We start from the raw sequence: 144,179 nt of genomic DNA on the forward strand, positions 1-144,179 counted from the left end.
ACGAACTTTAGCGAATGGATAAGATACATTCGCACCATTGCTCGCTATGAGGATAAGGAGTATGTCCTCGATAAGAAGCTCGAGAAGATCAACCCTGAAATCGCTACTCCGGCTGAAATTACCGCTTTTGAAACTCATGAGCGAGATGCAACGAAGGTACATTGCATCATGATAGCCACCATGAACTCCGAATTCCAAAAGTCCTACGAGGACATGTACCCGTACGAGATGCATCAAGACTTATTGGAGAGATACCACCAGAACGCGAGACAAGAGCTTTATGAGATTTTCACTAACATGATTTCCGCTAAGATGGGTCATGGAGAATCTCTTACCGTGCACCTGCAAAAGATGCAAAGGTATGTCGACCGCCTTCGCAAGTTAAATGTTGACTTTGGGGAAGACTTGACGATCGACATGGTGCTTCACTCTTTGCCTCCGATGTACAATTAATTTAGGATGACCTACCACATCAACAAAGAAGAGGTCACCCTAAGCAAACTCCAAGGTCTCTTGAGGGTCGCTGAGAGCAACTTCAAAGACAAGTCTATTGCACCAACTCCCAATCCACTTGCTGCTCCTATCTTGGCTATTGGTCAAGGAAAGGGAAAGAAGAGGAAGGCTTCGTCTAAGAACTATCGCAAGGTTAAAGCCCGAGATGGTGCCTCTTCTAGTGGGACCAAAGTTAATCTCGGTAAGCCCTGCCCTAACCCTAAGGAGGCAGAGTGCCACCACTGCCACAAGATAGGACATTGGAAGAGAAGCTGCTCAGAGTACCTGCAAGCCATCAAGGAAGGAAAGATCAAGCCATCTTTCGCAGGGACTAAGAAGAAGTAGGGATGTGGAGCAAGGAAGAATCAATCTAATCATGGGAAACAGAAGATCGTCTCCTGTGACCAAGATTGGAGTGTATTCTTTAGTGCTTAAGAATAATTTATGTTTAGATTTGAACAATTGTTGCTATTCGCCAGAAATGGCTAGAAACATCATTTCATTTCATGGTTTATATAGACAAGGTTTTAGATTTTCTTTTAATAATGAGAATGGTTCTATTTTGGCTTATCTAAATGGTGTCTTTTACTTTGAAGCTATACCATGTAATGGAATTTATGAAACTGTTATGATTGTTGATAACTTAGGAAACGATGTTTTGAACATAGATTCTTCCACTAGTATGGATAAAGCATCCTTGTGGCATTGTCGTCTTGGACATGTCAACAAGAAACGCATAGCCCAACTCCAAAAGGATGGAGTGTTGGGGTCATTCGACCTTAGGGAAGATGACACATGCGAGTCTTGTTTACTTGGAAATATGACTAAGTCACCCTTCACGAGTACGTGTGAAAGGGGTGAGGGTCTATTGGACTTAATACATACCGATGTATGTGGACCGTTTAGATCAACCACGAAGGATGGGAACCGCTTCTACGTGACTTTTACCGATGATTATAGTAGATATGGGTATATCTATTTAATCAAGCAAAAGTTAGAAACCTTTGAAAAGTTCAAAGAGTTCAAGAATGAAGTGGAGAATTAATTGGGCAGGAAAATCAAGATGCTTCGATCCGATCGAGGAGGAGAGTACCTAAGTCTTGAATTCCACGATTATCTCAAGGACTGTGGAATAGTTTCACAATTGACGCCTCCTAGGACACTACAATTGATTGGTGTGGCAGAAAGGCATAATCAAACCTTATTAGATATGGTTCGCTCTATGATGAGTCGTGCTTCACTACCTATCTCTTTTGGGGGGTATGCCTTAGAGACTGCCGCCCATATCCTTAACCGAGTCCCTACTAAGAAGGTTGCCAAAACACCTCACGAGATGTGGACAGGGAAAGCTCCCTCGTTGGCACATATCAAGGTTTGGGGTTTCGAGGCTTTCGTAAGACGAGATACTCACGACAAGCTCGAACCTCGAAGTGAGCGATGTATTTTCATTGGCTACACGCAGACATCCTTTGGATATCTCTTCTATAGACCGAAGGACAGTGTTGTCTTTGTTGCGAGGAGAGGAGTTTTCCGAGAGCGAGAACTCATAGGCCAAGGAGACAGTGGAAGGCAAATCGAGCTTGAAGAGATTCAAGAGTCGATAGATGAAGGAACCTCTACCGCTGGCACTCAACCCGAGGAGGAAACTCCGGTTGAACCGATTGACGAATCCTTACCTCTTAGACGTTCCGATAGAGTTAGAGTTCATCCCCAGTTTTATGGTTTTCATATTACTACCGAAGGGGACACGTATATTAGTGATGGTACACTAATAAACCTTGATGAACCTAATAGCTATAAGGAAGCCATGGAAGGCCCGGAGTCTGCGAAATGGAAAGAGGCAATGGGTAGCGAGATCCAATCCATGTATGATAACCAAGTTTGGAATTTGGTTGATTATGTGCCCGGACGTAAGACCGTTGGGTGCAAATGGATCTTCAAGAAGAATACCGACGTGGATGGAAACGTACACACATATAAAGCGCGATTGGTTGCGAAGGGCTTTACTCAAACTCCCGGAGTTGACTATGATGAGACCTTCTCACCAGTTGCGAAGATAAAATCTATTAAAGTGATGCTAGCTATTGCTGCATTTCATGATTATGAGATTTGGCAAATGGATGTCAAGACCGCCTTCCTTAACGGAAAGTTGGCTGAGGATGTTTACATGGTTCAGCCATAGGGGTTTGTGGATCCGAAGCATCCGAATAGAGTGTGTAAGCTTGAGAAGTCCATTTATGGACTTAAGCAAGTGTCTCGCAGATGGAATCTTTGCTTCGATGAGAAAGTCAAAGAGTTTGGATTTGTACGAAGCGAAGATGAATCATGTGTATATGTCAAAGCCAGTGGGAGTATAGTAAGCTTCCTCATTCTATATGTCGATGACATATTACTCATAGGAAACGACATCCCGACTCTGCAGGAGGTTAAGTCCTGGCTCGGGAAGTGCTTCGCTATGAAGGACCTCGGAGAGGCTTCTTACATTTTGGGAATAAGGCTAGTAAGAGAAAGAAGTAAGAGACTAATTGGACTTAGTCAGAATATTTACTTAGAGAAGGTACTAAAACGTTTTAGTATGGAAAACTCGAAGAAGGGAGAATTGTCGATACAAAGTAATGACAAGTTGAGTAAGACTCAAAGTCCGAGTACCGAAGCTGAGATAACAGAAATGAGCCGAGTACCATACGCTTCCGCAGTTGGCTCAATCATGTACGCTATGACTTGTACTCGCCCTGATGTAGCCTTCGCTTTGAGCATGGTTAGCAGATATCAAGGGAATCCTGGCAGATCACATTGGATTGCGGTGAAGAATATCCTTAAGTACCTTCGGAGGACGAAGGAATGGTTCTTAGTCCTCGGAGGGAGTGATGACTTGAAGGTGCGAGGGTATAGTGACGCCAGTTTTCAGACCGACAGGGACAACTACCATTCGCAGTCGGGCTGGGTCTGTACCCTAAATGGAGGAGCAGTGACATGGAAGAGTTCCAAGCAGGAAAACGTAGCTGATTCAACGTGCGAATCAGAGTACATTGCAGCGAGCGAAGCGTCGAAGGAGGCAATATGGCTGAAAAACTTCATCGGTGATCTTGGAGTTGTACCCGCCATAAAGGATCCCATGGAAATTTTCTGTGATAACGAAGGAGCAGTTGCCTTGACCAAGGAACCGAGGGATCATGGTAGATCAAGACATATCGACAGAAAATATCACTTCATTAGACATCGTGTAGAAGAAGGACAACTCGTAGTGAAGAGGATATCATCAGAAGATAACCCACCAGATCCGCTTACGAAGGGACTGAGTAGGGCTAAGCACTTGCAGCATGCTAGGAGTATTGGGCTGAAGGATGATATTAGCATAGATTAGATAGTATTAGAAACGTGTAATAGATAAATGTAATTAACATTTGATGATTAAATAAATGAGTTTTATTTATGAGTAATGTTACTATCTTATGTTAATTGTTTAACTATTGTTTCACTTTGCATGTTTTGACTTCCAGAATAATTGAGTTTATTAGGAATAATCGAATTGTTCAAATTGTCCACAATCGTTCATATGTTGGAGTAGATATGAATGAAGATTGTCATGAATTGGTGTGTAGATTGTCTAAATGTTGTTAGACATAGCAAAGGGTTGCTGCAACGTTCATGAGTGCTTATGAACTAGTTTTGAGCATTGGAACAAACCCGCGCTTGCTGGAATCACCTTATGGAATATGATATAAAAGGGTGATTGCAAGACGATAATATCATATAGTCTTAAAACCTAGATATATGGTTTGTTATTTGTTAATTGATTGTACATTGATAATGCGAAAACGCATCAGTAACTCGGTGTTATAAAACGCATTGTTGTGTATAGTTGGTTAATGAATAAGTAAATGCATATAAGTCGAATTTTATCTATAACTTTTATCTAAGAAGGTAAAAGCGATATCTCGGCCGCTCGATGATTTGATTTGACTTATGTGTCGGGCCTGGTCAGAACTGAATTGATGTGTTCGATTAAGTTCTATGTCAAATAAATCAGAGATCGAGAAACCTAAATGCTTGACTAATCATTCCATAGGATTGTCAGCATGATATCTAACAGAGGACTGTACGATCCCTTATCTAAAGGACAAGATTGATTAGATCAGAGTTTGACAGCGTCTTTGAGAGCTACGATTGCAAACCGAATTGTACTTGTGCATATAGTTACTAGACTTATCCAAGTGGGAGACTGTTGGAATAGTGTCTAAGGCTGCAACTATATTAGGCAAGTATTTGACCCGGTTGTGCATGGTCCTTTTGGGTTGCATTCACCATAGCAACTTGATAGGATGATTGATTAAGAGAGAGTAAATATTATTAGTATATTATGAGAATAATATAAAGAATAATAATATTGTTATTTGATTAATATAAGTCATAGAATTAATTGGAATTAATTTGGTGACTTAAAGAGATTAATTAAATAAGAGGGTATAAACTGTCAATTGTTTGATAGTTAAACTTTAGACTGTAAATCCATATAGATATGGATTGGACGGATTCTAGAAGATAAGGATTGCTTCAAATTGTCCAAGAGTTATCTAAGGAATGGATTTGGATAGCCTTAAGAGAATATTATCTAATTAGGGTTTAGGTTGTAACCCTTAAGGAGTCTACAAGTATAAATAGACCCTATGGCATAAGGAATTCGGTACTTCACCTAAAGTAGAGAAGCCCTAGCCAAATTCCTTCCTTCTCCTCTCTCCCAAATCATCCTCCTTGCTATTTGGTGTTTGTAAGCCATTAGAGGAGTGACAATTGTGACTCTAGAAGCTCCAAGACAACAAGATTAACAAGGAATTCAAAGGTATGATTCTAGATCTGTTTTATCATTGTTCTTATTCATAAGTAGTCATTAGAAGTCTTGGATTCAAAGCATGTTTAATTAGAAAGCCTAGATCCAAGCATTAGGGTTTTGCATGCGCACATAGGAAAGTTCTTATGGCTAAAACCCATCATTAATTACTTTCTTAAAATAACTAAAATGATTGGTCCAGAATCAATTATACATGCACACAATAGATTGTAAAAACATTTGAACCTAACTCTCTCTCTCTCTCTCTCTCTCTATATATATATATATATATATATATATATATATATATATATATATATATATATATATATATATATATATATATATATCATCAGTCATATGGACTGTTGATGCAAATATACATGTATTTATATATATATATATATATATATATATATATATATATATATATATATATATATATATATATATATATATATATATATATATACATGCATGCATTCATATTTATGAAAAAAATTTGAAAAAAATAAAAGACTCGACAAATCTTTTTTCTGAGCCTAGGTATGACTTAGACTTTGTTGTTTGTAAATTTTTGTTGTTTTTGTATTTGAAAAAAGATGAGTTCTCAATTTCTTACAAATCATTAAGTTCTAAATCTCTCTCTCTCTCTCTCTCTCTCTCTCTATATATATATATATATATATATATATATATATATATATATATATATATATATATATATATATATATATATATATATATATATATATATGTTCAAGGGTTATATGGAAAACAAAAAAAACCCTAAAAATCATAAAAATGCATAGAAAACTTAGAGATCGCAAAACTTTTTTATGAGTTTATATATTAAAAAGTCGCAGGATTTTATAAAATCGCTGAAAAAAATCGACTTTTTTTTCTTTTATTTTATTATTTAAAAAAAAAACTGTTTTTTTTTCAAAAAAAATTTAGGAGAGTTTGTAATAAATGGTGCGATTTTTTCAAAAAAAAAAATTCAAAAAAGGTTTTATGTTCTCTAAGTATATTTTTTTATGTATTTTTATGATTTTTAGGGTTTTTTGTTTTCCATAAAACTTAAATCTCTCTCTCTTTCTTTATATATATATATATATATATAACCACTGTTTAATCTGCATTTGAAAAAAATAACCAAGAAAATTGTTTTTAGTTAAACTAACCGTTCGAAAAAGAAAATAAAAAACATACTTTCTAATCTTACTTTTTTGTTCTAGATATTACCTTTTGATTATTAATTATATGAAACGTGAAACTCAAAAATAAAAAAGAATTGTAAATTAAAAAATAAAGTTGCTAAAGCACATCTTTCTATAAAGTTAAAAAGTATTTTTAAAATCGGTTCTCAATATTCAACATCATATGTGACTGCTGTGCAATAACTTGTGGTGAGATTGAAGGTGGCCATATTCGTACCACGTCGGAAAATACCCATCCCGGTAGCCTTCATTCCCGGCAACCTTAAGGATGCTTTTAGTTTATTGTAATTATAAATTGATATTTTTGTGAGAGATGAAACTATCAAATTTGGAGTTCTTAATTTCATTGTGATCTTTTTGATGAATTATTCCTAATTTTATGGGATTCTCCATATCAAAGCTGAAATTTGTCAAAGGAGAATTCAAATTTCTTCCTTAAAATAGGTAGACCAGAATCGAAGGTTTCCGAAATAAAGAAGTGTAATTAGGGGGAGATTGGCGACATGATTTTGTAGAAGCTATTTTAAAGGAAATCACGATCCCTAATTTTATTAGGCTTTTTTTTTATGAACATATACTTATTGTAATTGTTTGAAATTCAAATTTTAGAAATTTTAAGGTTTGAATGGCACATTAGGTAGTCCACTTTGAAAACTTTTAGGCCGAAGAGATGTCAAATGGTAATAAAATGACTCTTTTATTAAAACAAGAAGATAAAAAAGTCAATGGTGTTTATTTGCTACCGTATTTGGTCCCTTACTTTTTGTGTTTGTTATTAGGATAATGACTTAAAAGGGTAATATATTTTTTGATTTGTACATATTTAGTTACTGAGTTTTTTTCGTCCACATTTATCCATTCAACTTGTTAAACTGTACACATTCAGTTCTTATGACCGATTACTTCAGGTTAGCCAGGAAAAGTAACTTAATAGGCTAATGTATTTCTCATTTTGTACATAGTTAGTCCTTAATATTTTTGTACATATTTATTCCTTAATATTTTTTTTGTTTCAAAATAAGTGTTTTTTTGTACTCATTTAGTACTTATGACTGATTTTTTTAGGTTTTTCTCACGACATCTTACGTGGAGCAATCATTAATGAGGTGTTTGAGGCTGTTGATGCTTATGTCCATCGTGATCTCGACTGCTTGGTTGCGTAGGTGTTGTGGTTTGGCTTAGGTCTTGTATTCTGAACATCGTAGCTTCTTCATACGATATCAGATTTTAACGATCTTTATATCTACATGTTATTTTTTTGAGTCTACTACAACTTTCGTTAAGATCACTCCTCTTAAAATGTAATATATTTTTATTTACGATTTTTATAAAAAAAAAAACATCCATACATGCATTCATAAAAACGTATGGATATAAAAATCGTAAGTAAAAATATATAACTTTTTAACGGGAGTAATCTAAATGAAAGTTCCAGTAGACTAAAATACGAACGTATGAATATAAAGATCGTAAAACTGAGATCGTATGAAGAAATTATGACATTCAAAACACATGACCTAAGCAACAAAGTAGTCGAGATCATAATGGATTTAAACATCAAAAACACCAAACACCTCATTAATGAATGTTCCACGTAAGATGTTGAGAGAAAAACCTAAAAAAATATCATTCATAAGTACTGAATGAGTACAAAACCAAAAATGACTTATTTTGCAACAAAAAAACATTAAGGACTAAATGTGTACAAAATGAGAAATATATTACCCTATTAAGTCATTTTTACCGGCTAACCTTAAGTAGTTGGTCATAAGGACTTAATGTGTACAGTTTAACAAGTTGAAGGGGTAAATATGGACAAAAAAAACTTAGTGACCAAATGTGTACACATCGAAAAATATATTACCCTTTTAAGTCTTAATCCATTTGTTATTTTAGGTTCACCTAAGAACATTTTTTGTAACCCTCTTATGCCCTTATTTCTTTCGATCAACTCCACATATTCACTGGTTTCTTGCCTCCTTTATCTTTCATTAACATGTTTTTACTTCTTCTTTTTTCGCCACCTTAGTTTTCTAACCCTCATTTCCTTCCTACAGGTAAGTAAGCACAAAATTTGTAGTACTTAAAGAGATAGTAAAAGAAGCAATATTGAGAATGTGAGATGACATTGTATCGGATGGCGATGAGATTATGATTGCAGACGAGGCAATGGGAATGAGTGTCCTTGAAGGCTATGAAGAAATGTAGGATAATGTCAATGAAAAAAAACAAGTTGACCAACAATGTCGAGGAGGGATAGGTTTTTCGGTAACCTTGGACGAATCTAAACTCGAGGGGTGTGAAGGGGGAATACATCGCATTCCATGCTATGTACCACTTGCATATTTAGATTCCCTCAATTAATATCTTTCTTCATTGTCTTTTTCTTTTATGTCCCATGATTTCTATTTTAGATTCTGAATCTCGCGGCAAAATAAAATCGTGGGTAGTAGGTTTAGAGCATATTCGGAAAAACTAGCTGGTAGCGCGTAGCTTGTAGCGTTTTGTTAAACGCTACTTGAGGTAGTTTTTTGAGTGTGAGCATTTTGTTTAAACTAAACATTAAAAACTTGTGGTGCTAAACGACGCTTTAAGTTTAAAATTGGACGTTTTGTCAAAAGCTTTAAGTGTGTGTGTGTGTATATATATATATATATATATATATATATATATATATATATATATATATATATATACTTAATAAATACCTATTTTTATAAATAGATATTTCATATACAAAAAGTTTTTTTAAAAAAAAGTTTTTATATAGAAAATATAAGATTTTTTATGTGAAAATATGTTTTTTTTTATAAATATGATTTTATAAAGAAAAAACATATTTATAGAATTTTGAGAAAAAAAGTTGTAAAAAAAAAAACCTAAATTTGGAATGAATCCATAACAAACTAGGTTATAATCCGTGGAAACCACAGTTAACAAATTAAAAAAAATATCGATATTTCAAAAACATAATGATTAACCAATGATTTTCAAATAGTTAATAACTTATAATGTTAGTTTGATTGATTTAATTCAGATAACATGTTTTGAAAATATAAACGACATTATTTATTTATAGATTATTGAAAAAATATAATGATGTTGTATAATGTAAATATAAAACTAAATAGACTAAAAAACAAACACACTAAATCTTTGAAATGCAATTGTTATATGTCAAATTAAAATTTAAGTATTGAAAGAAACATACATGAACACATAAAATAAATTACAAATAAAAATTATGAATAAAATATGTTTTACTTTTAAAAAGTAAAAGATGTTATAAGAAATAAAATTTTATAATTTGTTTATATATTCCAAAAACTTATTTATATACGACATTAAAAGCTTTATTTGTAAATGTACTATTTTTATTTAAAATTAATAATTCTAATCAGTTTTTATTTTGAATTAAAGCAACATACACATGTTTAAAAACATGTTATTTATGTTATTTGAGAAACAAACCAACTCTTCATTAAGATTGTAAATGACCTTATCATATTGATTATATAGATATTTATTAGTTATATTAAATTATTATTTAATAAAATAAACAAAATGATGATATTATATTTAAAAAAGATCAACTACAATGCCCTTGTTAGTCAAAATTGAAAATTTATAATCTTTAAAACCAATTCCAATAGCAACAACTTGTTATAAATTTCAAAATTGATTAAGTATTTTCATAACAGAAATAACAATTAGTTAATAATTTTTTATTATACATTATTGACTTATTATATGCAACATTATATAATATTTATAATTATAAGTTTTTCAACAATTAACAAATAATAAAATTGAATCAGTAAATTATAACTTATGTAGTTTTAAAAACCATAAATATTAATATCTTTATTTGCAATCAAAATATATAACGAGAAAGAGAAAAAGGATATTTGTAATAAACTGTAATAAACTCACAGATAGTAGTATAAGAAAGAGAAGAGCCAAAGATAAAACAAACACTTAGTCGCTATTAGAACTTGAAGCCCCAAAATCTGATTGAGTGCATGAGTGAAGTTTAAGTGACAATTTCAGCGATAGATGCTGTCAAAATCAAGAGACATGAGCAGATGCCGGAAAAAGGAGGGGAGTAGAGATGGAGATGCAAGCAATCTGGTTTTGATTCAGATTTGTTGACAATTCCAACTGAGTTATGGTATCCATCGATGCCTTTTTTTTCTTTATTGTGCCACTACTTTTCCCAAATTTTGATACTTTAATCTAGGGTTTGCTAATTTCTCAAAATTGTAGTAAATAATTTTCATTTTAGTATACTTTGATGGGTTTGTTATCCTAATCAAATTTTGAAAATGAAACCTGGGATCAGGCCAGGAGAGTGGCAACGTATTAAACTGAAGTGACGAATGACGGAGGTGGTGACTGCAGAGGCAATATGATTTATGTGATGGCATCGCGGTTGAGGTTATCGTTGTTCTTCTCATTGATGATCACCGTCACCCTAACTTAAGCTCAAAACACCACCGATATAGCTGAAGGTACTTCTTCATCTTCTCTATTTCTATGTGTGTTTTATGGGGGTGTTTGGCTTAGCTTTTTCACAGCCCAAAAGTTCTTTTTGGAAAAGTTACAAAAAGTCAGGATTTCCTGACTTTTCCAAAAAGTTCCTTTTTCTTGTATAAAAACTCCAAAAGTAGCTTTTAAAACTAGTTTTGCCAAACATCTTTTGCTTTTTTTACTTTTCCAAAAAAAAAAAAAATTAGGCTGTGAAAAGCTAAGCCAAACACCCCCTATATCTAGAGAACTCCATTCTCTCATTTATTCAGATTTCGATTTGAGTTTCATGTTTGTTCACATTAAGAGATATTACTGGTTAGACGTCCTAATTGCAAATCCAACTTTTATCAAAAAAAATTGAATTAATATTACTACTTTTCTAATAAATAATGAAAACACATGAAATAGTTCATGTGAGATCTTTTGAGTTTAAATTAAGAGTTACATGAGTTAAATAAACTCCAAGAAAAGAAAGAATAAGAAAAGACACTTTTTGAAGGATTAGATACCATGACTCTTAAGCAATATTTTGTAAAGAAATTACAGGAATTTGAAGATGAAAAATGGACAGTTCAGGTAAAAACATAAGCATAACACAACTAGAGTTTTAAAGTTGGATTAAATTGTTTTTTTAACTGATAGATGGTGTTTTCTTGCTCATTTTTATATTTGTTTTAGATATAGAGAGATCGATTGGTAACCGAAGTTGAAAAACTATCTGTATCTTCAGATGGAAAATCAGAAAAATGCAAGATTTGCATTCACACAAATTGAAGTCTCTTGAATCACAGGTAAATAATCTTGTTATAATTATCAATGTTTATGCCTATTTAGATTGAAATGTACCAAATCAACAATCTTGATATAATTATAATTTTTTTGGCAGAAAAAGGAATTATGGATTCATTGTAGGATCTAATATTGATTTTATTTATCATGAAATCGAAGCAAAAATCAATTGAGTCAAGTAGGATGCATCTCAACAAACAGATAAGAACTGAAAGTACATAGGTATTAAAGTATTTTCAAAAAAAGGTTATAATTATTAGTTTATGAAGATGAACTAACCCGATTTCTTATGATGTCTCCTCTATAGAAAATGTATTGTTGAAGAAGAAAACATAATTAAATTCGACAATTGGAATGAAAGTTGAAGACGTATTAAATGGAGTTAGAATATTTATTATTAGAATTTGAATTCAAAATGCTGATTCTTTGGGATTCTTTGAAATCTTTAAAAGGATTCAAAAAAAGATAGGATTTCTACCAAAAGAATATGATCAGGAATTGCTATTGTTTCCAAAAAACATGGAATTTGAAATAGAAACATTCAGTAATTTCATAATAATTCGGGATTACAATTAATATGTATCGAATTATGATTTATGATAATTTAATTTAATAGGGATTATAGGAATTATTCATAAGATGACATGTGGGAAAGTGACAATGTAGAATAGGGACACGTGGTAAAAATAGGTTTCGTTTATTAGAGGAGGTAGATTCTAAAATTTAGGCCAAACGGGTAATTTTGCACCAAATTTGTAATAAAATTTAAAATTTAGGCCAAAAGTGTAAAATTTGGACCAAATTTGTAATAAATTTTAAAACTGTGCCAAAAATATAATTTTTGAAAGTTGGATGACCTGTTGACCAGGTAAAAGAGTTAAATTGAACACGATTATCGGTTTTTTGGAGTTAATTGAATAAAAAAAGATATAATGAATCGATTATGAGACCAAGAAAAAAACACGAAAAAAAAAACTATGAGATTGTGTCATCTTATTAGCAAAGCATGATTTTTGACATTTTTATTATGAAAACATGAATTTAAAAGTGGTTAAGGACGTGAAAAAAATAGTTGTTAAAACTGCCTTTAAATCTATATTATTATAACACAATCCAATGTAAACTTATTAAATTTAATTTATTGCTAATAAATTTAATTTTTATAGTACTTGTGTTTGATTTTTTGAAGATAAAATATGTTTTCACGTTTTTCGCAAAATATTTATGTTTTTGCGTGAACCTACTTGTATATATATATATATATATATATATATATATATATATATATATATATATATATATATTATATATATATATATATATATATATACACACACACACACACACACATAAAAGTTCAACAAGGAACCATTTTAAACCATAGAACCAAGAACCACTTTAAATTTGATATTTTTTTTTTTACTTTTTTTATATGTTCAGATTCACATTGTGAATCTACACTATAAATCATTAATTTCGTATAAATTTACTGTATGAATTTTCACAAATTCAATGTGAATCTGCACAGATTCACAATGTGAATTTGACAAATTCACAGTGTGAATCTGAACATATCAAAAAAATAATAATAATCAAATTTGATATCAATGGATGGAGGATAAAAAGTTCAGAATTTCTATATTTATAGTTTTTTTTTGATGAAAAAATTGCTCTAAATTTGAAAAAGATTGATTCATTGGTTCTAAGGTTTAAAATGGTTCCTGATTGAACCTAACCCTATATGTCACACCCCAAAACCAAGAACGACGGAAACATTCTGGGGCGGAGGATGTCATGTAAAATATCACAACACAGTATAACAGTAAATAAGCAAACAACATCATCCATTGCATTAAATATATAATTTTAATACAAGTGTGTTCTGTACAGTTATAGACACCAAAAAGTAAATCAAAATAATTAGATGAGTCTTGAATACGCTCCATCTTCTCAAAAGCTGGCCTCGGTACCTGTCTACTGTCGACCTGAGAATACAAGTTATTTTGAAAGAGTTTATCAGCATTAAGCTGGTGAGTTCATAAGTATTTTAGTGTCGGTGTTTGTTATCAAAACGTTTGAACACGGTTTTACGTATGAGTTTGTAAAAGGTGTGTAATTGTTTGCAAGTGTTTGAATCTCCAAGAAAAACCTATATTTTCTATAAAAGTAGCCTTCTACCAAGGCTTAACTGTTTCGCGTGTCGTTTGTTGTATAAGTGTGTAATTTCCCAAGTGTAACTATCATTAACAAAATATAGTTTGTACATTAATGTTTAAGTGAAATGATCACTAAATGTATATAAAGGGTAAATTACTGTAGTACTGTAGTGTTGTATTATAGGAAATACTGCTGTACTAACTACCTTAAACCGGATTTATATTAAGGTATCATGTGATTAATTGTACCATACTATCGACTGGATAAAACAACGACAAATGTAGGTCGTAAAAAGAAATGACGTTTGGCACCCGCATACCTGCAGGTCTGGCTGTAGCTAGCAGCAAGGTGTAGGATAGTCAATCCACTATAGATCTATACGCAAACTCACGCTCTCCCTCCAAGAGACTCTGGCTACAACTCGGGCCATGACATTTAAGGCATGCTCCGATACAGTGGATCACAATTCTGTCAATGTATATATGTATATGTAATGTATTGTTACTCGTTCTAGTATCGTTGTATATGTTCGCCTTCTAGTATAGTTGTATATGTTCTCTTTCTAGTATAGTTGTATATGTTCTCTTTCTAGTATAGTTGTATATGTTCTCATAGTAATAAGTATTGACTCATGAATGAACTGACTCATAGAACTAGCAATAGTATAAGTATGATCCTGTGTTACCCCAATGGTAACTCATTAATGATGAACTAGAATGTGTAAGCATGGAATAACTTTTATGACTATATATGTACACATGATATATAATCAATATTGAAACGACCTTCGGACGACTACCCGATAATCCACCAGACCACATCCAAATCGAGGAAAAGGAAATAGGGTGGACGGTCTTCCTAAGCCTTTTAAACATTGCTTATATAATTATACATATACGGGCCTGCAATTTATAATAATTATAACAAAGGTTAAGTAAAAGCATTTGATAAGTAAAAGAGTTTGTAAAGCAGTTTGGAGTAAAACAGTTTGATAAACAGTTTGAATAGTAATAAAATCAGTGGTTTTGTAGTTATTAATCACATGTGATTGATGTAATAACTATAAGTATTCAACTTGTATTTCCACCCTATTAAAGCATTTATAACATTTAAAAGTATTTCAAAGGTTAGTTAAAGGGTTATGAACTCACTTGAGGTGAGTGGATTGGATTGAAGTGTCGGCTACGGTGCTAGGTGACAAATGAAGACTTGTACACACGCACGAGCCTAGTTATCATATAATGAACATATATATAACTAATTAGCCAATTTATAACTAATAAATTTAAGTTGGGACACCCTAGAACATGAAAACACTCTGTTTCAAGTGTTAAAGATCACAAGGATTGCATCCGAGTGTTGGTAGGGCAAAACTAGTGTGTTTGGAGTCCAAGAGTAAACTCCCTTGGAGTTTACGGTTTTGATGGATAAGACCTAGGGAGTTTACGGCAGTAAACTCTAGAGTTTACGGTCGTAAGCTCTAGTCTTAAGGTCCAAATGTTGTTTTGTGGTTTAGCAAGCCTTTGAAGCATTTCTACTAAGTGGTTTGGCCTTTGGAAGGGACTAGGGCAACAAAACACCTCCTTTGAGGAGTTTACGGCCTAAGGCATTTTCCTTTGGGTTCATAAACCGTAAACCCATATGGAAGAGTGTAAAGCCATGTTTTCAAGTCCCTAACATAATTAGGTAAGTGTATGTGCTAGTTTCTAAGCCTAAGGAAGGAAATTAACCCATTTAGACATACTTTTGGGTGTTCACGGTTTTGGGAGATCCCCAAACCGTAAACACCTATATTTGTGGTCATTTGATGTTTTTCAAGGCTTAAACACAACAAAGGAAGGTTTAAACATGTCAAGGATGGTTTAAACATCAAACTAGGTCTTAGATAAGGACTTAGGCACACTTTGGTGCATTTTATGGTGTTTACGGCCCAAGAACATCCTTGTACCGTAAACACCTCCAACCTTGTGTTCTTGACACATTTTCTTGGTGTTTAATTGTAATACTAGCTTTGAATCACTCAAGGATGGAAGTACTTACTATTAGAAGGCTTGATTTGAGCTAAAAGGCCAAGAACACTTAGTGTGTATTCTTGGTGTTTTGGAAAATCTAAACAAAAACTGGAAATGAATGGATGAATAGATGCACAAACACTAGATTAAGTGTTTTACTAACTTGAAAGGGTTAAAACACTTACAAGATTGAAGATTTGGAATTAAATCTTGGATGTTACTTGAGAGAAAACTTGGAGTGTACTCTTTTGACTTTTTAGGGAGTAAACACAAATGACTAGTTACTTGGGGAGTAAACTCATACATAGGTATGAGTTTACGGTTTTGGGTGCTTTTTCAACCCAAAATATAAAAGTTTTGTCGGTTGTTTCTATTACGCGAAGTGTTTGTGGTTTTTGAAATTCAAAACCCGAGACAGCACTTTCATTCACCCGTTCGTTTAAAATAATATTAAAATAATCAAACGAACTTTATATTTCTTAAAAATAAGAAATAATTGCATTGACTTATGATACGAAGTGGTTGACTTTTAAGGTTTGACCGAATGGAAATTTCGGGTTGTCACACTATATATATATATATATATATATATATATATATATATATATATATGTATATATATATATATATATATATATATATATATATATATATATTGATGGGTTTTGAGCAAAAGAACATCCTATGTGCACATGTAAAACCCTAAATCATTTGGATCTAGGTTTCTCTATTGTACATGCAAATAATCTAAAGCTTGTAAACCATAATCTAGCATACTTTGAAAAATGGGATCTATAACAAAACAAGTTTAGATGATACCTTTCAATAGTTGCAAGAATCTTCAATCTTGAAGAAGCTTAGTGTCACAAGTGTAACACGTCTAATGGATTACAAACACCACAAGCAAGAAGACGATCTAGAAGAGAAGGGAATGGAGACACAAAATATGCTCAAGGACTCTCTGGAATAAGTGGTAGCCAATTTTGGGTGCCCTAGGGGTCCTTAAATAGCTAAGTTGCTAGGGTTTCAGTCAAAACCCTAACTGGATGACTTAGACCTAAGCAACTTAAAAACCTTCTGGAATAAGGTCTCCTTGGATGAAATTAGAGTGGTCTTACACTCTAATTTTCGTCCCCCTTATATCCATAAGGATTCACAGCCCATAATCAATTATCTTATAATTGACAGTTCTAGTACCCTTTATTTAATTAATCTCTTTTAGCCACATAATCAATTCTTAACTAATTCTTGACCAATATTAGTTAAACTATATGATTTCTCTTTTAATATATTATTCATATTATATATTAATAAACCATAATAACCTCTCTCTCTCTATCTCCATAAATCATCCTGTATAGTTGCTTTGGTGAAGGCAACCCAAAAGGACCATGCACAACCGGGGTCAATTACATACCAAATATAGTTACGGGTTTAGACACTAATCCAACAGTCTCCTACTTGGATAAGTATAGTAACTATAAATCCAAGTACGACTTCAGGATTCGATTAGCAATCGTAGCTCTCAAAGATGTTGTCGAACTCTGATCTTATCAGTAACATGTCCTTTAGATATGGGATCGTATAGTCCTCCGTTCTAGATATCGTGCGGACAAATACATGGAACATAGTCATACTTATTGTCCTGCAGTTTGTTTCTTGATCTTTGATTCGTTTGACATAGAACTTAATTGAACACATCAATTCAGTCCTGACCGGGCCCGACACATAAGTCAAACCAAATCATCGAAGGGACCATATATCGCTTTTACCCTCTTAGGATAAAAGGAACATATAAACTTCGAATTATATTCATTTACTATTCACTCATCAAATCATGCACAGCAATGCGTTTTATAACATCAAGTTACTGACGCATTTATGCATTATCAATGCATAACCAATTTACAAACAAATCATATGTCTAGGTTTAAAGAGTATATGATATTATCATCTTGCGATCACTCATGATAAATTCCATGAAGTGATACCAACAAGTGTGGGTTTAATCCAATGCTCAAATCTTATTCATAAGCACTCATGAATGTTGTAGCAAACTTTTGATATGTCTAATACACTTTAGACAATCTACAAACCAATTCATGACAGTCTTCTTTCATACCTACTTCCAAAGTATGAGCGACTGTGGAGTGTTCGAATAATCTTATTATTCAGGAAGTCAAAACATGTAAAATGAAATAATAGGTAAACAATTAACATAAGACATTAACTTTACTCATAAATAATACTCATTTATTTAATCATCAAATGTTAATTATAATTTATCTATTACACGTTTTGAAGCTATCTAAACTAATATCGTCCTTCAGCCCAATGCTCCTAGCGTGCTGCAAGTGCTTAACCCTACTCAGTCCCTTCGTAAGGGGATATACTGGGTTATCTTCTGACGATACCCTCTTCACTATGAGGAGTCCCTCTTCCACCCGATGTCGAATAAAATGATATTTCATGTCGATATGTCGAGATCTACCATGATCCCTCGGTTCCTTGGTCAAGGCAACCGCTCCTTCATTATCACATAAAATCTCCATAGGCTCCTTTATGGCTGGCACAACTCCAAGGCCTCCAATGAAGTTCTTCAACCATATCGCCTCCTTTGACGCTTCGCTCGCCGCTATGTACTCTGATTCGCACGTTGAATCAGCTACGGTCTCCTGCTTGGAACTTTTCCAAGTCACTGCTCCTCCATTCAGGGTAAAGACCCAACCCGAATGAGAACGGTAGTTGTCTCGGTCGGTCTGAAAACAGGCATCACTATACCCTCGCACCCTTAAGTCATCACTCCCACCAAGGGCTAGAAACCATTCCTTGGTCCTCCGAAGGTACTTAAGAATATTCTTGATTGCGGTCCAATGTGCTCTGCCAGGGTTCCCTTGATATCTGCTGACCATGCTCAAAGCGAAGGCCACATCATGGGGAGTACGAGTCATAGAATATATGATCGAGCCAACTGCGGAAGTATAAGGTACTCAACTCATCTCTGCTATCTCAACTTCGGTACTCAGGCTTTGAGTCTTACTCAACTTGGAATTACTTTGGATCGCTAACTCCCCTTTCTTGGAATTCTCCATACTAAAACGCTTTAGTACCTTGTCCATGTAAGTATTCTGACTAAGTCCTATTAGTCTTTTACTCCTGTTTCTCATTATCCTTATTTCCCAGAATATATGCATCCTCTCTGAGGTCCTTCATAGTGAAACACTTCCTAAGCCAGGACTTAACTTCATGTAGGGTCGGGATGTAGTTTCCTATGAGTAGTATGTCATCGACATACAATGCGAGGAAGCTAACCATACTCCTACCGGCTTTGACATATACACATGATTCATCCTCGCTTCGCAGAAAACCAAACTCTTTGACTTTCTCGTCGAAATAAAGATTCCATCTGCGAGACGCTTGTTTCAATCCATAAATGGATTTCTCAAGCTTACACACTCTATTGGGATGCTTTGCATCGACAAAACCCTCTGGCTGACTCATGTAAACATCTTCAGTCAACTTCCTATTAAGGAAAGCACTTTTGACATCCATCTGCCATATTTCATTGTCATGAAATGCAGCAATGGCTAGCATCACCCTAATAGACTTTATCTTCGCAACCGGTGAGAAGGTATCATCATATTCAACTCCGTGAGTTTGAGGAAAGCCCTTCACAACTAATCGCGCCTTATAAGTGTGTTCTTTCCCATCCATGACGGTCTTCTTCTTGAAGATCCATGTAATGCCTTGTTCTAAAATATTCGTTTATGGAATTTTAGAGGCCAAGGCCAGGGACGTTTTAGTCCTTTATTAAATTTGGAGTTATTATGCGAGAAGTTTTCGGGCCGATTTGTGTTGTTAGAAACGTAGGGTTTCTCGTCAGCTTTCCGTGGATATAAAGTTCATCAGAATTGGATCTAGAATGAAGGAGTTATGACACTTTGAAGATTTGGCAAGAATGGCCCTTATAGAGAAAAGTTTGCATGGAAGGCCATGCATGAGTGTTTAGTGCATGCGTGTTTAGCTGAGTACGCCCAGCGTAAGGCTGGTGTACGCCCAGCGTAAAGGGGTAAAAGATCACGGGTCCTCTAGGCGTATGCCCGGCGTACGGGAGTTACGCCCAACGTACGCTAACAGCTTAAAAACCCTAATTCTTGAATAAGCACTATATAAAGGACATTATAGCTCCAACCCTAGCCCCCATATCAGCCTCCCCAACCTCAAAAGAAACCCTAAAACGTCCTTACCTTCATCTTATGAGTTCTTGACCTTGGAGAACCCATTTTAGTGGATTAAAGCTTGGAAGCAAAGAGAAGAAGGTTGGCAAGGAGGAACCTTTGAAGCTAGAGCTTGTAGATCTGGGATAAGTGCTTCATTTCGGACCTCTGCAAGGTAAAAAAGTCTTGATCTTGATGATTAACCTGTTAGATCTCCTTAGTACAAGTTTATGGACCTTTTGGTCCCAAGATTGGGACTTTATGACTTAAGCGCGTTTCTAAGACTAAGGTTGCTTCCCTTAGAGACATATGAGTCCCATAAGCAGTAAAGTTCCAACCTTTATGGTCCTATTAAGTCCATGCATGAGATCTAGTCCCATTTATGGAAGTAGAAATCTAGTTTGGGAGTTTGAGTTGGTTTGGGCCATATAAAGTCACCAAGTCAGTGACTTTATGGATTAGGGCATGGAATAAGACCTAGATCTAAGTTTATGGCTCTTGAGTCAGAGTATTAAGCGCTTAATGGGAAGTGTATTAACAGAGTAAGTACGTCGAGCGTAATTGCAGGTACGCCCCGCGTACTCTCTAGCAAGCCAGTATGCTAAGCGTACATTAGAGTACGCCCCACGTAACACAGTCAGTTGGGCTTATTGCATTTTGGGCCTCGGTGTGGGCTGAGTTGAGACTTAGGGTCCTTGGGCCTTATTGGGCCATCAGAATTCAGTTGCTAAGGACCAAGGATTTAGCAGTGGGTGTGAGTAAGGTCCAATAAAGGGCTTTGGGCCCAAAGGAGCAAATTGGGCCATTAGTGGGCCTTTAGTGGGGCCATGGATTGGCTTAGAAGAATTGAAGGTTTTGGGCCTTGGTTATGACCCACACCATAGTAGGGGTAAAATAGTCATTTTACCCATCAAAAGATTCCCCTTTTTATTTAGTGTTTGACTTGTCATGATAGCCGGAGAGCAGTCGGGACAGCAGTCGGGGATCTTTCACTCGAGCTTTCAGCAGTCAGCATTCCGAGGTGAGTTTCCTTCAAGTAGGAACGGGTCTAAGGCCACAATGCCGACCCGTTTAGCTAGCAGTAGTTTCTGGACTTCGGTCTGATGCAGTAGTTAGTATGTTTGATGCCTTCGTGGCTCAGACAGGATTTATGTGTTATGTGTTCCGGGTCACGGCCCGATGCAGTATGCAGTATATGTGTGTTCATGTTAGTTGATATGTTTATGTTATGCTTTGTTCAGTTAGTTCCGGACTTCGGTCCGATGCAGGGGACAAGGTCCCAGTCAGTTTCCGGACATCGGTCCGATGCAGGGGGGCAAGGCCCCGGTTAGTCAGGACTTCGGTCCGATGCAAGGGACAAGGTCCCAATCAGTTTCTGGACTTCGATCCGATGCAGGGGGCAAGGCCCCAGTGAGTCCGGACTTCGGTCCGATGCAGGGGACAAGGTCCCAGTTAGTCCGGACCTCGGTCTGATGCAGTGGACAAGGCCCAGTATGTGCTTTATATGTTGTATGGTATGTGGTAGTTTGGGGGAGCTCACTAAGCTTCGTGCTTACGGTTTTCAGTTTTGGTTTCAGGTACTTAGTTTTCAAAAGAAGAGCTCGGAGAGGTTGCAGGGCACACACCATAGTCAGCTAGCCTGGGGAATGTTTTACTCTGATTTTGAATTTAATACTCGAAAATTATGTTATGACTTATGATACGTTTTTATAAATATGGTTTTCGTAATGTTTTAAAAGAAAATTTTAGTCGTGATTTTTGGGTCGTTATAATCCACTTGCACCCTTTCGTCTTACGACCTGGCACATTGTCAAACAAATTCCAAACTTGGTTGTCATACATGGACTGAATCTTGCTGTCCATAGCCTCTTTCCACTACGTAGACTCAGGGCCTGCCATGGCTTCCTTATAGCTATTAGGTTCGTCCAAATTTACTAGTGTACTATCACTAATAAACGTATCCCCTTTAGTAGTAATATGGAAACCATAATAAGGGGGTGGAACGCTAACCCTTTCGGAACGTCTAAGAGGTAATGACTCGTCAATCGGTTCAACAGGAGTTTCCTCCTCATGTTGAATGTAGCACCTAGTTCCTGGTACCTACTCCTTGTGATTTATATTCTAAAATAGTGCACTTTTGCCTTGGACTCGGCGAGTTGAAGGACCAACTCGCCGAGTAGGAGCGGGATAAGACGCGGGGTCTGAACTTTGGACTCGGCGAGTCGGCCCCCGGACTCGGCGAGTAGACCCTGTTTGGGCAAAAAACCCTAATCCAGGTGTTTGCACCCTATTTAAACACTGTAACTTGGCCTCCTTTGTCCCTAACACTTCCAGAGAGCTGTAGAAAGAAACCCTAGCCCCCATATTGTTCTTGAGAGTGATTTTGGCCTTGTGAGGAAGGTTTGGGAGCTTAGAAGAAGAGGGAAGAGGTTGAAGTGTGCAAGGAGGGGAGGTAGATCCGGAATCTATACTGTGAGAAGCTTCCATTTAGGTACAAAAGTTCTTACCTTGATCACTAGTTCATTAAATCCCCTTTTTGTCCCAAATTAGTGGTTTTCAAGCCCTAAAACCTCAAACTCCATGTATTCATGCTCTATGTTCTGAAAGGACTTCAGATTGGGACCTTATAGACATCTTAGAAGTGTAAAGTCATTGTGGTTGGAGTTATTGAGGTCCCTATTGAGTGTATGACCTCTTAAAGAGCTTGGATTTGCCTTCTTGGGCTTGTAAGGCCATGCATGCACGTAAAGTTTGCAACTTTACGTGATAAGCATGCCCTAGGAGCATAGATCTATGGTTTAGAAGCATTGCATGTCTCAGATTTGTTCTGTATGGGAAGTGGGTTGAAGGGACTCGGCGAGTCCCAAAGTGGAACTCGGCGAGTTCTATGAAGATGGATTTAGACTCGGCGAGTTGGATGAACAACTCGGCGAGTCCTATGAAGATTGCCTGGAACTCAACGAGTTGTTCTTCAAACTCGGCGAGTCATATGAACTGTCACTGAGTAAGAGGGGTTTAAGTGTTGAAGGTCCAACCCTTCGTATCTACACGCGGAATTAGCAATTTAACGTGTAGCAATAGTCCCAGAACCCCAAATCCTCTTAAGAGATGCTCTGGTGAGGATTTGGAAGCGAGTAGGAGATCTTGTGACAGCCCGAAACTTATTCCGTCATTTTTTACCCCCGTCCGTTAATAAGCCTCGCTTTAGTTATCTGTCCGTTAACCTTTTAGAAGAGGTTAATTAAATTAGGAGTTTTATAATGACTTGGTAAGGGTTGAAACAAGTTAGAAACACCCCAAAATTTTCCTTTGAAATTTTTTAGTTTCAACCAAGTCAAAACTCGACCACTAAATCGGGTGCGACCAAAAGCCCCATTTAACGGCAGTATTGGGTAGATTTCCACTGAGCCCCAACTCCAAACCCTATATAAGGGAGAGTAAACTCCATTTCCACCTTTTTACTCTCTCTCTCTACACTCTCTCTCTACAACTTAGTTTTCGAGCCAAAAATCGTCCGTTTCGAGCCCCAAACTAGTAGGTAAACTATCCTAACTCGCTGTATAGCTTATCTAACATGCAAATTCAAGTTTAAAACATAAAATAGGGCCAAGATTAGGTGTTTACGGCCCAAGAACACTCTTGGACCGTGAACACCATTTAATGGGGTTTTTAAGCCCCAAAACCCCTCCAAATTGCCCCTAAGGCTTAGATATGACTTGTAGGCTTATGGAATCGGACTTAGAACACCTTGAACTAGCATTTTGGGGAGTAAACATGAGTTTACTGCCCAAGAATATGCTTGGGCCGTAAACTCCTCTTCATGGGGAGTAAACTCATATTTGAGTGTTTAAAAGCCACTTAAACATACCAATAGCCTTAGATTAAATTCTAGAATCGACCACCAACAAGCTAGGGACCTTAAACTTGATTAAAACAACTCCATAAGGATTTCACGGCCGTAAACCCCTCATGAATGGGTGCCTGGGCCGTAAACTCCTATAAAGGGATTAAATGGTGCCCTAAACTCCCCAATCGGCTTAGAAAAATGCATAGGATTTTATCCTCTACCATTTAAGACCTTAAAACACCAAAAGAATGAGTGTATGGGAGCTTACGGCCGTAAACTCCTAGTTTAGGGCCATAAACTCCTCAAATGGTCCATTTGATGCCTTAAATCCATTCATACACTTTGTATTTGGACCTAGCCTAATTCTATGAGTGATATAAGACCATTTAGCATCCTATAACACCCTTACCATGAGTTTACGGCCGTAAACTCATGGGGACATGGTCTTAGGTCCATGAACTCTATAAAGAGTTTACTCTTGAAGAGTAAACTCCCTATCTAGGCCATACACACCCTTAAATGTTACCCGGGACACCCCTAGCACTTAATCAAAGTATTTTTCGCACTTTAGCATGCGTATACTTGTTTAATTAGTAAGATATATACTAATTATATGTAAACATATGTTATCATATGTTAATAGGGCACTAAGTGTGTCCAAGTCCTTACTTGACACCGAGCACCCAACCGACACCTTCGTCGGATCCACTTACATCAAGTGAGTTCATACCCCTGAATGAATCTTTTAGATGTTTTTACATGCTTTTATGAGGGGGGAATACAAGTTAAACATGCCAGTTATCATATCAATCACATGTGATTGATAACCCGCATGCACAAAGATTTACTACACTGTTAACTGTTTAACCGAGAATGATACTGTAAATGGTTTTCCAAAACGTCGTTAGTTGTTCAACTTTTACTTATATTGTTTTATCAAAGTTTCATTTTAAAACTTGTTTATGAAAGTTTTCCAAAGGATTTCTAAAGGTTTTCAAACTTATTTTACAAAAGAATACCAAGTTGTGATTTTCTTAAGTATAAAGGTTTTCCAAAGTTTTCATCAAGGTTTTCCTTCCATGTTTATATACCCTTACTTGTTAGATACCACTGCTTCACTTCTACTTAGTTTAAACTCCTATTTGATAACGCTTTCACTTCGTGATACGCTTATCCTTGTTATCACTTTTACTCCACTTATACTGGTTACACTTATGCTTCACGATTCGGCTATACTTCACGATTCGCTTATACTTCACGATTCAGCTATGCTTCACGATTCGTTTATACTTCACGATACGCTTATACCTCACGATTCGCTTATACTTCACGATTCGGCTATACTTCACGATACGCTTCCACTGTTAAACACTTAAACATAGTTAGATGTATGCCTGTGCTTGTATAGATGCATATAAATAATGTTTGAAGGACTTAGGAAGGCTTGTTCGCCCTATTTCCTTTTCTTCGTTGAGATGTGGTCTGGTGGGATCGGATGTCCGTCCGAAGGTTGTTTGATCATTAGTTATATATTATGCATACAAGCATAGTCATATAGGTTTACATTAGTCAGTTCAGTTGTGAGTCCCTATCATTAGTCCAGTATTTTACATCAGATCTCACTACACGAGATACATCTTCAGTACACGGCCTTCTCCATTGTCAAGTTGGTAACCAAAGTCTCTTGTAGGGAGAGCGGACATTGTGTGTATAGATCTATACGGGGTTGACACCCCCACACCCTAACTGCTAGCTACAGTCCACGGCCTACCAAGCCAAGGGGTGAGAAATGTCATATTCATACCGACGCTTGCAGGGCGTCAAGTTCTCTAGTGTCTATCAGTATGGTTACGAGTATCTTGGGGTTACCTTATAATTCATGGCTTTAAGGTAACGGGTTTTATACACAGTATTCACTGTATTCACTGTGTTCACTGTTTTGGACCTTACTAGTTGTATCTTTCATTTGATACTGTCTAGGGTCTATCTCCACTGTTTTGGACCTTACTAGCTGTATCTTTCATTTGATACTGTCTAGGGTCTGTATTCACTATTTTAGACCGTGCTTGCTGTATCTTTCATTTGATACTGTCTAGGGTCTGTATTCACTGTTTTAGACCGTGCTAGCTGTATCTTTCATTTTATACTAACTAGGGTCTGCATTCACTGTTTTAGACCTTATTAGCTGTATCTTTCATTTGATACCGTCTGGGGTCTGTGTCTCCTTTTGTTAGACTGAGCCGGGTGTGTCATTCAGTCGATACTCTCCTGGAGTCTATGATTCTTTTTGCCTTAGTCAGCAGTCCTCACTGCTGAGGCATATGTTATTTTCCCTGATATTCTCCTACTTTCTTAAAAATCAAATCCCGTATTTTGATAATGATAGTGTTTAAGGGAAAACTACTATTTACCACATAACTCTGACCAGTCTTGGTAGAAGACTACTTTTAAATAGAAAATATAGGATTTTCTGGAAAGGACTCTTATTTACTGAATACTTGAAAACTACTACTCTAAATAAAGTTATTTGAATAAAATGACACTAAATACTTATGAACTCACCAGCATTTGTAAAAATGTTGATACTCGTTTTTCAAATAACTTGTATTCTCAGGTCAGCATTAGACAGGTACATTCCAGGAGCTTCTGTTGAAGACAGTTTTGTGCCAAGCTGCATCTATACTAGTTCCTGTATTACTTTGATGATTCTATACAATGTAAACTATGTAAAACTATTACTATTAATGCAATGGTTGTTGTACTTTGATTACTATACTGCATATGTTGTGATACTTAACATGACGTCATCCACCCCAGATTGTTTCCGTCGTTCCGGTTTTGGGGTGTGACAGATCTGCTCATGGGGACTCGGCGAGTCGGATCACGAGTTAGTTCTATAGTCCCAAGTAGTGAGTTAAGGGTGACTCAGTGAGTGGGAAGAGGGACTTGGCGAGTAGGATCGGGTTAGTAGGAGAAGGACTCGGCGAGTCTGTGCCACGAGTTGGCGAGTCCAGTCAACTAGAAGTTGACTTTGACCAAGGGGTATTTATGAGTGGCTAATCTATGTTTATGGATTTGTAGCCGGAGGATTACCGGTACAGCCGCCAGATGTCTAGCAGTCAGACTTTCGGTAGCTACGTTACGAGGTGAGTTTCCTTCCAGTAGTAACGGGTCTAAGGCACCAAGGCCGACCCGTATAGACGATATGTTAGTGCCGGAGTGTGGGCAGGGCCCGTATCTCATAGTTGAGGTTGATTATGATATATGCCAGTATGATAGAATTGTTTATACTCATTGTCTGTGTGATACTTGTATGTTATGGTAGCAGCTGAGTGTGGGCGAGGCCCGTATCTCTCTGATAGTGGAGTGTGGGTGAGGCCCGTATCTCTCAGATAGGGGAGTGTGGGCGAGGCCCGTATCTCCTAGATAACGGAGTGTAGGCGAGGCCCGTATCTCCCAGCTAACGGAGTGTGGGCGAGGCTCGTATCTTCATGAGTGTGGGCGAGGCCCGTATCTCCTAGCTGTTCATTATATGTTTGTATGGTATGAGGTATTATGGGGGAACTCACTAAGCTTCGTGCTTACGGTTTACAGTTTTGTTTTCAGGTACCTCTTCTTCAAGAGGGAAGGAGCTGGCACGGTAGCGGCACATCATACACGCACCATGTTTTCCGCACCATGAGTCATTCTGGGATTCGGACACACCCCACCTTGGACGTGAAATTTGGGTCATTACAAGTTGGTATCAGAGCCCTGGTTTGAGGGATTCGGACACACCCTCAGGGGTGTCTGAACTCAAATCGAGGGATTAAAAGATTTTGGAAAGAGAAATGTTTTTTTTTAAAGTTAAAGAAAAAAGTTTTGAGAAAAGAACGAAGTGTGTGATGTGCGCGACCGGCCGAGCTCAAGTAAGTATTCCCAAAAGTACCCATACAAGTTTATGTTTCGTTTATCAGTTCCAGTAGAACAGCATGCTAGAATAGGACTAACGATCTAGGACTGATGCCTTATGTGCCTGCTTTATGTGCTTCAGCTTATGAGAGTTGCATGCTAGTATTGAGTAGACAGTAGTAGGATAACCTGTTTAGGTTATGCCTGGTGGTATGAGCTTAGCATTATATGCTAGTTCAGCTTCTCATTATGAGGACAAACTTGCTTGAGTAGTTCTCCTACGTCTGAATGCTGCTTGCTATGTGCTCTATGGGACTCTGAGTGATGAGAGTTAGTCATTAGGTGAATACGTCACATTACATGTGATCAGGGTGGATAAACTTAGAGTGTTGGATTTGGCCCTATTGTGCAGCTCTCGTTTGAGTATAACCGTTGTAGGGACGAGTCTGTTACTCGAAGGATTATCTGAGCCTCATCGCACGTGATGGTATTCAGGTAATGGCTGATTGACATTACAAGGAGGCCTTCAGCAGCTAAGGACCGGGCAGGGTGGAGTCAGAGATTCCCTAGGGCAAACCTAGGACGAGTATAGCAGTGATTAGCAGTAGAGAAAGGGATCTGGTGGAGTCGAGGCAGTCCTTGAAGAAGGTACAGATAGATGTGGAAGGTAGTATGGGCCCGTACTACTGAAAGCAGAGGATCCGTACCCGAACTAAGGAAGGCTGAGATGAGACCAGGGAACTTGAAATAGATGTGATCCCTTTAGAGGTATCAGTATCACAAATGGTTGCCTATGTGTATTTCAGAATGGTGGTACTATGCCAGAGGCCAGCTGGTGGCAGTTCTGGAGAGGGATCGGGTTCCAAGCCAGTAGATGAGAGGCTACGCGAGTTCATCGCGTCAGAGATCACCAGAGGCATCCTTGAGTCGACCCCCATCATTTTCGGGTTGATCAAGGAAGGGATAGTTGAGCTGATGGAGGACCGCCTCAGGGTGTTTAGGAGTGACATGGTATCTGGCCAGTCAGGATCTTGCACGCTGTCCTTTAAGGACTTCATGGGCAATGGTGCGCCGGATTTTCATGGGGCAAAGGACCCCATTGCTGCCAGACGATGGATCGTGGACATTAAGTCCGCACAGCTGACCAGCTTCTACCCCGAGGGGTCGAAGGCGAGATATACAACAGGATGTTTACGAGACCGAGCTAGAGATTGGTGGGAGTCCATCGGTAACTCATTGGGGGCCTCGGCTGTTGAGGCTATGACCTGGTCGGACTTTGTGACCAGGTTCAGGGTAGAGTTTGCGCTGGCTGTCGAGCTTCAGCAGCTGGCCAGGGAGTTTTTAGACATGAGACAGACTACAGAGACTGTGGCGGAGATTACCGCCAAGTTCCGGGAGAGGGCATTGCTGGTGCCCCAGTATGCGGGAGATGAGGATATGAGGAGGACCCGCTATCATGACATGCTACGGGCTGACATTCGGGAGCATGTTAGCTTTTCAGCTTGCCCTACCCTGGAGTCCATGATTGTCAGGGCGAGGGAAAGGGAGATTGATTTGGAGCATATTCGGAAGAGGAAGGCAGAGACGGGGCATGTGGTTGGGGCTTCGGGGAAGAAGCCCAAGGGATCAGATGGTAGGCCGAAAGGCCAAGGAGGGCCGGGCCACTGTGGGAAATGCAGCAGGTCGCATGAGGGAACATGTAGATTGGGATCGTTAGGCTGCTACAAGTGCGGAAAGACGGGGCACTTTAGCAGGGATTATACTGCTCCTGTCTCGGTTGTTCAGACATCTGAGTTGTTGTGTTTCCACTACAACCAGAGGGGCCACAAGAGGGCCAATTGCCCCCAGTTGACAGCAGCATCAGCGCCAATGAAGGTGCCAGCTCCAGCGACTTTGAGGATCACAGATGGCCGGCAGGGCAAGTCAGAGGCTCCAGTGATGAGGAGTCGGGCCTTTCAGTTGACTACAGAGGAGGCTCGCGCCACGCCCGATGTGGTGACGAGTATGATTTCTTATTTATGCTTTATGTTACGCTGATGTAATTTTGATATGCTATATGTATGTGCTCTGTTTAGGATCGTTCCATGTGAACGGTATCCCATTTCAGGTGTTGTTTGATTCGGGTGCTACCCGATCATTTGTTTCTCTTGCGCTTAGCAAGAAGTTTCCTGAGTCTTAGGGCACGTTGGATTTCCCTTTGGAGGTGGAGATTGCCGATGATCGATCGGTGCGAGCATCAGCAGTGTTCATGGATTGTGTTCTAAGGTTGTTTAAGGAGCTCTAGTTGGTGGATTTGGTTCCCATTCCGTTGCGTGGGAACAAGGTGATTATAGGCATGGATTGGTTGAGCCCTAATGGGGCGGTGATAGATTGCGCACAGCAGCTGGTACGGATCAGGACCCCAAGTGGGGGAGAGTTGGTGATCCACGGTGAGAGGCCACAATGTGGACCCGCAGTGTGTTCAGCAGCGAGAGCTAGGCGCTACCTTCAGTAGGGTTGCGCGGGATACGTCGCGTATGTTATGGACACCCGGGAGGCGGGTAAGGCGACGATGAGCGAGGTTCCGGTGGTACGAGACTACGCTGATGTATTCCCCAAGGAGCTTCCGGGAATACCTCCGGAGTGACAGGTAGAGTTCAGGATTGACCTAGTCCCCGGTGCGGCTCCGATAGCCAAGGCACCGTACCGGTTGGCTCCTCCCGAGATGCAGGAGTTGTCTACACAGCTGCTGGAGCTGTTAGACAAAGGATTCATTAGGCCGAGCAGTTCACCCTTGGGAGCCCCGATTCTGTTTGTGAAGAAGAAGGACGGGTCGCATCGGATGTGTATAGACTATCGGGAACTGAATAAGGTAACGGTGAAGAACCGTTACCCACTCCCGAGGATTGATGACCTCTTTGACCAGTTACAAGGAGCATCGTGGTTCTCCAAGATCGATTTGCGTTCGGGCTATCATCAGATGAGGGTCAGGGAGGAGGCTGTGCAGAAGACCGCGTTTCGGACGCGCTATGGCCATTATGAGTTTGTGGTGACGCCGTTTGGGCTCACCAATGCCCCTGCCGCATTCATGGACCTCATGAACCGCGTGTGCAGACCGATGTTGGATCGGTCTGTGATAGTTTTCATTGATGACATCTTGGTTTATTCCAAGACGCAGGAGGAACACGAGGGGCATCTGAGAGAGGTGTTGGAGACCCTGAGGAGGGAGAGCTTATATGATAAGTTCTCCAAGTGTGAGTTCTGGTTGTGCGAGGTGCAGTTTCTTGGGCACCTTGTCAACCAGAACGGGATTTCGGTGGATCCAGCCAAGGTGGAGGCCGTGTTGAGGTGGGAGGTTCCGAAGTCTCCACCTGAGATTTGGATTTTCCTGGGATTAGCGGGCTACTATCGGAGATTCATTCAGGACTTCTCCAAGATAGTCGTACCCCTGACATGGTTGACTAAGAAAGTTGTGGTCTTTTGATGGGGGCCTGAGCAGCAAGCAGCATTCGAAGTTCTGAGACAGATTGTGCAAGGCGCCAATCTTAGCCTTGCCAGAGGGCGTAGAGGATTTTATGGTATATTGTGACGTGTCCATTTCAGGGTTGGGCGCGGTACTGATGCAGAGAGGGCATGTCATTGCCTACGCTTCGAGGCAGCTGAAGCCTCACGAGGCGAACTACCCGACGCACGATTTAGAGTTGGGGGCGGTGGTCTTCGCCCTCAAGATTTGGTGACATTACCTCTATGGGGTTCGGTGTACCATTTACACGGACCACAAGAGTTTGAGGTACCTCATGGATCAGCCGAACCTGAACATGAGGCAGCGTCGGTGGCTCGATGTGGTGAAGGATTATGATTGTGAGATCCTTTAACACCCTGGGAAGGCCAATGTGGTGGCCGATGCGCTTAGCCGCAAGGCGGCGCCGATCAGAGATATTTGCATGCGGATGACAGTGGTGGCTCCACTTTTGGAGCGGATCCGGGAGGCCCAGTAGGAGGCCATGAAAGAGGAACATCGGAAGAGTGAGCGCATAGTGGGTCAGGTTTCCTCCTTAGACTATGATAGCAGGGGATTATTGATATTACACCGCAGGGTGTGGGTGCCATACCTCGGAGGTGTGCGCCAGGTCTTGATGGAGGAGGCGCACAAATCTCGATTCTCCATTCATCCCGGGGCGACGAAGATGTATAGGGATCTTCGTCTGGACTATTGGTGGCCCTGCATGAAGCGGGATGTGGCTTGGTACATCGAGCGGTGCTTGACCTGCAGGAAGGTCAAGGCCGAGCATCAGAGACCGCACGGCAAGATGCAGCCGTTGGATATCCCGTTGTGGAAATGGGAAGATATTACGATGGATTTTATCACGAAGCTACCCAGGACCGCGCGATGAGTGGATTCTATATGGGTCATCGTGGATCGATTGACCAAGAGCGCCCATTGTATCCCGATTCAGGAAAGCATCTCGGCCGAGAAGTTGGCCGACATCTATATCAGGGAGATAGTGGCATGGCACGGGGTGCCAGTATCAGTGATTTCAGACAGGGATGTGCGTTTTACTTCCAGGTTTTGGAAGAAGTTTCATGACGAGTTGGGTACTCTTCTGCATTTTAGCACCGCTTTTCACCCGCAGACGGATGGTCAGAGCGAGCGGACCATCCAAACGTTAGAGGATATGTTGCGGGCATGTGTTCTGGATTTCGGAGGTAGTTGGGATACCTACCTCCCGTTGGCGGAGTTCTCATATAATAATAGCTATCATGCGAGCATCGACCGTCCTCCCTTCGAGATGTTGTATGGGAGGAGGTGCAGGACCCCGATATGTTGGGGAGAGGTCGGCCAGAGGGTCATGGGAAGCACCGAAGTGGTGCTCCAGACGACAGAGAAGATCCAGCAGGTCCAGAGCAAGCTTCAGACTGCTCAAAGTCGGCAGAAAAGTTATGCGGACAAGCGCCGTTCAGACTTGGAATTCCAAGTCGGGGATATGGTTCTCCTAAAGGTGTCGCCATGGAAAGGCGTCATCCAATTCAGGAAGCGAGGCAAGTTGGGCCCAAGGTACATCGGGCCATTCCGGGTTGTAGCCCGGGTGGGAAAGGTGGCGTATAGGTTGGATCTGCCAGCCGAACTCAGCCAGATCCACAACACTTTCCACGTCTCTCAGTTGCGGAAGTGTTTGGTAGACGACTCGGCAGTGGTGCCTTTGGAGGATATTCAGGTCGATGACAGCCTGAATTACATCGAGCGGCCTGTGGCAATCCTCGACAGGAAGTCGAAGGATCTAAGGAACAAGAGGGTGGAACTCGTGAAGGTGCAATGGCAGCACCGAAAGGGGTCGGAGTGGACTTGGGAGCCGGTGGAAGAGATGATGGAGCACTACCCCGAGCTGTTTCAGTATCGAGCAGCAGACTTCGAGGACGAAGTCTAAAATAAGTGGGGGAAATTTGTAGCACCTAGTTCCTGGTATGTACTCCTTGTGATTTATATTCTAAAATAGTGCATTTTTGCCTTGGACTCGGCCAGTTGAAGGACCAACTCGCCGAGTAGGAGCGGGATAAGGTGCGGGGTCTGAACTTTGGACTCGGCGAGTCGGCCCCCGGACTCGGCGAGTAGACCCTATTTGGGCAAAAAACCCTAATCCGGGTGTTTGCACCCTATTTAAACGCTCTAACTTGGCCTCCTTTGTCCCTAACACTTCCAGAGAGCTGTAGAAAGAAACCCTATCCCCCATATTGTTCTTGAGAGTGATTTTGGCCTTGTAAGGAAGGTTTGGGAGCTTAGAACAAGAGGGAAGAGGTTGAAGTGTGCAAGGAGGGGAGGTAGATCTGGAATCTATACTGTAAGAAGCTTTCATTCAGGTAGAAAAGTTCTTACCTTGATCACTAGTTCATTAAATCCCCTTTTTGTCCCAAATTAGTGGTTTTCAAGCCCTAAAACCTCAAACTCCATGTATTCATGCTCTATGTTCTGAAAGGACTTCAGATTGGGACCTTATAGACATCTTAGAAGTGTTAAGTCTCTGTGGTTGGAGTTATTGAGGTCCCTATTGAGTGTATGACCTCTTAAAGAGCTTGGATTTGCCTTCTTGAGCTTGTAAGGCCATGCATGCACGTAAAGTTTGCAACTTTACGTGATAAGCATGCCCTAGGAGCATAGATCTATGGTTTAGAAGCATTGCATGTCTCAGATTTGGTCTATATGGGAAGTGGGTCGAAGGGACTCGGCGAGTTCTATGAAGATGGCTTTAGACTCGGCGAGTTGGATGAACAACTCGGCGAGTCCTATGAAGATTTCCTGGAACTCAACGAGTTGTTCTTCAAACTCGGCGAGTCATATGAACTGTCACTGAGTAAGAGGGGTTTAAGTGTTGAAGGTCCAACCCTTCATATCTGCACGCGGAATTAGCAATTTAACGTGTAGCAATAGTCCCAGAACCCCAGATCCTCTTAAGAAATGCTCTAGTGAGGATTTGGAAGCGAGTAGGAGATCTGCTCGTGGGGACTCGACGAGTCGTTCTTGGACTCGGCGAGTCGGATCACGAGTTAGTTCTATAGTCCCGAGTAGTGAGTTAAGGGTGACTCAGTGAGTGGGAAGAGGGACTTGGCGAGTGAGTTAGTAGGAGAAGGACTCGGCGAGTCTGTGCCACGACTCGGCGAGTCCAGTCAACTGGAAGTTGACTTTGACCAAGGAGTTGACCTTGGAGCAGGGGTGGGTCAGTCAATTGACCTAAGGGTATTTATGAGTGGCTAATCTATGTTTATGGATTTGTAGCCAGAGGATTACCGGTACAGCCGCCAGACGTCTAGCAGTCAGACTTTCGGTAGCTACGTTACGAGGTGAGTTTCCTTCCAGTAGTAACGAGTCTAAGGCACCAAGGCCGACCCGTATAGACGATATGTTAGTGCCGGAGTGTGGGCAGGGCCCGTATCTCATAGTTGAGGTTGATTATGATATATGCCAGTATGATAGAATTGTTTATACTCGTTGTCTATGTGATACTTGTATGTTATGGTAGCAGCTGAGTGTGGGAGAGGCTCGTATCTCTCAGATAGGGGAGTGTGGGCGAGGCCCGTATCTCTCAGATAGGGGAGTGTGGGCGAGGCCCGTATCTCCCAGATAGCGGAGTGTGGGCAAGGCCCGTATCTCCCAGCTAGCGGAGTGTGGGCGAGGCCCGTATCTTCATGAGTGTAGGCAAGGCCCGTATCTCCTAGTTGTTCATTGTATGTTTGTATGGTATGAGGTATTATGGGGAAACTCACTAAGCTTCGTGCTTACGGTTTACAGTTTTGTTTTCAGGGGTACCTCTTCTTCAAGAGGGAAGGAGCTGGCGCGGTCGCGACATATCATACACGCACCTTGTTTTCCGCACCATGAGTCATTCTGGGATTTTGTACTCTGATATTTGATTGTTTTTCATGTTTCGGTTTTCAGACACGATGTATGTTATGAAATGGTTTGACCAGACAACGTTTTAATTACAACCGTTTTCTAAAGTACTGATTTAAAAAGAAAATTTTTAGACGTGAAATTTGGGTCGTTACATTGAACATAGTGTTACGGGTTCCTTTATCTTTCGATTCTTGAAGCTCTTCAAGATCGACTTGCCTCCCACTATCCCCTTGGATTATGAGTTCTCATTCTCGGAAAACCCCTCTCCTCGCAACGAAGACAACATTGTCACCTGGTTTATAGAAGAGATAACCAAATGACTTCTGCGGGTAGCCGATGAAAATACATCGCTCATTACGATGTTCGAGCTTGTCGTGAGTCTCTTGTATTACGAAAGCCTCGCAACTCATAACCTTGATATGTGACAACGAGGGAGCTTTCCCTGTCCACATCTCGTGAGGTGTTTTGACAACCTTTTTTGTATGGACTAAGTTAAGGATATGGGCAGCGGTGTCTAAGGCATACCTCCAGAATGAGATAGGTAGCGAAACACGACTCATCATAGAACGAACCATGTCTAGCAAGGTTCGATTATGCCTCTCACCCACACCATTCAACTGTGGTGTCCACATATATGTTCACAATTAATTGATTTATTCTTCTTTTGTGTTTTTTCCTTGTTAGGGTCTTCCATATATTATCATATGATATGTAGAACTATTGCTTTTGACCCTATGCACATGAATTTCTTTTATTTTTAATCATCCAAATTGTTTGTTGAAATGCATATATATATTCCTTTTGTTGTCCTTAAACTTCTATTTCTCTTTTTTGTTATACACATAATATAGATAATTATGTATATTATGTGTCTTGATGAAGCTCTCTTTAGCTATATATATATATATATATATATATATATATATATATATATATATATATATATATATATATATATATATATATATATATATATATATATATATATATATATTTTGAACCTTTGTTGCTGTCATAGATAAGCATATAGTATATATGTTGAACCTTTGTTGCTGCCATTGTATTTTTTTCCGTATGTGTTCATTTTGAAATTAAGTATCTAAGATGTACCATCAAACAACATAATAAAATGGTTATTTTTCATCGGTAATTCTGTTAGATATATAATCTTATTCCATCAAAATTTCTTTGTCCGCAGCACCGTCAAAATGACTTATTTTTATTTACCTTATTTATTATCTAACCGTCCAATTTCACAATTCATATCCAATTACATACGCCCCCCAGATTTGAGATCCTGCAGTGCAGCGCACAATCGCCAAACTCCCATATGATATCTTGCACAGAATCCAGATCCTTTCCTCTTTCTTGTTTCAACACCGTTTTCGCCATTGAAACCTCGAATCCTATTGTGGCTGCAAGAATTTGATCCGTATACGTATCAGATGTTAACACTTTTTGCGAAGAAACCCCTCGTCACTCTCGTTTTCTTCACAATCATCCTATTGTTCGCGGTGATCTCTCTGTCTCCATCTTCACCTTTTTCCCAGATCCCTCTCTATTCCGCCATGTAAGTTCACAAATCCTCCTTCGTATTGCTTTCAGTTTCTGGTAAATTGCTTTAACTGATTTCGGATCTATCCGAATACTCGATTTGCAGCGGCGAATCCGATATATGGAGTGCTAAAAGGATTTTAGAATGGCGACCTTGTAAATGGTGGCTTCAAGGACATTTGACTGGTTAGTTTGTTTCCTAGTTTTTGTCGATTCTCATTCTCATTTCAATCTCTCCATCATTCAAAGGCTTAGAATAGATTGAACTACAGTGAAATACTGCAGCTCTGCCGGTAGAGACTAATGGTTACATTCGTGTGGATTGTTATGGCGGGCTTAATCAGATGAGGAGAGATGTAAGTACAGTTCAAACATTTACATTTTCATTTTGGCTAATCTTCTGATCAATACTTTTGAAGAAAGTTTTATCAAGTATCAACACACTGCTGTTTACTGTTTTCAGTTATGTGATGGTATTGGCATTGCAAGATTACTGAATGCAACTCTTGTTTTACCAAAATTCGAAGTGGCTGCATATTGGAATGAATCAAGGTACTTCCTCGTTACTTCATCTTGTTAAAAACTCAACCAAACCAAAACACCAACTTCATTGAAACCCTTGTGTGTTCCTTCTTCAGTGGTTTCACAGATGTATTCGATGTGGACTACTTCATCCAACAACTAAAAGGATTTATAAAAGTCGTGAAAGAACTTCCTGCAGAAATTGCATCAAAAGAACCTGTTCGAGTGGATTGCAGCAAACGCAAAGGCCAATTTGATTATATCGAGTCTGTTCTTCCCTCTCTATTAAAGCATCATTACATCTCCATCACACCTGCAATGAGCCAACGCCGTGATAGGTACTCAACTCAAACTATTTCAAAATATGGAGGAGGGCATTAATGTCATTTTACTGTCCTGAAATCTTGCAGGTTTCCTGTCTATGCAAAGGCGGCCCTTTGTCAAGGGTGTTACAGTGCACTCCGCCTAACAAACCCCTTGGAGACCAAAAGCTCAGAGCTTCTAGAAGCTATACCCAAACCCTTTCTCTCTCTTCACCTTCGTTTTGAACCCGATATGGTAGCTTACAGTCAATGCGAATACCAAGGTCTTTCTCCGGCATCCATGGCGGCAATAGAGGCGGCACGTGGCGGTGGTGATCGGAAACCATTCACCGGAGACACCGCGAGTGTTTGGAGAAACCGAGGAAAATGTCCACTCACTCCAAATGAAACTGCTTTGATTCTTCAATCTCTTTCAATCCCAACAAACACAAATATTTATTTAGCAGCTGGAGATGGAGTTATGGAGCTTGAAGGGTTGACTTCTGTTTACACGAATGTGATTACAAAATCGTCTGTTTTGAGTGGGGAAGAGTTGAAAGACATGCATGGGAATACGAAAGCTGCTCTTGATTATTATGTGTCGATTAATAGTGATGCTTATGTGGCGACTTATTTTGGTAATATGGATAAAATGGTGGCTGCTATGAGAGCTTATAAGGGTTTGTATAAAACGGTTTTTTTGAATAGGAAGGCTTTTGCTGAGTTTAGTTCTCAGGGGCTAAAAGGGAAAGAGTTGATGGAAGCTATGAGAAAGGCTCAGGAAGATGATTTTGTTATGGGGAAAGGCTCTGCTTTGCCTGATTGTTTTTGTGACTTCAAGTTATGATGTTTTTGTTTGATTTTTGTATCTCTATTTGTACCTTTGTCTTGTAGTTTTTTTTTCTTCAATTTCTAGTACCACTTTCTGCTTATTTATTTTCAAACTTTAGCATTTCATTTGAAAGTGTACCATTTTTATAATAGTTGTACATCGTTTTATTCCAATTAAGCACAACTTATTTACTGAAATGGTGTAAAGGAATAATATTATAACACTAACTTTTGCTTAATAATATAATTTGTAAAGTTGGTGTAAGAAAAAGATGAAAGACAAATTTGTAGAAAGCTAATAAACATAAAAGGTATGTTTGAAAACTATATAAGTTAGAAAAATGGAATATATTTGAAATATTTTTTTTTTATAAAAAAAATGATGTTATGGATTGGAGACGATATTTAGTGGCCACATAGATTTCCCTATCCCTAACTAACCAAAACATTAGGTGCCCATGTTTTTCTACAAAAAAATGTTGTTTTTCCAGCAACCCCTGAACTGTTCTACATTATCCTGCTTTACAAGCATTACGTGAGATGTAAATCAGGTGGACAATTGTCTCTTGAGATTCAAACTCTCAGTTTCTTTGCAAATGTATAAATCTAGAGCCAATTGTCCTAGTCTTTGAGATCTTTGGACTTGAAATCATCAAGCAATATCCGCAAAATCAACGAACCTTCAAAGCCCACCTTTAGCGGGACATACCGATCAAAAACTAACGAATACTTTACAGCGATACCGAGTTCCGACTCATTCAAGTTGCAAGAAACAACAGTCTTCCATTCTTTTCCCTTCCCTTCCAAACAAATACCATATATCAAAGCACCAAAAACAATAGGGCAATCCCTAATCCCAATTTTATCACTCAACTTCAAAGAAACACTCATCATTCCATGAAGACAAAGGCATACAACAATGGTAGTATATGTAGCCACTCTTGGCGAAAAACCATCCAATATCATCCTATTATTAAAATCAAGAAACATAGACTTATTCTTACCTTCATCAAACTCATTACCTTTCTTAGCAACATACTTTGAGAACCCATGAACCAAATAACGAAAGGTAACATCATTCGGTTCACACTTGTTCATTAACATTTGTTCAAAAACCAAAGCCGCCTTTTCTAACTTCCCATTTTTGCAATAGCTTCCGATTAGTATACTATAAGTAACAACATTAGGGATCAAGCCACAAAGTTTCATTTCCTTGAGTAATTTTTCAGCATTGACAAAATCGCCCTTTTGACAAAATCCATTAATCAAAGAAGTATATGTAACCACATTCGGCTTACAGTTCTCTTTCACCATACGACTAAAAATCCCTAAAGCCCCCTCCATATCATGTTGCTTTACATACCCATCGATTATTGTAGAATAAGTAAACTCATCGGGAAAAACACGTGTTTTGATCATCTTTTTGACGAATAAAATCGCATCTTTTAACTTTCCATCTTTACAATACCCCTTAATCATTGCATTATACCCAACAACATCAAGATTCATATTCTTTTGAATCGTATCCTCGAATATCTTCTTGGCTTCATCAAATTGTTCATTTCTTACAAATCCATCTATTAAAGTTGCATACACGAATTTATCGGGTTGAATATTGCGATCAAGCATGTTGGAAAGAAGGTTCTTGGCAGCAGGAAGTTTTCCTTTTTTACAAAGTCCACTCAAAATTACATTATATACCCCTGCATCAGGGAACACTCCTCTTTCTGTCATCTTGTCCAAGATTACCAATGCAGTATCAACTTCCCCTAAAACAACAATTCCATGGATGAGAGAAGCGTATGTTAGTAGGTCTGGTTTTTCGCCATTATCAATCATCTTTAAAAGCAAATCCAATGCCTTGTTTACATCATTTTGTTTGCAATATGTGTTCAAAAGTGGTGTATAAGTTAACCGATTGGGGATCAATCCTATTCTTGAAGCCTGTTCGATAAGTTGCTCAGCTTCTTTAACTTTCCCATGTCTACAAGAATCATGTATTAAAATATTATATGTTATAATATCTGGTGAACAACCAATTTCAATCATTTTTCTCAACATTTCTACTGCTTTTGTCTTGTAGCCATGGCGACATTGAGCATCGATTATGGTGTTATAAACTTGAACATTAATAATCAAACCTCTTGACTTCATTTCGTTTATAAGCCTTTCAACAATACTGAAATTTCCTTCTTTGCAAAGACCATTTATCACTGCTCCATATGTTTGTACACTAGGCAAAAAGCCCTTTAATTTGAGCTCTTTGAATAACAAAAATGCTTTTTCAGCATCACCTTTCTTGCAATATCCATCGATGAGTGTATTGTAGAAGACAACATTGGGTATGCAACCTTGCCCCCATCTATCAAGAATTAGCTTTCTGGCTTCCTCTACCTTTCCTTTCTTACAAAGCGCGTTTACCATTATAGAAGTACTAAAGTTATCAGCACAGCAAGAAGTTCCAGTCTCGTCGTTTCTTTGAAGCATTTCGTCATACACTTGGTGTGCAGTTTCCAGGCGACCACTTTTCACAAGCCCAGACAACAAAGAATTACAAGCAAAAACATTTGGAAGACAGCTGTATGTCTCAGTTACATATGAATAGAATTCAAGAGCTTTATCGATCAACCCACATTCCGAATAGACTCGAATTATATAATTTAAAGCGTCAAGGGTGGGCAATTCTTTTTCGGTTTTCATACGAATAAACACCGAATCAATCTCACGAAAAGCTTTTGACTTGGCTAAGAGCTTTAAAAGAGAAGAATAAGCAATCCCATTAAGAGGACAGCCATAAGGGCGGTGTAAAATCCAATCAAAGAACTTCAACCCCGATTCAACGTCTCGAATTTTGTCAAACACTTGGTGAGCAACATCCGATGGAACGATGTCTTCTTCAGAGAGTCGAGTTTCGAGTGTTTCTTCCCAGTGGGTATTTCGAGTTGTGAGAATGTCACAGATTTGGTTAACGATTTTCTTGATATGAGTCGGAATGTTGGAGGGTGATTTTGAATTGCGACTGTGTCGGGGAGTGATGCGAGAGAGGAGAGACTTCGACATACGAGGAAAGTTGTATGTTGAAATTTAAACAAAAGACGAGTTTTACATATGATGTTTGTACCATTACTGTTCCAGAGAATAAAGTTGACAAAAGGTCTAAACACAATGAGAATAGGTTTATATGGTTGGATTGTATTTGTAATTTTAGTATGATTTTGTAATTTTGTATCTTGTCCCTCAACATCTGTTACATTTATAGATTAATCATTTGTAAGATTGTATTTGGATTTTAGTATGATTTTGTGGATTTAAAAATATTTATGGTTGATTTAGATTTGTTTTAATTTTGATTTATGCTAAATTTGGATTTTATATGGTTTGAATTCAATAAAAAATAAAACAGAACATTGTCATTTTAGTAATTCAGCACAGCACAGCAATTCAAAGGTCTCAACCAAACAGCAACATCATGTTAAACATTCAGTTTTTAAAATTTCAGACTCTCTTAGATCTTAGATCTTATTAGAAATTCAGTTCTTTTAAAAATTCAGATCCTGCCAACACCCCTCATACGGGAGACAATTAGCAATTATGAAACTTTGTATGAATACATTCTTCACATATCAATGAGAAGAAGGCAAGGATTTGAGTTCTATTACTTGCTATATTTATTTAGGGTAAATGACACAAAAAACACTCTTTTTACACAGAAATTCGATTTTGACACCGTGTTTTTTTTTGTGTCAATTTTGACACCGTGTTTTCCAATTTGTTGCAATTCTGACCACTTGACCGGTGAACCAGGTTACATGCTGACGTGGCATGATGACATGTCAGTTTCGATGACGTGGCATGCTAACATGATATGCTGACGTGTCAAAATTGATTTTTTTCTCATAAAAAACACTAAGTTTTCGGGTTTTTTTTTCGATTTTGACACTAAGTTTAATTTTTTCTTTCAACTTTGACACTATGTTTTTTTGTTCCAAATCGAACATCATTTTTCCAATTTTGTTCGATATTGACAATTTTTTATTTGAAACCGTATAAATATTTTTTTAATATATTTAAACCGTATAAATATGTTTTTTTTCATTTAAAAACCATAGTTTTATACAAATACAATTTTTTTTACACTCAAACCATATTTTTATATATAAATATGTATTAGTTATATAAAAATTGTATTTTATATTAAATATGCAACTTTAAAATGTGTTTGGAGGTTTGGAGGCGTGTAGTCGATCAAAACTCAGATATCAAGTTTGCAACCCATCAAATTTTTATATCTTATTAGAAGCTTATGGTTAGTTTGATTCTCATGATATAACTAATGTTTTGAATGTAAGAAAAAAAAACACCTTGTATTAAAATAAAAATGTGTTTTTTAAACGAAAAAAATATGTTTATACGGTTTAAAATGTAATAAAAAAATATATTTATACGGTTTCAAATGGAAAATAGACAAAATTTGATAAATGATGTTCGATTGGAACAAAAAAAACATTGTGTCAAAATTGAAATAAAAAATTAAACTTAGTGTCAAAATTGAAATAAAAAATTAAACTTAGTGTCAAAATCGAAAAAAATGAAAACTTAGTGTTTTTTGTGGAAAAAAAAAACAATTTTGACACGTCAACATATCATGTCAGCATGCCACGTCATCAAAACCGACACGTCAGCATGTAACCTGGTTAACCGGTCAAGTGGTCAGAATTGTAACAAATTGGAAAACACAGTGTCAAAATTGACACAAAAAAAAAACACGGTGTCAAAATCGAATTTCTGTGTAAAAAGAGTGTTTTTTGCGTCATTTACCCATTTATTTATATTTTAAAGCTATCATTATACTCTAATTGCTAGTTATATCAAAAAGTTATTAATATCTAGTTGGGGGTTTTTTAATTTTATTGTCAAAAAGTTACTAAGCTATAAATAAACATGAAAGTTGTGCTATTTCAAATTTTCAGTGTAATAAACTTTAATAAACACTTAACTTGGAAAGTAAAACAAGAAAACAAAAACTTATTATCTTTATACATTTGCATTATACATAAAAGTTGTCAAAGAAAAATATAGAAACAAAAACCATTTTCTTTACACAATTACCCCCATATTTAGCCCTTTTGTATGTAATCAAATCTCCCAACAAAATAACACTCTACCAGATCCACATGATTTTATGTATTCTTTTCCAAAGCTGATAATGCTGGTGTTAAGTAGTTATTCGCTTTGTCTGGCAAATGTGCCACCTACAAAAGGAAAGCAAATATAATAAATAAAAAAAAATCTACCCAAATATAGCATTCTACTTACATTTCTTTTTCCTTATTAAGACATTATATTTTGAAAAATCTTCTCAATTATGATGTACAATGTTATTTCTTAAGTTAAATTTATACTATAAATTTATAATACCAGTTCATACAACTCCTTTCCTGGCTCAGCAACATATTCATAGCATACCTGTTGATTTCCAACAACTTAAGTCATTTCGGATTAAATTAAATTAAAATAAATAATAAATAATATATGTTACCCACATCAAAACTCTTGTTCCTTGCAGTTGAGTCATGCAATGCCTTCACACATATATCCGCCACGTCAGCACAGCTGATCCCCTACAAGTAATTAGCAACCTTCATGTCATTAATAAAAAAAATTAAAAATTTAATTTTTTATTTTTATATCCCTATTCCCACCTGTGATATCCTGTTTCCTTGGTCAAAAATCAAAGCTCGTTGTCCCCCAGGTTCTTCCTGAAATTAATAAAACTATTTTTTATTTTTTATTTTTTTATAATCATAATTTATAATGAACTCACCATTAATGGACCCGGGCGAATTATTGTGTATCCAAGGCCTGATCTTCTTAGGGAATCCTCTCCTGCCTATAAAATATGTATATAAATAAATAAATAAATTATAGTTTAAACTTTAATAATATTAAATTTAAAGGGTAAATCGGTAAAATTTGGTTGGCATTAACCCTGTAATATAAGATTAGAGCAAGAAAGAGCAGACCTTCTTGGCTCTTAAAACACTTTCCCTTCTGCTAACTTCAACTCCTGAACCTGTACACGAGACCAATATGAAGTCCGTTTCTTGTCCAGTCTGCATAGGGGTAAATTAGTAATTTAGCTTCACTACCCATTCATTTTTTTTTTTTTTGCAAAAACTCTAGAAAAAAGAAAAAAGAAATACTTACGGGCAATGCTTTTATATATTCCAATATCATTTGAAAGCTTCTCAAGTCCTGACTCCCTCCAACAGCTGCTTCTGAAGGTCTCTGTCAATGTAAAAATAACTCATCCATCACAATTCATGTTAAAGAGTTTGTCTTAATACATTAAGCCATATTTTTTTGGCTTAATCCATTAAGACATTATTATGTCCAAAATCTAAACCAAGTAAAAAAAAAAAGAAAAAGAAACCTGTCTTCTGGGTTCAAAACGAATGGTGAAAGTGTGCACAAGAAAAGGATCCAATGGTGGATCAGCTGGATTCACAGGGCGAAATGACGAAAAGGGTACTCTCACCTATCAACACAAATATCAGAAAAATAATGTTTCAGGTAAGAATCCCACCTGTCAAAAACCAGAAAAACTAAAATAAGACTATTAAATGCCACATAACCCCATTAATTAAGTAACTAATCTACTTTTCTTTGTATAAGACTTGTCAGTTCTCACCCTGCAAAACCCTACTTTTGTACTAATTCTAGCAAAGTACAAATTGCTTTGACTGGTGTCTGCTGAAGGACCCGATTCAAGAATCACAACATATGATCTTCCGTTTCCCCCTATAGAAATTATCAGACCTTCATACCTGAATTTCGGAAACTAGACTTGAGTAAGAATATTAAAAGGTCAAGATTTCAGATATTTCTAAAACAAAATACCTGTCTAATGTGCTACCAAGAGGAAGTGATAGCTTAGTTGAGAGTTCCACATATCCTCCTCTTGTAAAAACATAACCTTTTTATACGTAGAGAAAAATGTTAACAGATGTGGTGTGGTGTGGGGTTGTTGCTTCTTACTTATAGGATTTGGAAGTGTTTACCTGAAAAAACTGCATCTCCACTCTCACTGAATTCAAATTTGGCATCCATTCCTCCATCGTATTTAGCAGCGACTTCATCTTGGAAATAAGTTCCCTTGCGAACTTCCCACCCTTTTAAGGAATCTGCAGACTTGAATTTTGCAAGTAAAAGCTTGCTTTTGCTGCTTTTTCCAGCTCTTAACTGTGCTAGCTGATTGTTGTAGTCCTGATACAAGATGTAGAGGTAGAACCAAACAATTAAGTATATGCATTGGACTTACATGGTGAAATGATTTTGAAATGTGCAGGAAGAAAAAGGAAAACCTGAAAGGCTTTGCTGAGGTTGTATACACCCTGATAATCAACTCTGTTGAGATCTACGGTTATGGAGGATCGAGCAGTGGCACAATAGATGATCTTACTGCAACCTTCTACAGCAACCCTGAGAGTTGCAGGATCTCCAACGTCTCCTATCACAATCTTCACGGAAGTTGGAAGCATGTCCACAACTTCTTGATCCGCATTCCTTACTAGAGCCTAATTGGAAGAGAAATCAGGTTAGATCAGAAAGTATTTGGAAATATAGTAAAGGTAGGGCAAAGAAAAGGAAAACCTTGACGGAGTAGCCTCTGAGCATGAGCTTCCGGACAACGATACGGCCAACACGGCTGGTAGCACCAACGACGAGGACGGTGGTGTTCTGAGCCCCCGGGGTTGCAAACTCGCACATGGGACCACCCTCCTGAATAAGAAGGCTGCTCTCGTCGTTCGTCCTGGTTGTCCTGGAAATCTGCCCCAATTCCGAGAACTTCCGCCACGCCTCATCGAATATCTGCCTGGATCGTCTCCCTAATCCAACCGGATTGGCGTCGACCAATCTCTTCATCACAGAAACGGAGGACGGCTTCTGATCGTCGTCAATTACATCATCGTTATCACTCTGATCCTGTTTTTTTTCGGGAGGAGGAGGAGGAGACGAAGAAGAAGCCTTTGCGAACACCAAACGTCTGCGAGGATGATTCGTAGCAGCATTCCAGCAATTGAAGCCATTAGAGCTGCTCACAGACGTATTGAGTGTGGCGAAATCATTGGCGATCCTTTTGTGGGAACAAAGTTTACCACCGCCGACTCCGGAGGTAGTCGTGGAGGTCAGTCCGGCGGTTGCAGTTGTCATTGCTTGAATGACAGAATTGAAGTGTATGAAGAGACGATGCTCTTCTTCTTCTTCTTCCTCCTGTCAGCCAGGTCAGCTGAGACTCACACAGAAACTCCAGCCACATAGAGAAGATGAAACTTAAAAAAAACGAAATGATCGAAATCGTCGAATATTGCACAGCAATTTGCCACGTAGAGATGCTTAACTTCACTCCTTAAACGCTCCTAAAAAAATATTGATTTATTTATGTTATAAACTTATCCACTTTTTTTTTCCTTTTCATTTTTTGGATTATATGTGTTATAAACTTATCCACTTTTTTTTTTTTTCTTTTTCTTCTGGATTATATGTGATTATGTGTTATAAACTTATCCATTCTTTTTTCTTTTTGAATTACAAGTAAATCCATTTTTTGTATTCCCATTCCACATTTTTGCTGAATCATCTTTCCATGGTATGATTACTAATATCACTATGTGGTTATAGTATTTAATAGAAAAATATTAAGATTTATTTAGTAGATTTTCTGAAATGTAAATCCATTTTTTGTATTCCCATTTCACATTTTTGCCGAATCATCTTTCCATGGTGCGATACTATCACTATGTGGTTATAGTATTTAATAGAAAAATATTAAAATTTATTTAGTTGATTTTCTGAAATGTATATATTTTTCAAAATTAACACCTACTTCATTTGGAACTTAGAATTTGTTTGGTGATACATTCATTCATTTACAATTCATGTAACAATATTGATACTTATACATGCTAATGAGATATATACCTAATTGGTCATATAATCTCCTCGGCAGAATCCCGACATAAGTCGCCATATGATCGAACCAAAGAGAAGATAAGTTGAACTATCGAACATGTTCACGCGTAATAATGTGTTGTACTACCGAACCAAGATAACAAATGAGTCGAACCATCGAACGACGAAATGAATTACATACAACTAGTGGACGAGATTAGGACAAATAAACCTCGATATAACCGGCAAACAGACTGTAATTTACCGTTGAGGACTACAATAGTGCACATGTTCTATCATAATGGATTAATGACTCTACATAAGTACAACCTTTTGTACCTTCTGCCATCAGAGCATTGATGACGATTGGACTAGAACCTGTTTGGCCAAATAAGGCGACATTTCCCGATGAAATACCTATAAAGACCACGAGAACAGGAAAAACATGTACACAAACACGAACATGTTAATTTAATTACTAAGATTCGATCTAAACTCGTCATCTGAATTAATCATCGAAACATCCTCCCGAGACCTTTTCATGGTGAACGTCTGACGAGTTGTGGTGCTTTTCAAGTTCAAAACTTTGGTCTCTTATCAAGGTAATCAAAATCGGACGTACCACCCAAACGGGAAAATCTAAGTTACATCAAGTGGCATCATCTATGGGACCACACAAAAAATGGTCACATGTAGCGATCTAATCGACGACTTAAGTATGATTCCAAGAATGCAAACTTTGGAAGCTCCCACAAACACACCTTAAGTGACGACGGTAGTAAAAAAAACATAAACATAACAACACATTCCGTCCCGAAAGTTTAAACTATGGGAAATGAAGAAGAACCCATAACCGAAGAACAATAAATGGAAGAGTACGAAGCCATTAAAAGGTATAGGCCCATGGCAAAGTGACAAGTAGAAAAGGAAAAAAAAAGCACATATGGAGAGAGATTGGAAACACATGTCCGTTCACACATACAACTCGAGTGTTTTTTAAATTAAAGTAGTAAATGACTGATGAAATCATGACAAATGTGAGGTTATAAGGAAAGCGAAGAATGAACTAATGACAAAATGTCATGAGGTGTCATAGAAGTTAGAGAATACAACAAGGATTTGATATCCTTAACTTCATAAATTCGTTCACAGATGATATCAACGAAACACCAATCTCAGTTGGGCTCAAACGGCCTAGAGTAAAGCCATATGATGGCACTAGAGATCCAGATGACCACGACGAACTTTCGGTGGGAGTTGGAAGAGAAGTTATGTTAGAAATTTGGTGGGAAGAGAATGGAACAAATGTCGAAGAAATTATTAGGAAGGTCAATATGTTCCTCAGACAAGAAGACTGAAGTGTTAAGAAGGTCCAAAGTGAGGGAAGAGTCGCGTCTAAGGCAAAAATGTATGCTCATTGGGCTCATAACCCTTTGTTAGGGTGTCAAACCCAACAAAGGGGTACAAATTATTACTCTAAAAATCACTACAAGACTATAATTAGAATGTAACACAGAGTAAGTAGGTTCGGTCCACGGAGACCTTGACTAATTGTAATTTGATTGTCTCTTTGCACAATATGTATTGTAACAAAATCAGGGTTTGTTTGTTCAATTAAAATACATCTTAAACACACACAAAAATTGTAAATAAATTCAATTCATCTGGGGCCCCGGTTTATTGGTCTCTTCAGGATTACCGCCTGGGTGCGCAAGGTTGCATACCAGTTGGATTTACCTGATGAGCTCAATCAGGTCCACACCACCTTCCATGTCTCTCGGCAGCGGAAATGTGTAGCCGATGATTCGGCGGTGATTTCTTTGGATGATATTTAGGTCGATAAGCGCCTGAATTATGTGGAGAGGCTGATTGCGATTCTCGAAAGAAAGACCAGGACTCTGCGTAATAAAATGGTGAACTTGGTGAAGTTTCAATGGAAGCACCAGAAGGGTTCAGAGTGGAAGTGGGAGCCAGAGCATGAGATGAGGGAGCATTACCCATACTTGTTTGCAGTAGCGGACTTCGGGGACGAAGGCTGATTCAAGTAGGGGAGATTTCGTAACGCCAGTGTTCCAGGTATTTTCATTTTATCATTGTTTCCTTAAAAGATTGCAAAATTGGTCCCTACGTTGGATGTACGAGATGGGTACATCGAGCGTAGGTCCTTAAAGATGGACATGGATTCCCTCACGTACGCAGGGCATATGGATGCGTACACTAGGCGTACTCATGCAAAGGGAAAACTCTAATTTTTAGGGTTTGGACCCTATTTAAAGAACTTTATGGCCTTAAACCCTTTCTTACCTCCAGTCTCCATCTCTCTTAGCCTCCATCTCGAAACCCTAATTCTTATGTGTGAGTTTTGAAGCTTTAGAGTGACATTTTGGTGTTCTCGATGGTGAAGGAAGACCTTTTAAGTTGTGGTATTACTCTCAAGCCTTTGGATCCAGATTCTTCTCATCCTTGTGCATCTCCAGGAGGTATAAAGTTCAAATCTTGATGCTTGCCTTGCTAGATCTTGTTAGGTTGCAAGTTATGACTTTTTTGTCCAAAAACCTTGGTCTCTTAAGTATTGTCTACTACAGACCATTTGAGCTGTCCTTTCAAGCATTTTAGAGTGTTTAGTGTCATAAAAATGCAAGCTTGGTCCTTGTATTCATCCATGCAAGAGTTATGGAGTTTTAGATGGTTATATAAGTTAGGGTTTTGGTGTTAAGCTCCTTGTAGCCATGCAAAGGAATAAAGGTTTCTACTTTATGACTTTAAACATTTATTAGGCTTATATCTGAAGTTTGGACGTTAAGTACTTAAGCATTAAGACCTTATTTGAGAGTTTGGGATTTAGGGTATTACGTTGGACGTAATTCTCTGTACGTTGAGCGTAGTGGGCTGATACTCTCAGAAAAACCCTTTTGGGTCTTGGGCTCTTAGGGGTTTTGGGATTTGGCTAGTTGGGTCATGAATAGGAAGGGCAAAATGGTCTTTTTTCCATTAGATAGATAAAAGATAAATCAGAAATTCGTTTATGGATTAAATCCAAATTATTAATTAGGGTGGTTATTGGGGTATGATTACTGTGAGGAGCCGTGTTAGCAATAGCTCGAGTGTACGGTTTAATTATCTTCAGTTAGAGGTGAGTCTTCTTACCATACTAGTGGGTCGAATGCACCAATGTCAACCCACTGAATCATATGTGTAAGATGTATGTAATTATGTGATTATTACTAATGCGATTGTATGATATATGCATGGATCCAATCTGGTCTTGGAGTCATTATAGACTTAGGGTTGATACGGACCCGACACAACTACTTGTTGTTACATGGGGTTGATACATACCCATGGGTTGCTACAGACCCGACACACCCACGTGTGGTTATATTTATGTATGTTGTATGTGGTATTTTGGGGAAGCTCGCTAAGCTTTGTGCTTATAGTTATGTTTATGATTTCAGGTACTTTTGGTATGAAAGGGAAGGGCCCAACCTGATCGTAGTGCATCCACCCGTGTTTGTCACACCCCCGAACCAGACGGCGGAAACGTCTGAGGGCTATTGTGACTTAATTGAATACCATCACAATGATTATACATGAATCATAACATCATTCATCACCATGCATTGAAATATTACAACTGATATTATTTACATTCAGTACATTGTTTTAAACATTACAATTCCATAACATAAACCGTTCGATAATAAATCTAAGCAAAACACCATGACATCACTTGGTACTTATTTTTCGGTTTACCTGTTACCTGAGAATACAAGTTATATTGGAAAAACGTCAACATATGAAATGTTGGTGAGTTCATAAGTAATGTTGTGAAAAATGTTTTTTGTGAAGTTTGGAAACCCAGAAAATCCGATATTTTCTGAAAAGAGCATTGTTTATAAAAAAAAAGTGTGAAGATCCATAAGTATGCTTGTCGATTTTTGTAAACATGTATAATTGTTGAACTTTGTATACATCACATAGGTAAAAGTGTTGAACTTCCCGGGAAAACCCGATGTTTTCCCAATACATAAAATTACGTGTCTTATTTATTGTTATACCGATACAACGATTGTTATTGATTACCCAGGTGACATTTGATTAATTATGGGTTGTGAGTCGTTATAATCATGCATTAATGAAAATGACTAGTTTATAAATACCAATTACAAATGATCCTTTAGGCGTCGTCCGTACTACTCACTTAATCCAACCACCCTGACTTCTCTTGATTTACGCCACGAATTTGTCTACTCGATTTCACATAGCCCCACAACCGAGGGGAAAGGAGGGTACGAAGCCCCCTTTATTTCCACAAATTGTTCAAGGCTATCGAGAATGTGAAAAGCACTTGGCCCGACTCGCATTTGACTTCTCGACTTCGCTAGCAGCACCAATGGACCCTTGGGGCCCAACAGCACAATATAGCTATTGAAAGTCCTTTTACATGGAATTAGGTCATAGAAGGCCCATTAACATGTAAGCGCGTTCCCTCCGGGCCTAAAGATCATGTTATTGGGCTAGCAAGGCCCAACAAGCACGATTTGAAACTTTCAAGCCCAAAGATTGAATATTGACTCCTCGTAGATCTCGCGTGTTTATTGAAGTACTATTGTTTATTGATTTTTGTTTTGTTATTGATTCGAGACTAAATCAATTCGTTTGGTAACGATATTGGTGTTGAAAGTGTATTTGTTATTACGTTTCACCGGTAGTCGTGGATCTCGTATTTTGTCTTAAGGGATTTATTTGTTTAAAAGTAAGATTTTACCTTTTTACGACCCTTCTTGGATAAAATTTGCACTTTTAGTCCTTTATATAAAAGAATTTCCATTTTAGTCCTTAAACCATTTTTTTTTCTTGACACTTTAGTATCATAACTTATTGAAAAGACATTTTCATCCCAAATTTACTTTCCAAACAGCTTAAGTCCTTCCAAAATGAAGTTTTCTCGGTTAGAACCCCCATTTTTGCAACTTTTACAATTTTGGTCCAAAATTGGGAATCTCTAGAATCCTATCACAAACACATTTCAAATGACGGATGAAGAGTGGAAAGCGGAGGCGAAGGTAATTTATTAATTTAAAACACATTATTTTTTAAAGTATGATAATAAAATCAGTTTTTCAAACAATTGAACAAGATGATCGAGAAATTAAGAAATGCACCCCTCCTTTACCCTGATCTGTGCACCCAGTTGTTTGACGGTGCGACCTCGACCGGTGTTGCTAGTTGGGGACCATCTTCGACACTCCCTCACCCTGCAGAAGTGTTTACTACACAAGATTATGAGGATATCGAGATGGTAGATACACCACCTCCAATAGATATCCCAACCTCAGCTTCAACAGTACCCCCACCTACAAGTGCATCACATGCAAGTGGAGATTCGTCTGGTCGGTCCAAAAACAAAAGAGGAAAACGAAATGCACCCACGAACACGCTAGATGATGACATAAGAGAGGTTGGCAAGGAAATTATGAAGGCGGCTCAGGCGTTTGTGCAAAATAATAATCTTGACAAGGAGATGGATGAGTGTATTGAAAAAATGAAAGGATTAGAGTGGGGAGATTCTGATCCGAAATACATCACTGCTCTTATGTTGTTTGCTGAAAATGCTGGTAACAGGAAAATTTGGTTACGCCTCGAGTCTTCGACTTGTGAGTTGTGGGTGAAAAGTACGGGAAAGAATTTTGGATTACTTGGTTGACTTTAGTATGACTTTAGGATGTTTTTGTCTTTATGCTTTATGGATTTACATTATGGTACATGTTATGGATTTTTATGTGTAGGGTTGTTATTTGTTTTGTTTAGGATTTTTAAGTTTAGGTTGTTTATGTGTTATGTTTAGGATTGTTATTTGGTATTGAATTTTATGTTATGGATTTTTATGACATGGATTTTTATGTTATGGAGTTATATGTCATCCATTTTAATGTTATTGATAAATGTTATGGTTTATGTTATAAAATTTATGTGATTTGTATTTAATATGTAACAGGATACATATGGATAAGGAAAGTGAGTTTTTAGGTTTCCTTATACTCTCATGCTATTGGTTGATATTGGTTCGAAAAAGAAAAAAAGAATTGAAAGAATAAAAGCTAAGGAATCGGAAGAAACCGGGCATGCATATACACAAGATTTGATACACGGATGTCCTATACAATGTTTTGCTATGATGCGTCTTTCACAAGATGCATTTGTATTATTATGCAATCATTTTACTCAAAGAAATTGGTTGCAACGTAGTAGGACAATAAGCATTGAAGAGAAGATGACTATATTTTTACATGTTATAGGACATAATGAACGTTTTCGAGCTGTTAAAGAAAGGTTTCATCACTCCATACAAACGATTCATCAATGTTTTCATGAAGTGCTAAAAGCAATGATGTGTTTTGCAAGAGAAATTATTGTACCAACATCTTCTAATACACCAAGAAATCCCTCGGAACGACATAGATGGCTAAAAAACATATTTCCTAGAGCATTAGGTGCACTAGATGGAACACTTGTACACACAGTTGTGCCTGTTGATGAACAAACTCGCTATAGGGGAAGAGGAAAATGTGAATGTTATCAAAATGTAATAGGAATTTGTGATTTTGATATGATATTCACCTTTGTATGGGCTGGATGGGAGGGCGTAGCACACGATTCTAAAGTTTTGAAAGAAGTTGCATTTAATCCGATTTCTGGATTTCCATTCCCTCCACCAGGTTTGTCATTTTTCTATAAATTTTATTATCTATATTATCTATATGATTAATTTGTCACCCATCTACAGATAAATATTACCTTTGTGATGCCGCATACACCAACACCCGTGGATTTATGGCTCCTTACTGCAATACTAGGTATTGGTTAGCCGATTTTCGAAGAAACAGAGCTTTAACAAACGAAGAAAGGTTCAATCAGGCTCATGCACAACTTAGAAATATCATTGAACGTGATTATGGTGTATTGAAGATGAGATTTCCATTTTTAAAACGTATGGCTCCTTATCCTTTTCCAATGCAAAGAGACATAGTTATTGCCTGTGTTGCGGTCCATAATTTTATAAAGAAATACGATATTCAAGATGACCTATTTACGAACTTTGAACAAAACACTATGGTTACTCCTAATGTGGGAGGTGGAGGAAGTGAGGGCCAAAACATACAAGGCATAGAATGGGGTTCAGAAGCCGTTGAGTATATGACTACTTTGCGTGACCAGATTGCTAATCAGTTACTTTCAAATGGTTCACGTTAAATGATATACTTTTTTTATTATGTATGACAATGTGTATTTTGGGTTTTCTATTACACTTTGTATTTGGATTTTAAATTACATATGTTTATTTTGGATATTATGTGATAATTTTTATTTTTATAATTATTTTATCCAGCACAAAAGGACAACATAAGGATAATATGGTCATTTTTATCATTCAACACAATCAGTCAAATAAATAATCAAACAACATAAATTCAGTCAGATGTGGACTCAGTCAACATTTCTAACCCAGTCAGCTTCTAACTCAGTCAGCTCTAACCCAATCAACAACTATCAAACGACCCCTTAGTGCATTTGTATGTCTAAGAAGAGGAATCGAGAATTGTGGAAATGGTTAAATCAAGAAGTCAATCATACTTCATTCCAATATCAAGTCTTAGAGTTATACTCTAAGATTGTGAATTGAGTGACAAGTCTTAAGAAGGTTTATAACACTCAACAAATGTGGAATTTGTAAAAGTTTTCTTATTATTGCACATTAAAAAAAAATGGTAAGTTGTGATGTCTTGGATAAGAAAAAGACCAACTAGGACCAATTGTGTGAAGTGTTATTCTTGATAGGATTTCGCACTAACTCTTGAATATTTGTTTTGTCTAGGAAAGTTTCTTGACAAGAGAATCATATATGTCAAGAGGTCAGTGGGAGTTTTAATGATCTTGAAAAAGGTTTCAAGAACAAATCAAAGAATAAACCTTATCGATCATCACTAGCACACGACTTGAGATTTACAACCTATCGTGTTGACATTATTTTGTTTCTGTGCCATTCCAATTGAGTTAATTATGTATGTGAGTTCTATGAGTTCTCATCTGAATGCATAAAGACAAAGCACCTTGAGCAATGGAAAGTACATTGATATGTAAGGATAAGTTGCTAAACTACTTGGAAGACATGGTCGACACTCGTGTTACCATAAGGCAAGAAATCAAGATTAAGAAAGTTCAATCCATATGAGTTTGGATTTGTCGCAAACTTGGTTTTGGCAAATTCACATGGATAGGAACTCATACACCATAAAATCTAAGTGTCTTAAGATTCCCCCTTCATGAAAATGACTGTGAGGAAATGCTTTCACTAAGAGAGATTTTAAGAAGATAGCAATTGTGAAAATTTTATTCTCAAATTCGATTATGGTTACGACATCCCTTTCCATAGTTCGAATTGTGAGATTTGGCAATTAGTCAAACATTTAGGACTTATTGATATAAGTTCTGAATTGTTTAGACACACATATGAGCTATCTAAGGCAAAGGTGTATAAGTTTAAGAAGTTTAGATAAAGGCTTATCGAAGCATTTGGTATTAGAAATATGAACTTTAGAAATTCAATAAGCATTGTTTTCTGGAAGTTCAGTTGTTTTCTGAATACATGTCAAAGCTAGTGGGAGCATAAGTGTTATGCTTATATGATAATAATCATCCTGATAGTGGGAGCATAAGTGTTTTGCTTGTATGATTATTATGCCAAGAATAGAAAATTAGCAATATTAATTATAGAAAAACAAAGATTCAATTTTCAAAGTTGCATGGGTTGAAAAGTTGTTTTGCTATAATTAAGGGAGAGAATATTATACTTCGTTTCAAAATCTAAAGCTTAGATTGAGAAATTTTAATAAATTTAGTCAAAGGATACATAGTGTGTTCCTAAATTTCGATTATGATTACGACATCCCTCTTCATAGTTCGAATTGTGAGAACGTGACACATAAAATATTATGGCAGAAGATTGATAAAGTATCATATCTTTATGTAAGACATTATGCATCGTGTCCCATACGCTTCGGGGTATAGGATCGATTGCAAATGTTATAATATTTGACCATTCTAAAATTTTCCAAATGTCTAGCGCATTAAGAGGGAAAAAGGATTAGAATCGGTTTTGACTAAAATAATTAAACAACTATCAAAGGACGATCCAAAGTTCGTTGAGGATTGGTCGCTTGTGAGTAGTTGGAAGTATGGTATTGGATGGACCATATCGACATTATTATGAATAGATAAGATTCTATTAAGAATGAGCTGTCAAATGGCAAATATGGAAATGTTTCCATATTGGTAGTTGGATATTGAGAGTCTATGTCTAGATTAGAAATTTTTTATGTAATAAGGATGTTCAAAGGAATGTGCTTTGAATGTGAGACTTCACGTCTATGGAATTGTCTTGTAACAATTTCCGATAGAGTACTTTGTAATCTCATTGGCCAAGTCTTGGTGACTTTTGTGCTATGATTTTGCGAAAGGATCGTTGCTAAAATGTTAGAATCTAGCATATTATGGTAGTGCAAAGAACCTTGTGTTCTAACACTAATGATAAGGATTGGGAATTGTGAAATGAGCATCATTGGAAAAGTTTTTCAATTGATCTATTTCACAAAGTAAGGACCATAGGAAACATAGTGTGCATGCTTTGTGTATGGGACAACTATTGTTTAATTTGAGTAATAAGTTGATTTTCTGAAATAGTAAACGATGAATAATTAGTAATCAATATGGTGTTTAGATAAAAGTGTTTTATTTACTCTCACAAGTTTGAGGCCATATAAGATTAAGTATTATTGTTGTGTTTCAGTTTGCATGTTTTGACTTCCAGAATAACTGGGTAATTCAAACCTCCACAATCGGTCATGCGTTGAAAGTAGGTATGAAGGAAGACTATCATGAAGAGTCTGTAGATTGTTTAAAGAGTTTAGACATAGCACAAGTTTGCTGCAGAGTTCATGAGTGCTTTAATAAGATTAAAGTATTGGATTAAACCCACGCTCATTTGGATCACTTGATGGATTTATCATGGGTGATTAGTGAGACAATAATATTGTATATTCTTGAAACCCAGACGTGTGAGTTGTTATTTGTTGGTCGGTTGCACATTGATAATAAGTAAACGCACCAGTAACTTGGTGTTATAAAACTTATTGTTGTGTGTGATTCAATCAGTAAATGCAATCGAGCATTTGAGTTGAGGTTTATCCATTCCTTTTACCCAAAGTGGGATAAAAGCGATATCTGTGGGCCCCTCGATGATTTAGTGATGACGCCTAAGTGCTTGGCCAAGCCGGGACTAAGTTGATGTGTTCAATTGTAGTCTGTTGTCAGTCGTCATAAATTGGAAGTCGGGAAACAATATAGAGAGAATGATTGAAATTCATGTCTTGTGTCTATACGATATCTTGAGAATGGAGGAATATATAATCCCTTATCTAAAGGACACGCTATCTGATAAGATCAGAGTTGACAACGGCTTTTGAAAGCTATGATTGCTGATCAGGTTCTGAAGTCATACGGAAAATAGTTATTAGACTTATCCAAGTGGGAGACTGTTGGATTAGTGTCTAAGTCCATAACTATTTTGGTATGTACTTGACCCGATGATGAGCATGGTCCTTTTGGGTTGCCTTCACCATAGCAATATGTAGGATGAATTAAGGAGAGAAAGGTTTAAATATGATTTATTAATATATTATGAGAATAATATATTAAAGGAGAAATCATATTGTTTAATTAATATTAGTCAAGAATTAATTGATAATTAATTTTGTGGCTAAAAGAGATTAATTAAACTTAGGGGACTGGATTTATAATTATAAGATAATTGCAATTGGGCTATGGATTACCTAAATAATATAGGTTGGACGAATTCTATGGGAAGCCCATAAAGAATTCGTCCAAGGGATATGTTAAAGGAGTCCATGGGCTGCTTAGGGCTTAAGCAGCCAAATTAGGGTTTCCTAGTTGTAAACTCTAATAGCCTACATGTATATAAAGGCCCTCTATGCACCAAAAAGGTGGCTAACACTTCCTTTAGGGTTTCCAGTCGTTTTTGGTGCCTCCCCTTTCTTCCCTCTTCATCCAAGTTGCTTAGTGGTGTTTGTGACTCCATTAGAGGTGTAGCACTTGAGGCATTAAGCTTTTTTGAAGCTAAGGATTGATTGTTATTGCCATATAACAATCAAAGGTCAGATCTAAACCCTATTTTATATTAATATGATTAATTGTATGCTAGATCTAAGGTTTATAGCTTTGGATATTCAATTGCATGTTCATTAGAAAAACTAGATCCAAAAGCTATTAGGGTTTGCATGTACACCATATGAATGATGTTTTGCTCAAAACCCATCATATAAAACCCCCAATTAAAGAATGGAAAACATAGTCGGAAATAGGGTGTTACAATTAAGATGTATAGGAAACCATTGAGGGGTTGAGATTGGGTTTGAAGGGTGCAAATTGATACTTATTTCTCCGCTTTGGTTAGGTGGAAAGAAAGTCAAATTGTCATTAAACCATATGTTTCTCTTGGTTCGTCTCCTTCTTAATTTTGTTGTTTTGCTTGATGTCTGTTAAAATCTGGGATCGACTTCTTATTTCTTCTTATCTTTCGAACTAAAATTTCACACCAATTCTTTCATTTTAACTTGGGGTTGATTTGATAAAAAGGCAAAACTACCTTTTTGAAAATCCAATAACATCAGATGACCATTTTTCTTGCCCCTACGTCAACTACCTGATCTTCACCATCCCCACCAGGCAATGTAACTTCCTTTGAAATAGTTCACCATTGATCCATCATTTATGGTTTGTTCGTTGTTTGAATTTGGTTTGATAAATTCCAGACATCCCAACAATGAGGTTTTATACCATCTGGTAGTGAGTCAAACCCAAAATGAGTTATAAAGCCGACTCTTAAGGTTATTTGATCTGAATTTAAACTTTTATTAAAATATAACAACAATACAGAGTACAAGTATGACTTTATGATATTCATATGAAATATGGTGATCTTTAAATTTTTTTGAAAAACACAAACTATCGTAGTTTGGAGCTTACAAAGTATGAATTTCCGACATCCACATTTCAAGTTGTGATATGTGCATAGATAACTTTGTTATAAAGAAAACAATTGAATAAAAATCACCTCAACCGTAGTTCGTATGAGTTATGAATGTTCAAAGTTGGATAATTTTTTATATCTTTAGCAAATAACCTACTTTGGAGCTATAAAAGTATGAATTTTTGATATCCAAATTTGGAATGTGATATATTCATGGATAACCATTGTTACAAAAATAAAAAACAATAAAAAAATCAGCTTAATCAGAATTCATATGAGTTAATTATGAAGGTTCAAAGTTGAATAAAAACAATGATCATCGTATGTCGCTACATATGAAATTCTCAAATTTTAACAAATGTTGCCTGCAAAAATCATGACTATTTTAGTTATTTTGGTGTGGATTAATAGTTTTTGTTATTAAAAAAATTAAAATAAAGTTATAGGGTCCATTTCTTTGTTCGTTCGCTGTGAAATAGTACTATGAAATGATAAAAAGATGTCGTCATTTGCAGACTCTAGAAAATTTTGCAATTTTTTTATAAAATTAAGAAATAATTAGGTAAGTACTTGTAACACCAAAATATGGTATTTTAATGAATATCTTTATAATTTTTGGCAAAACATAACGATATTAAATTACAAAATTTTAATATAATAGTAAGAGAGGGCTTATCTCCGTAATCAAACAGAAGTCGATAAAACACAGAAAAGAAAAAAACTAAAAAAGTAGTATAAGTTATAACACCCCATTATCGCAGTTTGCTCATGGGGAAAAGATAAAAAAAAAAGGTAATATTTTACTCTGCAACAAATGTAAATCTTTCGATTTCTGCTCAATAATTTGGTGCCTATTCGAATCAGAACTCGATTTCTGTTGCATTCATGCGCTATCATCATCCAATTCTTCGTTCGGGCTTAGATTCTCCAGATGGCAGCAACCCAACATCAATCCACCGATCACATCATTGTTCCTCCAAATGGTATGTTTTCGCTCTATCGGCATTAGCTCATCACCCTATTGATTGTCGGTTCAGGTCACATAGTTGTTTAATTTCATTTTGTTAATTACTCGAGCGATCGTTGTGCGATGTCGATGTCGATGTAGATGCTGCGTCTGTTTGTTTAGAACGATTTGATTTCTTGCTTCCTAGCAGTTTAGCATCTACTATCACATACATACTCTCTGTTCGTCGTATGAGAGAAAATAATTAGTTATCGGACCTCAGCTGCAAACATAATACAGAGAGTAATATAGAATTCGACAGGGGATGGCAGATTTCATAGGTGAAACTTCTAGGACACTGGCTAGTGACATTTTTTTATCTTCTTTACTCGGATATGTATATGGTGTCGCTTGTCTTCACTGATTAACTTTCGAATTTATAAAAGAGTTTCAGAGTCTGATATATTGATGGTTAAGCAACAACTTAAATACTGAGATTGCTTTACTCAAACCACCTTTTGCTATAATCAAGGTATAAAAGCACAAAGAAAACAAAAATAAAGAGTATTTCTATAAAGGAGACTGTATCTTTAAGCTATAACACAAACTGTATGTGTATATACCACTTGGTTATCACTATCAAGATTTGGAGAATGTGATAACTAACATTATTTCTTTCCCTGAAGTTCAATTTGTTCAATTATCTTCTTAAAATGTCTCTTTTGTTGAAACTTCTAGTTAACACACTAACCCTTTATGAACAATTCTTTGTAATGCTTGGTATCTCAAGACTCTTCTATTACTGAGTCCTTGGTAATGAATGCAGAGGAGAAACTGGTGCAACCTGATATCATTAAAGAACAGGTATTTCTTTGCTTTCATTTGATAGATTGAAGGTATAAATGATATAAATTAGATGTTCTTTTGTCCTAATAATTCTCAGGATGCTGCAATCAGCTATTCAAGGGATAATCCAAGCCACTCAGGAGCCTTGAATGTAGCTGGAGATCTCACTGTCTATCCTCCCAATCTTTGTGCCCCTTTAGCACATCCAATGTACTACAAAGGTCTGTTTCTATTTTTCTCCACCTGTCATAATATATTTTTTTTGACTCTTTTATCCTTCAGGTTTTGAAAATGGCTCAGGTAAATGGGATGAATACTCTCCATTCATCAACACCGAGACACTGGATGCCAATGGATCTCCTGTAAGTTGAATGTTTGCATTTCAGTTTTCACAGTTACAAGTAAGTCCTCAAAAAATTTACTATCTTTTTTTTTTTTTTATCTTCAAGGCAATGTATACAGACAATTCGGTTGTGTTCCACACGGGTTATGGCTACAATTCCCAAATGCCATATGGTCCATATTCTCCAGTGACCACACCTCTCCCTTCTGTTAATGGTGATGCTCAGCTATATCCACATCCAGCTCAGCAATATACATTCTCTGGATCACCATATTATCAGCATCCTGTGGCTCCATACACTCCAGTTTCACAACAGCCAGAATTAAAGTCTTTGGTGAGCAGTGAACATGGTGATGGAATGGTGTATGGGCCAAGACCTGGTTTCTCATCACCAGTAGGTGCTTCTGTTGGGAGAGGTGATCCTCCAGGGAGAGTTGGCTTTCAGGAAAGTCTGGATGCATTCAGAAGCAGAGGAGGACTTTGGTCTGATTGGTCTGGACAATCAGACAGACACAGATCCTTTATGCCATTATCACCTTCTGTATCTCCTCATCATACTTTTGGATCTTTTCACCAAACCTTTGGATCTGTTAGCCCTTTTGCTTATTCTCCCTTTAATTTATGTGTTTTAGTAATTTTACCTGAAAACGACAGAAATGTAACCTTTTTTTATTTATATTCTTCAGACATCTCAACAGCCACCATCATTCTACGGAGCAAGCTCTTACGACACCACCTATTTAAACAACGGCCTCACTCCAAATCCAAACCACGCCTTTGCCACGTCATCACTCTCCACGCCAGATGTACGACCATGGCCCACTCTGGACAACACCAGACGCCGAGGTGGCAGGGGACCCGCTTCTCTTTGCAGTTGTAGTTCCACTCTCGATATTCTCAGTGAACAAAACCGTGGTCCCAGAGCCTCTAGACCTAAATCCCTTTTACCTAATAACAATAATAATAATAATAATAATAATAATAATAATGATAATATGATGGATGCCTCCTCCCAAAGCCTCCCGGATTCTGTATCGGAATACACAACCGAGGCTAAATTCTTCATTATCAAATCCTACAGTGAAGATAATGTCCATAAATCCATCAAATACAGTATTTGGGCAAGCACTTCGAATGGAAACAGGAAGTTAGATTCTGCATATCGTGAAGCAAAAGAGAAGCAAACTTCTGTTCACGTGTTTCTGTTTTTCTCAGTGAATGCAAGTGGACAGTTTTGTGGGGTGGCTGAAATGCTGGGGGGTGTTGACTTTGACAAGAGTGTGGATTACTGGCAACAGGATAAATGGAGTGGCCAGTTTCCAGTTAAGTGGCATATCATTAAAGATGTTCCCAACAGTCAGTTTCGCCATATAGTACTTGAAAATAACGACAACAAACCTGTCACCAATAGTCGAGATACACAGGAGGTAAAATGACGATATTGCCCTTTTGTTATCAGTATGTGATATTAATGTATTATGTGTTTGGTTTGATGAATGAATGATTATATTTATAGGTGAAATTTGAGCAAGGAGTTGAAATGTTGAAAATTTTCAATAAGTATGAAACTGATATGTCGATTCTTGATGACTTTGACTTTTATGAAGAAAGACAGAAGGCGATGCAAGAGCGAAAAGCAAGACAACAACAGGGAAATTTGGGGGGTGGAAATGAAAATAAAAATGTTAATGAGTTTATCCGACAGATGTCCAAAAGTTTCTCGGAGGTTGTCCGCCTGGAAGACAAAGATACTTCCAAGTCAACACGTGTAAAACTCGAAAAAACCGCCATGTCGTCGCCAGGTGTCGACACCACGGATTAGTAAGTTTCGTGGTTTCCTTCCTTTTACTGCTTCTAAGGATAATAGTTTTTTATAATTCATGATAAATTTGGATCAATAATGATACTACTAATAATAATATAATTCCTTGGCTTCTTTCTTTCTGTTTATTTTATTTGTTGATTTCAACAAGTTATATATATATAAATGTGTTACATTGTTTGTAGTCTTGTTGTCGTTTATTGTTTTTACCTCCTCTTGGAGCATTACAACTTTAACAAAGGAAATCTTTTTTTTTTTAGTCTCTCTTCCACATCAGCTGTGAATGTTGCTGGAATTGCTAACTTCTAAAAACTTCGTACAACACAAAAAGGCATTATTACGATCATATATTCTTCAACTAATGCTTAAAATAATGAAGTGTGTGGTTAGTGGCTTTTATGTGGTAGCATGAAAAATACATTTTCGTAATATTATACCTCTGGTTGTGGTATCTTAAATATCCCAATTTTTTGTTGGGTAAATTACACCAATGGCCACTATTTTATCATTTTTTTCGCCTATTTTCAAAAAGCACATCATATTATATTATTATAGCTTCTTGCTAGTGATTTAAAAGCTGTAATTCTAAAAAAAGCTCTAGTTGAAACAAAAATTGTAATATCGTTGTATAGAAATAAGAAAACTTGTTTAAAATAGAGGATGAATCCCATATACCAAGGTTAAAGTTCTCAAATCACGAATATAAACAATTAACTGCACTAGAAATGTAACTGAGTTGTTCAACTTGATAATATATTATATGGCTCTTTCAGAAAAAATAACAACACGACATGTTCGTGTTAAGTTATAAAGGAGTTCTCCTACAATTTTTGTATATTCACATCTATTACTAACAAGAAACAACTTGAATTTCAATTTCAGTTGCGAAATTCAAGCGTTCGTTGTACTATTGTTATAATCTAGGGTATAGAGTTTCCATTTAAGAAATAAAATTACCAATTTAGTTTTCATTTAACAAACAAAATCTAAGCTCGTTGCACAAAACAACATAGGAAAGATACTACTACATTATTAATTTCTAACCTGCACTCATATGGATGTCTGTTAGATGGAATAGTTAAGTTGAGAAAATTTTAGACAATGACTATTTCTGATATTTTGTGACACTTCCCAAGGACCATTTGTGAATTTTAGAAGTCTACTAAATCTTGTAGTAATAAGAGTAAATTACACGAATGGTCCCTATGGTTAGGGTAATTTGCACGTTTTGTCCATATCTAATTTTTTTAACTCGGAAGGTCCTTATTTTTTTGTTTTTGTTACGCACTTGGTCCCTACTGTTTGTGTTTGGTCCCTGTTTTACAAAAAAAAAACTATTATTTAAATAAAGAAAAAATGGCGGCATAGATAAGGTAAGGTGGAGGGGTGGGTGCGGGGGTCTGTTTATTTAAATAAATTAAAAAATAAAGGAAAAATAGTCTTTTTAGGTGAGACCGAGACCAAACGCGTAACAAAAACAAACAATAGGGGCCTTCCGAGTTAAAAAAATAAGTTAGGGACCAAACGTCCAAATTACCCTAAACCATAGGGACCATTCGTGTAATTTACTCTAGTAATAATTACCATAAGTCAAATAAAAAATCAAAAAAATTAAACATATAAAATGTAATATTTATATAAAAAAAAGTAACATTTACTAATTTTAATCATCATCCAAATATACTTTATTTAATATATTAATAATTTTTGTTGTCTAAAATTTTCTAAAATATTCAAACTACAATACATCATTGAATATTTTTGTTTTATTTTTTTTCCAAAAAAATTGATGTATAAAAACATCATTTTATTACTTTTTTATTTTTACGTGATGTAATTTTCAAGATTTATTTTATTTTTCTTATACAAATATATTTATTTTTATACAAAATATATTAGCCTAATATACTCAGTAAGTTTTCTACACAACAAATGGATCATTTTAACAGTAACATCATAAACACATTTGATTGTTACTTAAGATGTTCAACCAACAATATATATATATATATATATATATATATATATATATATATATATATATATATATATATATATATATATATATATATATATATATATATATATATATATATAGAGAGAGAGAGAGAGAGAGAGAGAGAGAGAGAGAGAGAGAGAGAGAGAGAGATGTTCATACGAAAACATAAATATCTTGCGAAAATGTGAAAACAAATTTTATCTTAGAAAAATCAAACATATGTATTATAAAAAAATAAATTTATTAGCAATAAATTAAAGATAATAAGTTTACATTGGATGGTGTTATGGTAATATAGATTAAAAGACGATTTTAATAATTTTTTTTTTCACGACCTTAATCATTTTTAAATTCATGTTTTCATAATAAAAATGTTAAAAACCATATTTTGCTAATATGAAACAATTTCTCATCTATCATCGATTATCATCATGTATTTCAAAGTTTGAATGAATTATTTTCTGAAATATAATGTTGAGGTGACCCAATATCATATGTTTTTTCTTGTTTTCGCGTTTTCACAAATTATTTGCATTTTCGTTGTATTGTGTAATATGTTTTAAACCTTTTAGTAAATGTTAAGTTGCACATTCAATTAATGAAATGTCAAAATTGAAAAAAAAGTTGAAAACTTAGTGTCAAATTCGCAAACAAATGAATACATTGTGTATTTTGCGCAACTTTTTTTTTACTCTTATACGTTATCATTTTACGTCAACATCATATAACCAAATAATATTATGTCAGCATGTCACTTTAACATTGACAACCAAATAACTTGAAACAAACCGGTTATCTAATCAGAATTGCAACAAATCGAAAACATAACGACTTAGAAATAAAAACACAATGATTAAATCATAAAAAATAAATAGTTAGTGACTTTTATATTAAAAAATCTATCAACAATCAAGCCCACTTCTTTTTAGTTATATGAACTACTTGAAACAAATGGGACAAAGCAAAAAGCCATGATACACCCTACATTTTTTTTATTTGTAAAAATATGTCAATATTTTTGTCTTATTAATAAAAAAAGAAAAAAAAAAGAGTTTTTGATGTATTTAATTTATTTTTTTTAGATAAATAGTCGATTTTTAAAATTTGTATTTTGCTGAAAAAACCGACCTATCAATAATTCAATACCATTTATTGATAAAAATATTTATAAATATTATTTGACAATAGGCGGTTTTTTTATTTATAAGAATAAGATTTAATATTTTGTGGCTAGAAGTTCTGAAAATGATAATACCAAAGAGTTGAGTTGTTTATTTATGAGATTTAGGCATTTAGCTATACGTGTCCTGGTTTTCCCGATGAACTCCCAGTAGAGTGCGATGGAGGATATGTGGAACAGAGAATTGTTATTGTCGCAACGATCATCGTCGATGGAAGAACGATTCTGGACAGAAATTGGGAGTGGATGGATTACCTACACGCTTGCTGTTGTAACCCTCGTCTTTGTGTTTCAGTTCGCGAGGTTTCAAATCATCCCCCGATTCCTACTATTCATCAACCCTCGTTTTGGATCCGTGGAACAATCGAACACTCCCACAGTTTCTCTTCCACCGTCGTCTCAATCACATAGGTTAGTTGTTCAGTGTTCTCTGGTTTGATTGGATTCTAGTAATTTGATTCTGTTTTTGCCTTTTCATTCATTGTCTTAATCTCGTGCTATTGCAAATGCAACAATTACATATCATTCTAGGCTAACCTGAGTTCTCATTCAGCATATCTTAGACTTGAAATCATAACATAAGTTGCTCTATGCAAAATTTTTGAAGAAACCTAAAATTTTCATTAAACCAATCAGGTTTACTTCTTCTTCTTCTTCTTCCTCTGCTCTTGCTCCTTATAGATTTGTCTTGTCTTCTTTAGAACTACGTTTTTTTCAATCATTATAGCCTCTTTCGGGATATATTATTATTATTATGATTCTAATACTTGTTTTGTTTTCGATTTTAGTATGTCCTACTCATTCACATCTGTTTCTGCAGAATATCAGATATCATTACTGATTTGGATCTTAAACTTCTGATAGACAATCTGGATGAAACCACACATGAGAATTGGGAAAATGTTGTAGATAAAAGAAACAATTCACTCTCCTACCATGTCAAGTGTTGCAAACCAAAGGTTATTGTTCATATCCTCACCTAACATATCATGATTTATCAAAAAAAAAAAAAAAACTTGCATTTTCACTTATTTAAACATGTATATTACTTGCAGGATGGTGGCCCACTGAAGTATTTAAGCACTACAGTATTCCATTCTTGTTCTTCAGACACACTAAGAGACTTCTACATGGATAATTTCTACAGAAAAGAGTGGGACAAAACCATAATTGACCATGAACAGTTGCAGATTGATGAAAGTAATGGAACTGAAATTGGACGCACAATAAAAAAATTCCCTTTTTTAACCCCAAGAGAATACATTCTTGCTTGGAGACTATGGGAAGGAAGTGATAAAACCTATTATTGTTACAGTAAGGTATTATATTCTACTCTATATTCATTATTATACATTTTGTTGATTTATATTTATATTTATAATAATGTAAAGTATGTTGTTAATTAGGAATGTGAGCATCCTTTAGCTCCAAGACAAAAGAAGTATGTACGCATTGGCCTTTTAAGATCTGGTTGGAGAATAAAGGAAGGCAAGTTTGTATAGGGGTACCCTTGATATTACTTTTCTTCATCTTATTTAGCATTCTACTTTGTTTCCTTCAGTGTAAAATTGGGACCCGCTAAATTGGTTTAAGACTTAAGCATAACTTTAGGTACCTTTATTTATATATAACACAAATTAAACATTTAGCATTCTTGAAATTGTTTTGACACAAGGCTTAGTCTAACTTTTCTTTTACATTTTTATTATGTTGAAGTGGGTGGTAGAAATTCATGTGAGATAAAAATGGTTCATCAAGAAGATGCTGGTTTAAACGTTGATATGGCAAAAATGGTATTTGCTAAGGGCATATGGAGTTATGTATGTAAAATGGATAATGCTCTTCGGAAATATTCTGACATTAAACGTCTTCAACTTACTTCGGTTGTTAGTGCGATCACTCTTGTCCAGAAGGTCAGCTTTTTTACACTGTCTGCTGTCTACTGTCGACTGTCTGCTGAATGGATTGTTTTGGTTGATGTAGGTACCGCTTGAGTTGGAGTCTACGAGGAGGATTGAAGAGATAGGTCATCCGGAAGTTTCTCAAGAGAGAAAAGTGTCGCGAAAGCCTTCAAAGAAATTGATAGCGAATGGATTGATTCTTGTTGGTGGGGCGATTTGTTTGGCGCGTGGACATAATAGCTTAAGTGGAAAGCTTGTCATGGCATTTGTATTAAGTAAGCTTACAAAGCGACACCAAAAGAAGGAATAGAAATAGATAAAGAAATATATGGAAAACTATGTAAATTGTGATCTTTAAGTCTTTAACTGCTACTTATGCTGAAATGAGTTAAAAAGTTTCTATAACATGTTGGTTTTTCTTTTTATGCAAAGTTGTGATTGATGGATAATAATGAAGATAACAAGGAATTACATTATATTTAAGGGATAATGTCATGAAATGATAACCAATAAGAACATTTTTCTTTTTATATCACTTGTGTTTTAATTATATTTAATGTGATTATACTTCTTTTTGTCTTCTTTTTTTACTATTAGTGTAATGAGAACACATAATTTTCCTCTTTTTGTAATTTGTTGTATATGTTTAAAAGTTAAGAGATCTAAATAACAAATTTGATGTTAGAAACTACGAACGCAAGGTTATCTGATGGATTTGTATATCCTTGTAAAACATGTTTGAAGTTTTAGTACACGTACTCAATGAATGATTGGTTTGAGTCAAAAGTTGTAATTTTTTTTTTATGGTTGACGTTTGTGTATATGTTATAATATGAAAGAAAATCTATGATTGGATGATGTTGCTTGTTAAAGGAATTGAGCATATAAGTTTAAAATGTTTGGAATGGATAAGATTCAATTCTGGAATATATTGTTATTGGCAAAGGGGGACCATTTGAGGGTGAAATGTCATATTATGGATATGGTTCGAAAGGTGTTGATAAGAGGATATAGACCATCAATATATAAAATATGTTTTTATTCAGAAGATAAGGGAGACAAAAATGTTTTTTAATCATTAGTGAATGGGTATCATATTATGAAATTAGCTTATAGGTCTTATAGACACGAATTTTGGTACACTTGGATAGATAAGAAACTTGGAAAAAAACATATCTGGTAGAGCTGGGATAGACAAGAAACTTGGTAAGTATAAGTTAGTGAACTGTTCAAAAGATAGTTAAGTTTTAGTAAATAATGTTGGATCAATAAGATAATTAAGTTTAGTAAATAACAATGTTTTAAAAAGCTCGCCATAGCTCCGTCATGGCGCTATATGGCTCCAAGGCTTATACTTGCCGCCAAACTTTGATAAAATGCCGCCTTAAGTCTCACACACACACACACACACACACACACACACATATATATATATATATATATATATATATATATATATATATATATATATATGAATAATAGTAGAAAATACATATAAAAATATTAATTATATGCAAAATTGCCGCTTAAGTCACACTTTACAAACGACATGGCTCGTCACGACTCAAAAAAACTTGAGACTTGACATTGCCGCCAAGTCACGTCTTACGTTATTTAGAACATTGGTAAATAATGTTGGATCAATATGTTAAAAATTATATTAGAATGATATTTGCTAATAAAATATAATTCTATAAGGCCATATAAAAAACCAGCTAATACAATTATATTATTTAGTTATTCTTGTTAAATAATTATAATTCTTCAAATTAAATGAAAAATATTTATTTAAAAAAATAATAGTATTTTAATATAAGTATCATCAATTATATCATAAAGTATGATATATGAAGTTATGCACGTTTATTTGGACTTAAAAAGACTTTTCTCTTTTATGGTCATGACTTTATAACTTATAAAAGAATGTGAGTTTTCTTTTTTTTTTTTTTTTTTTTTATTTATTTTTTTTTTTTTATTTTTTTAATAACCAAAACCGAATGTTGGAGAATAGGTGACACGTTGTCTTACTTTGATTATTTTAATCTAGACAATGTAATTAAGCATGAATATTAAAATGTTAAGACCTGGAATTTAGCTGTACAAAAAAAATGTTAAGACCCGAAGAATAATGACTTGTTTAAAATAATGTGTCTTTTAAACATAATATATATAATGTTCTTAAAAATAACATTAGTTTTATCGTTTAAAACTACATAACGATAAATTTTGAACATTAAAATTAATAAGTTTAAATTTGTGATTTTAGAGTCTTATCCAAAACTCCAAACCTTAAAATATAAAAAAAAGTTTTATTATAAGGTTTATTAATGGTTCTTTAGTGCTTAAACGTCAAACTTTAATATAAAATATTAATTTTAAAACTTAGACACGTCAAAATATAGAATTGGATTTTATAAAGAGCATTACTATAAAATACGAATTTTCAAATATTTGTACCATAGAATATCGGATGCATGCAATATTGATGATACCTCATGTAATAAAAACTAGAATTATACATCATATATAGACCCATTTTAAAAATGCAAATCTATGTCGTATTTTGAAAAACACTCGCACATCACTTGTATAATGCTTATGAGATAAAATGTAAAATACCAAAAAACTAGAAAAAAATTTCATTTTAAAGTAATAAAACCATTCTATCAATTACATAAATCAAATAATCCAAAACCCGAGTTTGCATTTTTCATGAAAATATCAGAGTAATCCCAATATCATAAAGTACGGAAATCCATTAGTGGATATAGTGAAATCAAGCTGACTCTTTATAACGCTTGTAACCACCCAAATTTTCAAATAAAATTTTTATTTTTAATTAACCAAAACATTCCCATAAAATATGAAGTAACAATGAAAATTGTTTTCAAAATCCATAATATCAACATTTTATTTCAAATATCAGAGTGTCTCATCAAATCAAATGTCGAAGAGTGCATGTCGCGCCATCAAGTCTTGCCCTTGCCCGCAGGCTCAAATGTACCTAAAACAAATAAACAAACTGTAAGCTAATGCTTAGTGAGTTCCCCAGAGCATACCCCACATAATCCACATAATCATATAATCCATGTTAGCTATATCAACTACACAAACCATATAAGCAACATAAGTCATGCATATAAACATATAAGGATGCCATTGAAACTCTCCAAGGTCTTACTCCGGGTGCCACTGGAACCCCCACGTGGTCTTAACCCACTGCCATGAGAACCCCTACATGGTCTTAACCCACTGCCATGGGAACCCCCACATGGTCTTAACTACCTGCCATACGAACCCCCACATGGTATTCCCTAACACATAAATTGATGGGTTTTGAGCACTACATCATTCCTATGTTGTACATGCAAACCCTAATAGCTTTTGGATCTAGTTTGTCTAATGAACATGCAAATTAAATATGAAAAGCTATAAACCCTAGATCTAACATATTATAATCTGAATTAGGGTTTAGAGAATACCTTTGATTGTTATGTAGCAATAACAATCAATTCCTTGCTTTGATTGGCTTCAGAAAACTTAGTGCCTCAAGTGTTGCACCTCTAATGGAGTCACAAACACCACTAAGCAACTGGATGAGGAAGAGAAGAGGAAAGAGCACCCAAAAACGTCTAGAAACCCTTCATAAGTGTTAGCCATGTTTTTGGGGCCTTAAGGGTCTTTATATACTTAGGCTATTAGGGTTTTGCACTTAGGAAACCCTAATCTGACTGCTTAGGCCCTAAGCAGCCCATGTGTAATGTCCCAAAATTCAAGACTAAAAATTTCTTTTAATAAAACATTACTTTAAGCAAGGTCATCAATCCAAAACATAAACAAAGTATTAATTTCCAAAACACATGTTCGTTATCAGAGTAAACATTCCCATGCTGTCTAATCTATGGTGTGTGCCATGCGATCACCCCGAGCTCTTCCCTCCGCTACCTGAAGTACCTGAAACCAAAACTGAAAACCGTAAGCACGAAGCTTAGTGAGTTCCCCACCCTACCACATACCATGCATAACCACATACAACACATATTGGGCCACGCCCGCCATCCTGGGCATCGCTCCTACCTCGGGCCTCGCCCGCTACAAAGGCCCCGCCGCTCCAGGCCCCGCTTGGCTTCGAGCCCCGCTCGGATACATATCTGTTTCAATTAGGCCTCGCCTGTCACAGGGCCTCGCCCGCCAACAAATAATAACACATAAACATATCACAACACATAAGCTAAACACATACGAACTGATCCTGTCCTAAGGCCTCGCCTATCCTGGGCCTCGCCCCTACCCTGCTACTGATGAGTCATGGAACCCCGTTCATGCTCCTACTGATTGTGAGATACGGGCCCTGCCCACACTTACTCTTTTCCTAACTCGGGCCTCGCCCCTGATCTGTTGCTAATGAGATATAGAACACCATCCACACTCTACTATTGGTGAGTTACGGGACCTCGCCCACACTCACCTCCCTACCAGGCACATACAAGCATCACACAGACAACAAGTGTAAACTATCACATAAACCATTCCTTGGGCTCCCGCCCGCTACCACTGGACCTCGTCCTGAATATCGTACTAGCATACTGTGCCTAGGGCTAACCCCCAAGTCTTCTACTCATAACTACATGGGCCGACATTGTGGCCTTAGACCCATTCACACAAAGGGAAACTCACCTGCACTGGCTGAACTTGCTGATGATCCCACTAGCTGCTGCCCGACAACTCTCTGAACTCCTGCTCCACTCGCTCCCCGAGCTATCAATATCAATGCAACACTGAGTCTAACTGACCCCCGAAAGACAACCAAGTCAACTCTGGTCAAAGTCAAAGTCCTGGTCAAAGTCAACCTTCCAGGTCAACCCTACTCGCCGAGTCACCCTACTGACTCGCCGAGTTCATATGTTCAGAGTCCTTCCATTCGCGACTCGACTCGCCGAGTCAGTCCATGACTCGCCGAGTCTACCGATTTTCGAGTCCTGACCTGTCCAACTCATCGAGTCTCCACTCGACTCACTGATTCGAGTCTCAACTTGAAGGGTTTGGGGTTTCGCGACCTGACTCGCCGAGTCTAAGAACAAACGCGCCGAGTCCAAGACAACCTTCAACAGACTTGCCGAGTTGTTCTTCCAACTCGCCGAGTTCCTGCCCAACTTCATCTGACTCGATGACCTGTTCATCCCACTCGTCGATTTCCTCCAAATCTTCATGCTACTCGCCGAGTCCACTCAAAGGACTAGCCGAGTCCATTCAGATCTCCATACATGCAGAGGACTTTTGAGTCATGCATGGACTCCAAACTGTAGATCTACCCTTCCCAAGCCTATTCCTCACGTAAAGTTGCAAACTTTATGTGTAGAGAAGGAGATCTAGGTAAATTACACCATAAACTAGGGTTTAAGGCAAAGAGGCTCCATAATCAACTCAAGGGCAGATACTTTACGCTTCTCAAGACCATAATATGCTTAGATCCGAAGTAGCAACTTCAGATCTGGCTTCTAACTCAAATGGATACCATCATGGCTAAAAAGCCCCAAAACTCACACATAGATCTAGGTGCAAAAGAGTCCAAGAACTAGTTTATTACCTCCAAATGTTCAGAAATATCTTCCCAATCCCAGATCTATAGCCCCTTCTTGCACCTCCAAGATCCTTCTTCCTTCTCCAAGCTTTAATGCACTCTTCAAGGCAACAATTGGCTCAATCAATGGATATGGCGGCTAGGGTTTGGTGTTCTGGGTTAGAGAGGCAGTAAAGGGACCCTAGGGCAGAGAATGAGGCGCTTAAATAGGCTCCAAGTCCCGAATTTAGGGTTTTCCTCGCACAGATCAGACTCGCCGAGTCGGTCACTTACTCTTCGACCCGGACCCCGCTCGGACTTGCCGAGTTCCTCCTTGAACTCGCCGAGTAATTAGAGTTTCCTTTCCTTTCTTGGCCTTTGGGTGTTACACCATGGACTCCTTTAATTATATCCCTTGGACAAATTCCTTATGGGCTTCCCATAGAATTCGTCCAACCTATATTATTAGGTAATCCATAGCCCAATTGCTTTCGCTGATGAATCGTTCGATCTTCTTTCCTTCAGAAGAAATCATGCCAGGGCACAATAATGACAGCTCGCTAAACTTTGATATGTATGCATCTATATCAGAGTTTCGGACGGTGAGATCCCACAACTCTTGCTCCATCTTCTGAATTTCGCTGCGAGGGAAGTACTCAGCCATCAGCATTTCCTTCAGCTCCGTCCATGGCATCGAGTTGGCTACATTGAGAGTCATGGCCTCTATATGCCCATTCCACCAGGTGAGAGCCTTATCGACAAAGGTGCACGTGACAAACTTCACTTTCAATTCCTCGGGGCATTCACATATTTCGAACATTGATTCCACTTTCTCTATCCACCTTTTCTGGGCTATGACACCACCTGTGCCATTAAAGGTCCGCGACTTGACATTGGTGAAATCCTTGTAGGAGCACGTTTTGGTCGGTCCTTGATTGATCACGTTGTTCGAACTTCCTGCCCCTTGTCCATTGACTCCTCCATTGTTCCCTTGGTGAATCTGCACCATAACTGGGGTGACCGCAACAGACACAGCTACTTGGAATGCAGCTGAGTCAACCTTTGGAGGGGTTGGTCCAGGGTTACCGCGAGTTGGTCGTCGATGCATCTTTCTGTCATGGAACGGAAAGATGTTGAGTGCCTATGGTTTCATGAGATGGTGATCCTATAGTCCAGGTGTGTGGCACGAACTTAAGCAATTTCACAATTTAGCATATAATCATGGACACATATAACACATAGCAGATTACAACATCATTGTGGAACACATAAAACCTTTTATTAATATTATCCGCATTTTTCGATACATGAAAATTTTGCTCGAAAGAGCAATACATAAGTAGCGCAATTTCGGCAGCATAACGGCTCTATGAGTAGTGTAATCACTTAAACATAGAGTCGGGGTACATAGCATAGATCCTAGTACTAGTAAGATAAGTCTATTCCTAACACTCTAGGGAGCGCCCTATGACAGTAGCGAGATCATATGCCGAAGTGTTGGGCCAACAACTGATCCATCTCAGTCATTTCTCCAATGACCTCATCCCTCTCATGCTCAGCTCGCACTACATGTGCTCCCATGGCGAATAGCTGTTGCCGCGGGGCGGCAATCTCAGCTTCGGGGAAACGATTCTCCCTTGCGGGATTCACTGGTGGGGCGGGGTGGTCCTGCTGCGACTCACTGATAGGTGATGTGGCGGAGTCCTCGCCTGAGTCTTGTCCTTCCTCCATGTCATCATCAGCCTCATCGAACTCGTAGTCAATGTCCGTGTACTCGTCAGGCCCGACGTCATGTGCTTCTCCTTGATCTCCTTCAGGCTCATCTTCAATCATCCCGTGAGCCACTAAGACCTGATGAAACTGAATGCCCTGATGTTCTCCTTCCATGTCGACTGAGAAGAGGCATGCGATTAACTATCGTTACTCCTATGACGCTTCTATTATTGTATAGATTAAGTTGCTGTTCTCTTTTTGGTGCTAAAGGAGTATGCTTTTAGGTTTTCCTACCATCACGGTTTCCTCGGGACATGTGATAGTTGTACCTTGGAGGGATGTAGTTGATCAGGCTACATCCACTCCTTGATACGACTATGAACAGTCCTGACTTATCGGAGATGCTAGCATTATCTTGTTTGGTTCGGTTTTATGTTTTGTTTCCTAATTCACACAAGCAAAGATGTTTTATAGTTGTGTTTTTATTTGTTTTGTTTTGTTCAGAGTTGGGTTAGTCCCTTTTTGGTTTATAGTTGCATATCAATGTGTGGTTAGATATGCTAGTTCACTATAAACAGTGCTCTGATACCAACCTGTCACACCCCCGAACCAGACGGCGGAAACGTCCGAGGGCTTGCGTGACTTTAATTGAATACCATCACAATGAATATACATGAATTATAACATAAACGTCACCATGCATCAATATATTACAACTGAATTGTTTTACATCAAGTACATTGTTTTAACATTACACATTCATAACATAAATAGTTTGAGTGTTTTAACAACATAACATCTAACATTACTTCATAATACTCTTCCGCTTACCTGTTACCTGAGAATACAAGTTATTTTGGAAAAAGTCAACATATGAAATGTTGTGATAAAATGGTTTGTGCAGTTTTGTAAAAACCCAGAAAATCCGATATTTTCTAAAAAGACTTTTGTTTATCAAAGCGTGAGATCCATAAGTTGATGCATGAATGATTTTAAAAACATATATATATATATATATATATATATATATATATATATATATATATATATATATATATATATATATATATAAAGGGTATTTTGTATTATGGTTATAATATTTCGAACGAGTAGTATTGAATACCCCGGAAAAACCCGATGTTTTCCCGATGCTGAAATGTATTCGTGATTACTGATTTTTGTATTGTATTAACGAATGTATATTGAATTAACCCGTATTGTATATCGTCCTAAATATGTCTACTTTAATTTCGCGTAAGCCTTAACAAATGAAGAGAAGGGGGCATTATGTCCCACTACTATCGTAAGTACTTAGGTTGTCGTGGATGCGAAAGACAAGATGGTCCAACTCGCATTTGATTACTGTGACCTTACTAGCTTTTCTAGCGGGACACTGTGGCCTACTAGCACTCAAAGCTATTGAAAGTCCTTTTATAAAATATTGAGTCATTGAAGGCCCAATAACATGTACGCGTTATCCCTTTGGGCCCAAAGATCATGTTGGTGGGCTTGCAAGGCCCAACAAGCATAATTTGAAACTTATAAGCCCAAAGTTTGTAGATTTACTCATTGTAGTCATCACGTATCTATTGAAGTGTTTTGATTTAACGTTTGTTGTTTTGTATTGATTCGAGACCGAATCAATTCGTTTATAACGATATTTGGTATTGAAGGTGTATTTGTTTTTCGTTTTGTTACTAACCGGATATCTTGTATTTTGTCTTAATGAATGAATTAATTTGTTTTAGAAGTATGACTTGACCCTTTTCACTACCTTTCTTTTATAAAAATAACACTTTTAGTCCTTTATATAAAAGAATTTCATTTTTAGTCCTTAAAAACATTTTCTTGACACTTTTGTATCATGAACTTGTTGAAAAGACATTTTTAACCCAAATTATATTTAGTAAACAGTTTTAGCCCTTCCAGAATGGTGTTTCTCAGTAAGAACCCCAAATTTCGCAACTTTTACAGTTTTGGCCCAAACTACAAAAAGTTTACATTTTTGATCCTTTTTGGAGTTTAAAAGCATTTTTGACCTTAGAAATAGTTTTATTTCACTTCATGTCCCCTGTTTTACAGAATATTACAATTCAGCCCCTTAAAAGCTCCAATTTTCGCAATTTTGGGCTTGTTGGGCCGAAAAGCCCATATTTAGCCCAATAACTCAAATTTTTGGATTTTAAGTCCTTTGAAAATTTTAATATTCAGAAAAGGGATTATAAAAACTGTTTTGACTCATTTGACCCTCAAGAAATCGTGACTTGGCAGTTTTTACCCCAAGTTTTGTATTTTTAACATTTTAAGCCCTAAATTGAGTTTTATGTTAAAGTTTGTTCCTTATAACCTTATAAGCTATTTTTCTTGACTTGATTAGTGTAAAACAACTTAGATTATGTTTGTTTCCTTTCTCATGTCATAGATCTCGAATTATCATTCTTTTTGTTACATATTTATCTCAAAAACACATAACATCACACACATACATGCATAAAATCACACATAGCATACACATACACATAGATCTACACATTTTCTTGTATTCTCCCCCATAAAACATATGAAAAACAAAAAGAGAGGGCTATGAAACTCACCTTGAGTCGTAGTTTTGATTTTGAAGAAGACTAGAAGGAGTTTGATGCTAATTTTCGATCCTAGCAAGTCTTCTTGGTAGATCTCGAGTTTAGTGGCTTAGATGATGTAAGATCACAAGTTTGAATAGATTTAGAAGAGATTTTTGATGAAATGAAGTAGCCAAATTATGGATCCAAACATAAACTTACCTTGGATGATGATTTTGTGGAAGAATCTCTTTGAAAACCTCTTAGATCTCGAAAATATGGAGAGGAGTGGAGAGTGTTTTCTTGAGAGAATTTTGAGTGAAGTGTGTGTGTGTGTGTGTTTGGATTCGGCCGAGAGAAAAAGAGAGGAGAGAAGAGAGAGTGAATGATAGGCTTGTTGCATGGAGGCATGAGAAAAATGCATGGTTATCCCATGAACAATTGTGAGGTGGCATCAAAAGTCAACTCCTCTTCTTAGGTTGGGCTTGGGCCCAGAATGGAGAGGGAAGAAAAGAAAATTTGGGCCTTGAATGCTTAAGTCCATTTTATGGTTAAGGTAAATGATTTTTGGCCCAATAAAAATAAAAGAATGATTTTTATGACCTATTAGGGCTAATATAAATTTGTTTTGGTCCAATAAGACCTATTAAAGTTAATCTAGTTTATTTTGGGTTCATAAGGCCCAAAAATGTTAAGTTTCATGTATATGGGCCCAATTAGGGCCCATTAAAGAATCCTAGTCCACAATGAACTCAAATTGGAATTTCAACGGTTTCCAATTCTTTGTTGACCATTTATAGGGTTAGAATGAAGTATTTGATGGAGTTTTATTGTTATAGAATGAGCATCATGCATGCTTTCATGTTATTGATTCATAATTGTTATATGTGTTGTAGTTACAAGGCACCAAAAATTCTAGTTGTGACAGACTCGGCGAGTTGATGCTTAGACTCGCCGAGTAGGGTCGCGAATTTCCATCCGGGTTAATGACCGGACTCGACGAGTCGACTAGTGGACTCGGCGAGTCCGCGCTGTTTAATGAAACCCTAATTTACGGGGATTGAGACCTATTTAAAGGCCTTTATGGCCTTCATTTGCGGCTACCAGTTGCTAGAGAGAAACCCCAGAGTGTGTGAACGTTTTGAGAGAGAGAGAGGAAGCCATTTTTGATCTTTGTGTGGGTATTTTTACAAGAAGAAAGTGGCCAAGGCAAGAGGAAACTGAAGAGGGTGCTAATCTGTGGATTTCAGAGCTTAGAGACTTCATCTTGAGGTAAATATTCGATCCTCTTTCAGTTTTGGTGTAAGTTTTGAGAGTTAGGGTTTCTAGCCCCTTTTTAGAGTATGATTTGTGAAGCAAATGGTCCCTTCTTGTGTTGAGGCTTCGAATCTGAATCCAAAGAGGTCCAGAGACCTTAAATCCTTGATCTTTATTGAGTGTCTTTGAGAGATATGAGTTTTGGATGGCATGTTGAGACCATTTCATCAAATAGAGTCTTAGGGTCTTTGCATGGGCATCAAGATCCAAACTTTACGTGTTTATTATGATCAAGGAGGGAAGACCTATGGGTTAGAGGAACAGATTTGACCTCAGGAGGTCATTTCTGAATAAGCATGACATGAACTCGCCGAGTCCCAAGAACAGACTCGGCGAGTAGGGCTAGGGTTTCCCGTAAGTCACGCAGTGAGTAACTTGTCGAGTTGGGGGAATGACTCGGTGAGTCAGAAGGGGGTAGAGGATTGAAGGTGGAACTCACCGAGTTCATAATTGAACTCGACGAGTTGAGTCGGGGTGGCCCGCGATTCATGCCAGGTGTAACCCGTCGAGAAGGGGGAAGGCTCGACATGTCACGAGAGGCTAGAGAGATAGTGGACACGTGTAGACTCGCCGAGTCGCCCAAGTGCACTCGACGAGTCGGGTCAAAGTTGACCGTTGACTTTGTTGACTTTTAGGGTTTGGTCAAACAATAGGGTCTTCGAGTCAAGAGAGGGGTAAAATGGTCTTTTACCCTTCTGAGGGTGCTAAGAGAGGGTTGAGTCTAGTATCGAGAGTTATATTTATGAGCGTATTTACTTTATGTGGTTAGGCGGCGGCTAGACCATACTGCTATCGAGTCAGGGATTCATCGAGACCTCTGAGGTGAGTCTTCTCATTATACTTCAACTTGAGTAGGTAATTAGAGTTATGTGACAGAGTTATTGTATGCTATCTATGTGATGTGTTGCACTGCATTATTTCTATGTGATTTATGCCGTGTGTATATTAGAGTTAGAACCGGAAGGTTCACAGAGCTAGGACCAGAGGGTCCACAGAGTTAGGGCCCAAGGGCCTGCAGAGTTATAGCCCCGAGTGGCTAGTATGTGATATGTGCGGTATTTTGGGGAACTCACTAAGCTTCGTGCTTACAGTGTTTTGTGTTATGTGTTACAGGTACTAGTGAGGAGCGCGGGAAGGCGCCGACATGATTCGTACACACCCATCGAGTTTATTATGATATGATCTTGAAATTTTGTATTAAGACAATATTGATACATTGTTTATGAAAGTGATTATGAATGAATTACTATGTTTTTGAAAAGCAAAAAATTGGTTGAATTTTTACGGTGTTACAGTGCGATTGAGGTAAGTAATTGTTCAATAGAGGTGAAATTGATGGTCTATTTTGCCCTGCTGTGGAGTTTTGATCATGCCTACAACCTGTTTGATGAAATGTTTTAACTAATAAGGCTTCATTTTTGCCATATGTAAGTAGGTTCCTGATTTTCATTGCTATGGGATTTGTTGAAGACGAACCTGGTAGATCGGTGAGGAAGAGGTTAATTAGGGATTTCAAGAGGTTGCAGCAGGATCCTCCGGCTGGAATCAGTGGTGTCATATGATAACAACATTATGCTTTGGAATGCCGTTATATTTGGGTAGGTGGAACTGTGAATTAATGTTTGTTTTTCATGGATTGTAGTATAAAATGATGCTTTCTTCTTTGAGACATAAGAAACTATCCCAGGTAAAAAAAAATAACAATTACTCTTTTTTTAAAGCTTCTGCACGATTTCGGCTTTAAATCATTGTTTTTGCCACTTTTGAAATAATTTGGTTTTGGTTATAGGTGTTTCTTGCTTATTTGCTTTTAAATTTTGACTATGCTGATGCTAATTTTTATCAATTTGGATTAGGCATTACCAAATTTCAGAGAATCAATTGATAGAACCAATTTATTGAAATGAAGTAGCTATATATATAATCACGTGATTTGTAGAAATCATGGAAATCACATGATTTTAAGATTAAAATAAAATATTTTAAACTATATAAAGTGGGCCTCCTATATAAATGCTTCTGCTAGGTCCTCAGTATGCTCAACATCAGCTGGATATTAAGAAATTTGACCACTTATAAGCCTTAAGTTGTGGGCTACCCGTAATTTCCATCATGGTTTTAAGTTGATCCAAATGTTATATGGGGCTCCATAATTGTAGTACTTATTATTCATTGTTTTAGTTAACTAAATTTTGATGATATTTTGATTTTTATAGTTGCAGCAACTCCAAAGGAACAATTGTATTCAGAGTTGGTGGATGGTTTGCATGGAAGTGATCCATGCATAGGCTCAGATAACCAAGGTAGTTTCTTTGACTAAATTAGTGTTGAATACTAAGTTGTCAGATTGCACTAAATTTGGTGTAGTCCTGTTCATTACATTAGGACTTAAAAAAAAATCATTTAAAAGCACCACTGTATGTTGCTTTTTCAGGATTCTTTTAAACAAATAAATATATGAAGTTTATTCCATATCCTTTTTTTCTTACACATGTGGCTGATTTTGTGACTTTACTTTCATATTTAGTTTTTGCATTTAACCTTATTGACATTTGTTTTGTAGGGAGTTCTTTGTGGTTATAACTACTTGCACTTAGCTAAGTGTTATAAAGTAAGTTAGTCATATGCTAATGAGGTGGTAACTATGTCTCAACCTTTAGTTATTATTTATAGCATTGAACTTTTGATTTAAAAAAATAGCAATTCTTTAACGTATTTTCGATTACCGATCTATTTTCAATATACAATACTCATACTCATGTTGTTTGTATATAACGTTTTTATTAATTGTTTCTATTTCTCAACCTTTAGCTGAAGAGTAATCAAGGAGGATGAAATTATCTATCCAATTTATGTTTATATCAGTAGCAAGTGGCATTGACTAAAATGGAATACAAAATTGGTTACTCATTTTTCCAGTTTATGGTCATTGGTTAGCCAAATCATTAATTCCATCATGAAATTGGTTATACTTCAACATTCCTTTTATTCAGTTGTTCATGGATTGGGGCTGGTGACAACGGAAATGTCATCCCTTTATATATTTCCAAATTTGCCTCAATTTTTTATATATTTGCTTCAACTTTTTACGAATTTATTTTTACAATTTTTTTGAACTTTGTTTTTGATAAAAGAAAATGTCATCCCTTTACATAATAAAATAATTAACTTCTTTTATAACCTTTTATAATTTTTTTTTTTTTTTACAATTTGGTTATTTACAAATACATTTTTATAAAGTCAGTATTTTTACTAAATAAGAATAACATGTGCTTTTAAGAGTTCCATCAATGATTCCTCCTTCTGATTTATATCCGCTAGAGGAAATCCAACTTATTGATCAAATGGATTTATTATGTGTTCCATCAAATAAGAATAACATGTGCTTTTTACGAATTTATTATGTGTTCCACCAGTAAAGTGAGAGAGATTCTGAGACATTTTTTCATACAGGTTTGAAAACTTATAGGGTGGCGATGGTGTACAAAGTTGGATATTGGGTGGAGTTATATGTTAAAAATGAAGAAAAATACTATTAAATTCAGCAAACATAGCAATGTACTTTTAAATTACATTGCTATAATCGGCAACAATGATTCATGTTACTATTTTTTTTGAAGAAAAAAAGTTTGAAGATTGTGATATATTTGATAACATTCATAGTTTCTTTTTAGGACAGATCCAAAATAGCATTCCTATACTTTTTTAATTATTGGATGGAAAGAAATGAGAATGTACTACCATGATTTGTTTAATCAGATACATCTGTACCTGTGTTTTGTTCTTAACATATTATGTCCCGTATGCATTACAACCTAAAATATCATCTCTATTCACTTATTAATAGGCTGAGGAATATCCATGTTTATTCTTAAAATAAGGTATTCATGTTATGGCATTCAAAGTGCTTTTCAAGATTGTTATTAATAGTTCACAAGTTCCATTACCTTTCAATGGCTTTAAGAGCAACCATGACTCATCATCAACCTGTTAGTTCCTATTTTTCTTCAACAACGAAAACTAGAATTGTTGTAGCGAATTTTGACCATTTCTTTATCCAATTGTGATGAAGTTTCTTTTTTTGGTTTCAGATATATGTTCCAACAAATCCTCATGTAGCAGAACTGTTGCCTCCAGCTATTGTTGTTACAAAGACTGATTATTATTTGAGAAGATTATGGGGTGCACCCTTAGAGGTGTATAATATATTTATTAATTATTATATCTTTTACTTTAGCTATTAAGTTTTGTTTATTATTAAAAGGTGTTGAAAATTTCAGGATTTAAAGAAGAAGCCCCATCGCCTTTTTTTTTTTTTTTTTTATATATTTTATATCTTTGATTGCGAATATGGTCTAATAGCAAAAGATTTATGTTTGGGTAATGAGCAACCCATTTCACAAACTAAACATATTATTTGGTGTGATTTTTTTACCCAGGAATATTTTTACAGGGTGATTATTATGTAATTTTTGAAAAAAGCTTTCTAAAGCCCTTATGATTTACTTGAAAGTGTTTATTATGTTTAGAGTATAAGAATTGTATTATTATTGAATGTGGATTTGTTACTTTTTATGGAACGGAGAAGGAGAATGCACCAAGAACTGTAACAGATGTAAGGGAAAATACTTAAGAGTTATTCGGTTTCAAGGGTAAAATGGTCATAACTATTCTGCATCCATTTTTAGCTAAAGGGAAAATACTTAGAGTTATCGGTTTCAAGGGTTAAATGGTCATAGTTAATATGCATCCATTCTTAGCAAAAATATAAATATTTCATGATTGGTTTCCATTTCCTACATTGATTGTTAAAACGTGGATGCTAAGATGTGAGAACATTTGATGTCGGTTTTGTTTATTTAATTGATTTATTTTGTGGATTTTGCTTTATATATTAAAAAAATTAAATATTTCAGGTTAACAAAAAGAGAAACGATCTGAAGCAATAGATAAATTCTACCATGTTGGCTGCCACTATGGACAACAAGAAGGATTCAATGACACTTTTTGGGTTGAAAATACATACACCCAAATGTCCAACAACTGCACCTTCTCAGCTTCTTGATCCTTTTCAAAGAGGCGCTTCACCGGCAACTTAATCATGGGTCAGGAGTTTGTTGCCGATTGTTTTTCTTTGAGTACGATTATACCAAATTGTTACACATTGATTACTTAATTCATATCTTGACAAATGAGTTTGTTTATAATCAAATGCACCATTAAAAAAAGGGGAAAAACTCCTGAGAGTCCTGACCCATGCAAAGCATGGGCCCTTTTCTAGTTAGTTATTATAGGTTCTATTATCTTCTAAAGTTGTGAATTTGGAATAAGACGCCGAAATGTTTGAAAATATATTACAGAAAATATTTAAATAGTTGATGTAGTTGTTCAATTGATAGAAACATTTCTACTGTTTAATTTTTTTTGAGTTCCGTTAATTTTTGTAATTATTAGTTATTATAGGTTCTATTATCTTCTAAAGTTGTGAAATTGGAATAATATGCCGAAATGTTTGAAAATATATTACATAAAATATGTAGATAGTTGATGTGGTTGTTCAATCATGTTTAGTCATTGAAAATTTTTTTTGTCCACATTTTCCCATTAAACTTGTTTTTGTTGTCCATATCTTACCTTATGACTGGTTGGTGTGGGTTTAACCGGTTTCCAGCGGTCTTTGCATTTCCGACGAGACTCCGGTCATCTTCTCCGACAAGTCTCCGGCCAAGATGATTTTTCCGGCGAGTTGTAACACACAAGTAAGGTTTTGATTTTTCAGATTAACAACTCAAGAACACACATAACACACTAGATTTCGATTTCCAAAATTAAATACACAAACACACACCTCACTTCTTGATCGTCGTTCTCATCAGCCACTACCACCACCAAGCCCTTCTTCCGCCTCCCTCATCTCTCTATTAACAAATCAATTACGTTTTCTAGCTGGATTTGTTTATCCAAAGCAACCCAAGTCACCATTAAAATCGTTTACTGTTCATCGTCTTCAACCTCCAAGCCACCATTAAAACCGAGACCTTCACCCCCACAAACCCAGATCCCGTCTCAAGCTATTTCCAACAACCTCCGATCAAACTTCATTGATGAGTCCTTCACTTCAAATGATTCCCCTTCGTTTTTCTCTGATGGTTGAAAGTAAGCAAAATACAAACTATGCAGCATAATGTACAAGCTCGTCGATGCATTATCCTTTGAACCAGCACAATAGGAGAGAAGGAGGTTGCAATCAAAATCGAAGAGGGTGGGTGTCTCTTCTTCGATCAAAAATTCCAGATCTATCGAGATCTTCTAATGGGTTTGTTCTTGAGAACTTTTTTAGATTTGAATGTGTGTGTATGTATTAGATCAAAACACGAACCTATAACTACATGTGTGTATGATTTCGTTTTTTGCTAGATCTTCCATGGATGAAATCGTTTTGCTCAAGAAATCATTTCTGGTGTTTTATTCTTCAAAAAACCAAAGTTTTGCTCAAGTAATCGTTTCAGATTTGCTCATGAACGGAGGTTGAAGTTGATGAACAATAATCTGATGTATATTTATCTGTGTTCATCACATATCTGATGTATGTGTTTCAGCCTCCATAAATCGAAGTATGTGTGTGTGTGTTCATCATCTTTGTTTGTAGATCTTCATCGTGTTCATCTTCTTCCCAGCACTACAAGAATACCAAGCTAAGGCGACGACACCTATCCCGACGACGCAAGTCGTCGCTACAGGTCACCCTATGCCAACGACATGTTGTCGCCATAGCTTTTGGAACTTTTGACCAATTTTCTTTGACCGCTATATCTGTGCCGACGACAAGTCGTCACCATAGGTCTGGCGGGAATGACGAAAATGTTGGCGGTAATATGAAAATATATACCGACGACGTGTCGTCGGTATAGGTAAGAAAAAAAAGTATTTTTCATTTATTTTTATTCCAAGTGCCAGAAAAAGTAAATGACATAGTTTTTGGACACCCTATGCCGACGACATGTCGTCGCAATAGAGCTAGCTATACCGACGACATCTATGCCGACGACCTAACATACCTATGCCGACACGCCTGTGCCGACGACTGATCGTCGCCATACCCTATGCCGACGACTTGTCGTCTCCATAGGGTCTGAAATCGTCGCCTCCACAGGGTCCGATTGTTGTAGTGCAGATCTGAGATTTTGGTTTTTGGAACGATTTTCAGAGATCAGTTAGTGTGTTCATGATTTTGGAACAACACTCATACACTTCTCTCTTCTTTCCTTTCTGAAGTCGATTTTGGAACAACACATACTATCTTTCACTCCCTTCGTACACCATCATCTGAAAATCATAAACCCAAGAACTCGATTTTAATGGTGGCTTGGAGGTTAAAGACGATGAATAGTGATATGATGTGTATGTATGTGTGTTTATATATTTATTTTTGTATGTGTTCTTGAATCTGGAATATATTTGATGTGTTAATCTTTGTTTTATGAAAAGATTATGTTTTGCCGGAAAAATCATGAACATCGGAGTCTCGCCGGAGAAAATGACTAGAGACTCGCCGGAAACCGGTTAAACTTATGATTGCAGGTCATAAGGATGTTTTTTGAACAGTTCAACAAGTTCAATCGGAAAATATAGACAAAAAAAAAACTCGATGACTAAACGTGTACATATCGAAAAATATGTTACCTTTTTAAGTCATTATCCCTTAAGATATTTATGTTTTCTTTGTTATGTAAAATTATAAATCATTGATTTATAAGAATAAATGAATACGTTTAAGTCATGTAACTGTGTTTATGAATCACTTGCAGAACTTATCGTTGATTGAAAAGAATACAACTTGAAATGAAGAGTGACTGAGGAAATTTAGTGTTGATCGAAAAGAATACAACTTGAAATGAAGAGTGACTGAGGAAATTTAGTGTTTGATAGTCTGTATTATTGTAGAAATAAAAATATCATTAGTTAATGGGATAAAAAATAGAGTGGAAATCAAAATCTCCTCATTTATGTGATATTGTTACACATAAAATATGAACGGTGATTTAATAAAGGAAAATAAACTTTTATTAATGTAGTAGATACGTTTAATTTTTTTAATTTGATATTATATGTGAACTAATTTTATGCCTAATGTGTAGGGATTGTATAAATCGTTAGCTAAATTGAAAGATATAATGGTATTTCAGTGTCTTATTAAATTAAAAGATTTCATATTAAAGGACTCCATTAAATATATTGACACGTGAAAAACTCTCATATATTGACAACCAACAAACATTAAATACGGAACTTTAGGAGACTAACATGTAAATAAACAAAATTATTCTTTTATTAATATAGAGATATTCGATAACCATACATCTTTATGGTATATTTTGATACATCTTTCTGGTACATATTGGAATGGATCTTTTATGACATAAATTCATGACTGTGGATCAAGCCCGACCCTGATGGTGGACAACCCGGACGGTCGCTTAGAGCCCATGTCTTTGAAGGGCCTAAAATTCCTAAAGTATATTGTATAATTATATAAAAAAACTAATTTATCTAAAAATATTATGAGAAGTATTTTTTTTTTAAATTAATTGTTTTTGTAATGTTTTGACTCTATTTGTGTTTTTTAATATTAATAATGAATTTTATAATAATGTTCCTATTTTCAATTTAATTTTGATTATATTTCTAACTTTAGTATATCTTTGGACCCGTAGATATTGAAACGTAGATATAAATGATAGTGTTTGCATTATCATCAAATACAATTATTTTAGTTGAAACAAGCTTGTCCTTCAAAAAAATGTTAACCATATATTAATCACCCTATACTTAGAAGTTTTTATTTAGGTTGCAAGTACCAAGTCTCCCTTACGCGGTATTTTTGGCAAAAGACATGCAAACTTTTCTCTTTCAACAGCTGACCCCCAACCTCGTTCACTCTCCCAAACTCAAGGAAGAAGTCCAAAAACAAAAAGAAGAAAAAGGAAAAGAAAAGAAAAGAAAAGGAGTTGTTGATTATATAATCAGACAATTGATCGTGCCAGGAAACCGCTGAGAATACAACTTAAAACTACGTACCATCATATGCAATCGTTCAGAAGTGTGTGTAGCTGTTGTTGGCCAAGTAGGGAGATAGAGAAGGAGGTGGAGATAATCTCATGGTCCAATTTGTGCTTCCCCCACCATCGCCATCGCCATCACCATCACCATCACCCAATACAACGAATTCAATAAGGATTGGCAATAGGTTGAATCGTCATCTACAAAATGTTGTCATCCTTGTATCTCTTGTTTACCTCCTGGTTATAAGATGTGAATCATTGTCACCAGAAGAAGAAGAGAGGGAAAAAAATGCACTATTGGAATTTAAGAGTTCATTAGAGAATGGAGACATGGTGCTAGGGAATTGGAACAATCCACCAAGATGTCCATGTCCCCAAGTAGGATCAGGATCACCAAGAACATCTTGGACTGGGGTGATTTGCAACAACGGCAATGTATGGGGGATCCAACTTGATAATATGAAACTATCGGGGGAAATTAACGTGGATTCACTTCAACAGTTGGGGCAATTGAGGTCGTTGAGTTTGATGAACAACAACTTTCAAGGGCCGTTTCCAGAATTTAGGAAGCTAAGATCATTGAAGGCGTTGTATATATGCACAAATAAGTTTTCCGGAGATATTGATGATGATGCCTTTGTGGGTATGTCTTCTTTAAAGAAAGTGCACTTGGCATACAATGAATTTACCGGTGATATACCCAGATCATTGGCATCTTCTACGAGTCTTACAGAGTTGAGGATAGAGAATAACCAATTCATGGGTCCCATCCCAGATTTCCCTCACACTCTCATCATATTCAACGCTTCTAACAATCATTTACAGGGTCCTATCCCACCTTTTCTTGACGAGATTACTGATGCCTCCTCTTTCACAGGTATATCAAATACTTTAATTACCATGCTTGCTTAATTTATATCTATTGAGTTCTTCTAGTATTACATATATCTGAACTAATGTAGGGAATGATGGATTATGTGGGCCACCGATAAGTTCAGTATGTGATGAAACTGGAGCTTCCTATAATCCTTATTCGTCAACAGATGAAACCCATAAGAAGATGTCCATGTTAACAGTCATAGTTATGATAATATCAGCTTTGCTAGCAATAACAGCAATTGCAACACTTTTCATGTTGTACCTTCTGGGTAAGAGCCGAATAGATCACATGAGAGACTACAGCGAAGGATCTTCATTTTCAACATGTACAAGTCCAGGGGGATCTGTTATCCTGACTGAACAACAATTAGATTCTAAGAAGCCTCCATCGATAGTGGGTGCACAAGGGAAATTGACATTCTTGAAGGAAGATGGGCCGAGGTTTGACCTAAACGACCTGCTTAGAGCATCCGCAGAGGTTCTTGGTTATGGAAGCTTTGGGTCAGCTTACAAGGCGGTGATGATGGATGGACAAGCTCTGGTTGTGAAAAGATTCAGACAGATGAGCAACTGCGGGAAGGTGGAGTTCCATGAGCATATGAGGACGCTTGGGAGGTTGTCACACCCTAACTTGCTTCCTCTAACAGCATACTATTATCGTAAAGAAGAGAAGCTTTTGGTTTTTAACTTCGTACATAATGGCAGCCTACAAAGGCAGCTTCACGGTATGTATATGTAATTCATTTTAATTAATAACATGACGATGATGATGAATTGATGATAGCTAATACTATATTAATTCACGATCATGTTTCATTAGGAAAACATACAACCGAAAAGCTTGAACTTAACTGGCCAACGCGCTTAAAAATTATAAAAGGAGTTGCAAAGGGTATGGCTTATTTGTACACAGAATTACCTAACCTATTAGTACCTCATGGGAACCTCAAATCTTCCAACGTACTCGTTGACAATTCCATGCAACCTCTCTTGATGGATTACACGTTGCTTCCTGTGGTAAACGTGGAACATGCACAGAACATGATGGTGGCTTATAAGGCACCTGAATACATTAAAGATGGTCGCATCAGCAAGAAGTTGGATGTTTGGAGCTTAGGGATATTGATACTCGAGACAATGACAGGGAAGTTGCCTGCAAACAGTTTGGCACAAGGGCAACCAAGTAAGTATGGGAGCGAGTTGGGTAAGTGGGTGGAGTCTATACAGGGGGAAGCGGTGGAGGAGGTGTTTGACAAGGACATGAAGGATATAGACAATGCTCAGGGACAGATGGTGAAGCTTATCAAGATCGGGTTGGAATGTTGCGAGGTGGATGTGGAGAAAAGGCCAGAAATGGAAGATGTTGCTAACAAGATTCAACAGTTAGATGAGAGGGACAATTGATTGATTAAAAGTTTAAAACCCCATCCGCATATCTTTGCTTTATATTATTTGTAGTAGTAACTATTAGCATTTGTAATTCTCTCTTTTTGTTCATGGCAGATGTCCATCTCATATATATGGCATTCCTTCGTACTTGTACTTTGTATCTTACAGGAATAAGAGAAAACAATCTTTATGGGTATCATATCATAAACTGTAAGAATCTTCTTCCTTCATGGGTCCATCGATTTCTAGGCTTGCCCTTCGGACTGTCAGCAATAAAAGTAGTGCATAAAGTCGGATTCAATCCAATCTGATTTTTTTTGTATGAAACAGTTCCTTAACAAAAATAACCCAAATTTTCTTAAATTTGTAAAATGACCCATTAGAAAATTGGATGGTTACCTACAATTCTGTTGGTATTTAGTAGGAAACAAGTAGGAAATTTCCAATGAAGTTCCAACAAGGATGTTTTTTTCCTATGGAACATATCCTATTTCCTACGAAACTGCTACGGACCAATTGTCTCATTAGTTGAGCCAATTGTTGTTCCATTATTTCTTGTTTTTGTTACATCAAAACTCTTTCCCTCTCTTTATTTTCAAGTTGGGTTCATTAGTTCGTAGCTCTTTAACCTAAAAACAAACATATATAATTAGCAAACAAACAATATATATCAACATTCTTTATTCATTATAGAAACATACAAAACCCATATTCCATAATAGCAACTTACTTTAATTTTCAACAAATATAGGTATTGTACTTATTTTTTCTTTTATCCATAATAGCAACACACTTTATGTTAACAAAGTAATAACCACAAATTATTTATTTAGGGATTATTTTGATTTATAATAGCAACATATTTCATTTTTCATTCATAATTGCAATATAATACTCTATATCCACGCGTAGGTGAGATTATATTCTACAACTTTTGTTTAGACTCCACCAGCTATTTTTGATTTCATTTTTAATATTATATTTTTAACGAGTCGGGACAGGAAAACTCCGTTAAAAATTCATAACTTATTCATCTCACGTCCGTTTTCTTCTTTCTTTTTACCGTTGAACTACAATCGATGAGATCTTCGATTCTTGTTTAAGTTGTGTCGGCTAAAACTCACTCGATCTTTATTTCGAGTTTTTAGCTGTCTACTGTTATACCGAAATTTGTCAAAATCATAACTTCCTCATATGAAGTCAGATTTTGACGTTCTTTTTATGGAAATTCTCGGTTTAACGAATATTACGATTTTCATTTAAATCATATAGGCTAAAAAGTAGTTTATCAAAAACTCACTTTTTACATCATTCGACGTCGTGCCGGTTCTGTCTCGAAACTTCAAATAGTCATAACTTTTTCGTTATAACTCGGATTTCGATGATGTTTTCGCCTAAATGGTTCTAACAGGATTCTCTACAACTTTTAATAATAAGCTTTACTTATTTAAAATTTTATATTTTCGTTAAATTTCAATATTAACTTGGAATCTCATAAGACGTCAAATATTTTCTGAATGATTCTAAACATAGTTTTACTTTATTTCTAGTAAAAACTATCTGTTAGAACTCAATACTCAATATCATATAATATTCAATAATATTATTTATTGCAAAAATGTAACACTTGATTCTTGGTATGCCTTTTTATTCAAGTAGTTTGTGTTTTTCTCTGGACTCGACGAGTTGGAGGATCAACTCGTCGAGTAGGATCGTGACCCCGCGGACATTTTAAGTGACCTACTCGACGATTCGGGTGACTAACTCGGCAAGTAGGTGCTGGGAGAGTGAAACCGTAAATCTGAGGGTTTGCACCCTATATAAACACCTTAACTTAGCCTCCCTTGTCCCTAACACTCCCCTAAAGCTACATATCGGAACCCTAGCCGTTTGTGTGTGTTAAGGCCATTTTGGTGTTCTTGGTTGGTTTGTGAAGCTTGGAAGGAAGAAGGAAGCTTGGGATTTTGAGTTGGGACTTGTAGATCCAGAGATCTTACCCCATTTTCAGCTTCATCAAGGTAAATACCCCTGTCTTGACTTATCTATAGGCTTATTCATCTTTGGAATTGGGATTTTTATGGCTTTCTAAGCCATTTTCGGATTATGAGGGGTTGAGTGGGGATTGACCTCATATTTGGGCCTTAAGAGGGGTCTTATGGCATAAAGGTACCAACTTTAGGGCCATGAGAGCCCCATGCACATTGTAGAGCGCATTCTATGGACTTTTGAGCTAAAACCCCATGCATGTGCATCAAGCTTGGAACTTTATGTATAAAATGGACATTAGGACGCCAGATCTATAGTTTTGGTGTGTTAAATCCCATTTAGATCAACTGTATAGTAGTGGTCAAGGTTGGACTTGGCGTGTTGTTCTTGGAACTCGACGAGTGAGTGAGCATTGAACACCAAATCCTTTCTGAGGATGGATTAGTTGTTAGGAAGGGGGTCCCTTGGTTGTTTAGACACGAAAAAGGACCTGGACCTCATGGGACTCGGCGAGTGGATTGAGTAGACTCGGCGAGTCCAAGGAAATCTCCCAACCTTTGAAGATGGACTCGACAAGTTGTTCATACAACTCGGCGAGTCGTAGACTTGACAAGTTCTTATGAGGGAGATGAACTCGACGAGTTCAAGAATGAACTCGACGAGTCAAATGAAGATGGTCCCGATGTTACTATCGAAGGAAAAACCCGTCGAGTTCTTGCTAGACTCAACGAACCGAGTCAGGGTTTATATCGGGATAGAGGGGCATGGACTCGACGAGTTGGTAGGCCAACTCAACGATTCAGGTCAACTGAATGTTGACTTTGACCAATGTTGACTTTGACTGGACTTGGGTTGACCCTGGTTAGGGTTGTATGTTTTATTCATTGACTTAGAAGGGTTGTCATGTAAGGAGTGAGGAGTCGAGGAGAGTCGATCTTCACGCAGAGGACAGTTCAGACACTACACGACGTAGAGGTGAGTTACCTTCCAGTAGGGGTAGGTCTATGGCCACAATGCCGGCCCACCAACAGGGGTATTTGGTAGATGATTGTGTTGGTGATAATTATCTTGGTATGGTTACATGTTTTGGTTATGAGATATGCCTGTGAGATATGCTATGTGTGTAGAACGGATTGGTTGTCCCTGACATAGGTCTTTAGGATCGAAGGGTAGGACAGTACCCAGTTATGCCTGACTGTATGATTATATCTTGTTATTATATGCTAGTGCTAGGGGTGAAATAGTCCCTAGTTACCGGTTGAAAGATATCGATGGCGTGTACCGGTTGAAAGATATCGATGATCGTTACCGGTTGAAAGATACCGATGGCAGTAACCGGTTGTAAGATATTGATGATGTTATATGCTATGTGGTATGATGGGGGAACTCACTAAGCTTTGTGCTTACAGTTTCAGTTTTGGTTTCAGGTGCCTCTTCGTCTAAGGGGAAGGAGCCGGCGGTGTAGCAGCGCATCACACATTCACACATGATTTCCACAATGAGCTTCTGGGATTGTACTCTGATTTCCATCACTTATGATGTTATGATTTTGAGACAGGACATTGTGGTTTAAACCTAATGTAATATTGACAATGTTTTGTTAACATATTTTATGATTTACCTAATTTAAAAATGAAAATTTTAGCCTCAAATTTTGGGATGTTACAAAAAACACGATTTCAAAACGTGTATGTTACATCCTAATAAGCATATAATGGTACATATATGTATATAATAAGTGTTTAGCTCAAGTAATTATGATAGGGAATCAGTTTAGGGACTAGGAAACACTTATTTTGAAGTGTTACAATCACATATGATTGCACATAAGGGGTATATAGCCTCACAAATGGAGTGTAAGGCAAGAATGCATCAGTTTTGTGTGTGTACAGTCAGGGTGTGCGGCCGCAAAATCCCTATGGAACATGCTAATGTGTCTCTCAAGGCCTTGGGAACCATCTAGGAAGTGTGTCTTAGCTATAACTTAACTTAAAGGGGTGTTAGTTACCATTTTGGACCTTAAAAGGGTCTATATGACCACACAAAGGGTTTGTACGGCCGTAAACCCTTGATGGTCTTGCAAAGATGGTCAAAAGTGTGGTTCAAGGCCATATTTTGTATCCTCTAAGTGTTCTTGAACATGCTTTAGCATAGAATGTGAGTTTTGAGGCTAATATGCACCAAACAAAGGGGTGTATGGCCACATGGGGTGTGTACGGCCGTACAGTCCTTGATGTTCATGATTTTGGACGATTTCTAATGGCATATCTAGTAAGCAACAAGCATGGGAAGGAGTACTTACGATATAGAAGCCTTTAGGGGTGTTTGGGGTCCAAGAAACTAGTAGGTGTTCTTGGTGTTCTTGTTGAAACTGAAGAACACTTGAAGATCTACCAAATGGAGTGATTTCATGGATGAAATCAGTGATTCATACAAGATACAGGAAAAATCAACAGATCAAGGGAAGAATACTTACAATCTTGAAGATCTAGGTGCAGAATTGGATGATAGTTGAGAGTAGAAACGAGTTCTTCGCTGAGGGAGGTGAAAAGGGTTGATTAGAGGCTAAGTCCCTCATATATAGTCCAAAGTGTACGGCTAAGGGGGGGGGGGTGTACGGCCGTACACTTCTCATGATGGAGTGTATGGCCATTTTGTGAAGTGTTTGAACTTGTGGGACCCATTTCTACACCCTAATTTGAAGGTATTACGCTCAGAACACTCAAATTGACTCAAAATAGTGCTAGAAGATGGAAAAATAAGTCTAACCTTGATTGATTTGAATAATTGAACAATGTATAAATTTCGGGTTGTCAAAAACAATAATGATCATACCATATGAACAATCGCAAACAATTTAAATAGTAGAACAAACAGTGTTCCTAAGAATTAGAGTTGTCTTGATCTAAATCTAAAAGGTTATAATTTGTGTTTTAGAAATCGTGCCTAAGGCACTAGGCAACTTAAGGCAACAAGAGAAATTCCTCCAACCTCTAAGGCGATGTCGTGTATAGAAGGCATTGATTTTTGCTGTGAATCGGCGATTTTTTGTAGGCACCAAGGCCTCGCCTTTAGGGATTCATGTATCGGTGGGCTTTGGGTTTTGGGCTCAGTTCTACCTTATACCTATTAATTGTTTTATTTCTTTTTAACTGGAATCATATTAATATGCCGTCTAATTCAATTCACGCTTCACATGTATCAATGCTGACTCTGCATTACTTTTATATTCCAAGAGTTCTCGACAATCACCATAAATCCTTGTAATTTCTTCCCTCCTCTATTAATCCATACAATTTTCTTCCCTCATTGGGATTCGAAATTGCTAAATATTAGGCGATTTGGTTCAAGGTATTGTTTTGATACATTTCAAATAAATAAGAATTTGATTTTACTAATTTACCTTCCATATTTGGTGAAGACTTGCTTAATCTCCTTCAAATATGAAAAATTTACTAAGAAACTTAATGTCCAAATATAATCCATATTTTATCTTGTTGGTTTTGGGAATATAAACATATTTTGCAAAAAAAATAATATCGTAGACATTAAAAAAATAAAGCTAAATAAGATTAATGGACCACAAGTTAATTAGGCACTTTAGATTTGCTCCATAATTACACAGGGTAGTCAATTTACAAAAATTCCAATGATTAATTATATAACAACATTTTGTGTTAATGCTTATATTGTAGTTATGATTATTTGGGGTATGGAGCCTCCACTGGCAAGGTAAGCCAACATTTCGTTTTGGTTTTTTCTTCCTATATGTTACTGTGAAGGGTATTTTACACATTTGGATACAAGCCGAGTGCTTTGATTATTTTATTGGCATTAGTATATATGCAGAAAGAAAGAGTGAGCTTAATTTGCTACCAATATATACTATGACATAGAGGCTGTTTACAATTGTTTAAAAATATTATGGAATCAAGCAGGGAGACATGATCTTATATGCACAACCGGTTTGCAGTGGGGCCATGTTACACCTGGCTTCTCGACTACAAAAATTGAGGAGCTTTGTTATACATAGTGCTATAATTTCATGAATAAGTGACATTTTGGTTTGATTTTTTTAAGGTAATTCCCAATTTTCACTTCAACTATTTGTCTCCCAATTCATTTGTGCTTCAATTTGTTCACCCTGTTTTCTTTTGTTTTTGATACAGAGTATTGACAAAGTACAGAAACTCAACTGCCTAGTTCTAATCATCAATGTAAGTCTCTTTTTACCCATTAACCCATGTCTGGATAAACTTAGTAAATGCTAGAAATAGCAACCTACTTTCATTTATTTGCGTATTATAGCATCATATTTTTGTTTTTCTATATTACAAAGTTGTATTTTCATTTTTTTTACTTGAAATGATTGTAATTTGAGAAGGTGCAAGATTAATAAAAAGGGTAACATTGTTCTTTTCTATTTAAAAGAAATCATGGTAGCTTTTTTCACATGGTAATTGCAAACTTCAATGGCAAGATTAATATGAAATAAAGTTGAATCGTGAATATAGTTTAGATTAATATTAATATTATAATTTTATTTTTATATTTATAATCAAAATAAAAGATTTATTACATAAAACAAAGTCCAGTTTGTAATCAAAGTCAAACAAAAAATCGTATCATTGTAATTTGAGAGGGTGCAAGATTAGTAAAAAAAAAGACAGTATTGTCCTTTTCTATTTAAAAGAAATAATGGAAAAAGTACATTGCCATAAATATTACTTTGATTAAAAAACTTAAACTTTATGTTAAATTTGTATTAAATGTAATCACCAATTACGACAATTATGATAAAAAATGCAATAACACTGATATTATTTCTGAACATGATCAAAGAGGAAAAATATGCCTTTTTGTTTATAGTTTATGAAAAAACAAAAACAAATAATAGGAATACAAACATATACCATACAACATAGATAAACTTTATGTCTGATGAACGAAAAATATGATGCCATAACAAAAAAATCCAATTCATAAATTCAGAATATTTTATGAATGTAGCACAAACAAACCATTAAAAAAAATCATCAGTAACAAATGTTTGAACCTTCTAGCACACAATGTGAAAATACAGCCATGCAAAATAAAAATTTGTAATTGTTCTTTAAAAGTAACAATTAAATACCTTTCCAAATTCACATCCAAATCAAAAGGCAACCACTTTTTTCCAACTTTAACTTCAAAATACCTTTATGGAGTAAATTTGTTTTCATAATGAAAATACAATGTCTAGATGCCTAATTGATTTATAAACGTAAAAGAAATAATCACAATATATATATATATATATATATATATATATATATATATATATATATTGCATTTTTTTTATCATAATTGTTGTAATGTTGATTACATTAAATACAATTTTAACAGAAAGTTTAAGTTTTGCATTCAAACATTATGTTAAAAGAGTTTTAAAAAAAACTGTTACAACAGAAAAGTATGATTTATGAAATCACCGTTATATCAATTATGCTAAAAAATGAAAAATAATAATAATAATAATAATAATAATAATAATAATAATAATAATAAACTGTCAATATATAACTATTTTTTTATGTTTGAACACCTTGTATGAAATTTTATGCTAAACATTATTCTATTATATATTCATGTTATTCTAATGCAAGAAACAACAATGAATTTGTGTCGATTTGTTTATTATAGCAATTACCTGTTTATATTTTATACGAAAAAAGTAATAATTCCACTTATTATAAACGAAATACTGACATATGTTGAAATGATAGTACGTTGATATTTCTTTCTATTTAAAATATCATACATATATTGAAATCTGATTTATGCATTTTTTTAAAATAAACAGTTCTATGCTATCTTCTAAGAAATACATATGAAAATGATCTCTAAATTTTATGTTATTTTATGGTATTTATATAATTATGAATATGGAAGATGTCTATAAAATTTAATACATTTTCAAAATATTAGTTTGAATCGGACATTAAATACATGAAATAGAAGTACATAAAGAAATAGAATGAAAAAGAAACAAACAGAATTAACATAAACAAAAACAAAACATAGATAATCAACCGATAAAGTATGAATTAGTTTGCATTTGTCAAAACCGTTACATGTTTATCACAATACACTTTCGGAACATAACATAAACAAATATATATATATATATATATATATATATATATATATATATATATATATATATATATATATATATATATATATATATATATAATCAACAGATAAAACATGAACTTTAAGATGATTGTACACTAACCTGATGATTATATATTATGTGAATGAAAGGTTGTCGAATCACGAGGTGCTTTATAAGAAGTATAAAGGAGAACGATTTACCAGGGTTGCAGAGAAGAAGACGTACAGAGGAACCAAAATTTGAAAAATGAGAAGGTCAGAAAGCTTTTTAGATCTTCCATTTGTATAAACAATAATATAGCAAACATTATTTAATTCCTATTATAATTCCTATTATAATGGAGATATAATGGATAAAAGATTTAGAAATTCAAAAAGACTGCTAGATTATGGTAACTGAGTTGCTAATTAGTAGGGGTTGATAATTATATTATTTATTATGATTATGATTTAAATTAAATTGATTTAACTGTGATTGTATTTTGATTTCCGTTAACAGTGCATTGGGTGGGAAAAGTTTTGAGAGGAGATGTGTGCAACTGACACGTGGACAGAAGGAGCTTATAGGAAGGACACATGGCATTTTAGAGAAATTTTTATTAGAAAGAGATATAACGGTGTATATTTAAAAAAAATTATATAAATGCCCCCACAACAAATTTTAACGAGTGGGCTTTTATCCATACGTAACAAATGAATTACAAAAATGGTTCATGTAGTAGGGATTTTTTTTTTTTTTTTTTTTTCTTTTCAAAAACAATCATCCTAATTTTGTAAATAAAATCTTGTATACGTCCTAGCAAAGTGGAGAATGGAGATGAGCATTTTCTGGTTAAACATTATTTCCTAATGGCCGCTGATTCTTCCAAGGAGGATTTTAATAAATCCACAGAAACTATAAAGGTAATGACAATTATGCCCTCATTCAAATTTACAATGTATTTTTTTTGGATCCTGATTATTCGTGAGCTAGTTATACCAAAAAACATTTCAGCCACTTTATACCCTTTGTTTTTTCTCTATTCTCCTTAGTTAAACCGTCATATTTGCTCTTTTTGACATTTCATCCCTCATTTCAATACTTTGTTTTTTTTTCTTCTTTAGTCATTTTTTACACCACCAGCCTTTGTTTTTAAAGAGTTTATAAACATATTATGATAAAACTACTATACAACCAACTACTTAACAAGTAAAAAAATACAATTTCAAACTAATGCATATCAAATCATAATAAATGTTGTCCAACAAAAATATTCAAACTAGTGCATATTAAATATTCAAGCTACTTATATGACATATCATCACTTGAAAACATTAGATATGTGTTTAGATTAAGTAAATTGTTCTCTAACTAATATGAGGAGACACTATTATTTATTTGAAAAGACATGGGCAAATTTTGAAGTTTTTGGTGGTTGTGATGATTCCACAAGCTCAAATTTAAAAAGTCTCGCACAATAGAGTTTAATCATCTTTTCTTTTTTTGCTTTTGGAGGTCTACCATTTGCTCGAAGAATCATAGTCCAAAGAATATATTGAATTCAATCAAACGTTTTAGTAATCATATAAGTATAAATGAGAAAGTAAGAATATTGTTTAGGAACTCTTATATTACATGTGTTGACTCATTATTTTGCATGTGTTCGGCCATATTTATTAGACACTGACTATATAGTGGCGATGCAAAAATTCCTGTTGTAGTTACGTTAGTGGTTGCACATTTTTTTAGTGGGTGAACATTAATAGATTTTTTTACAATGTAAAATTGAGTGGTGGTCCGAGATCCTGAGAGACACCTAAATCCGTCCCTGACTATACATATTAATTTTAGCTATTGTATGTTATTTTTTGCTTTTAGTTTAGCCGCTCTTTTGTTATTATTAACTTGTTTTTTTCTTACAAGTTGATCGCATGGAAGATGAGACATAAACATTCTCACTTAATTAGTTGTTCACATGTTTGTTATTTAGATTTAACAGAAACCGAACAAATTAAATCGACTCATATAAAACCAAAAACGGTTAAATAGAATGTTATTTTGTTCGTTTTCAGTTAATATTTTGAAAGTCAAAAAATCAACTAAACCGAATCAAACAACTAATAATCGATTAAACCAGTTCAATAACATCTATAATCATAATCAAAGAATTAATATATTTATTTTTAATATATTTATTTTGATATTCCAAATAAGCATAATAATATCCATCAATATACAAGAATTATAGGCTCTTAAAAAAAGACAGTGATGTAAAAAATGATAAAAAAGAAGAAAAAAACAAAGTATTAAATAAATGGTGGAATGTTAAAAAAAAAATTATGGTTTAATAAGGAGCAAAGAGAAAAAGAGAGTATAAAGTATAAATTATCCATAAAATATTTTTTTGATAATAAATGTCTTCTGAATAATTAGAATCCAAAAAGAAAACGCTACGAATTTTAAAAAGGGCATAGTTGTCACATATTTACAATTTCAGTGGATTTATCAAATTGATTATGTGGAAGAATCAATGCCCTTTCCTAATTATTTCATCTTTTATACACATATATAAAATTCCATCGCCTCGTATGGAAATAGTAATTTAGGAGTGTAATTTAACGAGTGTATATGCTTGCGTAAAAAAAGTTATATAAGAAGTTATACTTAAATCACAAAAACACGACTCTCAAATACCTATTATTGAATTTTACCACGATACTGGATTTTATGAAAATCATATATGATAAACATCAAAGTGATAAAATAACAAAAAACGAAGTAGCACAACCAAAGGGACACGTGGTGGGAGGAGTGATACGTGTAGCTAAAAGAAGAAAGTAATCCAATTTTATATAAGCTATAATATAGATATTTGGGAATGGTCTTGGATTCGCACACTGATCACCGCTCCTGTGGAAGAGAGTAGAAATGGGACAAGGAGAAGAGGTAAACACCAGAAGCCCACCGGAGGTCGAGATTCAGGTAAACTAGCCACCGGTACTTACCGCAACTGGGATTCTCTTTGTGTATATACGTGTGTTTAATTAATCAGTCGATCGATCAACTGCATTCAGGAAAGAGGGGAGATATATTTCTTTTACAGGCCTAAAGTAAATAAGGAAGAAGCACATAGCTCCGATGATGTGCAGCGGATGTACATAGTTTTAAGGCCCGAGTCCGGCGAGACGTCCACTCAAGTCAAGCAGAAAGAGGAAGAAGAAGAAGAAGAAGACGACGACCCACCGCCTACTCAAGGTGGCCATGGCTCCCAGGTGTGCTTTTAGCTACCAAACGACTTTTGTCGTTAATTCAAGTTGATATTAAAATTTAAGTTAACAAACATGCATTTGATCTATTAGGAGGTAAACATAGAGAAGAATTCACTCCTCCGGTTCATTGTCATGGGCCAGAAGAAGCTCCCGGATCCAACAAAGAAGAGCAGGCCGCTTTGGGGCTTCGTAGAGTTGGTGACCACCAAGATTGAGGATGTCAAGGATGCTCTTAAAGGAGGTTAAATTGGATCAATGTTACATTTGTTAATATGTATGTGGATGATCTTCTGCTTACTTTAAAAATAAAAACATACACTTGTGGTGTACAGAGGAATATGATACTGCGAAGAGTGGACACAGGCACAAAGCTGCAGCAAGACCAGTAGGGGAAGGCATATACCGCATACTAAGGCATCACAGCGGGAAGAAGATGCACACCCATCTGATTTACAAGCTAGAATTCCCATCGGAAGAAGAGAAAAATGAACCACAAGAGGCTTTAAACATCGAAAAAGAGGCATCTTTCCTTATACAAATAAAGAATCCGACCCAGAAAGGACAGTTTAGGGGACTTAATAAGAAGAAAAGAGCGGTGTTCCCTGCCCACCTGCAAGGACAGTTTGGGAAATTACGTTACCATGCTGCAGATCCTCCTGACTTTTTAAACTATGAAGGTTGCGAGTTTTTGCTGATATCAGCATCCGACGACATTGAAGAAGAGCTTGGGTTGGAGTTGAAGAGCGAGGTTGAAGAGACACAGGATGCTTCTTGCTCCGACCTTCTTAACACTTTTGGAGAGACTTCATCCACAAATGCCCTTCTCAAAGGGATTTGGGTTTGAATGTGCATGCTCTTCGTGAATTTAACTGTCAGCTAGGATGCATAATATTTGGAAGTAGTTAATTAGTTAGTTACTTATTGTTGACTTTTTTTTTTTTTTTTTGGAAATGGCAAACGAATTAAGTGGAGAGCACCCGGGTTCGAGCTCCTTTACTCGCAATATTGTTGATTATGTGTATATATTTGTTTATGTTAGTAGTTCAGGCTTTCCAGTTCGTATAAATGCAGTTGTTATGGTTAGTAAGTAACGTTGTTGAGTTAATGGTTTGCATATACTGATACAAGTATATATATGACGATGACAATATTCACAAAATCATCAAACATTCTTGCACATAATTCATTTAAAGATATTCATAACAGAAACATATATAAACTGATTTATTCGGCTTGCATAAAATCCAAAACGTGCATGATGTAAAAGATACTTTCTTTAGTATCAATTCACGTATAACAATTTAGTGCACTGAAGCACTACAATTATAATTTTACAATGTAACTTCTGCAAATGAAGACCACAAATATGGCATCATGTTTTTCTTTTAACAGCCGATATGGGTTTTTTGCATGGGCATATACCCGAACATATCACTACAACACCTAACACCCTATGTTTGCCGACGGCATTTTATGAACCTATACCAATGACATTGTCATTGGATAGGATAGGATAGAGTATACCGACAACATGTAGTTGGCACAGACTAGTCATGATAGGTGGAAATAGTCGTCAGTCGGCATAGGGGTAACAAGTTGTCCGCATAGGATCCGTGTCAAGAATGATTTTCGAAAAAAATTAAATTTTATTAAATACATGTGGCAAAGAAATGTCATCGGAATGAGTACAACGACGATTTGTCATAGGTATAGATAAGAACTGTAGCGACGACATGCCGTCGACACAGTATCAGTTGTCTATAAGACAAACAACTATATACAGACGATATGTTGTTGGGATAGCCGCTAGAAGTTTTTTTCTTAAGTTTTTAATGATCCTATTAATTTACCATTTATGTATTCTTGACAAATCCAGATATTTTGTAACATATATTAAATATGATACAATAACTAACTACCATTGTTCAAATTCAAGTTTAGTATTACTATACATACCAAACTATATACCAAATTCAAGTAGCTAACATTGTTCAAAATAACACAAAACATCAACCATCATTATCATATTCTTCTTCTTCTTCCATCCTCTCGGGCTCGACATTTTCTTGAGAGGTATTTCCTTGTGAGGTACTTCCTTGTGTGATGGAATTGAATAGAAAGCTAGGACATGATGATGGTTGGAAGTTAGAAATACATGCCTCCAAGGAGTTATTATATTGTTGCAAGTATTTTTGTATTTGGTATGCATCAAATTGGGATTGAGATTTGGATTGAGATTAGGAAGATACAGAAGCACGTTCATTTGGAAGTAGACCGAACGATTGGTCCCCTACTCACTCTGCGAGCATGTCACATCTCGTCCTGAGGGAACGAGCGAGACGTTGTTCCCCATCTACATCTTCGCCTTCCCCGATCTCGCTTTGCATTTTCTCATATCACTAGTACAAAAATCATTAACTGATGCCGTTAAAAAGGATTAATTGATGCGGATATTGAACCGCACCAACAAATATCACATTAAAAAACACCCCTATTTAATAATGCGGTTATATAACTGCCCCAAAAAATGAAGAAACCCGCCTAAAAAAATACCCACATTTAATGATGAATACCGCACCAAAAAATTATAACCGCACCAATTTATGAAGTCACAATTCCATTCATTTCTTCGTTGTTTTTTTATAGCACGAATATTAGACATACTCTATATTAGTATATTAGGGTATGACCACAATATTAGTTTATGATTGTAATGGGTTTTATATTTAAATATTATCTACCCAACCTATCTACTAACCTATTGATCCTTAAAACACATCCTCCTCTTTTTTATATTTCTTATTGGTTCGATGGTGGCGTAAGTATCATGTGGTGATGGTTGTCAAAAGTGGCAGTTGGGGTGTAGTTTGTTCGAAGCCGGAACAAGTAAGAGGGTGGAGGTTCCCATGGTTCGAGGTTGTTTACGGTGGTGCGTTTGAGTTTAGAAGGTGCGAGGCTGAAACAAATGGTGTGTGAGACTGTGATGGGTAGCTTGAAGGTTAACTGGTTCAGTCGGTTTTGAGGCGGAGGTCGATGGTTCGTGGAGGATGCGATGGGTGCTATCGGTGGTTGGATATCTTCTGTTGTAACAAGTGATGGCGATGGATCGAGGGTGATAGCAGATGGTTTGTGGTGGTGAAGGTCTCCAGTTCTACCGGTGATGGATGATAGTGGTCTCGGTGGTGCACTAGTGGTTCAAGATGAAGATGATGTAGGGAAGTTTTATAAAAAATCCTATCTACTACTCTACTCAAAAATAAAAATGCGAAGGAGTTATGGTTTTCATGGGTGTGTGCTTAGATTTATATTAAAATAGAGGGTTTATTTGCGAAGGATCCAGCACGAAATGAAAATTTTGAACAAAAAGGAAGATTAAATGAGACGGTTCCACATGATTAATTGGGTCGATTTTTATTGATTTAATGGTGCAGTTACATTTTTAATGCTTTTTAGGGAAAGCGCAACAACAAATGGCTTAAATGATGTGATTCATTGATTTATTGATGCATAAGTGTTTTAATGATGCAGTTTAAGGCTATCACCGCCCTAAAAATAAAAAATAAATCGTACCAAAACAAAGGCTCTATACTAGTGTATTCATCTTGAATTTTCTCCTAAAATAAAGAAAACAATAAACATACGATAATTAAAACGAACAAATAAAATTAAACATTAAAATAATAACATATTTAAACAACATATTAATTTCATTTATCACTTACCCAATCTTCTTGTGCTTGATTTGTACACCAACCTGAGCTTTTCTTATAGCACATGTGTCTCAAACCCTCAATATGTTTCGGCTTTGGTCCTAGTTTAATTTTTCCTATAATAAGAAAAAAATAATAACTGCATTTATACAAGTGTTAATAACAATTTTATATAATACTAATATATTTTATTACATTTAAATAGCATCCTTGAGCATACGACCTAGAACTATGAGCACTGGTACACGGAAGTTTCGCCCTAGTAGCTTTATTTTTTACCGATATGTGTATATATTCCGATGTCAAAAACACCAAATCAATCATCTTATTTCAAGCATCGGGAACCAATCAGTTGGTGGATGTCTTCTTGCCCTTTCCACATTGTCATATCTGCCGACATTGTCAAAATGTTCTCTCATGTCATGCTTGCGATCTCGATATGCTCTTTTCGTATCGGATTGGGACCCACTCGAACGGATTCCAATAAAAGACTCTTTTCGTATCGGATTGGGACCCACTCGAGTAAATTTGCGCGATCTCCATGTCCCCTCTTCTGGATATGCTTGTGATCATCATACCATCACTACTAGAAAAACAATCTTTTACGACACGCAATGCGTGTTGTAAAACGATCAAACGACGTGCAAATGTTTGTCAAGGAAGGCCCTGTCATAACGAGACGACACGCTTTTGCACGTTGTCTATTTATGATGCGCATTTACAATGCTCATTTACAACTTGCATTGCGTATCATTAAAGCCCCTGTCAAGAAAGGTCATGTCATAAATGAAGATGACACACATTTTTGCGTATCGTAATTTTAAATGTTTAAAAAAAAATATTATTTATTGATTTACTAAAAATACAATCAATAGAAGTTGTTTTCTCCCTAAGCATGATTATCACATACTCAATAACAAACTTTATTTCATATTCATACATATGATTACATTATTCATTAAAAAAAACATATACCTACATTTTCGCCTAAAATGTTATTACATGATGCAAGTTGGTCACTTCATTGATGGATCACCAAGAGGAAGACCAACAACTGCCCTAAAATGTTCCATGATGTGCCCATACTCATGTCCTATAACTCTAAACATTTAATAAAGTAAAATACCTCTTAAAAATAAAATTGCACAAGAAACAACACATCATAATGAGAAATTACTAACATGAATGGAAGAAGTACTTTATAAATTTGTTTTACCAAGAGTGGCATGGACGATCAGGTGCTACAAGTTTGTCCAAGCTACCAAACAAAGACTGCATGCAAACCAAAACATACACTATAAATTTAATTACTATACAAATCATATTCATACACACGAGTTTGTTTTACATTTTTTGCCTCATATCTTTATTTTTTATTCTTATTAGCCATGGTGTGTTGGTGTTTTCTTTTCTCTCATTCAATCAACCCTTAACCCTTTTTTTTTAATTATGATAAGGAACATATTGATTTTTTACATTTTATTGTTTTAGTTGAAACATACATATATAACTTATATTTTCAAATGTATGATTTTTATTATTATATAACTTGTTCAGAAAGAGCTTTTATTATGTTTAATTTTTTAATGTTGTACATAAAAGTTGGTTAACGGATAATTTCATTCAATTAAAGATATTCGTATTCTTATTCCAATACTTGATCCATAGGACAGCATATAATTCATTTCCATGTGTATTCGGCCCTATAAGTATACCCATCACATACCATCACAACATGCTATATCAAAGAGAGAGAGAGAGAGAGAGAGAGAGAGAGAGAGAGAAAGAGAGTTTGTGTGTGTGTGTGTGTAAAACATTAAACATGATACCTTATCAAGACTCAACAATGAATCAGACAATTCTTTCACAAAATGAGAGGTTTCTCTGGAAAATTGAAATCTTAAATGAGCAGTTATTCTAATCCCACGCAGAATGCGAGCTGAGTCAAATAAATGCAAAGAATTATGAGAATCAATTTATTACTATACAAGCTTTCATCAAACAAAAACCAAAACAAAACAATATCAGTAAATACATACCTAGCGAAGCTATATCAGTGTACTTGTCACTAAAGGCATACACATTGACTGCAACTTGATACATTGTAACTGTGATGATTGAAATAACAACTACAAGTTTGCTAATTTAGGGATTGCTTTTTCTTTTTTGCAGTAATTAAGGAACTTCACCTCTGCTTCTCCAACAAAGGAACCAAAGATTAAGGTAATTGTGTTATTTAAATAGTTTTTTTGTTTATTGTAAATAAGTAAATATATATAATTTATATATGTGGTTTAGGTTCCAATGGCGATGTTTGGGGCTCTGTAAACTATGCATCTGCATTATATATTGCAGCTGCAAAAGCCAAAACATTGGAAAAATTTGAAGCAGAGCTTCTTGATCTTGTTGCAGCCTCTTAGAAATCTCCAACTTTTTCACAGTTCATGAAGGATTTGGCAGTGCCTGCAGATACCCGAGTCAAGGCTATGACTCAAATCTGCGATCAGGCTAAATTTTCAGAAATCACAAATAACTTTTTAGGTATCATGTCATTCATTTCTTTATCATATTACCACATATCATGTTTTGCAAATCTATCAACTTGTAGAAAGAATTTAAAAGTAGAATGTTGTAATAGAATGAAATGAAAGTAGGATGCTTGAAACATTCAGACCAAAATACCTCTAAAAAACTTGTTCATGTTTCTTGTGACATAGAAAAATGTAGCATTCTTCTTTTGTAGTGTGACATAGCTCAGGGGCAAAAAGGTAATTTAACAAAGAAACATGATTATCTTACCATGAATGAGCAGAAGGCAAACAACTAGAGCTTCCATAAGCTTTGTGAATCTGATTGGTGGTGCTAGTCTTTGGAGTTGCTTAAAATCCATTCCCAAATCCAGGAGTCACCTCCCAAACAATAACAGTAGATGGGTATAAGATCCATAGGCGAAAACAGAACATACTGTGACAACCCGGAATTTTTTATCTTGTAAAGTCAATTCAATCAACCAAAAGTCATACTAAATTCTATTTCCTTCTAGCCTTGTTAAGGGTCATTCTAATGAGTTCTAAGCCTAATACACTTAAGAATTGAGTGGTATGAAGTGTTAGCTCGAGATGAGAAGGCTGCAACCGAACCAGTAAACCCAACACATGAGGTTCACGACCGCAAACTCTATTCACGGCCGTGAACTCTCTTCTGGTAGTGATCTCTTCCCCTATATATATATATATATATATATATATATATATATATATATATATATATATATAAGGTCACTTCACTTTTCTTCATTTCTTTCCCCCTTGGCCGCAAACTCTCTCAAGTATCATCCACCAAGAACTCTTATATCGTCCCCAAAAAGGTTAGTAATACATCTATACTCGTTCATGCTTAGCAACCCCTTTGCTCTAGCCTTGATTTATCACTCTTAGACACCATCTTCAAGATCTTCAAGATCTTGAAGGGTTTACGGCCGTAAACCCTTCATAAGGGTTGTAAAACCTTCAAAGGATCTTGGGTTGTGAACCCCTTTAGCCGTGAACCCTTCATGGTGTGGCCGTGAACTCCTCTAAATCAATCACATGTGATTGTAACACTTCATTTCAAGTGTTTCCTAGTCCCAAAGGTTGTTTCCTTGCATGTTAGTTGTTTTAAACACTAATTACATGCCTATATATGCCATTATATATCATTTAGGACTCGTTTGCGTCTCTTGAATTCATTCTTCGAACTTCCCATCGTTACTCAAATCTTCAGTTGAATCACCCACATAAGGTGAGTTCATACTCCTATAATCAATCTTTTTAAATGCTTTTGAGGGCCGGGGGGGGGGGGGGGGGGGGATACAAGTTGAACACAATCATAATTGTGTTAATATTACCTGTGATAATCATCTCATTAAAGTGATTTCTTATGCTTTTGTAAGTAGTTAAATTAGTTCAACAACTCTTTTATAAAAAATGTTAGTTTATTGTTTATAAAACTCTGTTTTCAAAGTACATGCATAACTCAATAGATAATCGAGTCTTTTCTACAAATCAGTGATAGTTCAAAACAAACATATTAGTAAACTATAAAGGGTATAGTTTAGGGGTTTAGAACATACTATAACAAGAACAAAAAGGAACATATACATTTACAAAAGGAACGTATACGTTTTAACTAGAACAAGATAACAGTAATGTGAGATACTACTTCATGGCACAACAATACACTTGCTGTGTCACATTTTGTAACTAGAGTCTCCTGGAGGGAGAACGGGCATTATTTGTATAGATCTATATGGGACAGACACTCCCACACCCCGACTGTTAGCTACAATCCCAGCCGACAAGGCTAAAGGGTGACAAAATGTCACATCGTTTCGATGTCGGATGATCGTCATGTTTACAACAGTCAATCAGCATGGTTACAACCTTATCACATTTTACCTTAATTTAACTAATTGGATTTAACGTAGTTAGTGCTTCGGTAGTTATTTTATACAAATATTACTGCACACTTTCATTTTCCCATTACATTCTTATAGTGATATTCTCACTTAAAAGGTAATGCAAACTATATTTTTAGTAAAGAGACTCTTAAACTTGGGAAGACTTACATTAATACAAAAGACAAACAAAACAATCGAGTCCTAGTACATTCAGTTAAAAGAGGACCTATAATGCTAACTTTATGATTCCTCGATAGATACATAAGTGATATATATTAATCGGGTCCGACAGACAGTAGGATACGTGCTCTCCGCTTCATTTCGTGTTCCTTGTTTGGTTGTGGGCTTAGAGCAGATTCACACAGTCTACTATCTATTCGATCTTAGCTATATATATATATATATATATATATATATATATATATATATATATATATCCTGTATACACTAAGTAATCATAGGTAGTAACAGCTATGGTTCAGGTCATAGCATACAAATTCAGTATACCATTTCTAGTACAAAAATATACTTTTCGGATAAAACACTAAGTAGGAGAAACTAGAAACTTACTAGTAAAAGGTTTAATTCATTTTATTAAACCAATATATCCCAGGTCTACGAGTGAGTATTCTGCCATTCAGAGGAGCACGACCCCAGGAGTACTGCTAGGAAAGCTAATTTCGGGACAAAATTTCATCTAACGGGGGGATGATGTGACAACCCGAAATTTTTTTTCTTGTAAAGTCAATTCAATCAACCAAAAGTCAGACTAAATTCTATTGCCTTCTAGCCTTGTTAAGGGTCATTCTAATGAGTTCTAAGCCTAGTACACTTAAGAATTGAGTGTTATGAAGTGTTAGCTTGAGATCAGAAGGCTACAACCGAACCAGAAAACCCAACACATGAGGTTCACGGTCGCAAACCCTGTTCACGACCGTGAAATCTCTTCTGGCCGTGATCTCTTCCCCTATATGTATAAGGTCACTTCACTTTTCTTCATTTCTTTCCCTTTGGCCGCAAACTCTCTCAAGTATCATCCACCAAGAACTCTTATATCGTCCCCAAAAAGGTTAGTAAGACATCTATACTCGTTCATGCTTAGCAACCCCTTTTCTCTAGCCTTGATTCATCACTCTTAGACACCATCTTCAAGATCTTCAAGATCTTGAAGGGTTTACGGCCGTAAACCCTTCATAAGGGTTGTAAAACCTTCAAAGGATCTTGGGTCGTGAACCCCTTTAGCCGTGAACCCTTCATGGTGTGGCCGTGAACTCCTCTAAATCAATCACATGTGATTGTAACACTTCATTTCAAGTGTTTCCTAGTCCCAAAGGTTGTTTCCTTGCATGTTAGTTGTTTTAAACACTAATTACATGCCTATATATATGCCATTATATGTCATTTAGGACTTGTTTGCGTCTCGGGAATTCATTCGTCGAACTTCTCATCCTTACTCAAATCTTCAATTGAATCACCCACATAAGGTGAGTTTATACCCCTATAATCAATCTTTTTAAATGCTTTTGATGGGGGGGGGGGGGGAATACAAGGTGAAGACAATGATAATTGTGTTAATATTACCCGTGATAATCATCACATTAAAGATATTTCTTATGCTTTTATAAGTGATCAAATCAATTCAACAACTCTTTTATAAAAATGTTAGTTTATTGTTTATAAAACTCTGTTTTCAAAGTACATGCATAACTCAATAGATAATCGAGTCTTTTCTACAAATTGGGGACGGTTCAAAACAAACATAATAGTAAACTATAAAGGGTATAGTTTAGGGGTTTAGAACATACTAGAACAAGATAACAATAATATGAGATACTACTTCATGGCACAACAGTACACTTGTTGTGTCACATTTTGTAACCAGAGTCTCCTAGAGGGAGAGCGAGCATTATGTGTATAGATCTATATGGGATAGACACTCCCACACAGGGTCGGCCCATAGGTTTTTGCTACCCTGGGCCAAAAGGCTTAACAATGCCCCTATATATACATCACAACTATATAAGAAAATTCATAAAACAAAAATAAATACATCTTTTTATTTGTAAAATCATATTTATACAAGCTAAAAAGCATATTCAGACTAAAAACTAAAAATGTTAATTATTCTATACAACTTTATTGCTATTTAAGGATCATAAAACCTAGTCATGCCTCATCATAGAAGTAAGCATGGAGTGCTTACCCTTCGACGATCTTCAAATGTACAAATTTGGTCAAGACTGAAATATCAAATTTGAAGGAAGGCATTGAACTATCAAAACAGAAACATTTTGTCCCTGAAATGGAGGTTAATCAAAGTCATTATTCTAACTTCCTTTCCCTTGAAGGACAACAAATAGAATGCAATATCAAATAGATGGATCATGTTTTTGTAATGAATATAAATTGACAATATGAGGGTTTATATAACATAATTGCACTTATCAGACTCATCCATCCACAATAATTGTCAAAGATATACCATAAAAACAAGGGAAGCTGGCATTTGATATTAGAAATTCAGAGCAACTCTTCCATTTTAAAGTTAATATTTTGTAGCTAACCAATTAACACATTGTTGTGGATTTAATACCATAAATTTCTAGATTTAAATCATCAATTTACAAAGTGTAATACATTAAATATTAATCTGAATCAATGAAGAAAGTCATATCAGATGTTAAAATGTATCATTTGAAAGGAAATATGTAGAGTACCTTTGGTAATATATTTGGGTTTTTAAAAACATTTTGTTGACAAATCTCAAACTATAAACCAACCAAAGATCGCAGCAGGCCCTATTCAAAACTTTGAGTTTATCACACGCTTATATTTTTGTTTCAAAATAACCATTAAAAGTTAAAACCAATATATAATATCAATTATTCACCCAAGGGTTAATAATTGTTTTTATATAGTAACAACTAGGTAATGAAAACACAATGAGAATGTTTTAAAATGAGAAATTCGAGTTAGAGTGACTACCAACGTTTTTGCAAAAAAAGCAATTCCATCTCTAAAAATTAAAGAATATAAGGGAGATGATAGACGGGAACAAAAACCCTAATCACAAAAACGATGAAGGTATAGATTTAGCTACTGAGTCAGAAATTGACTCATAAACACTTTGGAGACCGATGAATAAGAAATTTGAAAGCTGAATATCAGATTTAGAGAGAAATTGCTTCTTACTTCTTATATTAGAGATGCGATCGACGATTAAGAAAAGTAGTATCGGCATTCGAAATCAATGGGTGTGCTTCGAGGCGTTGAGTTCTCCGATCGAACACCAAATGGGCATGGTTCTAGGTGTCGAATATTGATTGACGTTTCGTTTTTACATGCGACGTTGATGATCACTGGTCTCTTCAGTTGCTTCACATACGCTGCCCTTCTCACCATAGAAATTGGACTCAAAGGTTAATAGGCTAATTTTTATGGACCAATATTATATATACTATAGATGAATGGACTAAATTTATGCCCCTAAAATTTTGCTGCCCTGGGCTTCAGTCCAACTCGCCCATTTATTGGGCCGGCCCTGCTCCCACACCCCGACTGTTAGCTACAATCCCAGCTGGCAAGGCTAAAGGGTGACAAAATGTCACATCGTTTCGACGCCGGATGATCGTCATGTTTACAACAGTCAATCAGCATGGTTACAACCTTATCACATTTTACCTTAATTTAACTAATTGGATTTAACGTAGTTAGTGCTTCGGTAGTTATTTTATACAAATATTACTGCACACTTTCATTTTCCCATTACATTGTTATAGTGATATTCTCACTTAAAAGGTAATGCAAACTATATTTTTAGTAAAGATAGTCTTAATCTTGGGAAAACTTACATTAATACAAAAGACAAACAAAACAGTCGAGTCCTAGTATATCCAGTTAGAAGGGTACCTATAATGCTAACTTTATGATTCCTCGGTAGATACATAAAGGATATATATTAATCGGGTCCGACAGACAGTAGGATATGTGCTCTCCGCTTCATTTCGTGCTCCTTGTTTGGTTGTGGGCTTAGAGCAGATTCACATAGTCTACTATCTATTCGATCTTAACTATATATATCCTGTATACACCAAGTAATCTTAGGGAGTAACAGGTATGGGTTAGGTCATAGCATACGAATTCAGTATATCGTTTTCTAGTACAAAAACATACTTTTCGGATAGAACACTAAGTAGGAGAAACTAGAAACTTACCAGTAAAAGGTTTAATTCATTTTATTAAACCAGTATATCTTAAAGGACCTTTAGTGGTTAATTCTATTATACCTTAGTTTATACATCAGGGTTATATATAATTAATATCCGATAGGCAGTTGGATGTGTGCTTTCCTCCTTACTTCCTGTTACTTGTTTGGTTGTGGGCTTAGGGCAGATTCACCCATTTAACCGTCCGTTCGATATTAGATTATATATAGCTAGTATAAACTAAGTGATTATAGAAGGAACTATTGTGGTTACCATTTTACTAAAGGAAATATATGATTTTCTTAAAGAATGTTTTCTTCAAATATAAAGAACTACTACAGTTAACTCCGTGAGTACCAAATGAATATGCCAAGGTTATATAACAGTGATGATCTAACAAACAATGGGATGTGTGACTTCTGCCTCATTCCTTGTTCCTTGTTTGGTTGTGGGCTTAGGGTAGATTCACACAATCTATTGTCTGTTTACTCTAAATTGGATATAACTTGTAACCATTTAGTAGTCATAGAAGGAATTGTAAAGTCATTTTACTTATTATTCATCACATCAGAAAATATAGGATTTTCTGGAGGAATAGGCGAAATTTTCTAAAAAGAACTTGCACTTACTTTTCATCACTTAAATACTTATAAACTCACCAACTTAAATGTTGATCTACTCTATCAAAATAACTTGTATTCTCAGGAAACTAGTAGACAGGTACGCGCTCTGGGATTCAGAAGATGGAGTATAGTAGCTTCATGTCTTGTTTTATTATTTACTTTTGGAGTCAATCTTTTGTGAATCGCATACTTTGTACACACTTTAATATTAATTCAATGGTTGTTTGTTACTTTGATTACTATGATGCATGTGTTGTGATACTAAACATGATGTCCTCCGCCCCTGAACGTTTCCGTCGTTCCGGTTTGGGGGTATGACACATACACACATAAAATTTTGCCATCTAGCTGGAGCTTAAGGTTGTTATGAGAGAAATTTTTCTTCAAATGGGGACTTTTTAGAGCTACCAAATCTTGAGGAAAGCCACCTATACTAGTTTTCAGAAAAAGAAAGAAATGTCAAGGATGATTCATAGTTTGAATATAGATAACCAGAGGGTATAAGCATCATACAGGAGACATCCCAGATAGCCACTTTGTTATAACTGTAATATCCTATCTCCCCTTATGTTCACGTTGCCAACAACTAGCATCTTTAACCAAACTAGTTGATCCCTGTAGTATCATTAAACATGTCAATGTCAGTATCAGTCTCAGTCTCAGTACCAATGTTAGTGTGTTAACCTAAAGAACTTGGCAAGATAACTTAGCCCAAATAGATAGAATGGCTAATCTTTTTTACAAATACTTTTTCCAGTAAAGAAAAAAAACAATAAAACCAATAGTCTTACTTATATACAAAAAAAAACAACTCCCAAAAGAATGAGATAAGCAAGAGGTAAGATGTACACAAACAGTGAAAGAAGATACTAGAAGTAAAGCAGGCAAAGCTTACATGGGAAGGTTGAGTCCACAGTTATTCTCCCATAAAAGTTAGCAATTAGCAAGGCACGAGGGCAAGATGAAGGTGACCATTCATTAAATTGAACTGAATCATGTGGAGAATCTGGCATAGTTATTCAATCAAAAAAATTCACGACTTAGAATAAAGATATCAGACCTGTCAGAGCAGTAGAGAAAGCATGGAGGCGAAAACCCTTATCAATGCACACATAACAACATGGGAAATCATTGGCAGCCAAGGGGATTTGGGTTTTCTGCAGCCATGAAGAGGAAGCATGGATGAGTTGACAGGTCGTTGGACAAGGAGGTAATAGCCACGCTCTACGTAGGGTCAAGGAGCAGATCGATGAGAAGAGGGAGTACTGATGATATTACCTGCATAGAGTCAAGGAGTAGAACGACGAGGAGAGGTGGCATGTATGATGATACGATGAGCACAGAGACCACGATGGAGGCATAAGAGCCTAAGACCACGACGATGAGTAGAGCAATGTGATAAAGGCGTGTTCGTGATAAAGAAAAGAAATAAGGATTCAGAATAACATACGACTAGGGAAGGAAGGATGTGAAAGCATAAAAGGCAAGACCTAGGGTTCTGGTGGGTTTGCTAAAATTAAAGGGCTAGATTGAGTGAATGAAGGTGAAGCGTGGATTGAGTTTTTAAGGTTCAATGGCTGTGACGGTGGCGATGGCTTAGGGTTTACAGAGAGAAGGAAGGAGTGGATGAAGGGAGCTACTGTGGAGAGAGGGTAGACGCGGGGCTCTTCAAAATTTTAGAATTTCAGACGATTTCGTTTCCCCCTTTAAAAAGGCGCGTTTAAGCAATATATATATATATATATATATATATATATATATATATATATATATGTATATATATATATATATATATATATATATATATATATATATATATATATAAAGTGACGTTTGAAGAGGACACACATTTAAGATAAGCGCCCTCTGTGTTTGTATTTGTTTCTTTTCTGACATTAATTTCAGGGCACGCACAAATGCATGTCCTCTATCCTTCAAATTTTAGAAGAGATGACATTATTTTTAGGGCGCATGCTTTTGCGTATCATAAATCACTGCGTGTCATTGTTGTTTTTCTAGTAGTGCATGTTTTACTGACATACCATTCATGACAAGTATCGATAAAATTCATATTATTTATAGTCTTTAAACGTCCATTACATAATGACGCATTGAACCATTTAGTAAGAATGAGTATAATTGAGTTACCATATAAATAATGCAACTCTATGATGTCCTCTAATTCACCATAAAATGGTGTACCGTCTTCTCCTAATGTAACAAAATTACTATTTTGAGTAGTGCGTCAGAGATCACGGCTACTCACGACAAATCGAACACCATTTACTATGCATTTAGTGTAAGAATATGCATTCAATGGACCATATGCTAGGACCTTTATATCATCAGTACAGCCTGAATGCATATTTTTTGGAGACGATAAATCTATAAGGAAATATAAGATTGTACTTTTAATTAATGAATTAGTTTTTCATTAATTTTACATTATAAATATATAACATATTTACTTTCCTTTTAACCATGAAAGAAATTCCTTTTTGAAATCACTTTCAGATGATTTTGATTTGAATCCACTAGATGTGGGACAAAACAATTAGAATAGTTAAAATATATTATAGCACTATCGAAAATATAGTTAATAGATCACAAAACTTATGGTTTGTAGCATTTCATCTCATCCTCATCGCAGTTGTTTAGTACAAACCAATACAATGATTTTTTGGTCTCTTTACAAAGTTCGGTGATTTTGTTAGCCGACATTGTTCGACATTGTGATGAGACAACATAAAATTGCCTTTTTTGAAGGTCGAGGTCATTATCTCTATCAACACTGTTGAATTTAGTTTGCATATATACCTTCAAGATACATAGAGAAAAATGGCAAAGCTTTGTTTGCAACATAACCCTCTACTATTTAACCTTCTAGCATGGCTTTGTTTCTGACATAATTTTTAAGTTTTTTCATAAATCTTTTAAAAGGATACATCCATCTCATGTGTACATGCAACGCCCGTAGATCCAGGCTAGTCAATTTAGAGGAAATATGTCACAAGGTTTTCATACATATAAAGAACGCCGAAATCCAAGTTATAACGAAGAAATTATGACCCGTTGAAGTTTCACGACGGAACCGGCACGATACCGGGAAGCGTAAATAGTGAATTTACGATAGAGCAAGATTTAGCCTTAGCACTCTAAACGAAAGTCGTAGAATATGTTAAACTAAGAGCATCGATAAAAAGAAGGCCCAAATCTGACTTCGTATGAAGAAGTTTTGATTTTTCGAAGTTTCGGATTAGCAGTGTACAACCCGAAATTCGAATATTAGATCGAGCAGTTTTTAGCCGACACGACCTAAACGAGAATCGATGATCTCGTTAAGAGTATCATAACGATAAAAAGATAGGCGAAAGCGGACGTCGGATGAAGAAGTTAAGAGGATTTAACGGACCAATCCTGTCCCGGCCTGTTAATAATATAAAATTTAAAACCAAATCAAAATTAGCCGACGGAGTCTAAACAAAAGTTGTAGAGTACGTTCCCACCTTCGCGTGGATATAAAGAATGTCAAAAACGGAGCTCGTACGCGTAAGTTACGAATTTTTAAAGGTGATGCATGAAATTGCGAGACCTGATGAAGGATCGATGACGTGGCATAATCTAGACCCTCCATCGCTGACTCGGTACCCGCTTCGGATGAGTGACACGCCACCTTCGCAGTACGCCCCGCGTCCGAGGTTGGTACGCCCAGCGTACCTTGGTTCTTATCCATCCGAGTCCGAAGTGCGAGCCAGCTGGTGCGAGCTGCCAACCCTATCCGGAGTTACGCCCAGCGTAGTCCGAAGTCAGGCGCCTATAAAAGGCATGCGAAGGGTCCGAGCTTTTCACACATTTTCACACCAAATCTCTTTCTCTCTCTAGTTTCTTTCTCTCTCTAAGACCCCAAACCACCCCTAAGCCCTAGATAAAACCCCTAGCACCCTAAGGAAGCCCCGAGGCTCCCAGAGTCCCGAGAAAAAGAGTCTTTCGGTTTTGAAATGCTGCTCCAAATAAAGTTCCGGTTTTCGATAAAATTCGCTGTAAGTGAGCTACGCTTACACAATTTTTGATATAGCTTTCAAATAATTATAGGAATGTTATTAGGTCCTTGAAATAATTATGTGGGCTATTATTATGAGTCATATTGAGTGTTATTTAACGCTTATATAATAATAATAATAATAGTCAGACTATTAATTTGTCGCGGTTATCGTTAGACTAAACCCTAATGGTATTGGTACTAGGTTTTATCGAAGGAAATTGTTTTGAGAGTATCGAAGCGTTGTACGAGTGCTGAGTCAGCACCTTTCAGGTGAGTGCATAGTTACTTTCATCTTACACATAGGTATGAAGTATTTTAATATAAATTACGTGCTATGTGTGCATATTGTCTGAATACTTGCTGTCTATGTTGGTGAAAGATTTTTATACATGTTTTAAATGATGTAAACTGTATAAAGTATTTTATATCTACAAAATATGTGTGGTAAAACATGGGTAGATGAATGATGAGGAATAAAAGCTGAAATAGAGGAACATTAGTAGTACGGACCTAGTGCCCTATAGGTATACATTGGCAGCAGTGGACCTAGTACCCTATAGATGAGCATTGGCAGCTGCGCCACAACCCGTAGATGTTTTAGATCTACGGTAAACGTCCTAGCAGCTGCGCTCTAAGGACAGTATCGGCATTTGCGCCTAATAGGGAGCCTTATGACTATGACAGTAGCGTTTAAAGGTCAATACCGACAGAAGCGCGTCATAGAAAATGTCCCAATTCTGGTAGCTGTGCCTAAGTGATAATATCAGCAGCTACGCTTGACCAATGTGTCAATTGCAACAATGGACTTCATGTTGTTTCCTTAGGATGATCCTTAGGAATGAATGAATGAGAAATAGCTGATTCTTAGGGTAGATCCTTAAGAATAAAGACGATGATGGGGATGGGTAATTGGGTTGATTGTTTGATTGTTTAAACATAATAATTATATTATTGTGGGTTGAAAACCCTATGTACTCACCAGGTTTCCCAACCTGACCCACTCAGTTTATTTATATCACAGGTATTTATATGAAGTCACATTACGCTGAGAGATTTAAAAGAGATGTAGATCACTAGTGTAAATGAATGTAAGTTCTGTTTATGTTTATCTTTCTGTATTGACGATGACATCCCAAATGTTTTAAAAGTGAATAAAAATATATTTCTTTAGAAATTCTTTGATAACGCGATTATCATGTTTTTCTGGGAACAAATTCCGCAACATTTTTATTAAAAGAGATACTCTGATTTTTATAAAGCATAAACAAAATTGGTCTTTTCTGGCCATAAAAATGGGGATGTCACAGTACTAGCCCTCCAAGAATGGCTTCTTCAGGTAAATGATGAATGAGATGAATCATTATGTCGATATATGTTGGAGAATATATCAACTCAAGATTGCATAAGATCTTCACCAGTTCTGCTTTGGCATTTCTCATGTCGTTAACATCCAATGACCGTGCATTATTTGTTTTAAAGAATGTACATAGGTCAATGATTATTTTGAAACATTTGGTGGGAGACCTGCTCGATCCCTTATAGGTAGCAATTGTTGCATGAGGATGTGATGATCGTGAGCCTTCAGCCCAAGCAAATTTGATTATGTATCATTAACCTTCTGCTTAAAGTTCGATAAAAAACCATCAGATAGTCTCACTCTTTTAATGAATTGACAAAAACGTTGTCGGTCAATTGGTTTGAAAGAGTAAGAAGCATGTGGGAATATTTATTTCTTCTTTTTGTTGTCTTCCTTGTTGTTGCTGTCTTTCTTCTTCTTCTTGACTTTCTCTTTTGGCCATTGATCTAGTCGAATGCCTATACTTTTCAAGTCAGTTCTTGCTTCTTTTCTGTCTTTTGTTTTATCGTTCATCAATGTAGTATTCAACAAACTCTCAGTCACAAAACTAATTACCAATTAATTATTGACTAATATTAATTAAACAATATGATTTCTCCTTTAATATATTATTCCCATAATATATTAATAAATCATATTTAATCCTTTCTCTCGATAATTCATCCTATCAAGTTGCTTTGGTGAAGGCAACCCAAAAGGACCATGCACCATCGGGTCAAGTACATACCAAAATAGTTATGGACTTAGACACTAATCCAATAGTCTCCCACTTGGATAAGTCTAACAACTATTCTGCGTATGACTTCAGATCCTGATCTGCAATCGTAGCTTTCCAAAGCCGCTGTCAACTCTGATCCTATCAGATATGCGTGTCCTTAGATAAGGGATCATATATTCCTCCATTCTAGATATCATATGAGATATGATTTCAAATCATTCTCTTTGTACTATATCACGATTCCCGATTTATGACGACTGACTAATTGAACAAATCAAATTAGCCCTAGCCCGGCCGAGCATTTAGGTTTGTCATCACTAAATCATCAAGGGGGACCAAAGATATCGCTTTTATCCTACTTTGAATAAAAGGAACGGATAAGCTTTGATACAATGCTTGCTTGCACTTACTCATCGAATCACACACAACAATATGTTTTATAACACCAAGTTACTAGTGCGTTTACATATTATCAATGTGCAACCGATTTGCAAGATACAACTCACACATCTCGGTTTCAAGAATATAAGATGTTATCGTCTCACCAATCACTCGTGATACAATTCATGGAGTGATCCAAGTGAGCGTGGGTTTAATCCAATGCTCAAATCATATTCATAAGCACTCATGAACGTTGCAGCAAACATTTGCTTATGTCTAATACTCTTTTAGACAATCCACACACCAATTCACGACAGTCTTCATTCATATCTACTTCCAACATATGAACGACTGTGACCCGCTCGAATAATTCAATTATTCTTAATAAATTCAATTATTCTGGAAGTCAAAACATGCAAATGTGAAACACAAAAATAATACTAATCCCATATGGCCTCAAACCTTTGAGTATAAATAAAACTCCTTTTATTTATCACCATATCGATTACTCATTATTTGTCGTTTCGGGTAATCAACTTCTTACTTGAATTATTACACTTGTCCCATGCTCTTAGTATGCACACAATGTTTACCTATGGTTCTTACTTTTGTGAAGTAGATCAAATTGAACACATTTCCAATCATTCTCATTTCACAACTCCAAATCCTTTTTCATAAGTGTGAGAATATCAAATTCTTGTTACTTATAACATATGTTAGATTCTAACATTCTATGCAATGATCCTTTCATAATGTCACTGCACCAAAGTCACAAAGACTATTGCCAATGATATTACAAAGTCCTCTATTGGACATTGTTACAAGACAATTCCTTAGATATGATGTCTCTCACTCAAAGTACATTCCTTTGAACATCCTTTTGCATAAAAGTTTCTAATCTACACATACATTTTCAATATTCAATTCCCAATATGGACACGTTTCCATATTTTCCATATGACAACTCATTCTTAATAGAATCTTATCTATTCGTAATAAAGTCGATATGGCCCATCCAATATGGAAACATTTCCATAATTTCCATATGACAACTCATTCTTAATATAATCTTTTCTATTCATAATAATGTCGATATGGTCCATCCAATACCATGCTTCCAACTACTCACAAGCGACCAATCCTCATCAAACTTTGGATTGTCCTTTGATAGTTGTTTAATTATTTTAGTCAAAACCAATTCTAGTCCCTTTTCCCTCTAAATGCGCTCGACATTTGGAAAATTTTAGAATGGTCAAACATTAAAGCATTTGCAATCGATCCTTTACCCGAAGCGTATGGGACACAACGCATAATGTTTTATTTGCTATGTTCTCAAAATTCGAATTGTGAAGAGGAATGTCGTAATCATAATCGAAATTTTAAGAACACACTATGTACCTTTGACTTAATTTATTAACATTTCTCAACCTAAGCCTTTAGATTTGAAATGAAGCATAATATTCTCTCCCTTAATTATAGCAAAACAAATTTACAACCCTTACGACTTTGCAAGGTATAACTCTTGTTTTCTATAATTAATATTGCCAACTTGCAATACGTGCCTTAATAATCATACAATCATAACTTTTATGCTCCCACTATCATGATGATTATTATAAAAACATAACACTTACGCTCCCACTAGCTTCGATATGTCTTTAGAAACAGCTTAACTTTCAGAAAAACAATGCTTATTGAATTTCTTAAGTTCATGTTTCTAATACTTAGTGCTTTGATAATCTTTTATCAAGGCTTCTTGAACTTATACACCTTTGCCTTAGATAGTTCATATATGTGTGTAAACAATTGCCAAACCTCACAATTCAAATTATGGAAAGGGATACCGTAACCATAATCGAATTCAAGAATGCAATTTTACAATCACTATCTTCTTAAAATCTTTCTTAGTAAAAGCATTTTCTCACAATCATTTTCATGAAGGAGGAAATCTTATGACACTTAGATTTTAATGGTGTATGCGTTCCTATCCATTTGAATTTGTTAAAACCAAAGTTTACGACAAATTCAAACTCATATGGACCGAACTTTCTTAATCTTGATTTCTTGCCTTATGGTAGCACAGCTGCCCACCATGTCTTCCAAGTAGTTAAGCAGCTCACCCTTTCCTATCAATGTACCTTTCATTGATTAAGGTGCTTTGCCTTTTATGCGTTCAAAATGAGAACTCATAGAACTCACATGCATAATTAACTCGATTGGATTGGAACGGAAACAAAATAGTGTCATCACGATAGGTTGTAAACCTCAACTCGTGTGCTAGTGATGATCGATAAGGTTTATTTGATTTGTTCTTGAAACCTTTCAAAACTATTAAGACTCCCACTGACTCCTTGACATATAATACTCTCTTGTCAATAACCATTTCTTGACAAACAGATATTCAAGAGTTAGTGTAGCTTTTATAAAAACACTTCATAAATTGGTTCTAGTTGGTCTTTTTCTTATCTAAGACATCGCAACTTTCCACATTTGATGAATGTTTTAATACTTTTCACTCATTGTCACAATCTTAACTTTAAGACTTATTATTGGAACGAAGCATGATTGATTTCTTGATTTGACCATTTCTTCAATTCTTGATTCCTCTTCTTAGACATACAATTATACTAAGACTCACTTAGAGGATTAATTGAGATATGGTTCTTAATCATTAAGACCCATCATAAAGCATAAAAGGTACTCTCCCTTCTTCTTAGAATGGAGAAACTTTTATCTTTCTGCCTACTTGATTCTTCTTATTTGTTTTGCTATTGATTTAAACCCTTTTAATCAATTCACAATTACACTTAATCTTGTGAGTATAATCACATTTACTAAACCTTTAGTAAATTATGACGAATATCTTTGTTACTCTTATGGTGGACTTGATCAATACGCAACTTTGTGTACTTGATCTCCTAGTCCTTCACTTGACACTTTCTCAATGAATTAGTCTAATTTCCAAATATGAAATTTCTCATTCATCGTGCAACCAAGTTGCATGATTCCAAGTTTCTGTCCAATTGAAACTTGGGCGATGAGAGACTCTCCTTATTTGGTAAATTCTTGACTTTCCATAAATAATATAATAAGAACCAAATCCATTATTGTTAATAATAGAAACATTTTAACATCAATTTTTTCATACACGCCATTGCAAGGATAAATAAATAAAATATAAAATCAAAATTTATTTTATTGCGAAAAAATTTGTCCTTACAATGCAATTCATTGAAAAACTATGCTAATATATCTTTCTTAGCAATCTAATTCTAACTCTAAGTAGTAGCTCAAGAATCTAATCTTCTAGAAATGCGATCGAAATCCATTCTTTCACGGTTAGATTCTGCTCACTTCTTCCCTTAAGCTTCTTTTCTTTTCTTCGATCCTACAAAACATCAATTGTAATCTTATCACATTATGTATTAAGAATCTAGAATAGAAGCTTAAAAGAGTTAGTTAATGGATTTTACCTATATTAGAGCCATACGTTTCGACTTTTCCATCTCTTAGATCTTTTAGGTAAATGGGGCAGCTTCGTCTCCAATGCCCTTTCTCTTGGAAATAAAAGCAAATTGACTCTTTTGGAACATGACATGGAACTTCTTCAGACATTGCCTTTCTCTTGTGATCAAACTTTTCGATCATAGCATGTCTTTCGTTGCCATTGTCTATATCCATAGAGGTCTCGAAGGCAGATTCACCAATCAACTTTGCTTTTCTATTGCGCCAAATCATTGCTGATTCAGCAACAATAAGCATATAGGTGAGATCTATTAGGGTCACGTCATAGTTCATCATATAGTACTCTCTTACGAACTCACTATATGAGTTAGGAAGTGACTGAAGAACCCAATCAACAGCCATTTCCTCACAGACAACAGATCCCAACATTCTTAACCTATCAATGTGTGACTTCATCCCTAGGACGTGTGCACACACCGATTTTCCTTCTTTATGTTTACTTGCCAAAAGGGCTTGAGTGATCTTGAACTTTTCAAGCCTTTGAACTTGTGGGTTAGGGAGAACAATTAGAGGAGGAGGAGGAAGTGAAGCATGATCTCTTGTTCCTCGATCGAATCGTGGAATATCATCTTCATGTGGAATGCTTGTTCCACGGGATTTGAGAAGACCATAGTTGTCAAACTTTGACATCTACAAAACGGGAGAAAACGAATTCAAGTTAGTTGATTGATTGAGTCCTTAGTAAATCACCCAAATGAGATACTAATGCTAGGACCCAACACAATATTCTACAACTCGGGAGAGGGATGTTGTAACCCTAATTGCAGAATATTTGAAGGTAAGTGAATGACGATTCACTAATTTCCACCACAAAAAACGAAAAAGAAATTTAAGTTTTTAATCGGAAAACTCCTAGATCCTTTGATATTCATTGAACTTTCAATGGCATGTTTAAATCTCGATATGCCCCTCTTGTTTGTGACTGGCATGCCGAGGATCACAAAGCGGGTGTGAATAACCATGCAAACTTACATGGTGCCCTCACATGTTACAGTCACTTATTCGATGTGCCGGTAAACCACACATGCTCCACCGAACTATGACAAACATTGAGTCACCCTTTGCTACCTTTGCTTAGAACCATTTAGTGTGCCAGTAAACCACACACGCTCCACTAACGTCTTCGCAAGGACACAAAGTGTAATTTCATGGAATTACGTCAATTCACTTTTGCCTAAGTAACTAAGATTGAGAATTTTAAGAAAACATTTAGTTACTTTAATAATTCATTATACTTATAATGGAAGGTTTCGTCCTATCCTACCCGTTCGGCTAACGACCCTCCACTAGTCAAGAGTGCGGTGGGTAAGAGTGGATACCCATTCAATCGCCATTTTATAGGCAATTTCCTTAAACACCCCCTATAGACTAGCTTCGTGAATGAGGCCTACTAATGGTAAGACTGACTTTTACTCATACATACATATATATATATATATATATATATATATATATATATATATATATATATATATAATGTTAGACTTTTAATGTTATATATAGTATAGGGTGTATTTTACACTTTTAAAATACTAGGTGGTCAAATTTAACAATTATACTTTTAATTCAATTAAATTGTAAACCTAAACTTTATGGATTTATTAAACCTCTTTTAATTATACACCTTAATTAATTAATAAAACCATAAGGGTGTGATTTGAACTTTTTCAAAACAATACAAGAGTTTTAGAATTTAACATTCATAATTAAACTTTTAATCAACTTTTAAATTCCAAAACTTGAGGGCAAGTTTTGAAACATTTCAACGCATTAGGGTTTAGAATTTAAATGTACATCAAAATTAAACCATTTAATCAAAATTTAAATTCCAAAACTTGAGGGCAAGTTTTGAAACCTTTTTCAAAACATTAGGGTTTTAACTATTTAAATTTCAAAACAACAAAACTTTTGGGTTCAAATTTAAACTATAAAACCTAAGGGGAAAATATGAAACTTTTCATAACAACAAGGATCAAATAACAATTAATCTAAATTAACAATTAATCACATAATTATCCATATTTGATTTATTTAGTGATTTCTTGCAAAACAATTTACCAATTTAATCAAAATAATTAATCAATTATCACATAAGAAAACAATTATCTTATTAATTGATAAATATCTTCAATTAGATCAAGAATATACTCATATATATATCAAAAAATCGGATTTATATTGATCTAATATGATAAAGGCAAGTATCTCAAAGATAAACAGCAAGAAATCCTGAAAATAGCTCCATCTGACGCTCGAACTCGCCGAGTACCACACTATACTCGCCGAGTTGAGGCCTACTCGCCGAGTACACTGTGGTACTCGCCGAGTTCATTAGGAAGATGGCTCAAAAATGATTTTGCAACTTGAATAAACACATAATACATCAATACAATAGAAACCAATCAAGGCTCTGATACCACTAATGGGTTTTAGTCATAAGACATCTATGTGCTCATACAAACCCTAATGCTTGGATCTAGGTTTCTCTATTGTACATGCAAGTTATCCAAGACTATAAACCCTAATTCTAGCATTCAATTAATCATATTAACATGAGAATAGGTTTATAATGTTACCTTGATTGTTATGTAGCAATAACAATCCCAAATTTCCTTGAATTGACTTTGGAAGGCTTAGAGTCACAAGTGTCACTCCTCTAATGGTTCACAAACACCATAAGCAAGAGGATGAAGAGGAGAGAGGATGGAGGCTGCCCAAAACGTGTTCTACCCCTAGAAAAGAAGTTCCCCACGTTTTTTAGCCTTAAGGGTTCTATATATAGTGAGGCTATTAGGGTTATCTAACAAGGAAACCCTAATTTGGTTGCTTAAGCCCTAAGCAACCCATAGACTCCTTTAATCAAGCCCTTGGACGATTTCCTTATGGGCTTCCCATAAGAATTCGTCCACCTCCTGATTTAAGACAATCCATGGCCCAAATTGCAATTATCTTATAATTACAATTCCAGTCCCTTAAGTTTAATTAATCTCTTTTAGTCACAAAACTAATTACCAATTAATTATTGACTAATATTAATTAAACAATATGATTTCTCCTTTAATATATTATTCCCATAATATATTAATAAATCATATTTAATCCTTTCTCTCGATAATTCATCCTATCAAGTTGCTTTGGTGAAGGCAACCCAAAAGGACCATGCACCATCGAGTCAAGTACATACCAAAATAGTTATGGACTTAGACACTAATCCAACACTTTTCCCATCATTTCCCAACCCCATTCTTTGTCTAAGGCTGAAATCTATCCTCTCTCCTAACACTCTCTCATTTTCCCATTCTTCCACCAAAGATCAAACACATTTTTCTCTCTCAATTCTCTCACTAAAATTCGAGATTTAAGGGCCTTCTTCCAAGATTTTCTTCCACTTTTGGTAATTATATTTATCCTCCATATAATTATTTCACTTCCTTCTACTCCAATCATAGTTTTCTTACACAAACTCCATCATATTTGTGTTAGATTCTCGAAATCTTCAAGGCATCTCCTAAGTGTTCTTGAGTAGAACACTTCTTTTCTTCAACATTCACACACTAAGAACACATAATGTGAGTTCATACCCCTATATTTTCATGTTTTTCTTAAGTTTTAAGGGGGGGGGGGAATACAAGTTAAAACACCAAGAACATAACTAAACTCATCCAACAGCTTTCATCAAAAAAGTTTAACTCCACTCACAGACTGTTTTGGTCAACTTAAACATTTTAGTTTTCAAAACTGTATTAGATTCAAATATTTCATGTTTATAAATTTAAAATGACTACTTTCACATGTTCATACGATGTTTCTACAATTTTTGGCAATTTTTACAAAACTACCTATCACTGTAGCTACGAATCCGGACCAGTCTGTGAATATGGACATTTTCACACAAGTTAGAGACATCTAAAAATAATGATAAAATTTATGATATAACTAGACACGTTTTCTAAACTCTCAGAGTTTACGTATCTAGTTTTTGACATCGTATGATTTTTCTGTGATTTTTCCAAAACAGTGCAAAAATGTTATCACTAGAAAAATGTCATCAATTTCATTCACACCTTGTAACTTGTTGAGAAAGGTGTGTATCATTATATGATTATATATTATTACATTATGTGTCATTTTGTATTGGTTTGCAGACATACATCAGAAAACAAAGGGGTTTTTACTATATTAAGTTTGATGAAATAATAAATTGTCATAAACAAAGTTTACATCCGTTACTTACAAACATTTGGTAAACCATGACAAGGATAGTACTAATTGAATACATGTGAATGAAAATACATATTATTTACCTTATCTTGAAGGTATGAATCATATACCAAGGTTTGCCACTACTATAAGTAATTACAATAAACTATAATAAGTGTACACTACCAACAAATACGCTAACTATAGTAGGTTTAGTTAGGTTGCATTACATTACAAACAATTTGGATAAACTATAATATGCATAATTCATGTTCACTATCACTACCACTATTTAGTGAATTATGATATGTATAGTTTATGTTCACTACCACCATCATTTTTGGATAAACTATAATATGCATAATTCATGTTCACTATCACTACCACTATTTGGTGAATTATGATATGTATAGTTTATGTCCACTACCACCACTTGATGAACTATGATAGGAATAGTCTCGGTCTTTGGTTTTTAAGACTACATGCTATCTAGAATTGTTAGTTTTCAGCCATAATTACTAAGTGTATATGCTAGAGTTATATGGAATTTAGTCGTGATCAACTTAGAATTGGTGGGTCCGCTTTATTTCTTGTTCCTTGTTTGGTTGTGGGCCTAGGGCAGACCCATTACATTCGACGTTTTATCTAACTTTAATTTTATATAACTTATATATACTTGGAGATTATAGAAGGAAACTATATGAAATTCTAGGATGCACTATTTCATAACATATAAACTTTCAACTCACTCTTTAAGGAAAATATCATATTTTTTTGAACAACTTTATCACTTTTACAAAGGAAAACAGTTTCGTTTCAAAATAAAACTCTTATGAACTCACCAACTTAATTGTTGACACTTTTTCAAAACTACTTTTATTCTCAAGATCTCAGTGCACAGGAAATGCTCAGCTTTGAGGACAGGGACGATAAGGCGTCAAGTTCAAAAACATATTTTGTCATCATGATGTAATTGATTTCGAAACATGTAAACATATATTATGATGTAACTTTTTCAATTATATTGATGATGGTTGTGTTTGCTTTCTTCACTATTATATTCATTGTTATGATACTACCCAAGAAGTCATCCACCCCCGAACGTTTCCACCGTTCTGGTTTAGGGGTGTGACACATAACATCTAAATTGTGTTTTAGGTCGAGGGAAGACCAATACTCAAGCTCAAAGAAGATACTATGTTTCGTCTAGTTCAACTCTCTTTCTTTCTTTCATCATTGTGCTTTCTTTTTCAACCCCATGATTAGGATGTTTCCATGAAATACGATCAGAGAGACGAGCTAATTGGTGCAATATAGTTGCATTACTGAATTGTCTTGGACGCGGTCTTGTCTCAGGTTGACCATCAAACAATAGAGTATTCTTCCATCTATGGTTCATATTTAAGAAGAGTCTGTGACCAACATAAGACATCTTGTTGGTCACATAAATGGAAGATGTGTCTTTGTTACAAGTAGGGCATGCTAAATAACCTTGACCACTCCATCCAAATAGACTTCCACATGTTGGTTGATGCATCTCCCATTTGGACTCTTTCAGACCACAACATTTTCAACTCATCAACCCAAGGCCTCAAGTAAACATCAATGTCCTTTGCGGGTGATCTAGGGCCATGAATAAGCAAAGTTCGCATGAAAGAAGACTTTTTCATGCATATGCATGGTAATGTATTGTATGTAGTCAACGTAATCGGCTAAATACTATGATTATTATTAAAGTTGTCAAACTAATTAAAGCCATCAAAAGCTAAACCTAGACGAATATTTATAGGTTCTTTGGAAAACTCTGGATATCTCTTATCAAATTCTTACCATGATTTCCCATCAACCGGATGATTCATTATACCATCTATTGAGCATCCAGTACTATGCCAACTCATATCTTTAGTTGTGAATATAGAACTATACATTCATCGAAGCCTTGGAGTCAAAGGGAAGTACCGCAACACTTTATGTGGTACACTCATCCCCTTTGTGGTTGTTTCCATCCATCTACTCTCGTTACAAATTAGGGAATTAGGCATGGAATAATTCTCCTTCCAAAACAAAGCACATTCATATTTCCAAGCATTAATAGATTGATATTCTAAACCTATCTTTCTCAACTTCTTCTTAGCTTCATAGTGTGAGGTTGGAATCTTGCTCTTTGGGAAAGCAACTCTTAGTAACTCTACAAGTTGGTCAAATGAACTATTTATCCATTTATTGATCACTTTAATATGCAACAACTTTGCCAAAAAATTTAGGGAAGACATCTCACAATCAGGGTATAACTTGGTATTGAGCTCCTCAAACAAAGCATCAAATTCTAGGTCTACACCTCGTCCCTCCTCATCTATATTTTATTTATTTGAATTTCATTTTGCCATAACATCATCAATTACATCAAACATTTCATTAGTTGTTGAAGTGTTTATTGGGGTGTTTATTCTTGTAGTTGAATTGTAGCCTAAATCCGAAGTAGGACGTTTCTCACCGTGATGATGCTATATATTATACGATTGTAGAAATCAACGGTCATGTATGTGGGCATAAACCGTACTCAACAACTATTGATACATATTACACACTTTATGCACGGGCAACATACTTTGTCTTCAGAGTCGACATGTTTCCCAACAATCTCTATAAAGTTTTTTAAGACCTTCCAAGAATTTTAAAGACGTTCGGTTCTCACCACTCCAACTCTTATCGATATTCATTACTATTTCATTATTAAAAATTATAGTGCATCGATAGATTATTCACAAGGGTAGGCTTCTAAACCCACTTTTTGAATATCTTATCTCATATGTGAATGTGTATTGCATGACTGTTTGTTTGAGAAAAATTCGGCAATATTTCCCCTTATCCCCCCAAGTATATAAAGAAATATATACCCGTGGAGCAAAGAGAAAATGACAACCCAAATTTTTCTTAACCAAACAATCATGCAATACACATTCACATCCTACATGAGATAAAATATTCAATAAGCAGTCCTAAAATGGGGACAACCTGAAATTAATTTCTAAATCAATTTCGAGTGGGTATTTCTAGGCTCCTGGTGATTATAAAGAAGAGGCTTAAACTAATAAAAGTACGTTGTTATTAATAACCTTTGTAGTTATGTTAATAGAAACACACTTTTAATATCAATATACTTTTATTATTATTATTTTTATATTATAAATATAAAAAAGAAATGAAATAGAATGCTTTAATAAACAAACTAATAAAAGTATGCTATTATTAATATCCTTTGTAGTTAGGTTTTCTTTAATAGCAATGTACTTTTATTAGTTTGCTTATTAAAGCATTCTATTTTCACTTCTTTTTCATATTTATAGTACTTATAACATATTATTTTTGTTTTATTTTTAATTATAACAATGTACTTTAAATATTATTTTGTTTTTTTCTATTATAGCATCATACTGTTAATGACAACGTACTTTTATTAGTTTGTTTTCTATTATAAATATAACAAGAAATAAAAATAGAATGCTTTAATAAACAAACTAATAAAAGTATGTTGCTATTAATAATCTTTATAGTTATGTTAATAGCAACGTACTTTTATTACTTTGTTTATTAGAGCATTTTATTTTCACATATTTTTCATATTTATAGTATTTATAACATTCTATTTTTGTTTTTTTAATTATAGCATTGTACTTTAAATATTATTTTGTTTTTTTCTATTATAGTATCGTACTTTTAATAGCTAAGACGATCATACATATACATTTTACATCCAAACTAGTAAACATAAACAACTAAGATAATCATGCATATACATTTTATACATCCAAATTCAAACATATTATATGTACTTAAATTAGTAAACCAAAACAAATAACAAAATCATGCATATTATACATATTATACAATCCAGACATATTGATACCAAAATCATACTTATTATCCACTTTATACAACAAATTCCAAAGTCGGGAAAAAATAATCTAATTAGTCATATAATACATATAAATACAAACACTTTAAGCCCTTAATCACTAAACACTTTATCAATTTAACAATTTACCACTTAATCACTCACATACATAATTAACACAAACAAATGATAACTACTTACCCACATATTTATGTTCATACATAAATGAGAACTACACTAACATATATAAAAAATTTAACCCTATAACTTAATTAATCACTTAATGACTGAATAGTCTTCAAACTAGCAAAATCAGGAAAAAAAAGGCTGGAAATTACTTACTTGTAATGACGGAAATGAAGACACTGGTCACCGGTAAAGGCTATGGTCTCTGGTAGTGGTTGTTGTCACCACAAAACAAAAAACTCAACATTTCATGAAAAAAAACACCCAAAATAGTGAAACTTTCTTACCTACAACGACAAAACAAGTGGAAGAGGTGGTCACCGGTGGTGGCTGTTGTCACCAGAAAACAAGAAACTCAACATTTTAGAAAAACAACACCTAAATTGTGGAACTTTCTTACCAGCAACGACGGATGGAGGGGAAGAGGTGGTCACCGGTGGAGTTTGTGGTCACTGGTGGTGGCAACTGTTTGTCGTGGTCACTAGAATCAGTCAAACCAGAAAGGGAAACATCGAAAATTGAATAGGAAACGAGAAGATTGTGTTACCTGATGTCATCAGTGAAAGGAATGGCCGAAAGAACAAGGTTGTCGGATAAGATCGACAGAGAAAACGGAGGGGTGCGCCGTTGCAACCGAGATCGTGTATAACCTGGAAGGTGAAACCTTATCCCGACGATTTATCGTTGGTATAGGGTTTAGATAAAAGATTTCGTTTTTTTTGCTGAAATAAAAAAAATTACAAAAGTTGTGCTGATGAAAAGTCGTCGGGATAGATATTTCATGCAGATCGCCACATGGCATACAGAAAAGTTGTCGAGAATACTTTCTGAAAACTACATCGTTTTTATTTTCTGCACCATGGAATAAAAATAAATAGAAATTACATTTTCCGTAACCTATACCGATGACTTATCGTCGGCATAAGTTTTCAAAAGACTACAAAAAATTTGGCATTCCAGCTAAATCAGTGGTGACAACATGTCGTCGACATGGCTCTTCAATTTAAACAAATTTGGTCAAAGTTGAAAAAATCTATAGTGACGACATGTCGTTGGCATATCCTTGCTTTTAGCGGCGACATTAGTCATTGGGATAGGTGTCGTCGCCATATGTAGTTATTCTTATAGTGGTTATACATTATTAGGGTGTAAAATATGTTCCTTTCCCTTCATTTATATGTAAGCACAAATATATACATCATACAATACACAAGGGTCTATATACAACAATAATGAGCTAATATCTAATGGACTAATGTACACTAATATGTCTTGTGGTTGGAGGGGCAAATGGACTGCCCCGCGGTTGTTGAGGCAGATGCACTGCCCAACTTTTGGAGGGGCCATTGGTGATTGAATACTCAAACTGGATCTAAAACCAAAAATAACGAATATGGAAGACCCTCATGAAGATGTTAGCATATTGAAGAGAAGAGGGAAAGTATAACACTCAAACTTGTCTAGTAGCAAAGTGAATAGCCAGTAGTGTTCATATCATGAACAAAATGAATGTCAATATGTGCGTGGTTTATCCCTTGATGCTAAACGGGATTGGTCAAAAGATAAACAACACTAACATTTTCACAGTAAACGATGGTGGCCTTTACCGGGTCAGTGAATCCCGTGAAGGATATTTCATAACCAACAAGTCTCAGCAACTGCATTAGCCACCCCTTGATATTTTTCATCAACATTGGATCTCAAAACCAAGGAATGGAGTTTGGAGGACTAGGAAATGATGTTGTCTCCAAGGTAGACACAATAACAACTTGTGGAGTGTCGTGAGATAGAGCATCCCCCAAATCGACATCATAGTAAGCAATAAGATTCACACTCGTGGATGGGTGAGTATGGATACTGATATCAATTATGCCTCGAATGTAACAAATAATGCGCTTAAGCGCGTTAAGGTGAGTCTCTTGATGGTCATGCATTAAAGGAAAATATGTTGTATTACGAAGGATATATCATAACGGTGAAGGTGACATATTGAAGACCACCTGTGAGACTACGATAAACTCTAGGGTCAGCAACCGGAGGACCATCAAAAGGTAACTTTGACTAAGATTGAATTGAAGTGCAACATGGATTGTATGTCAACATTTGAGCATGATCCAAAAGCTCTAATGCATATTTGCGTTGATAAATAAATAGACCACACCTATGTTGAACAACAGAGATGCCGCTAAAATAGGACAGATGTCCCAAATTGTTCATATCAAACTTAGTAGATAGCATGGAGATGTTACACTGAAGAAGCTCAGAGGAGGATGTTGAGATAATGATTTCATAAACATATAATAAAATATATATACTCTCGACACCCCCTGTAACGACCCAATTTTCATGGCCAAAAATTTCATTTTTGAATTAACGCATTTAATAAACATTTTACCAAAACATTGTCAATAAAACATTCCATTACAAAATCATAATGTTGTATTTCAAACCATAACGTCATAAGTATGGAAAATTAGAGTACAGTCCAAAAAACTTCTTGCGGAAACATGTGTGTGTGTGATGCGCTGCTACACCGCCGACTCTTTCCCCTTCGACGAAGAGGTACCTGAAACCAAAACCAAAACAGTAAGCACAAAGCTTAGTGAGTCCCCCCATCATACCACATACCATACAATATTGTCGGTATCTTTCAACCGGTAGCCTTCATCAGTATCTTTCAACCGGTAACCATCATCGGTATCTTTCAACCGGTAATCAACATCGTTATCTTTCAACCGGTAACTGGGGACTATTTCACCCCCTACTACTAACATACAATCAACAGATATAAGCATACAGTCAGGCATATCCGGGTACTGACCTACCTTGGGTCCTAAGGACCAATGTTAGGGAAACTAATCCCTACTATACACATAACATATAATCCAGATAAATCTCATAACTGGCACATAACCAGACCAAGATAATTATCACAAAGACAAATATCTTATAAATACCCCTTTTTGGTGGGTCGACATTGTGGACTTAGACCCGCTCCTACTGGAAGGTAACTCACCTCAATATCGTGCGGTGTCTGAACTATCCTCGGCGCACAAGTCGACTCCCTACGACTCCTCGATTCTCACACGACAACCTTCAAGTCAAAACACATCACATACAACCCTAAATAGGGTCGGTCCAAGTTTAGTGAAAGTCAACATTCAGTTGACCTGACTCGCCGAGTTGGCCTACCAACTCGTCAAGTCCATGCTTCTCTAATCCCACATAAAACCCCGGTTCCACTCGTCGAGTCTAGCAAAAACTCGACGGTTTCTCCTTCAATCATAACATCGGGATCATCTTCATCCGACTCGCCGAGTTCCTTCTTGAACTCGTCGAGTTCATCTCCAACTTAAGAACTTGTCCAGTCTATGACTCGCCGAGTTGTATGAACAACTCGTCGAGTCCATCTTCAAAGATTGGGAGATTGCTATGGACTCGTCGAGTCTGCTCATACCACTCATCGATTCCCATGGCTTCCAGGTCCCTTTTCGTGTCTAAACCCACAAGGGACTTCCTTCCTAACACTTACCCATTCACAGAAAGGGGTTTGATGCACAATGGTCACTGACTCGTCGAGTGCCAAGAACAACTCGCCGAGTCCAACCTTGACCAATTCGATACAGTCGATTTCAATGAGGACTAACACACCAAAACCATAGATCTGGCCTCCTAATGTCCATTTTATACGTAAAGTTCCAAACTTGATGCACATGCATGGGGTTTTTAGCTCAAAAATCCATATAAAGTGTCCTACAATGTGCATGGGGCTCTCATGGCCCTAAAGTTGGCACCTTTATGCCATGGGACCCCTCTTAAGGCCCAGATCTGAAGGCTAGAGTCCACATAACACTCCTTAAATCCGAAAATGGCTTGAAAAGCCCTAAATGCACCCAAGATCTACAATCTAAAGATGAACAACCAAATGGAAGACCAAAGCAGGAGAATTTTACCTTGATTAAGCTGAAGACGGAATGAGATTTCTGGATCCACAAGCCCCAAGTAGAATACTCAAGCTCCTCTTCTTCCTTCCAAGCTTCACAAGTCAACAAAAGCACCAAAATGGCCTTAACACACACACAATCGACTAGGGTTTCGATATGCAGCTCCAGGAGAGTGTTAGGGACAAGGGGGGGTGAGTTAAGGTGTTTATATACGGTGCAAACCCTCATATTAGGGTTTTTGTCCAGACAGCATGGACTCATTGAGTCCGGTCTCTAACTCGCCGAGTCAGCCACTTAACTCCCGTGTCCAATCTGCTTCTACTCGACGAGTTGGGCCACCAACTCGCCGAGTCCCAGGCCAAAATGCAAAATGCTAAATTTAAAAATACATACCAGGAACCAGGTGCTACAAATCTTCCCCACTTATTTTAGACTTCATCCTCAAAGTCTGCTGCTTGTTCTTGGAAAAGCTCTGGGTAAAGCTTCATCATCTCATCCACTGGCTCCCAAGTCCACTCCGAGCCCTTTCGGTGCTGCCACTGCACCTTTACCAGCTCCACTCTCTTATTCTTCAGATCCTTTGACTTCCTGTCAAGGATCGCCACTGGCCGCTCAATGTAGTTCAGGATGTCATCAACCTGAATTTCCTCTAAAGGCACTACTGTCGAATCGTCCACTAAGCATTTCCGCAACTGGGAAATGTGAAAGGTGCTATGAATTTGACTGAGTTTGACTTGCAAATCCAGCCTATATGCCACCTTGCCCACCCGGGCTACAACCCTAAAAGGTCCAATATACCTAGGGCCCAACTTGCCCCACTTCCTGAATCGAATGACACCCTTCCAAGGTGACACCTTCAGGAAGACCATATCGCCGACCTGGAATTCCAAGTCTGATCGGCGCTTGCCGGCATAACTTTTATGCCGACTCTGAGAAGTCTGAAGCCTGCTCTAGACCTGCTGGATCCTCTCCGTAGTCTTGAGTACTACTTCGGTACTCCCGATAACCCTCTGACCAACCTCACCCCCAACATATCGAGGTCCTGCATTTCCTCCTGTACAACATCTCGAAGGGAGGGCGGTCAATACTCGCGTGATAGCTGTTATTGTACGAGAACTCAACCAAAGGAAGGTAAGTATCCCAACTACCTCTGAAGTCTAAGACACATGCCCGCAACATATCCTCCAAGGTTCGAATGGTCCGCTCACTCCGTCCATCTGTTTGCGGGTGAAAAGCGGTGCTAAAATGCAGACGAGTTCCCAACTCGTCATGGAACTTCTTCCAGAACCTGGAAGTAAACCGGACGTCTCTGTCTGAAATCACCGATACTGGCACCCCGTGCCGCACCACCACCTCCCTGATATAAATGTCGGCTAACTTTTCGGCCGAAATACTCTCGTGTATCGGGATAAAATGGGCGCTCTTGGTCAATCGATTGACGTTGACCCAGATCGAATCCACTCCCTGCGCGGTCCTGGGAAGCTTTGTGATAAAATCCATCATGATGTCTTCCCATTTCCACAACGGAATATCCAACGGCTGCACCTTGTCGTCAGGTCTCTGATGCTCGGCCTTGACCTTCCTGCAGGTCAAGCACCGCTCTACGTACCATGCCACATCCTGCTTCATGCAGGGCCACCAGTACTCCAGACGAAGATCCCTATACATCTTCGTCACCCCGGGGTGAATGGAGAATTGAGATTTGTATGCCTCCTCCATCAATACCTGGCATACACCCCCATTATACGGGACCCACACCCTACGGTGCAGAGTCAACAACCCCCGACTGTCATAGTCAAAGGAGGAAACCTGACCCATAATCCGCTCGCTCTTCCGATGTTCCTCCTTCATGGCCTCCTGCTAGGCCTCCCGAATCTGCTCCAACAGCGGTGTCACCACCGTCATCCTCATACATATATCCTTGATCAGCGCTGCCTTGCGGCTAAGCGCGTTAGCCACAACATTGGCCTTCCCCGGGTGGTAAAGGATTTCGTAATTGTAGTCCTTTACCACGTCCATCCACCGACACTGCCTCATGTTCAGATTCGGTTGATCCATAAGGTACCTCAAACTCTTGTGGTCCGTGTAGATAGTACAGCGAACCCCATAGAGGTAATGATGCCAAATCTTGAGGGCGAACACAACATCCCCCAGCTCCAAATCATGTGTCGGGTAATTCGTCTCCTGAGGCTTCAGCTGCCTCGATGCGTAGGCGATGACATGCCCTCTCTACATCAGAACTGTGCCCAAACCTGAGATGGAGGCATCGCAATATACAACAAAATCCTCCATGCCCTCTGGCAGGGCTAAGATTGGTGCCTCGCACAATCTCTATCTCAGAGTCTCGAATGCGGCCTACTGCTCAGGCCCCCAATGAAAGACCACGACTTTTGTTGTTAGCCTGGTCAGGGGTACGGCTATCTTGGAGAAATCCTGGATGAATCTCCGATAGTAGCCGGCTAATCCTAGGAAACTCCGAATCTCAGATGGAGACTTCGGAACTCCCATCTCATCACGGCCTCTACTTTGGCTAGGTCCACTGAAATCCCGTCCTGGTTGACGAGATGCCCAAGGAACTGCACCTCGCGCAACCAAAACTCATACTTGGAGAACTTAGCATACAAGTTCTCGCTCCTCAAAGTCTCTAGAACCTCTCGCAGATGCTCCTCATGCTCCTCCTGCGTCTTGGAGTAAACCAAGATGTCGTCAATAAACACTATCACAGACCGATCTAACATCGGTCTACACATGCGGTTCATGAGGTCCATGAATGCAGCAGGAGCATTGGTGAGCCCGAAGGGCATCACCATAAACTCCTAGTGGCCATAGCGCGTCCGAAACGCAGTCTTCTGCACATCCTCCTCTCTGACCCTCATCTGATGGTATCTTGAACACAGATCAATCTTGGAAAACCAAGATGCTCCCTGAAGCTGGTCAAAGAGGTCATCAATCCTTGGGAGTAGGTAACAGTTCTTTACCGTTACCTTGTTCAGCTCCCGATAATCTATACACATCTGATGCGACCCGTCCTTCTTCTTCACAAACAGAATCAGGGCTCCCTAGGGAGAACTATCAATCCTTTGTCTAACAGCTCCTGCAGCTGTATAGAAAACTCCTGCATCTCAGGAGGAGCTAGCCGATACGGTGCCTTGGCTATCGGAGCCGCACCAGGGACTAGGTCGATCCTGAATTCCTCCTGCCTCTCTAGAGGTATCCCAGGCAACTCCTCGTGGAATACGTCCGTAAACTCACGCACCACGGGCACATCAACCACCGTCGCCTTACCCGCCTCCCGGGTGTCCATAACATAGGCGAAATATCCTGCGCAACCCTGCTGAAGGTAACGCCTAGCTCTCGCTGCTGAACATACCGTTGGTCCTTGCTGTGGCCTCCCGCCCTGAACTACCAACTCTCCCCCACTTGGGGTCCTGATCCGAACCAGCTCCTGCGTACAATCTATCATTGCCCCATTGGGGCTCAACCAATCCATGCCTATAATCACCTTGTTCCCTCTCAACGGAATAGGAACCAGGTCTACTAGGTAATGCTCCCCGAACAGCCTCAAAACACAGTCCTGATAGACCTCCGATGCTCGTATCGACCGGTCGTCCGCAATCTCGACCTCTAGAGGGCAATCCAACATGCCCTATGACTCCGGAAACTTCTTGCTAAGCGCAAGAGAGACAAAAGATCGGGTGGCACCCGAATCAAATAGCACCTGAACTGGGATTCCGTTCACATGGAACGATCCTAAACAAGGCACATGATATATCAAAATCACAACGACATAATATAAAAGCATAAAGATAAGAAATCATACCCGTCACCACATCGGGTGCAGCGCGTGCCTCCTCGACTGTTAGCTGAAATGCTCGGCTCCGAACCACTGGATCCTCCATCTTGACCTTCCGGCCATCCACAACCCGTCCTGTCGCTGGAGTCGGCTCCACTGCCGGCGCCGCTGCTGCTGCCAATCTAAGGCAACTGGCCTTTTTGTGGCCCTTTTGATTGCAATGAAAGCAAATCAGGTCTGACATTTGTACCGCCGGAGTAGGGACAGTACAATCCCTGCCAAAATGCACAACCTTGCCGCACTTATTGCAGCCTGAACCTGACCCAGTGCGATAAGATCCCTCGTGTGACCGACCGCATTTTCCACAGCGGTCCCGCCCTAAGTGGCCTTTCGGCCTACCATCGGATCCCTTGGGCTTCTTCCCCGAAGCCCCCACCGTATGCCCCTCCTCTTCCTTCCTCTTCCGGATGTGCTCCAGATCAATCTCCCTCTCCCTAGCCCCGGAAATCATGGAATCCAGGATAGGGCAAGCTAAAAAACTAACATGCTCCCGGATGTCAGCTCGTAGCATGTCATGGTAGCAGGTCCTCTTCATGTCCTCATCACCCGCATACTGGGGCACCAACAAACCCCTTTCTCGACACTTGGCGGTGATCTCCGCCATAGTCTCTGTAGTCTATCTCATATCCAAGAATTCTCTAGCCAGCTGCTGAAGCTCTACAGCTGGCGCAAACTCTGCTCTGAACCGGGTCACAAAATCCGACCATGACATAGCCTCAACAGCCGAGGCTCCCAGAGAGTCACCAACCGACTCCCACCAGTCCCTAGCCTGGTCCCTCAAACACCCTTCTGTAAATCGCACCTTCGACCCCTCGGGGCAGAAGCTGGTCAGCTGTGCAGTCTCAATGTCCGCAATCCATCGTCTGGCAGCAATAGGGTCCTTCGCCCCGTGGAAATTTGGCGCACCACTCCCTCTGAAGTCCTTAAAGGACAGTGTGCATGGTCCTGACTGGCTAGTCGTCCTGTCACTCCAGAACGCCGTGAGGCGATCCTCCATCAGCTCAATGATCCCCTCCTTGATCGACCCGAAGATAACCGACGTCACATCAAGGATACCCCTCGTGATCTCGAAAGCAATGAACTCGCATAACCCATCATCCATATGCTCTGATCCTGCCCCCAAGCCCAATCCTGACCTGGATCCTGAACCTCCTGCTCCATGTCACGTGACCACCATTCTAAACAATAAACATATGAATGTCAGGGTCACATATACTTTCTAAGTTTCCCGGTTCAATCTAGGCCCTCCTTGGTTCTAGTACGGATCCTCTGCTTTCAATAGTACGGGCCCATACTACCTTCCACATCTATCCGTACTTTCTTCAAGAATTGCTTCGACTTCACTAAGTCCCTTTTACCGATACCCATTCCACTGTCCTCATCCTAGGCTTCCTTAGGGCACTCTCTGGCCTACTCTCCGCCATCAGCTGCACTAGGAGTCCCCACCACCTCCCCCTAACTAGCTTGCGGATACTGTTACATATCCGCTCCTTAGTTAGTTGAAGCTGGTCAGAACCCCCATAGCACAAAGCAAGCAGCATTCATGCATTGAGTAACCAAACCAGGCATAACCTACACAGGCCATCCTACTGCTGACTAAACTGTCCTAGCATACAGCTCATACAACAGGCACATAAGGCATCCTTCCTAGATCCTTAGCCCTAACTAGCATGCAATTCTCAGAATCATATATCAGGCACACAAGGCATCCTCCTAGATCCTTAGTCCTATTCTAGCTTGCAGTTCTCTGAATCAAAACCATATAACATAACATCACAAGTATAGGTATCTTGGGGAAAACTTACTTGAGCCCGTCCCGTCGCACGCATCACACACTTCGTCTTTCTTAAAATTTCTCAGTTTAGACTCTAGAAAACCATTTTTCCTTGAAATATCTTTTAGTCCCTCGGTTTAATTCTAGACACCCCCGAGGGTGTGTCCGAATCCCTCAAACCAGGGCTCTTATACCAACTTCTAACGACCCAATTTTCAAGGCCAAAAATTTCAGTTTTGAATTAATGCATTTAATAAACATTTTACCAAAACATTGTCAATAAAACATTTCATTACAAAATCATAATGTTCTATTTCAAACCATAACGTCATAAGTATGGAAAAATCAGAGTACAGTCCCAAAAACTTCTTGCGGAAACATGTGTGTGTGTGTGATGCGTTACTACACCGCCGGCTCTTTCCCCTTCGACAAAGAGGTACCTGAAACCAAAACCAAAACTGTAAGCACAAAGCTTAGTGAGTTCCCTCATCATACCACATACCATACAATATCGCCGGTATCTTTCAACCGGTAACCTTCATCGGTATCTTTCAACTGGTAGCCTTCATCGGTATCTTTCAACCGGTAACCATCATCGGTATCTTTCAACCGCTAATCCACATCGGTATCTTTCAATCGGTAACTAGGGACTATTTCACCTCTACTACTAACATACAATCAACAGATATAAGCATACAGTTAGGCATATCCGGGTACTAACCTACCCTTGGGTCCTAAGGACCACTGTTAGGGAAACTAATCCCTACTATACACATAACATATAATCCAGATAAATCTCATAA

At 36.6% G+C, this 144,179-nt stretch overlaps 7 protein-coding genes and 2 long non-coding RNA genes across 14 annotated transcripts; 7 read left to right on the top strand and 2 right to left on the bottom strand.

Moving 5' to 3' along the window:
* The first annotated feature begins 36,594 nt into the window (after nucleotides 1-36,594).
* LOC111882115 (O-fucosyltransferase 13) lies at nucleotides 36,595-38,708 on the top strand. Of its 2 annotated transcripts, none has more exons than XM_023878479.3 (6): nucleotides 36,595-36,919; nucleotides 37,010-37,089; nucleotides 37,189-37,259; nucleotides 37,367-37,455; nucleotides 37,542-37,763; nucleotides 37,836-38,708. In XM_023878479.3, exons 1-6 carry the CDS (start codon nucleotides 36,795-36,797, stop codon nucleotides 38,572-38,574), a joined length of 1,326 nt encoding a protein of 441 aa, XP_023734247.1. In that variant the 5' UTR covers nucleotides 36,595-36,794; the 3' UTR covers nucleotides 38,575-38,708. The 2 variants fall into 2 exon arrangements, with proteins under 2 accessions (XP_023734247.1, XP_023734249.1); XM_023878481.3 differs by having other exon boundaries at nucleotides 36,858-36,919; nucleotides 37,176-37,259.
* A 199-nt stretch (nucleotides 38,709-38,907) lies between these two features.
* On the bottom strand, nucleotides 38,908-41,820 carry LOC111882114 (pentatricopeptide repeat-containing protein At1g52620). Its single transcript, XM_023878478.3, has one exon. It carries the CDS (start codon nucleotides 41,616-41,618, stop codon nucleotides 39,180-39,182), a length of 2,439 nt encoding a protein of 812 aa, XP_023734246.1. The 5' UTR covers nucleotides 41,619-41,820; the 3' UTR covers nucleotides 38,908-39,179.
* Nucleotides 41,821-43,563: 1,743 nt separating this feature from the next.
* Nucleotides 43,564-46,884, bottom strand: LOC111882097 (protein HIGH CHLOROPHYLL FLUORESCENCE PHENOTYPE 173, chloroplastic). The gene is made up of 13 exons (XM_023878459.2): nucleotides 46,212-46,884; nucleotides 45,923-46,135; nucleotides 45,620-45,824; nucleotides 45,459-45,534; nucleotides 45,250-45,385; nucleotides 44,992-45,096; nucleotides 44,766-44,846; nucleotides 44,582-44,671; nucleotides 44,383-44,448; nucleotides 44,261-44,317; nucleotides 44,102-44,179; nucleotides 43,977-44,024; nucleotides 43,564-43,810 (listed from the first exon to the last, which is right to left on the bottom strand). The coding sequence occupies exons 1-13, from the start codon at nucleotides 46,770-46,772 to the stop codon at nucleotides 43,739-43,741; spliced, it is 1,788 nt and encodes a 595-aa protein (XP_023734227.1). The 5' UTR covers nucleotides 46,773-46,884; the 3' UTR covers nucleotides 43,564-43,738.
* A 13,399-nt stretch (nucleotides 46,885-60,283) lies between these two features.
* LOC111882100 (YTH domain-containing protein ECT4) lies at nucleotides 60,284-63,701 on the top strand. 5 transcript variants are annotated; one of them, XM_052770516.1, is made up of 8 exons: nucleotides 60,284-60,408; nucleotides 60,481-60,599; nucleotides 61,389-61,426; nucleotides 61,506-61,629; nucleotides 61,691-61,770; nucleotides 61,858-62,340; nucleotides 62,438-63,178; nucleotides 63,268-63,701. In XM_052770516.1, exons 2-8 carry the CDS (start codon nucleotides 60,548-60,550, stop codon nucleotides 63,571-63,573), a joined length of 1,824 nt encoding a protein of 607 aa, XP_052626476.1. In that variant the 5' UTR covers nucleotides 60,284-60,408; nucleotides 60,481-60,547; the 3' UTR covers nucleotides 63,574-63,701. The 5 variants fall into 5 exon arrangements, with proteins under 5 accessions (XP_052626476.1, XP_023734233.2, XP_042757185.2 ...); XM_023878465.3 differs by having other exon boundaries at nucleotides 60,285-60,408; nucleotides 61,353-61,426; XM_042901251.2 differs by having other exon boundaries at nucleotides 60,362-60,599; nucleotides 61,353-61,426; nucleotides 61,709-61,770.
* Nucleotides 63,702-66,805: 3,104 nt separating this feature from the next.
* On the top strand, nucleotides 66,806-69,078 carry LOC111882110 (uncharacterized). The gene is made up of 6 exons (XM_023878476.3): nucleotides 66,806-67,163; nucleotides 67,573-67,711; nucleotides 67,808-68,071; nucleotides 68,159-68,240; nucleotides 68,469-68,665; nucleotides 68,736-69,078. The coding sequence occupies exons 1-6, from the start codon at nucleotides 66,913-66,915 to the stop codon at nucleotides 68,961-68,963; spliced, it is 1,161 nt and encodes a 386-aa protein (XP_023734244.1). The 5' UTR covers nucleotides 66,806-66,912; the 3' UTR covers nucleotides 68,964-69,078.
* A 14,530-nt stretch (nucleotides 69,079-83,608) lies between these two features.
* Nucleotides 83,609-87,816, top strand: LOC122197379 (uncharacterized). Its single transcript, XR_006190768.2, has 4 exons — nucleotides 83,609-83,793; nucleotides 83,896-84,000; nucleotides 84,721-85,563; nucleotides 87,293-87,816. It is a non-coding gene; the product is annotated as an uncharacterized LOC122197379 (long non-coding RNA).
* On the top strand, nucleotides 85,570-86,440 carry LOC122197378 (uncharacterized). The gene is made up of 2 exons (XR_006190767.1): nucleotides 85,570-86,120; nucleotides 86,222-86,440. It is a non-coding gene; the product is annotated as an uncharacterized LOC122197378 (long non-coding RNA).
* A 1,146-nt stretch (nucleotides 87,817-88,962) lies between the features above and the next one.
* Nucleotides 88,963-91,149, top strand: LOC111882105 (pollen receptor-like kinase 1). Its single transcript, XM_023878470.1, has 3 exons — nucleotides 88,963-89,743; nucleotides 89,829-90,470; nucleotides 90,566-91,149. Exons 1-3 carry the CDS (start codon nucleotides 88,963-88,965, stop codon nucleotides 91,147-91,149), a joined length of 2,007 nt encoding a protein of 668 aa, XP_023734238.1.
* A 10,968-nt stretch (nucleotides 91,150-102,117) lies between these two features.
* Nucleotides 102,118-103,643, top strand: LOC111882098 (uncharacterized). Its single transcript, XM_023878460.3, has 4 exons — nucleotides 102,118-102,238; nucleotides 102,331-102,528; nucleotides 102,616-102,766; nucleotides 102,858-103,643. Exons 1-4 carry the CDS (start codon nucleotides 102,185-102,187, stop codon nucleotides 103,367-103,369), a joined length of 915 nt encoding a protein of 304 aa, XP_023734228.1. The 5' UTR covers nucleotides 102,118-102,184; the 3' UTR covers nucleotides 103,370-103,643.
* Nucleotides 103,644-144,179: the final 40,536 nt, after the last annotated feature.

This window comes from Lactuca sativa, chromosome 4 (genome assembly GCF_002870075.4).
Source record: "Lactuca sativa cultivar Salinas chromosome 4, Lsat_Salinas_v11, whole genome shotgun sequence".
Classification (NCBI taxonomy): Eukaryota; Viridiplantae; Streptophyta; class Magnoliopsida; order Asterales; family Asteraceae; genus Lactuca; species Lactuca sativa.

What these genes read in the sequence shown, in the direction of transcription:
- LOC111882110 (XM_023878476.3), top strand. Translation starts at nt 66,913, where the DNA reads ATGGAGGATATGTGGAACAGAGAATTGTTATTGTCGCAACGATCATCG. An exon ending in TCAAGTGTTGCAAACCAAAG is followed by an intron (nt 67,712 to 67,807) that starts GTTATTGTTCAT and finishes TATTACTTGCAG; the next exon opens with GATGGTGGCCCACTGAAGTA. An exon ending in CGATCACTCTTGTCCAGAAG is followed by an intron (nt 68,666 to 68,735) that starts GTCAGCTTTTTT and finishes TGGTTGATGTAG; the next exon opens with GTACCGCTTGAGTTGGAGTC.
- LOC111882105 (XM_023878470.1), top strand. Translation starts at nt 88,963, where the DNA reads ATGGTCCAATTTGTGCTTCCCCCACCATCGCCATCGCCATCACCATCA. An exon ending in TGATGCCTCCTCTTTCACAG is followed by an intron (nt 89,744 to 89,828) that starts GTATATCAAATA and finishes GAACTAATGTAG; the next exon opens with GGAATGATGGATTATGTGGG. An exon ending in CCTACAAAGGCAGCTTCACG is followed by an intron (nt 90,471 to 90,565) that starts GTATGTATATGT and finishes ATGTTTCATTAG; the next exon opens with GAAAACATACAACCGAAAAG.
- LOC111882115 (XM_023878479.3), top strand. Translation starts at nt 36,795, where the DNA reads ATGTTAACACTTTTTGCGAAGAAACCCCTCGTCACTCTCGTTTTCTTC. An exon ending in GCTTCAAGGACATTTGACTG is followed by an intron (nt 37,090 to 37,188) that starts GTTAGTTTGTTT and finishes GAAATACTGCAG; the next exon opens with CTCTGCCGGTAGAGACTAAT. An exon ending in ATGAGCCAACGCCGTGATAG is followed by an intron (nt 37,764 to 37,835) that starts GTACTCAACTCA and finishes GAAATCTTGCAG; the next exon opens with GTTTCCTGTCTATGCAAAGG.
- LOC111882100 (XM_023878465.3), top strand. Translation starts at nt 60,548, where the DNA reads ATGGCAGCAACCCAACATCAATCCACCGATCACATCATTGTTCCTCCA. An exon ending in CATCATTGTTCCTCCAAATG is followed by an intron (nt 60,600 to 61,352) that starts GTATGTTTTCGC and finishes TGGTATCTCAAG; the next exon opens with ACTCTTCTATTACTGAGTCC. An exon ending in TGGATGCCAATGGATCTCCT is followed by an intron (nt 61,771 to 61,857) that starts GTAAGTTGAATG and finishes TTTATCTTCAAG; the next exon opens with GCAATGTATACAGACAATTC.
- LOC111882098 (XM_023878460.3), top strand. Translation starts at nt 102,185, where the DNA reads ATGGGACAAGGAGAAGAGGTAAACACCAGAAGCCCACCGGAGGTCGAG. An exon ending in CACCGGAGGTCGAGATTCAG is followed by an intron (nt 102,239 to 102,330) that starts GTAAACTAGCCA and finishes AACTGCATTCAG; the next exon opens with GAAAGAGGGGAGATATATTT. An exon ending in CAAGGATGCTCTTAAAGGAG is followed by an intron (nt 102,767 to 102,857) that starts GTTAAATTGGAT and finishes TGTGGTGTACAG; the next exon opens with AGGAATATGATACTGCGAAG.
- LOC111882114 (XM_023878478.3), bottom strand. Translation starts at nt 41,618, where the DNA reads ATGTCGAAGTCTCTCCTCTCTCGCATCACTCCCCGACACAGTCGCAAT.
- LOC111882097 (XM_023878459.2), bottom strand. Translation starts at nt 46,772, where the DNA reads ATGACAACTGCAACCGCCGGACTGACCTCCACGACTACCTCCGGAGTC. An exon ending in CAAGGAACAAGAGTTTTGAT is followed by an intron (nt 44,025 to 44,101) that starts GTGGGTAACATA and finishes GGAAATCAACAG; the next exon opens with GTATGCTATGAATATGTTGC. An exon ending in GAAAGGAGTTGTATGAACTG is followed by an intron (nt 43,811 to 43,976) that starts GTATTATAAATT and finishes TTCCTTTTGTAG; the next exon opens with GTGGCACATTTGCCAGACAA.